The sequence below is a fragment of the Chrysoperla carnea genome, chromosome 1 (assembly GCF_905475395.1).
Source record: "Chrysoperla carnea chromosome 1, inChrCarn1.1, whole genome shotgun sequence".
NCBI lineage: Eukaryota > Metazoa > Arthropoda > Insecta > Neuroptera > Chrysopidae > Chrysoperla > Chrysoperla carnea.
Window position 1 is genome coordinate 71,425,510 of NC_058337.1, and position 112,922 is coordinate 71,538,431.

At 29.3% G+C, this 112,922-nt stretch overlaps 13 protein-coding genes and 1 long non-coding RNA gene across 18 annotated transcripts; 7 read left to right on the forward strand and 7 right to left on the reverse strand.

Annotated features, from left to right (window-relative positions):
• Positions 1-3,698: 3,698 nt before the first annotated feature.
• On the reverse strand, positions 3,699-6,532 carry LOC123302575 (cysteine desulfurase, mitochondrial). The gene is made up of 5 exons (XM_044885555.1): positions 6,302-6,532; positions 6,165-6,241; positions 5,833-6,087; positions 5,543-5,758; positions 3,699-4,568 (listed from the first exon to the last, which is right to left on the reverse strand). Exons 1-5 carry the CDS (start codon positions 6,393-6,395, stop codon positions 3,873-3,875), a joined length of 1,338 nt encoding a protein of 445 aa, XP_044741490.1. The 5' UTR covers positions 6,396-6,532; the 3' UTR covers positions 3,699-3,872.
• A 2,443-nt stretch (positions 6,533-8,975) lies between these two features.
• Positions 8,976-20,632, forward strand: LOC123304002 (clathrin interactor 1). Its single transcript, XM_044886324.1, has 4 exons — positions 8,976-9,139; positions 9,399-9,600; positions 14,293-15,421; positions 20,190-20,632. Exons 1-4 carry the CDS (start codon positions 9,090-9,092, stop codon positions 20,615-20,617), a joined length of 1,809 nt encoding a protein of 602 aa, XP_044742259.1. The 5' UTR covers positions 8,976-9,089; the 3' UTR covers positions 20,618-20,632.
• An 11,961-nt stretch (positions 20,633-32,593) lies between these two features.
• LOC123290732 (nucleolar protein 56) lies at positions 32,594-35,129 on the reverse strand. The gene is made up of 3 exons (XM_044871022.1): positions 34,994-35,129; positions 34,352-34,923; positions 32,594-33,551 (listed from the first exon to the last, which is right to left on the reverse strand). Exons 1-3 carry the CDS (start codon positions 34,994-34,996, stop codon positions 32,618-32,620), a joined length of 1,509 nt encoding a protein of 502 aa, XP_044726957.1. The 5' UTR covers positions 34,997-35,129; the 3' UTR covers positions 32,594-32,617.
• A 1,188-nt stretch (positions 35,130-36,317) lies between these two features.
• Positions 36,318-43,082, forward strand: LOC123290692 (TATA box-binding protein-associated factor RNA polymerase I subunit B). Its single transcript, XM_044870960.1, has 5 exons — positions 36,318-36,793; positions 37,816-37,960; positions 39,263-39,842; positions 41,447-41,744; positions 41,919-43,082. The coding sequence occupies exons 1-5, from the start codon at positions 36,387-36,389 to the stop codon at positions 42,592-42,594; spliced, it is 2,106 nt and encodes a 701-aa protein (XP_044726895.1). The 5' UTR covers positions 36,318-36,386; the 3' UTR covers positions 42,595-43,082.
• A 1,712-nt stretch (positions 43,083-44,794) lies between these two features.
• LOC123290700 (sperm flagellar protein 1-like) lies at positions 44,795-50,476 on the forward strand (the record flags this gene model as incomplete). Its single annotated transcript, XM_044870973.1, has 4 exons — positions 44,795-44,885; positions 47,186-47,479; positions 48,636-48,781; positions 50,387-50,476. Coding segments are annotated over exons 1-4 (621 nt in total), but the record flags the coding sequence as incomplete, so codon positions are not given.
• Positions 50,477-60,800: 10,324 nt separating this feature from the next.
• LOC123297072 lies at positions 60,801-84,755 on the forward strand. 4 transcript variants are annotated; one of them, XM_044878795.1, is made up of 6 exons: positions 60,843-60,878; positions 61,128-61,166; positions 76,579-77,388; positions 78,795-78,984; positions 79,313-79,663; positions 84,653-84,755. In XM_044878795.1, the coding sequence occupies exons 2-6, from the start codon at positions 61,159-61,161 to the stop codon at positions 84,731-84,733; spliced, it is 1,440 nt and encodes a 479-aa protein (XP_044734730.1). In that variant the 5' UTR covers positions 60,843-60,878; positions 61,128-61,158; the 3' UTR covers positions 84,734-84,755. The 4 variants fall into 4 exon arrangements, with proteins under 4 accessions (XP_044734731.1, XP_044734730.1, XP_044734729.1 ...); XM_044878796.1 differs by lacking the exon at positions 61,128-61,166 and having other exon boundaries at positions 60,801-60,878; XM_044878794.1 differs by lacking the exon at positions 60,843-60,878 and having other exon boundaries at positions 61,044-61,166.
• LOC123305668 lies at positions 80,779-87,311 on the reverse strand. The gene is made up of 3 exons (XR_006536850.1): positions 86,173-87,311; positions 85,788-85,943; positions 80,779-80,937 (listed from the first exon to the last, which is right to left on the reverse strand). It is a non-coding gene; the product is annotated as an uncharacterized LOC123305668 (long non-coding RNA).
• An 892-nt stretch (positions 87,312-88,203) lies between these two features.
• Positions 88,204-90,230, forward strand: LOC123290704 (protein get1). Its single transcript, XM_044870986.1, has 3 exons — positions 88,204-88,411; positions 89,724-90,120; positions 90,211-90,230. The coding sequence occupies exons 1-3, from the start codon at positions 88,319-88,321 to the stop codon at positions 90,228-90,230; spliced, it is 510 nt and encodes a 169-aa protein (XP_044726921.1). The 5' UTR covers positions 88,204-88,318.
• Positions 90,231-90,761: 531 nt separating this feature from the next.
• Positions 90,762-92,610, reverse strand: LOC123290714. The gene is made up of 3 exons (XM_044870996.1): positions 92,426-92,610; positions 91,776-91,951; positions 90,762-90,887 (listed from the first exon to the last, which is right to left on the reverse strand). Exons 1-3 carry the CDS (start codon positions 92,589-92,591, stop codon positions 90,762-90,764), a joined length of 468 nt encoding a protein of 155 aa, XP_044726931.1. The 5' UTR covers positions 92,592-92,610.
• A 429-nt stretch (positions 92,611-93,039) lies between these two features.
• On the reverse strand, positions 93,040-94,669 carry LOC123304985 (heat shock 70 kDa protein 14-like). Its single transcript, XM_044886563.1, has 2 exons — positions 94,569-94,669; positions 93,040-94,508 (listed from the first exon to the last, which is right to left on the reverse strand). The coding sequence occupies exon 2, from the start codon at positions 94,500-94,502 to the stop codon at positions 93,072-93,074; it is 1,431 nt and encodes a 476-aa protein (XP_044742498.1). The 5' UTR covers positions 94,503-94,508; positions 94,569-94,669; the 3' UTR covers positions 93,040-93,071.
• Positions 94,670-97,447: 2,778 nt separating this feature from the next.
• LOC123290720 (gastrula zinc finger protein XlCGF8.2DB-like) lies at positions 97,448-98,482 on the forward strand. The gene has a single exon (XM_044871009.1). It carries the CDS (start codon positions 97,448-97,450, stop codon positions 98,480-98,482), a length of 1,035 nt encoding a protein of 344 aa, XP_044726944.1.
• Positions 98,483-102,032: 3,550 nt separating this feature from the next.
• Positions 102,033-102,918, reverse strand: LOC123302260 (cilia- and flagella-associated protein 20). The gene has a single exon (XM_044885123.1). The coding sequence runs from the start codon at positions 102,793-102,795 to the stop codon at positions 102,202-102,204; it is 594 nt and encodes a 197-aa protein (XP_044741058.1). The 5' UTR covers positions 102,796-102,918; the 3' UTR covers positions 102,033-102,201.
• LOC123302245 (ubiquitin-like domain-containing CTD phosphatase 1) lies at positions 102,857-107,430 on the forward strand. Of its 2 annotated transcripts, none has more exons than XM_044885103.1 (4): positions 102,857-103,045; positions 105,192-105,367; positions 105,609-105,962; positions 106,527-107,430. In XM_044885103.1, the coding sequence occupies exons 1-4, from the start codon at positions 102,874-102,876 to the stop codon at positions 106,881-106,883; spliced, it is 1,059 nt and encodes a 352-aa protein (XP_044741038.1). In that variant the 5' UTR covers positions 102,857-102,873; the 3' UTR covers positions 106,884-107,430. The 2 variants fall into 2 exon arrangements, with proteins under 2 accessions (XP_044741038.1, XP_044741046.1); XM_044885111.1 differs by having other exon boundaries at positions 102,910-103,045; positions 105,181-105,367.
• Positions 107,431-110,755: 3,325 nt separating this feature from the next.
• Positions 110,756-112,703, reverse strand: LOC123305320 (zinc finger protein OZF-like). Its single transcript, XM_044887006.1, has one exon. The coding sequence runs from the start codon at positions 112,699-112,701 to the stop codon at positions 110,995-110,997; it is 1,707 nt and encodes a 568-aa protein (XP_044742941.1). The 5' UTR covers positions 112,702-112,703; the 3' UTR covers positions 110,756-110,994.
• Between the last annotated feature and the right edge of the window lie 219 nt (positions 112,704-112,922).

Here is a 112,922-nt window from a genome sequence, read left to right on the forward strand (position 1 = left end):
TGTAAATTAATAGGGAATTAATAAATTATTCACATAATATATTCAAATGATCAATCAGGAAAGGTGTTTGGCACAATTGGCTATAGTTAATTTCTTTAATAGAATATCTCAAAACATTTTCCACCGTGCCGATAAAAATGTCAAAGAATATTTAAGGTAGTACCTACACGAAAGTGATATTCCAAGAATTTCTCAAAACTCAGAATATAAAATATTTAATTCATAATACACTTGCTGTTAAAATTAGAAGATGATTTACCATGCCATACATGAGATATTAGCAATTAAAAGTGACGCAATTTGTACGTGTACATGGGAGAAGTGTATAAAAATACACAAATTTACAAATATTATATTTATTTACCAATGAATGACGTCCACCATCTCTATGAAAAACTAATATAATGTAGAATACTATATTTAGAAAATATATAAATAAAAATAAAAATTATTTACCATATAGTTTCGATAAAAAACTTAAATAAATAACTCGTTTTAGCGATGATTTTTGTGGAAAAGATATGAAGACTAATGTTAAAGGCATATGTCATAGTGTGTGTGTTTATATGTACACTAGAATCAGTAGTGAGGAACTACAGTCTTTTGAAAATAATATATGGTATATGTATAATAGTCATAGCACAGTTAATGCACTGAATGATAGTATTAGTCCAAAACTTTTTGACTGGACGGTCGCGGAGGAACTACCTTAAGTAATCAAACACTAAAGTAATCTCTATTAAATAAAAGAGACCATTTTTGTATAGATCAGTTAATATTCTACAAAAATACATATTGCTTATTTTATGAGGTTTATTAATTAACAAGTTATAAATTTAAGGGAAAAAAATAATTTTTCTTACTTCTTCAAATTTTGTCCTTCAACATTTTTTAAATGGTTAGATTAGTAAAAAGTGTAAGAGCCGCCTTTTAAAGAGCGTTCAATTTCCTACAAAAATATGAGTTAATTAAGATTGCATTCAATTGATGTACATTCAATTAATGGAAAGATATGAACGTTTTCATATTAACCCACCCTAATGCATATGCAGATGGCGGAGATGCACCTCCCTGAACTTTTCTTGAATAATCTGTGAAAGACAATGCAAAACTATTTATAAAAGAGTTAAAGATAGAGCAAAATTTAAAAATTTACTAAAAACTTTTATTCGAAACATTTTAACGAAAAGCCAAAGGAGTACTATTTGAAGACACAGTCTTCATCACTTCGGTTGGATTCAACCAATTGTTAATGCATTTTTGGTCAATTTTTTTTAGTGATTTCCGCTTGAAATACAGGTACATGTGGAAGAATTCGATTATACATACAGAAAAGGTTGTGAATGATTCCAATAATATTTACTATCTATGGGGCGTTCACAACCAGATTTTTTTCAATAACTGTTGTTTAAATTAAAGATTTGAAATGACACAATTTTAGTAACCATACGCAAATTTTATTCGATATATTTCAACATATTATTTATATTTATATAAATTTTTCAAATTTCATTTTTTGGTACCTCCATGAAATTAGATTATTTTATTACTTTTAATGATTTTTTAATAAAATGGAATTACACAATTTTCCTATTTAATTATAAGGTCATTAGAATCGCTTTTATATAATCTAAATATTTAACTTGCCAAAAAAATTGATAGAGAAAACTAAAAAAAAAAAATCAAGTGCAAATAACAATTGACGGAATTACCTGTTTTAATACCTTACATATTCTTGGATATTAATGTTTGATGAACTGTTTAAAATTATTATTGTCTGAAGTGGAATTATAATTACAGTACAATCTCATTAATCCGACAATTCAATAAACCGGGATACACCGGCAATCATATTTCATAAAAAATTAACAAAAAATATTATTTTCGTGCCAGTGGTGATACTTAATATGAACTTTTCTATACAATGAAGTAATCTGACATCCTTTGGTTTTTTATAGCACCGGATTAGTGATTAATTTGTACTGTATTATTGACAAATTTATGTTTATAATTATTATTGAAGTCAGTTTTTAGACTGCTAGAAATTTCTAGACATTATACTTAAGTTGTTTGTCTTCTTACAATATTGTCAAAATTTTTTTGGATTGTATGCACTGTACTATTTAACTGTTTATATTTAAATACAATATAAAGTGTGCAATGAGTTTAAAATTATGTTAACATATAGTTATTTATTTTCAATACTCTAACTAGAGACATTTCTGTTCAAAAATAAATTTTTTTAAGTTTGCTTTGCATTATTATATTACAACAATGAAAAGGTCAATCATTTTGGTTTTTCTTTTCTTAACTCAGAACACATATTTCAATGTTTAGTTCACAGATGATGTAACGTTACTTCATCTTTTGTTTAGTTTTTTGAAAATAACTGACAGTTAGTGCCCCAGCTTCCTCTATACATCACTAACATCCCCCGCCGCGGTTTTGTTCGCGAAACTAACATTTCTGCTTTAAGTTATTGACTACTTTTCTCGGAAGGGGAAAGAGCCCGTTAATATCAGGGTATAGATAAACCAATTTTACTTGATTCAGTACTGGGAATATTTAAAAGCTGATTTTTGTCGAAAATAGTTCATTTTTCTACTTTAAAACATTCAAGCTTCCTGTCTCGATCTTTTTAATTTTAGTAGAAAAATCTCTACGTCGATTCTCTATCAGTCAGGACAAAGCCGCTTATAATAGAAATTTATGTATAAACAATAAAAATTCTATTATTTTTTTGGTTGAAAGTTTTAACGTTGGAATTTAAAAAAAATAGAAAGTACATATTTAGAATCACATTATTTAATTATATAGATTATAGGACATTATTTTAGCCGTCGGTGGATTGATAAAAAAGTTTCAACCATTAGCATAAATATAAATACAACCATTCGTTATTTAATATTTAAACAATTTTCTTTAAGGATGTACGAGCGCCAGGGTAATTTTGGATAAAAGGCTTGATTTTTTATATGAAGTTGGACTAAGTCTAAATCAACTCTGAAAATTTGAGGGGGGTGGGTTACCCGATTATTTAAATAAATAAATGTCTTCAAAGGTATATTTAACATTGGTCTTATAGAAAAATGATAGATGTGTGATGTGTTCATAGATTTCTCCAAACCCAGTGGAAATTAAAAAAAAAAAAAACAAACTATTTAAACTAACGATAAAACCTTAAAAAATTATATTGAAAAAAAAAAATCGTTGTGCCCAACTAATTAAGGATGTGTGAGCACGGTAGTGGGGACATCAATTAAAAAAAATATATAGTTTTCAATTTTAATGGTGAATATAAGGCGAAAAGTAACAATAAAATTTTTCAATATCTGAAGTAATTTTTAAAATATCGAAAATAGAATTTTTTTTTTAATTATTTAGCTTTCGATATTTCGAAAACCAAGGCAGATATCGAAAAATTTTATTCTTATTTTTCATCTACATTCATGAAGTTAAAACAAAATTCATCATCAAAGTTAAAAGTAAAGTACAAATAATTTCAACCACAAGTCTAAACTTGCCTTAGCGCTCGTACTACCTTCAATTTTTTTTTTTTTTTTGTGTTTGTTCTATCTAATCAAATTTTTATTACGTTGAAATGTTTACAATCTTCCCCCCTCCTCTAGAAAATGTGGTTTCTTTTTGGGTTTATTGGAATAAATTTTTGGGTGGGAGAATAAACTTCAATTGCTTACATTATTAGGTGTTCAATTGATATAAAAACGAAATTATTTACAGTTGAAAAGGAATTTCAGAAAATTAAAATGCCATAGCTTAATTTAAACATAATATTTAAAAAAAATATCTTAATATATAAAAATTCGGTATAGGAAAAAAACAAATTTTTCTAAAATATTTTAATAACATTTTTAATGTTGGGACCATTGTATTGTTTTTAAATCAATACCCTCCTGTACCATTTCCCATAAAGGTGATATCTCACGTAAACGTTGTACGTGCTCTATACATTTATCTACTGTATAATCCACCTCATCGATTGTTGTAAAACGTCCAATACCAAATCGTATTGAACTGTGTGCTAAATCTTCATCGCTACCAATTGCACGGAGCACATACGACGGTTCGAGTGATGCAGATGTGCAAGCAGACCCACTACTCAGCGCAACATCTTTTAGTGCCATCAGTAACGATTCACCTTCAACATATGCAAACGACAAATTGATACAACCAGGATATGTTTCCTTTGGATCTCCATTACGTATTACATGCGTTAAATTTGAATAAATTTTATCGAGTAAACGATTAGATAGTAATTCCATCCATTTATGATCGTATGCCATTTCTTCTTGGGCAATTTCACATGCTGTTCCCATTCCAACAGTTAGAGGGGTTGGTACTGTACCAGAACGGATACCACGTTCTTGTCCTCCACCCGATTGAATTGGAGTTATTCGTACTCGAGGTCGACGACGAACATATAGTGCCCCAACACCTTTGGGGCCATACAATTTATGGCCTGATATTGACATTAGATCAATATTCATTTTTTCAACATTAATGGGGATTTTTCCCACTGCTTGTGCGGCATCGGTGTGGAAAAATATCTATAAAAATTCGAACATAATAATTTGTTTAAATCAAGTGTTGAAATAGTATCTCCATAACACTTATTTTAGTTCAAACATTAAACAATTTTTGTAAAGGGTGAATTTTCAAAAATGTGTTTGACACTTTTTATACCATACATATATGTAATATGCAAGGTATACTAAGTTTAGTCCAAGTTTGTAACGCTTAAAAATATTAATGCTATGAACAAAATGATATGTGTTTATAAAATCACCTAATTAATCCATTTTCGGTTGTCTGACCGTCTGTCTGTCTGCCAACACGATAACTCAAAAACGAAAAAAGGTATCAAGCTGGAATTTTTACAGCGTACTCAGGACGTAAAAAGTAAGGTCAAGTTCGTAAATGAGCAACATAAGTCAATTGAGTCTTGACCTATGGGTCTGTAGGACCCATCTTGTAAACCGTTAGAGATAAAACAAAAGTTTAAATGTAAAAAATCTTACTTATAAAAAAATAAACAACTTTTGTTTGAAACATTTTTTCGTAAACATCACTGTTTACTCGCGGGGGAGCAAATTAGGCGTAAATTATATAGTATGTATTATATGTGGATATATCAGTTACGTATGTGTGAAATATATGTATGTGTAATGTGAGTAATCAGCACTGTCTATACATGGTATTTCAATAATTAACTCAGTCAATTGTTTGTTTAGTTGTAAAAAAGTGTATAATTCTTTAAGATCTTAATAGTAAAGAAATTTAAAACATATTATTTTAGCTAAAGATAATCTAGCGATTTTGATATTCTATTAAGATTATTTTATTTAAGACGAATATAGTTGTGTTTTCTTAAATATGAAGTTAGGGAATTACTTTTGGTATGTATATCTCGAGATATACATACTTTCTATATTAAAAATACTTCATTTCATGTTTGAACTGGAACTCAAAATTTATTGAAATTAATTATGAATAAGCATAGAAACTGGAAAATTGTTATTACCTTTTTTGATTTGCAAAGTTTACCAATTTCTTGAATTGGTTGTTTTACACCAATTTCATTATTCACAGCCATAACTGAAACTAAACTAGTATCGGGCGTTGTAGCTTTATCTAAATCTTCCATTGAAATAATACCATTTGGCCCAACAGGTAAATATGTGATTTTAAAACCTTCTCCTTCCAAAGCACGACATGAATCTAAGACGCATTTATGTTCCTAAAATTAAAATCCAAGTTAAAATTGAACTTGTTGGTAATCTAGAAAATAAATTTAATTTAAATAAAATTTACCGTTTGGGTTGTTACAATATGCTTTTTCTTAGATGCATAAAATTTTGCTACTCCTTTCACCGCAATATTGTTACATTCTGTAGCTCCGCTGGTAAAAATAATTTCTCTTGGATCCGCACCAATTAAACTGGCAATTTGTTTGCGTGCTTTTTCCACAGCTTCCTCACTTTCCCAACCGTATGCATGAGTCCGTGAATGTGGATTTCCATAATAATTTGTTAAATATGGCATCATTGCATCCAAAACACGTGGATCCTAATAAGAAAATACGGTATACAGATATATTTATTTTTTTGGGATCATTACATATTTATAGGGTATTTGGCCTTTACCATAGGTGTTGTAGCCTGTGCATCAAAGTATATCGGTCGACCTTCAAATTCTTTCTTGTGTCTTTCATTTTTGGTTTCTAGAAATTATTACATAATATTAATTATTTTCTCAATGGTTTTCTAGGATCATATTTTACCATTATTTAAAAAACGCGATGTATGTACATATCGTTTGTAAATATTACTCCTTCCTTGTAAACTAAAAATAATTTGACGCACGTTCTTCAACATTTTCAGTATCGTTTAAATATTGCTGTTTTAACTTTTAATAAAATTAATATATCGTTATTATGTTAATTATTCTAATTATACCATTAAAATTACACATGACAATCATACCAAAACTTCAAAACTTGACAAAAACATTTGTTTAGTGGTATAATTACTATCATCCACAGACGTTATATAAAAGTAGACTCGCACAGATTTTAATGCTGAGAAAGGTTCTATCTAGGGATAGAAAAAATAACTAATATTGTTAGCTCGCTGGGATCGCTAAGTTGTCTCATTAAAAGCGGGCTGTTGTGCGCTAATTTCAAATGATCTATCAACGTTTAATATACGTGTGTATAATATCATTCAAAGGAAAAAAAAGCATATAATGAAATTATTATTAATTATTATTATTATTTACTTATGAATAAATTATAAATTATCTATTCTACTTTGTAAATTTATCTATACTACTTTATAAATTTGAATGGTACTAACTTCATCTACTTGTACTCATAAACAGCTAACTTCGCAGATACTACTTACCGACGACAGCGCGGCTGGTGGCTGAAAAATGAACTATAAATTCTACAAATTTTCAAGGACAGACGCGCTAATGCTTTAGCGCGTAGCGATCGTTCTCCTTCTCTCTAACCTCCATGATATATTTAATGGAAGTGTTGTTTACAATGTTTTATATTACATACCATACTAGTAGAATAAAATTACGCAATGTGTATGGATGATGGGCAGCGAAACTTTGGGGTTTTTCTTTTCACGTCAAAATAAGTAATTTTTGAAATTTTTGCCTTTCCCGGAGTATTTAAACGAGCAATTATATATATATAATTGCTCGTTTAAATATATAAGATTTTTTTTTCTGTTTCGCGACAGAATAAATTACAGAGGTTTTTTGGGACGATCTAGCTAGGTTCCATTTCTGAAAAACGTCCTTTTATCAGTGTTTTCAGGAAAAACTGGAACAAACTGCAATATATGACTCTTCCTGACATCTATTGGTGTTTATCGTAGGTACCAAATGAAGTACCGGGACATTCAAATTGGTATTTGTGTGGAGACTATTTAAACGGTTTTTATATTAGTGATAAAATTTGTGTATTTTTAAATCAAACAAGTGAAAACAAACAATTGACTGAGTTAATTGTTGAAATACCATGTATAGTCAGTGTTGATTTCTTTATCACATTACATATACCAACATGTGACACATACATAACTGATAATCAAGTATAGTACATATTATAAAATTTCCGCCCTAATTGTCGCCCTCACGGGTAAACAGTGATGTCTACGAAAAAATGTTTCAAACTAAAGTTGTTTAATTTTTGATAAGGAACATTTTTTACATTTAAACTTTTGTTCTATCTCTAACGGTTTACAAGATGGGTCCTACGGTCCCAAGTCCCAATTGACCTATGATGCTCATTTACGAACTTGATCTCACTTTTTACGTGCTGAGTACGCTGTAAAAATTTCAGCTCGATATCTTTTTTCGTTTTTGAGTTATCGTGTCCACAGACGGATCCACAAACAAATAATACAATCTTATAAGTGACGTATATGTTTGAAATAAACAATGTTGTTGCTATGCAAATAATTGATACTATGTGTTATATATATATAACATATCAATTATGTTCTGAACTAATTTGCGCTGTCACGGGTAAACAATAATCTTTACAAAAAAATGTTTCAAACAAAAGTTGTTTATTTTTTTGTAAGGAACATTTTTTACATTTAAACTTTTATTCTATCTCTAACGGTTTACAAGATGGGTACTACGGACCCATGACCCAATTGACCCATATTGCTCATTTACGAACTTGACCTCACTTTTTACGTCCTAAGCACGCTGTAAAAATTTCAGCTTGATATCTCTTTTCGTTTTTGAGTAATCGTGACCACAGACGGACGGGCGGACGGACGGACAACCGGAAATGGATTAATTAGGTGATTTTATGAACACCTATACCAATTTTTTTTTGTAGCATCAATATTTTTAGACGTTACAAACTTGGGACTAAACTTATAATACTATGTATATTTCATATATACATGGTATAAAAATATAGAGCAAAGCTCGGTCATCCAGGTACTTGGTTTTTAAAAGACTAACATGGTGAACTTGATGTCCGTGATTAATTATTAGTGATTTTTATGTTATCACAAGAGTATTCACAACTTGAAGTGAGGAACTTATCGTACCTGTAGCGTAAAAGAATCGTACATAAAGCAGAATTATCGTACTTATCAAAATAACTCCTTTAATGAATAAATAAATCAAAGTAAACGTTTTAAATTTATGTCAAAATTTTTTATTTTCTCAGAAATAAATGTACGATATACGATGATATAGACTATCGTTCATCGAGCGTTGGTATGAAATTATTGCATATGTACGATAATTATCGTACGGTTCCAAACCCTGTATCACAAATTTACACAGTCATTCATATTAAATTGTGTACTTTTGTGTATACAATTGGCAAAATCTAACGGAATGTCAAATATAAACAAGACAAATCTCTACAGTCCATCACTGATGTTATTCATCATCTATGATAAAAGCCAAATCAGCAGCTCACAATCAACCTGTTAAGTGCAAAAGCACTTAAATGTCTCTATACATTTAAAAGAAACCAATTTCCAAAATCATTATTTTAGTTTTAAAAAAATCACAAATCATACAAAATGGATAATTTATTTAGTATGTGGAAAGTTCGAGAATTAGCGGATAAAGTGTAAGTACTAAATATTTTACAAATAATTACCAAATAATTTGACACTACGAAATTGTGTAAACTTGTGTAAATATGGTATCTAAAATTCTCAGAAATGCTTATCGAACTGAAACATTTGTATTAATTTTGTTTGTGCAAATTTTGCAAATTTTTCCATTATATTTTGAATAATTTTCATGGTTAAAATAAAAAAAGGTTTTTTTTGGTCGTAATGCAATAATGACCCAACCCAATTATATTGTCACGGTTCACTTTGCAGAACCAATGTTGTTATGAATTATACGGAAATTGAAGCAAAAGTACGTGAAGCAACAAATGATGAAGCCTGGGGTCCGACTGGGCAACAAATGCAAGAATTGGCACATGCAACATTCACATACGAACAATTTCCAGAAGTGATGTCAATGCTTTGGAAACGAATGTTACAAGATAATAAGCAACATTGGAGGCGAACTTATAAGGTAAATTTTTTTAAATTTTATTCGTAAAAAGTGCCTCTTAAAAAATCAACCCCTTGGATTATTCACCAAATATATAATTATACAAAATTGTTTTTTCTTTATTCAAAATATATTTATAAATTTATCCATTTTACTTTATTATTATTATTATTTTTTTTTTACAAATTATCCTCGGTTTTTTTTTTTTTTTTTTTTTGTGTATGAATGGTGCACAGAATTTTTTCACGATTATCCTCATATTGTTTTATTAACAAGTATGTATTTCGTTCGCATATTTGACATCTAATCATGCCAGCTTTTGAAATAAAACTAATTACTTAGTACTCAATTTCGGCAAAAAATAATGATAACAACTTTTTTATGTTTACTTTATGCGTGATTTAGCTCAATAATTATTAAAATTTTACAAATTTATATTTTAATTTGAAATAATTGTGAACAAAATCATAAGGGAAACATAATAAAGATGGTGTCGATATTCTTTGCATAAATTTATCACATCAAAAGTGTCTTCATATGTGGGACACGTTTGTGTGTTGCTGGTATAATATAGTAGAATCTCGATAAGTTAAACCTCGGTAACATAAAAACCTTAGTTACTTCAAAAAATACTACGTTCCCTTCCCATCAGAGCCCAAAACCTCTATAGCTTAAAATACGCAACCTCTATAACTTAAATAAATAATTTCTGTTAGGCCCTCAGTAACTAAAAGAAATGTTTCCACAACCTCTATAACATAAAATTGTGTGAATGAGTCATTTTGAAAGAGTGTCAAAACAAATGGTTTCGATATTTATTGCTTGCTTTATTGCTTATATCATTTATAGAGCAGTGTAGCAACATAGAAGATAATGTATTCTCCTCTCTATTTGTCATTGAAAATCAAATCGATTTAGAAACAGTGAATTTTTTAAAACAAAAGAAAATCACAGATTTTTATAAGTAGACTAAACCTTTAGTTGTTGTTTTATTTTTATGTAATGTAAGTAATGTGAATAAATATGATTACATATGTATTTAATTTTCAGTATTTTATTGAACCCATCCTTCTGATGCATTCAATAACATAGACCCTTGATAACTAAAAACCTCTATAACTTAAAATATTTTTTGTTTCCCTTGGACTTTAACTTATCGAGATTCTACTGTACTTGCTAATAAAACATAGTTGTTTTCATAAAAAAATTTTAATTTTTACTTAAATTATGGTTAAACAAGTGAAAACAAACAATTGACTGAGTTAATTGTTGAAATACCATGTAAAGACGTCATATAAGTAAAGAAAGATAGGCAGAATTACATGCATACATGTCTCACACACTTAACTGATATTCCCATCTCATGATATTCTCACGGGTAAACAGTTATATTTATGAAAAAATGTTTCAAACAAAAGTTGTTTATATTTTTATAATGATACATTTTAACTTTTGTATTCTTTCTAACGGTTTACAAGATGGATACTTTCATTTGATTGAATGAATTCTTTTTAAACCTGTCCGTAGGCCCAATACCCAATTGACCTACGTTGCTCATTTACGAACTCGACCTCACTTTTTATGTCCTAAGCACGCTATGCTTGATATCTTTTTTCGTTTTTGAGCTATCGTGTTGACAAACAGGCAGGTGGTCAGACAACTCAAAATGGACTAATTAGGTGATTTTATGAACACCTATACCAAAATTTTGTTCGTAGCGTCAATATTTTTAAGCGTTACAAACTTGGGACTAAACTTAGTATACCTTGATATATTTCATATACATGGTATAAATAATACGCTAACTTGTGGGGGCTGTATATTTTAAAGGAAGCGTTTGAAGAAATAACGATCTACTGTAGACGCTTGAAATTGACGGGTATTCAGCATTATAGTTAGTATATTGAGAGAAACTAAAGTGTTAAATTTTACAGTGGCTACAGATGTAGTCATATGGTAGAATAATATGTGTTTTACTTTTTTGTATTTATTCTGTTTAGTTATTCGACAATCCTGCTAAGAAAGAAACTATCTCCGATTTTAATTGGAACCTTTTTACAAGTCACTTGACAAAGAATATTATACAGATGTAATGTTTCCCCATAATTATGGTTGTTAATGATATGCTATTTATAGTAATTGTCTACGATTAAATAATTTAGGTTGGCTATATTTTGATATATTATTTTTGATTTATTTTGGCAACCAAATATTTTTTTTTTAATATCAAATAAAATACCTTCGAATAAAAAATATTGGTGTGTAGCTGAATGTAATTCATTAAATGTTATTTTACATAAATTTTCTAAAAAAAACAAAAAGTAAAAAGGAACGGGAAATAAATAAACTGGGGGGAAATTTGAATGGCTAAACTGGGAATTTCGGCAACAAAGCTCACATCAAGAATGACAGTCTGTTCAATCCATTTTACACGAAAAACACTTATCAAAAATTTCAAAAATCAACAACACAGGAGAATAATCACAGCTGTCAAAAGTACGCTTTTAACGATCATACAAAATAATTAAATATATCAACGCATTCTATAATCGTTCTATAATTTTTTTATTCAATGAAAAAGATCAGCTGAGCGTCCAGATAAAAGGTTTATTTTTTTACTACCGTGGCTGAGATCTTAAAAATGTTCTCGGATAACATTTATTAGTAACAATAACTAACAAATAATGAATCAATAACTAACAATCTTTATACGATATCATCTTTTTTTTAATGTTTGCACTTTTTATTAAATTAAAAATTTAAATACTGATATTTGAATACATAATTTTGGACTTTTATACTCACTTTTTTAACTTCCCGCTAAGAAAATAGGGAAGTTATTGTTTTCACCCCGTTTTGCCAAAATTGAGTTTTCATCAGATCTCGACGTTTTAAGGTGTCAGGAAGCTTCCCTGACTACTTCCGCGAGAGTGTCTGTATGGCTGTATGTATGTATGAGTGTGTGTGTGTGTGTGTGTGTGTGTGTGTGGATGTATGTAAACCTCTCATAACTTTTGAACGGCTTGTCCGATTTGATCGCGGTTGGTGCCTTACGAAAGGGTTTGACCAAACTTAGATTTTGAAGCCTATTTGTATAGATTTCGAGAAATCTCAAAAAACTGCAAAAAAAAATTTTGTGGTGTTTTTTTTTAATAACTTTTAAACGGGTGTATCGATCAATTCCAAAAACTAATCAGCTCTCAACATCAAAAAAACACGTCGATCACCACCAGTCCGGTCAAAATCGGTTGATTCGTTCGTGAGTTATCGTTGACGAAAGAAAACCCAAAAAAGCGTTTTTTCGGAATAACCTCAAAATTTTTTGTTCTATCAATTGAAACTTAAAGATTCTTCATGAAGCTTCAAAAACTGCGTCGAATGTCACCAACCGCGTGAAAATCGGTTTATTCATTCTAAAGTTATCGCAATTTGAAAATTTAAAAAATAGTGTTTTATCAAACGTCTATGAAATTTTTGAGCTAGAAGCTCAAAAGCATCGAACATCTTCATTTTTGAGCTCAGAGAACTACCGATCGATTTCAAAAACTAATCAGCTCTCAACGTGTAAAAACTACATCGATCGCCACCAAGTCGGCCGTAATCGGTTTGTTTGTTCGTATTATATCGTTGTCGAAAAAAATAATCCAGTCAATACTTAGCGGGAAGTTACAGGGATGACCTGCAGGGTCAACCGTTTTCCAAAATTTTTTTTTTTTAAAACATCTAATTTTTCTTGTTAGAAACATCTCATTAATTTTTTAAAGATTTTATCATAATTTTAAAATAATTTACAGATGTATGTACATTTGTTTTTAGTCCCTCATATGAGTTATTTCGATCAATAGATGGCAGTGATACTTTATTAATGTATAACATTATTTAAACATCCAATTTAGGCAGGTTTGGACTTATCAAACAGATAGAAGTATTCAAAATTTGAAGGGACCTCCGTCGGAATATCTACAAAAATAGACTACACAAATAGACATTAGTAAATGTAGTAGGTAAAGAAAAGCGGTGCTTGAGAATTTATGCAATATGTGGTAGGAGAAGGAAACCGTTACTCATGAATAGAGGCTTCGCGGAGACAATTTTTGAAACAGACTACGAGCGTAAATCCAGGAATCCTTCCTGATTATAAGAGAAAACGTGCGAGCGGGTGCGGATGTTGGAGAGTGGGTTTGTTTTATTTTGTAAGTGAGCGGTGGGCGAAATAAGTTTGATTAATCTATAAAATACCGTGAACATTTTAAATTAAAAAATTATACTTCTATTCATAAAATATTTAGAATATAAAAACATTCTTACAATTTAAAGGCGATCGATTTTTATTAAATAGATTCGTTTGCCGAAAAAAATAGTTTCTTTCATAGTTATTTTATAATGAACAACTTTCTGATTTTAAATTCCCATTTCTTTACGAGCGGAGATTTGAATAAGTCTCTTCCGGTCAAAACCGGATGCTGGAAACATGTCCGAAATATATATAGACGATTTACTAAACACTTGTATCTAATTTCTAAAAGATTTCATTGAATATAAATCTTGGCCATCTTTCAGCTTTATCCTGATTCGAAGGACAAATTCGGTAGCAGCATATTAGAGATATGCTCTATTTTTCTTATTTCAATTTTGTTTTATCACAATAATAGTAATAGACAAACTGTACACATTTTCTATAATTAATTCTCAATCGATAAAATTTATTTTCAGGCATTACTTTTACTAAACTATTTGGTTCGAAATGGTTCAGAACGAGTGGTCACATCATCTCGGGAACATATATACGATTTACGTTCGCTCGAAAATTACACATTTGTCGATGAATTTGGCAAGGATCAAGGTATCAATGTTCGACATAAAGTGCGAGACTTAATTGATTTTATCCAAGACGATGATAAATTACGTGAAGAACGTAAAAAAGCTAAAAAGAATAAAGATAAGTACATTGGAATGAGCTCTGATGCAATGGGTATGCGTTTTGGTGGCACTACCGGGGGATTTGATGAAAAACCAACGTGGTTTAGTAGCACACAACGTGGACAGTTCTCAGACCGTGATTGGGATGGTGGGAATAGCAATAATGATAATTACAAACAGAAAGAGCGTAGTTTCCAAGATGAATATGATGGTGAAATTGAAGATTCAGATACCGAAACAAATAAAAATGGTAGTTTCACAACGAATCGCATTAAAGATAAAACTGATACTGGTAGTATATCATCCACAGATAATAAAAAAGTGAATATTAATTTAAATTCAAATGTAACGCGAGCTAGTGGAGCATCGCCATCAAAAACACCAGGAAAACCAATTAAAAAAATTGATTTAGGAGCAGCGGCTACATTTGGGCGTGGGACCAATACACATGAAACAAATATTACTTCAATAAACAATAACAGTAGCAATTTACTAGAAGACGATGATTTATTTAGTAAATGCGCAAGTCCTGTTGTAGATGATTTTGATCCACGTGCTGGTGAAACTACTCCAAACGAATTTGGAGATTTTACAGCAGCATTTGGTACCGCACAACCCGCTTCAGATGTACAATCATCAATAAATGAAGCAAAAGATGAATTTGCTGATTTTTCATCTGCATTCAGTGGTAGTGCAAATAAAGATGAATCTAGTAACATCAATTTATTTGACTCAATGCCTAAATCCAATGTATCAACAACGCCTACAGCGATATCCAGTGGAGTAAATAATTCTGATTTATTATCTGATATGTCTTCAGGATTTGATTCGCTTTCATTACAACAACAGTCGATTGGAATATCGAATCAGAATGTTTTGGCACAACCCACTAATAATTTATTAGATGATGGATTTAGCACCGGTAAGTTTTTTTTATATTACATTATTAATCATATAAAGATTGATTCATATAAGGTGGTTGTTATTTAATGTACGGATACTTATGCCAAACCTTTGAAATTTTCTGTGGAACAATGAAACCTATTTTATGTTTTATCATTTATTATGAAAATAAATGTTAATCTTTAGCTGTTCCACTATGCTTAGCAGTATAAATTCACAATTGGTTCGCGAACGAAATAGCGAGAAGAAAAAATTAAGTTTGTTTATTCATAATATTTTTAATTTGAAAGTTAAGTCTTTTTGTTATCAGTTTGTTTCTAACTTTCAGTTTCTTAATCATTTATTTTCATTTATTGTCCAGTTTTAAAACTTTTTTATTTTATTCTAAAAAGAAGGAAGCATGCACCACTTTTTTTAAATTTTGTTGAAAGTAAAAAGAAAAAAGTTGAAAAAATTGAAACGAATTTATTTTTTTATATTTCGAACATTTGATATGCGAATTTAATTGTAAAAGTTTGATAATGAAAAATTTACAGATCTTCTGCAAAACACCAGAAATGAAACTTAGTGAATCAATCTTTATATATGAAATAAATTAAATATTCCCGTAAAAAATTCATTGAAACGGGAAAATCTTATAAGGATTTCCCCTTTCAGTGCCAACAAAGAAATCAAAGTCAATAAACGAAAAATCGTTAATAATATTGGAAAATTTAATAAAACTTGAACGAATACAATCAACTCAAGACCAGCAGTATATCAATGAACTATTAAAGTCTTTAATAAACGATTTACCATCTAATCGTCCAACAACTGTACAAATTTTACTGGGAATCGATGAATTAAGTACAGAATTAAAAGAATTTGGTGATGAAGAACAACGTGTATATGCGCGATTATTATCAGAACTTTTGTTAAAATTTAACGATTATTGGCCATTTAATGAAAATGGATTATTAGATCAGGCAATTGAACGATTATTTATTATAGATAATTCATTTTTATTTTTTCATCAATCGTTGTTAGTGCTTACGAATTGCTTAAAACAACCTGAAAAATTTAATTTAAATATTGTTACACAATTATTAGAAAAATTTTTAAAGAGTGGTGGAATTTTTAAATCAATCACGTATGTGACATTTAATGAAAATTTATCGTGGTTAGAATTTTTGCAAAATTTAACGTCAATACCTAATCGTTTAGCAAATATTTTCGGAAAAAATTTACCACAATTCTTTTCAGTTGAACATTTTTCACGAGTTCTAATTTATAATTTATTTGCCTCAATCGAATTTATTTCAAATGCAATTTTAAACATGCAAAATATTTATGTTAACTTCATCCCAATCGGAGGATTATTAAATAAAATTATCTCAATTTGTAATTCTGGTATGAAATTTGATACACTTTTACAAGCTATTCATATTTTAGAGATAATGTTGCAAGATAATACAGAAGAATTGTATGAAAAACGTTTATTTGTCATACAAAATCTGTTAAGAAATTTAAATCGATTATCGATTGAGAAAATGTCTATTTTAATTTTAACAAACATACAAAATCTTCAAATAATTTCCGTACTTTTCACATCCGATTTATTAGAATTACGCGATTGGAATTACATTTTCTATAAGAAAATCCCTTTTTTATCTTATCGTAATGAAAATTACGAACAGATGTTATATAATTGGTCTTCGGTATTAGAGATAAATCGAGCAACATTTTTCGAATTATTTACCAAGTTATTAAACGTATGGGCAGATAAATTAGCTATTAATTTAACAAGTAATGAACAACATATTTATTTAACAACTGCGATTATTTATTGTGCAAAACGATTTTCGAGTACTTTTACTCCGGAAAAAGATGAACGGAATATTATTTTAACAAAAGTTATGAACGGTATGACATCTCATTTAGATAGTCCTAATTATGTGATTCGTACATGTGGTATGATTGTTGCTACAAACTTGACTGAATTATTTAAAATTGATGAGAATGTTCCAAAATTGGAATTCGATTATGAGACATTCGAATCGAAGCAATTAGTTCAGAAATTTAATAATTTATATACTTTTACTGCAAATGATAAAACGCGAGAAAATTTTGAAAATATTTTACAAAGTATGATAACATTTTCGGATAATAGTGATTATACAAGAGTAAAAATACCTTCTTCAAATAAAGAATTCAAAAAACAAATCGAAACAGAATTTAAAAATGAAGTTATTGATAAACAAATACAATCGAATATCATTACTGTCAACGATGAGGTAGATTCAGACGATGACCTTGAACCGTATAGCATGGAAAACGATACTAAAATATTGAAAACAATTGCTCCCGTTTATTTACGCGATTTAATTGAAGGATTGTTAGAAGTTAATAACGGTGAATTATTTGAGCTAAGTGTAAAAAATGCTGAGAAAATTATCGTAAATCAATTACCTAATGATGATCCAACCATTGGAGTTGATATTCTTGAAATATTAATTACTTTGGATCAACGGTTTTTTGTCGAAAATTTTGAACAATTAATATTTAATGCATCAGTATCAATTATTGTTATAATTCCAAAAGAGTCGACTGAATATTTGGCAAAACAATTCCATACTGAAATTGGAAAATATACAATCATGCAACGTGTTTACATGCTAGATTGTATCACCGAAGGTGCCAAATTACTATCAAAGCTAACTCCAGCAGTTCAAACAACTGCCTCTGAAGATAAACCTTCGAATCGAAAAAAACAAGTATCAGATTTTGAAAAAATTATACGTGATAGAATTTCGCTAAACACTCGACGGTTTTTTTCAAAACCCAAATTACAAATTAAAAAATTAAATCAATTTTCAAATGTTGTCTCGCATTTTTTCTATCCGCTAATTTATGGTTTCCGGTCTAATCAATTTGTCTTGTTCGCTCAACAACCCCGTTACGATAGCGATTTTATTTTGCTAATACACTTCTTAAAAACTCTATCGATAATTATACTTGAAAGTGTTAATTGTCCCTTAGTTCCAAAAATGGCTAAGGAAATTTTCAATATAATTTGGATAATACGATTTCATCGCGAGCCCAAAGTACGTTACGCGATTTTACAGTTGATCGGTGCTACGGTCGTAACAATTCCTACGTATTTAATTATGAATGATTTTTCTGAATATTTTATGGAATTGAATTTATGGTTAAGTAATTTAGGGGATTCTATTACTGGGGATACAAACACCGAATGCCGTATGTTAGCTGCACAATTGATGAATTTAGTTAGGATGTTATTGACGCAATCGTTTTTCAATGAAAATAAAATCGTTACATAGAAAATAGTTTTCACATTTTATCTTGTCTAAATTGATAATATAAATTGTTAACGATCACTTATTTTTGAGAATTTTCCTGTAAACAACAGTATTGTGCATCTGCCCTTTGTGCACGTTGCTACATAATAAGTGTAGTAAAAAATTAAAAATTTGCTCATCAGTAATACACCGGATAAAAAACTTCTAAGAAATTTCTTCTTAAAAATTTAATTCTTTATATCCCTGTATTATCCAAATGTGTACTAATTCTTAATAGAAGAAATTTACTTGGTTATAGCTTTTTGTTTACGCGGATGACATGTTTTTTAATGATTGATATAATAGTGTAACCACCCACTGCCGGAATATCTATGGATAAGACACAATGAATAAACGTTTCTGTTTAGGTGAGTATACTTACAGACAAATTCTATGCCACATTTTTTAACATTTAAATTTGGTACAAAATTGGTGTAATGAATCTACTTCTGAATTCTGCATTGGTCTACTAGTACGTTAAAATGTAGATAACAATTTAGCAAATTATGTTATATAAGGTTGCCTATCAGCAATTACCGTAGTGGCAAATTGGCTGGCAGTCACGAGTTTTTGAAGTTAGTTTGACTGCCAGCCTAAGAATTTAATACATTAATGTACATGAAATCGAAGCTTTTGTAACATACAATCAAAAAATATAGGGCTGTTTTATATAACTAAGTCCAAATCTCAGTCACCGAAACCAAAAATAAGGATGTTATAAGTTTGACCGCTGTGTGGGTCTGTCTGCCTGTCGGTGGCATCGCAGCTCTAAACGGATGAACCGATTTTGATTTTGATTATTTTGTTTTAAAGATAATTTAATGGAGAGTGTTCCTAGCTATGTTTCAAGTGAGAGTCTAGGGTTCCGTACTCGAAACATTTGTCGCGGTTTTTTTAAATTTTGTAAATTTCATTTTTTAGATAAGTGAAAAAAGTTGTAAATTTCTCAAGAACTAAAGGGTTTGACAGTTTGAAAGCCAAAATTTCAAAACTAAGTTATCCGAAACTTAGGATGGTGGCGTTATATTTCATTTAGAATGTTAGCTACTGTATAAAATACATGAAAGCACATCAAAAATGTAAATACATATTAAATACTAGTTATTAAGTTTTTCAACGATTACTGTGATCGACTTTTTTTTATAGTAGTTTCTTTACACCTATTTCGGGTCAAATTGAAATGTTAAAAATTTTGACTCCGAATTTGTCCATACGTAAATTATATTTACCTAATCAGAAGCTTTTATTGTAATATCTTATCCACAGATATTTCTTAGATTATAAGTTTTGTCAACTTTATCAAATCTAGCATTAGGTAATAATCAATCTAGATTACCAAAACTATTTTTCACTGGAAATTCTTAGGACATGAAATGTTTTAAATGTAAATATTAATAAAATGTATTTAAGAAAAATAAAAAAATTTTGATTTGTAATTATTGATAACAGGCCTTATACATCAAGCACCTAGTTTAGAACCATTGCAGCCAATGTCTTCCACATTAAATCCACAACAAATATCAACAGAAAAATTTAATGCAAATGTACCAACAAATACAAATTTCACGTCCGTTGGCTCAACATGGAAAGATTTGAATATTAATATCGATAATTTATCATTATCAAATAATCGTAACAAAAATGCAAATAGTCAAGCGCCAACAATGAATCAATTGGCAACAAGTAATCCAACATCACCAATAAATCAACCTCGTTCATTACCAACGTTTCAAGCACCAGTAATAGCGCAACAACAATTTATGGGTGTTGGTGTACCACAACAACAAAATATTATTCCTGGATTGTATCCAACAGGGTTTAATCAAATGCAACAAACACAGTTAAATCAACAAATGCATTTTCAAGCATTTAAATGATATTCTGATGTTTTTTAATTTTATTCCTTCAGAAAGAGGGAATATTTTTAATTTATTTTATTATAAAAATTTTTTTTTTCTTGATTAAAATGGATTTTATCTACTTTTTATGTCTAGGTGAGTTTGTTGAATTTTATTTTGTAAATACAATCAGATAAATATATAAATGAATATACAGGAGATAGTAAGAGTTTCCACCAAAATTGAAACAACGAATCAGCACAAACAGACATTTCGAACTTTGCAGGCCACTACGTTAAAAGGTGCTTTTATTTCCCCTTAAAAACTATGTAACAGAAAGTGTAATTTCGTGTAACGTAGAATGTAAAATCTTAAGGTTGTAATACTCCTTTCAATAGCTTCATGGTATGTATAGTTGTAAAAAAAATCGATTCTTGTAAAGACAATAACATTACTGTAGGGTGGTCTCTCTGATATCGGGTTTTTGAATTTGAACTCACACTTTTCGTAATAGAAAATCAAAAAGCTTTACTGAAAAAGAAAGGTGATTCTATGATGCCTTTTATGTATCAAAAATAATATCCTTCCATATAATAAACCGAATAAATTTTATTTAAGCATTATACAGATTTTCAGTTTGGGTGAAAGTAAATCGAGATTGATCGGCGATTTAATTCACTAGTGTTTCAATTTTAGGTGGAAACGTTTATTCATAGAGATTTGTGAATTTAAATCGATTTTTTTAAAAAATTCGTATGGGCAATTTTGTATCTTTTATTTTATAGCCTAATTATAAAGTGCAAAGTATTTATATTTCATATCAAAGCTGGAAGAAAAAAAGTTTTTATTTTGTGTAAATATTTTTCCATATAAAGCCTCGTGTACATTAGTATGTTAGTGCAATAAATATAAAATTTTTAATTATAAAAATTTATACACATGCGAAAAATCGTTCCGTATTACTTTCTATTATTTTTAATTTTTACGAATGTAAACTTGGCTTTGATTGTAAATCAAAATACAATAGAGACAGGGGACTTTTATTAAAAAAAAAATCGATTTATATACTTTGTACTTTTCATTGAGATATTCTTATGCTCAAAAAAAAAAAAAAAAGTTTTTTGTTATTGAGAAGAAAATATTTATAATAAGAAGAAGTCTATGAAGATAATATATAGTATATAGTTCTTCCATCACACGTCAGTACTAATTGAATTGATTCACGAATCAATTTTTACATGCGGAATAGAAATAATTTTCAATATTAAAAAAAATTAAATATTAAGTCAGAAAGATGGTTGTTCAAAATTCTAAGAGAATGGATTATAGGTTCAAAATTGGTTGGTGTACATGCCGTTAATTTCAGTTTATAGGGATTTAACATCTGTTTATAATCTGACAACAATACTTTAGAATACCAAAAATACGTGTAACGGCTCTGCTAAACCTTTTAACACCATCATAATATTATCTTTAAAAGTGAAGAAGCTAAGTTTTAATTTAGAATAAGATGTAATAAGACAAGTTTATCTAGTATTTTGAGCTTGAATCCTTAGCCGTGGCTTCATTTAACCATAAACGATCATCATGAAAGACAATTTCTACACCTGTATCTGTTACGTAATTTTTGAACGATCGTCTCTTAGGCTATGGGTGTAAAATATAGTTTAATTAGATTATAAAACGCTCATTTTTGGGGTGCTGGGTGATTGTTTTAATTTGCACATAATTTTTTTAATGATAAATTTATTTTGATTATTTTGCAAATTCCACATTTTAAAATTTTATTACGACGTGTATTTTTACCCACCTAAGTTTTGCGGCGGTTGCAAATAAGAATAATATTAAAATTTTTAAAAACCATACAAAATTTTACTTTTTTTAAATAATTAATGATAATACTTTATTCGTATTGAATATACCAGAAAAGTCTATTCTATAAATGTTTTATACGAAATGATAGCTATAGTTAAACTTTTCAATTTCGGTTATGGCTTTTACGAAATTTGCAAAATAATCTAAAAATATTTTGAGAAGAGCAGCTAGTCTTTTTTCTATTAAAAAAATATATTTTTGTTTTATAAAAAAATCCGATAAAAATAAAATATTTATAATTTTTTCTTTTATGCCAAAGTTTATTAAACAGAAATTTAATTTCTATATACATATTATTTAACCCTAAACATAAAACGTTTACTACCAAGGCGGGGATTCATACATTACGGATTTATTCAAACGGATAATTTTTTTAAAATAAAATTATTTTCGTTTTCTTTCGTAAGCACAAAAGTTGTTGTATTATTCTCAAAAATATTAATGAGTTATCGCAATTATTTCATTAAAAATATTAATACACAATCATTCTACGTGTACTTCTCGCGCCCGTGTTCTTTTATTTCGAAATATTATTTACTGGTGTAGTATTATTTTCCTATCACCTTATGGCTAAACCTCGAATAAGTTTCATCATAAATCTAGCTACATTTTTCATAAACGACCTTTTTCTGTAATAATTGCGATAATTTCTTGTTATCAAATAAGGAACATTCCATAAACAATAATTATTTAAAAGACATGAAATTTTTTTAAATATATTTTTTAATTATTGAAAAATGGGTAAAATATAATAATTATTTAATCCTCACTAAATATAATTTACATCCAAAATGCATTTCTGAAAAACTACTTCGATATATTATATCAACTTTCGATTTATAGTTATAACAATATCTACTTAGTTCTAAACTCGAGAACACATATCAAATATGAGACCACTTCCCATTTTCTGCTTGGATGTAAATCAAATTTATAATTCAAAAAAATTATTCTGTATGGCGTTCGTAGTTAGAGGTAGTTTTTTAAAACATTATAGCAACAGCTAATCATATTTGAGGTGTCAGAGAAATTAAATAAACAAATTTAGCACAACAACAAATTTAAATCACAAAGAATTTAACTTTCTCCTCATAACAAATTATACACTTTGTAGATCCATTATCTTATGTTCTTATTCTGTGTAAGTATTGCTGCATTATTTATTGGATTGAACACAGAACATGGAATTGTGCTGTTTTGTCTCTATTGGTGCTTCTAGGACAAACCTAGATACAACATTTACAGCAAGTCGGTGGCCAAGAGATTAATATATCTGTGTACTATGCAAAAAATAGTGTATAGAAATGCCCCAATGGGCTAATTTCATTAAGTTAAGTGGTAGATTATGTTGCATTCAGTCACTCACTCGATAGAGGGTTTTGGAATTTATAATAATCTCGATAAAAAATGTCAAGAACGAGTGTGAGCTTTTTTACTTTTAGCTTCTTCGTTTTCTGTCAGATGCTTGCCTGTGACAACACCGATCGTATAATTTATCACATTCACTAAAATATTGTGCGCTACAGATTCAAAACATGATGGTGTTGAACAATCACGGAGGCAGGGAGGGACAGCAACTTCCTTGCCTAAATTGTCCAATTTGTAATTTTCACCTGAAAGATCGAATTTTGCACGTCTGGGGGATTTTGCTTACGCTTTCGCGAATCCCTCATATTTCAATTATTAATTTAACAAATGACATTTTACAATTATAAATTTTATCTGTCCACCATTCTCCTCTTCCCTCCTCCCCTGATCAGCTGATTGGCGACGCTTGTACTGTTGATCAAAAAATCAATTTTGGGGTCAAATAACGCACATTTTAAAAATAGTATTAATATTTTTCCACTTGATCTCAAAACGTTGCATGGAATAATTTTTTTCGAATCTAAATTAAGAATAATTTTAAATTAGATTTTATTAATAATTAATTTTTTGCACTGAGGACAATAAAAGAATACATTTATTTATTAAATTTAAGTTGTTTTTTTTTTTTTTTAAATATATGGCTGTTTAAAAGATTAATACTGTGCTTCAGTATACGTCAGATGTTGTATCATAATATCTTATGTATACTGAATTCTCTAAGCTGTTGACTTATAATTTTAACTCATGTAAATTATTTCTTGTGTTTAGCTATATAAATGGGTAAGAATATGTAAGTTTTTAAATTAATTATGTATTAATTTAATATTTAAAATAAAAAAATGGGTTGCCAAATATGGTGGGGTACAGGAATTGTGATAATTTAGGTAAAACAAGACACAGGCAAAGTATTCCGTATCTAATAATAGAAAACGAGTTGAAACTAATTGGTTAATTTTTTGTATGTTTTTTGTTGTTTTATTCATTTTGAATAAGCCTCTTTGCAGAATTTCTGATTAAGTGGTACATTATTCATGCAAACTTTACCGCTTGTATAAAGCCGCCAAAACTGGAAAACAAAACAAATTTAAAACACATTTTTTGAAGCAAATTATTGTTATTTGCAATTTTTATTTCCTAAACTTCAATTTTCGACACCTATTTATATGGTTTTTTGTTACTAAAACCTGTAAAAATAGTTGTAAAATTTTTTTTCAAATAAAAGTTATTTGTTTTTCGATAAAAAATAAGAATTCATAACAATTATTATTCTGAGAATTTGCTTATTAAAATTTTCTTGTTGGAATCTTTCTTCTTTTTCAACATAGAACAATAATCTGCTTCCAAAAATACATAGTCCCATTTAAAAAACAAAGTTGATCTTTAAAAAAATAAATACAATATTTCCCTCAAAACAAGCCGATACATGTTTTTGCGTTTTTTGATTTTCCATTTAATTTTTGAAATGTAACTGGAAATTTTAAAAACATCACCTGTATATACGAGTAAAATCAACGAATAAATAAGTAGATAGCGTAAAAAAATTGTCATTTTCAGCCAATGGAAACATTTTAATAAAAGTGATCAGTAATTAACATAAAAATTAAAATTTTTGTAATATGCTGTTATTTTCTTTAACTTTTAAAACTCAAAAAATACATAAACATGTGTACCTAGTGCGTATTCGTGTTCATCCTAGATTATAATCAGACAAGTTGAATTTAATAACACATCATTCTTATGTCTCGATTTAAACCAAGTGTTTCTTTAAATATATGTTGCCAAACTATTGTAAATTGTCTTGTCTTGCACGAAACCTGTACACAATGTATAAACGATTTATATGGAATAGTAAAAAACAAAATTTGAAAGTAATTTTATTTATTCTGTGTGTAATATTTTTAATAATAAGAAAAGTGTATATTATTTACGATGCTACAAAACTATGGCTACGTTCCAAAACTTCTCTCTATTCTGAATTTAACTCAGAGTTATAGTTGTACCCAAGAGTAAAATAACGTTCAAAAACTTTACAGATTATACTCTGGACTTTACTTTTACTCTTTAAATATTCGTTCAAAAAAAAAAAAAAAAAAATCATCTATCTACAAAATCTCAATTTTGATAGTGTATGTGGGAATTGTAATACAGTTATTTTAGCTATAATTAACCATAACTAACTGCACTAAAATAAATTAACTATATTGAAATTTCAATAGCTAACGCTATCGAATTCGAAATTTTTGTAGATTGGTTTCTTGCAGATTGTTACGTTTTTTGAACGAAAGCATATCCATCACACTAAAAAGATAATTTTAAACTCTGGATTAACATACTCTTTTGTCTCTACCAGAGTCTAGTAGTTTTGGAGCGCAGTCTCATGATGGTATAGTGTTTAGTATATAAGTATTATATAGATGGTGTAGCAATACTTAGAAGTAATATATGAAATAAAATACTTTTGGAACAAGAGGTCACGATCTAAAAACTCTCTCATAGAATATCTCTGTTTTAATGCATAAATTAGACATTGTTTAAATATGTATATTAGTCGCATCAATGAATGTTTTTACTCGGGACTCCTCAATAACAGCTCCGATTTTGATGATTTTTTTTTTCAAAATGATTCTTTTTGTATATTATTTAAAATAACATTGCAGAGGGGGAAATAATTTGCAGGGGTAATAGGCAATGTCGCGACTTATATATCGACGCCCAGCCTAAATCGCTAATGATAGAAGTTTGAAATTTCGAGTAGATATTTTATACAGTAGGTGTCATATAAAAAAGGATTTTTCGAAATTCATCCCCTAAAAGGATGAAATAGGGGATAAAAAAAATTAAAAATTATTTCACCCATAGAATGCTAGATTATCAGCTAGTAAAATGGGCTATAGTTTTTTTTTTTCAAAAAAATTAAGGTTCCTTACCAAAAGTAAAAATCCATTAAATAATGAAATAGCGATTTAGGCTGGGCGACGATATATAAGTTGCGACATTGCCTAGTCGCCCTCCAGATTATTTCCTCCCTCTGAAATGTTTCTAATTTTAAATAATATACAAAAAAAATCATAAAAATCGGAGCTGTTATTGAGGACTTCTTAAGAATGGCTATTTTATGTATTCCTTTATCCGACTAATATCACTCAATGTGAAACCTGTTTCATATTTTTTGGTGTTAGCCCTAAGCTATCCATCCAAGCTATCCAAAATCTCGTAATCAAGGGAATTTAGGTTCATATTTAAATATTAATTTAGATTTAAAATATAATATTTTTTAAATCTATGCTTGGAGCTATATGATTAAAGCTGGCTTAGAACTACAGATTATAGTTTTTTTTTTAATTAAAAACTATAATCTGTGCTTAGAACACAAATAAAAGTTAGCCAATCCGGTTAAATGTACTGTTGTCGGTTTAATACTGCAGAGCTATTGTGAAAATTGTGCATAGCTTAACTCTTTCTCCTTAAAAGTTCTCGAGAAATTCCTCACTCGTTTTGTTCCGCCACCTATGATTCTGAATATACTATTAACACTTGATGTATCTAAGTGCTATATAGGTATTAAAAAAAATAGTATGCTATATATTTTGCCAAGAAATAGGACGACTCAAATGCAATTGGAACAAGGTTATTTAGATCTTTAAAAAAATTAATGTAGTCTATGATGAATGTAAAATTCAAAAGAGAAAATTGCACAATCTTTCGCTAAAGGAGAATATAAAACTTAACCAAATAAAAGTCGATCTACGCATTTCAGTGAATTATCTGTTATCAATAGGCATAGAAATGCCTGAAGAGTATTGAAATGTCGGGCTATCACTTCGTCGCATTTGTGTAATCGTATGTATTACTTTACAAAAAAGTTTCTTTACTCAACAAAACGTTAGTTCCAATGGTAATTATTTTTCACGATATTGAACTGAAGTTGCCGTACGGCCACTGAAATATGTAGATTGATCTTAACTCGTAATGAAATGATACATATATTTTATAATAACCAATGGTACTAATTAATTTTAAAAGTATAGTTCTTGGACTAGACACTATATCCACATTGTTGATCGATATAATCACATTATTTCAATTTAAAAAATATTTAATCTAAACATAGATATTCAATGAGTTAGAGTCTTGTGTCATGACTTCTTTTAGTACAACGTGCATATATCAAAATAAGTGAAGATAAACTAAAGCCGTAATGGCAATGTCGCTAACTAGGATTAATTGAAACAAATTAGAATCAAAATTGATTTTACAAGTCAAATATATATTTAGAAGTACAATTCGTACTTTTGAAACTGATCGCGGCACAAAATATCTTCTAAGACTTAGTCTTTACTCAAATCTAATTATTTATACCGAATACTCAAGGAGTGAAAAATAATTAGAAAGTTTTAAATTGTATGTGGAACGGATTCAAATCAAAATTGGATTCCAACCTTGATAATGTTAATAATATGCACTTTCATTTTAATTTTTCTTTTGTTGAAACTGGAGAAGAAACAATAAGGATTCGAAACGTTTTTCCTAATAATAGTGTATGTATTAGCTTTAATATTGTTCCAAGCAGGCTCATGTGAATTTGATATAAAAGAGCTTTGAGTAAAAATTATAAAGTTTGTAAAACTTTTAATCCAGGAAATATATAATAAAGATCGAACTTCGAAATAATTCCCGGAAAGCTGGATTTTTGCATGAATCTTCTATTTGTGGTTCTAAACAAAATTCCAATCTTTTTAAAATGCTTATTTCATTTATTTTCTTAAAAACCGTTAATCTCACGAAAAAAAGGTAATTGTATGTTATTTGTAGGAAATTTCCTAATTTACAAATTTTATAATCATTATTTTTGTCGATAACAGTGGCCGTTAACGAGAAATCATATTTTGTGATTTTTGACCCGGATAACTTTTGTAGCGGCATTCGGATTGATGGAGATTTTTGGGAGCCACAAATAAAATGTTCATGCAAAAATCCAGCTTTCCGGGAATTTTTCCGAAGTGAAATGTCTTTATTCTATGTATTTATAAAAATAATAGTAAAAAAAAGGAATAAAAATGCAAAAAGTCGGAACAGTGACAGTTCAAGGATAAAAACATTCCAGTATCCCGTGTTAATAAATATATAAGCATAAATAAATACCTACTCCATTCACATGTATTTATTTAGTTCAATACGTCATATTGATTGTAGTAGAACTAATCTATGTAGCAGAACTAAATTATGAAAAACAAATTGTAACACAAAAATATTTGTATTTATACAGATTTTTTAATATATGCACGTTGTGAAAACATTCTTTAAATATTTAAATAAATAGTGTGTAGTTGGATTCTTATGAAATTACATAATGAATTGTTGATAGAATTTTTAACGAATCAATATGTATACTATATAAAAATATAATATTAATTAATATAAGTAAATATATTATTAATTGTGCCTTATTGAATGGGACAAGTGTTAAAAATAATAACAAAAAGATATAAAGGCAAATTCATTGAAGAGATATTTAAAATGGTTTAATTATAAATACAAAAAAAATAAAAACATATTAATGAGAAGATTGTAACTGATAAAATTGTATATTTCTGTATATATTTTGTCCATACTTAAATAAAAATCGATACTAAACCAATGATTTTGACTGAATATATTTGGTACTTCACGGTTTACACTGTATCCTGTTTTTATTATTTTTCCTAAGAATATGCTTTTTTAAGAAATAGCTGCGAATATAGAAAAGAGAATTACAACTCTTTTGAATACAACAATTTTTTTATTGTAGATAATATCTTTGGACAATTTGTCTCTTTCATTTAAGTGATAACATATTTCGTAAATAAGGACAACAAATCTCCCATTTATGTGGTAACATTTTATTGAACAACCCTGTAAAAAATCTTTCAATTATTTTTATTCCTTAGTTATTTTTCTCTAACTTAAAAAGAAAATGTAGATAATATCTTTGGACAATTTGTCTCTTTCATTTAAGTGACAACATCTTTCGTAAATAAAGACAAAAAATTTCCCATTTATGTGGTAACATTTTATTGAACAACCCTGTAAAAAATCTTTCAATTATTTTTATTCCTTAGTTATTTTTCTCTAACCTAAAAAGAAAATGTAGATAATATCTTTGGACAATTTGTCTCTTTCATTTAAGTGACAACATCTTTCGTAAATAAAGACAAAAAATCTCCCATTTATGTGGTAACATTTTATTGAACAACCCTGTAAAAAATCTTTCAATTATTTTTGGTCCTTAGATGTTTTTCTCTAACTTAAAAAGAAAAAAAAGCAAACAAAAAACAAATTTTTGCAAACAAATGCCTAAAGACTCTATTTTCAATTGACATTATTTATTGGCAAACAATTGTTTATAATAAAATTGACACCTCCTTCTATCTTCTAACTGAAACTTCAACAAACAAAATTAGCTTTGGAACGTTTCATTCGGCCTAACAGTTTTTGCACTAAATGCCTGAAAAAAAGTTGTTAACTTTGGGTAGGCCTCAAGTGTCTGAGTTTCTTATCCGATCGAAATCTGCTTAACGAAAATCGAAAGAGTTAAATATCAACCTTATTATGGCCCATTTCGAAGTGTAACCTTGCGTTTGTTGTTACGTAAAACAAAAAAAATAGCAAATTTCTCGTTAAATATCAAATTTTTGTTGTATTTCACTTGTAAAATTTTGATATAACAATTATACCATCTGTTTTAGAATAAGTTTGATGTTCAACGAGAAATTTGCTATTTTTTTGTTTTTCGTAAAAACAAATTCGAGGTTACAATCGCGAAATGGGGCACAACTCGGGTCTTTTTTTAATCTTTGGTTTTCTTAACACTTAGTAAATTTTAAAACCGAATTTCGTTAAGTTGAAAATTGGTTGAGAAATTTAATTTTATAATTATCTCCACTCTCCATTGAATTGCCTTTTTCCCTAAAGCTTTTTCCAAATTGAGCCGATTTGGAAGATCATCGCCAATTTCTTGTTTTTTGGGTACGGAACAAAGACTTTTCAATTCTCTATCAACCTTTTTTCTGTTCATTAAAGGTTGCTTAAAGCATACTCTATAGGTGAGAAAATCGGCTAACTGAAAAGTCTTCATAAGCGTAAAATAATAACACGCTCTTTGATTACCTACGCTTAGCTGTACTTTTGATGATTGACAATTTATTATCATATCAAGATTTTTTGATTGTTTATTTTGGGTTTAAATTACCACATTTCGATTAAAGAAATGTTAATTTTTCACAGGAAAATCATCAATATTTTTATTTAATTGATAAAAATTTTTTTATATCAGAACCCCTTATTTATTTTAAATTGAGGATTGGACAAGTAAAGCGCAAATGATATGTCTGCACATAAATTTTCAGTGTTCATTTGGTTAGTTTACAACAAATCGTGCCACTTTCGACGGCTGTGTGAAAATATTCAAGAAAAAAACACATTTGAAATATATTTTGGTGGAGTACTTATGTGAAAATTAATTAAATATTAAGAATATACAGTTTATTTAATTATTTCAACTTGAATTTTTATTTTTTTAAATAAGAAATTACATTTTTTACCATCGAACGTGGTTTAATTATTAACAAAATATATATTTATTTAATTTTAAGTCAATTTGTTTTATAAAAAAATCTGCAAATACGGATGTATCATAATAAGGGAGGATGCATAAAAAGATAGGATTTTGAAAATCACTCAAGTTTTAAAATTTTAGAATGTTATAATAGTTTGTGACTTTCTGAGTCTAGTCCTCACAGGCACGAGATATAATTATACATTTTTGCATAGATTTAAGGTACTATTAAAATAATCCACATAAGCTACCTCAAAAACTTTCCATTATTTCCTTTCGAATCAATGAAGGCTTTGGTTCAGAAAATCATGAACTACATGCTTAACTTTTGAGTGAGGTCCAAAATTTTATCTTTTGGGCGCCCTTCTTTTTTAATTTCGAATAAGTAAATCTGTGAGAAGACCCTTTGATAAACTCATTATCAAAAACATACCATTCAACAGATATTGCAGTAGCAGAAAATTGTTCATTTTCTTATTAATTCGAAAATTCATTATGACATATTGTATTTTTCTAAATATAAGTGAGAAACTAAAAATGCAATGAAATGGCTTCATTAATTCTATTTTTTGTATTAAATTTTTTTTGAATGGAGGCTTTTATTTTCTCAAAATATTTACTGGCTAAAAATGAACATAGAAAAACATAGTTTTTCTATGAATGAATTCGATTCAACAAATGCAAAAGCACACTTATTTGTAACATTTAAATACGGTTTTTCTATGAGTGATTATTTGAACAATTGAAACTGAACAAAATTATATAGTTTAAACTTAAATCTACGTTACTTTTATTTGATGACTATCTATTTCAAATATCTTCCAAAAATTTGGAAAATCAGACATTATTATTGAGGAAATTATTAAAAAGTAATAAAAATTCAATTTCATCTGAGATTAAGAATTAGAATTAGTTTATTTTATGTTGGACCTTACAGACAAAGAGAATAAATAATAATATATATATATGTAATATTATTTATTCTCTTTGTTTGTAAGGTCCAACATAAAATAATCCAACTCTACTTTTGAATGTGAAAACGATATTTAACCCTAACTTAAATTCTAAAGTTACAAATTAATAAATTCTCATAGAATCTAAACAAAATCATGAAATCAATACCAAAATTTGTTGATTTTGATTTCACAAGTTAAAAAAATGTTCAGATTATATGAAATAGTTAACAAAAAGAACAAAAATTATTAATCTTCATGTTTCTGTTTTTTATTTTTCTTCTTTTTCTTTTTCGGAGGTTCCTCTGTTACACCATTTTCTTCAGTTACACCATTTTGATCACCATTAAGTGTATCATCACCATTTTGTTCAATTGATTCATCTAAGACTTCAGCTTTACGTTTTTTGTTCTTTTTCTTCTTCTTTTTATCTGGTGATGATGCTATTTCATTCTGAATCGCCGTTGAAGCTTCTTCTAATGCTTCTTTCATAACATCAATATTCTTTTTAGGTATGTCACCAGTTTCATAAAATTTCAAACGATCTTCAACTTGTTGTCGTAATTTTTCACCAAATATATTTGTTGGAATTTCAGCAAAGCAATCTATACGCGAAGCAATTGAACATTTATTTGCTAAATAACGTGAAATACGTCCTTTGTTTTTAGTACCAGCACGTCCGATAAACGTTGAATGGAACAACAAACCATACTTGGGAGTGTTGCCGCGTGTTTTTAAAGCTCGAAACAATGCCTTTTCAGCACCTAAGATCTGTACAGTCGACGCTGGATACTTAGCTAAATTTGTTAATGAACCAGCATGTGATATTAAACGAGCACCAACTTGATCGCCAATTAATGTTGCTAAATTTGGTGCAACCGCTTGCATTTTTGTACGTAAATATTCAGCTAACTGTTTACGATAATCAGCTAATGCAATTACACGTGAGGCAAACATTTCAATGTTGATTAAGTCTACAACACTTATATCCATACCCATACTGGATCGGGAAGCATCCAATATGGCTTGAGCTTTGGCACTATCCATAACAATCTCTTCTAAACCTTCCAATGATTCGTCGGTTAAATCTTTACGATTTTTTATAAATTTAGCTACTTTTGCAAACATATAATTTTCAGGAACAATTTTTACGAGTTCTGGGAAATGATAAGAATACCATTCTCTGCAATATAAAATAAAACAATTTATTATAATTTTTAATAAAATCTATAATATTTTATTTGCTCAAAATATTATGTTGAGTTCATAAAAATTTACTAAACTATCGAATTTTGTATGTAAACAAGTAATCTTTTTCTAATTTTAAAGCTCTACACAATAAAATAAAATTATTAATTATTTTATTATTAATTAAATTTTGTAGTTTGGAGAAAATTATCTAAATTGAATAACACAAACAGGGAAGACAATTTAACTAAAAGCGACAAAATTATTTTTAAATTATAAAATTTGTTTTATGTAAAATTTCGATTAATCCTCAATGCGACAATAAATATGTGTTTCGATGACAATTTGCTAGTAGATGCAATAAGTGCAATTTGCACCTGAAAGATGTTACTTGTCGATAATTTGGTGAAAATATTAAAGAAAGTAAGTTTATTCAACTTCAAAAATAATATTTGCAAAAATATTTGAAATAAACAAAATTAGTACACCTAAAAAGTAAATTTCTAAACCTAAAAGGAAAAAAATTCATGCACCTATGACATTTTCCAGATGTTTATTAGGTTGTAAAAACTTGGTAAAAAAAAATCGACCTCCCAGGGCCGTAGCCAGCCCTCATTTGGGGGTTGAGGGGTTTTAATCAGTTTTTTACAAATTACAAAAAACTATGCATCAAATAAAAGTTCAAGCTGAAATAATTGTGCACATTTTCGTTTTTTTTCGACTAGCTTCAAAATTGCCCGAGATAGGAAAGTCTAGTTCTACAATACTTAAAATTACAATCGAAATTTGCCTTACCTTATCCGCATTGAGAAAGTGTTCACGTCCTTATCAAGTTGATCCAACAATGCAATTGATTGGATAATCATATTATCAACCCGATTGACGTTGAACTTAACTTTTGCACGAGAATAAGAATGTCCCAGACCAAGTTGAGCAACACCAGAACTTTTTAAACTGAATCCTTTCACCAAATGATGAAAATGAAATCGTACACCACGTATCACTTCTGGGACAACACCAACATGGGTACAAGTAATGCCAAGTGCTTCAGTAATGCTAGCACCCAATTTTGGATCCACCACACCCAATGTGATTTTTTCTTTCTTACTTGACTTAGGTACCGTTAAATCCAAAAAAGTTTGTAAATCATCTGGGACAATACCTTCTGAAATAGCATTGATATTTTCTAATGCAGAAATTGCTGTTTTAAATGGTGAAAATCCAACTAATTTCACAAGTGAATTAAATCGACTTAAGTCATTTACAGATTGTTCCAATTGTGGTAACAAGATGCTAACTTCTTCAAATTCGGTGACGCGAAATATAGCATAGCCTGCTGCATGTTCGAATAGAACAAATAGTTTTGACTAAAAATAAAATTGTTTTGATTATTTAATAGATAATTCAAAAAATATCTTAAAAATTAAGTAAACTTACCATTTTGTCAACGTTTTTTGTTTATAAATTGTTATTTTTTAATTTCTTAATGGTCACATGTGCTTTAAAATTATTTACAAATATATAGGTTATAAAAAGAACACTTGCACATTTGCGTTGTTGTATGTTGTATGTAAAATTTGTCCACATGCGCGTTAGAACACGCGCTCTAACTGTTTTGTAAATATGGAACTAAACTTTGGTTGTTTCCTTTTTTTAAATAACCCAGTTTAATACAGAGCCGCAGTCATTGAGGGTTTATATTTATAAAATTAATATTAAATTTATGTCGGGAAATAAAAATATGTATCTACATTAGAAAATCATTTGTATCTAAAAGTGTTTATTATTAACACGTGCACAAATCGTGATAGACAGCGGCTTGTATTTAGGAACGGACGTACTATTCTTCTACCTATGGAAAATGGAATATTGAATTTATGGATGACCTCAAATGTACACAAAATAAAAAAAAATTAAAAACATTGTTATATTACGATAAAATTAATTCAATACCCTTGACCTAAACTCGGCTAGATTCTTCCAAACTTATGTAAATTTACTTTTGATGAAATTTTTGAATAAACAATTGACTGAGTTAATTGTTGAAACACTCTGTAAAAATAATAACGAATATCAGTGAATGCATTATTTTTAATAAAATAGAAAAGTTATTAGTATTTAGTTACAGTATTTTTAGAAAACACATTCTATATATATTTTTTTTTTTTTTTTTGAGTCATGATTTGAAATGAATTTTAAACAATAAAATTTTGAACTGAAAATTAACTCGTTCGTTATCTTAATTTTATCAGATTACTTTGGTTTGAAATGAGAATCATAAGACTCACTAGTTGAAACTACCTAAAAATTTTCAATTCTCTATATTTTTTTATAGTTTTGAAGAAAATATGGACACCAAAGTTTTGCATTAATTTTGCGTCCTCATGGTAAAACAATGAAAATTTTGTTACGAAAAAATATTTCGAACAAAAGTTGTTTATTATTTTATAAGGAATATTAACTTGTATATTTTTTACTTGTACAACTTTTGTTATATTTCTTACGGTTTACAAGATGGGTCCTACGGATATATCTTTTTTCGTTTTTGAGTTTTCGTAGTTGAGTTTTCGTTTTATGAGGTTGTTTGTATAGCATCAATATTTCTAAGCGTTACAAACCTGGAACTAAACTTAATATACCTTGATGTATTTCATATATGCGGGGTATCAAAATACGATAATAGTGCTATCTATATTTCATCAACCCGAACATTTTAAAAAGACGTCTCAATTTTCAAAAATAAATGTTTTCAAACATGGTTTTCAAAGAGTATGGACATGTGTGGTTATGTTATTATTATGGTATATATTGTTTTTCGTAAGAATGGTGCATGTATCTAAGTTGTATTGAAATGAATGTAGTTTGTCGTGTCTGTGGAGGAACAGATTATCATCTGGAAGGTGGATTATATTATTGTGATGAATGTCAGACACAAACTCAAGAATTACGTGAACAAATTTACGATGATGGTGACCGTACTTACTTAAATACAACTAAAATTACTATTCGTAAAAATGATAATGATAAAAAGGGAAAATCTAAAACTTGGACTACTTGGGAGGGCTATAATATCATTTTAAAAGGGCTAGTGGATGAGTTAATCAATTTAGGGGCTCCATCAGAATTAAAGTTAACAGCATTTCAACTATGGGCTGCTTATTTAAGTGCTATTAAAGTGGCATTTTTTGCCCAAAAAGAAGCTGATCTACCAAGATTGTCAGCAGCATTTCGACCACAGTAAGTTCGAAAATTATGTTAAAAACAGCATGTGATTAAACACATAAGCTAAATTACTATTCACATGCACAAAGTTATCATTAATGTAAGCCTACGAGTGTAGCTAGTAATCAATCAGCCGTAGCGTCATTTACTATTTTTTCGAAAAGATATGCGGACACGATCGTGTTTTTAGTGTGATTCTCACGTTAAGACAATTTGGAGTAGATAATTACCGTGAGTAGAATATTTTCTACCCTAAAACAGAATAAGTTTTTTGAGGAAAAATTAATAGTTTTTCTCTCTGATTGCGTTCATTCACTGATCCACGGGTTGGCCATACCTTTAAGGGGACCGAGTTAGCACGGGTCTGCAAGTTTTTTGGCTTTTTGGTTAATCTTGTGATGACGCCCATGCACTGATCCTCAGAAAATCAGAGAAAAGTTAAGGTATACCAAAGTTAAAAAAAACTTAGATAATATTCTGTTCAATTTAATTATATATTCCAAATTATGTTAACGTGAGACTCACGATGAACACACGGTAGTGCATCTACTCGAAATTATGTTAACGTGAGGCCCACGGTAAACACGATTGTGTAAACACAAATTCGTGTAAATTATCTAAGATATAAACGTACTAAATATTTCCGTTCTAGAACTCTTGAAATAGAACCTTGTAGCTTTATTACTCTTGTTTTAGTTTTTTCATCAATTCCTCAAATGTGTTCGCATTTCGGTAAATAGTTATATTTCAATAACAGCTTGAATAATTATCATAGTTCTCAGAAATTGTAGTTTGTGAGTGGAATATATTTTCTCCAAATATACAGACAAGCATGTCTTTAGTGAAACTATTATTATATGTTACGAAAAATGTTTCAATTTTTTTAAAAATATTTTCCATGTTTTTGTCAGATAAATTTTGTTGAAGCTCTGGATAACAAAAATATATTTGACTTGGATTCAAAGTTACAAATTCAAGAAAAAAAGCTTATTTATAGAACTGAAGAAAATGAATAATATGATTTTTTTTAATTTTAGTGATGCCCAAGCTATTTATAATTTTGGTCACCCCAAGCTAAAAAAATCCAAATCCAAATCCAAATCGTCAGTAATTTCTACAGACCCAGATTCAACTTCGTTACACGAAAAAATATCTCTTAGCCGTCGACGAGGAATTACTAAGGTAAATTTTTCAAGTGATTCTCCTTTTATACCCCCTGCCACAAAACTAGCTATTCTGTCTAAACACACTTATTTAAGAGCAAAGTTAAATCAGCGATTATATTAGGAAGAAATTTGTACAATTTTTGAGAGTCTATTACTCAATAATAACTATCATTTTAATTCATAACTAACCGAATGGATTTTCAAGGAAAACTCTGAGTCAGTTCGCTCATTTTCATGTTAAGATTGTGCACTCCAAAAAAAGCTCGCAAATAAAATAAAATTGAATTGTTTTGTTGTGGTAAAAATTCTTAAATTTACTTTGAGATATAGCGAGTGTATCTAAAAATTGTCTACATTGGTGAAGTTTCAGCGAGAAAATCAATGCGATTCATAATTATTCGTTTATGAGATAGATTTGAGACAGAAGAAACTATCCTAAATGTCCCCAAATATCATTCTAAAATACCACGATAGTTCATTAGCTTCACAAGAGAAAGAGAAGTTATTGACAAGGCAAGTCACTAATTCGGCTGGGGTATGTCAAATGCAATGTCCATAGCCCAAGATCAGCTACACTCGAAGAATTGAAAATCAATTATCAATTTCAATGTTACCATTGAAAATCAATGTGTCCAAATACCAATTTTCAAGAATAAGGAAGTTTTGGATTTCATCGCTCATATTATGAGCTTTTACATTCAATTTAAATTATATGTTTTTAACTTTTAAGAATTAGGACAATGATAGAAACATAAAAGACCATAAATTATATTGCCATCTCAAAAACGGTTAATTTAAGGGGAAAAAAAGTATAAGAATATTTGTTCTTAATTTTAAAATACATTTTTAATGTAGTTTGTCTTGCAAATTTAAGTATTTCAACTCATGCAAACACAAAAATTTTTTTTTTTCTAAATTCCTTATGTTTTTCGAAGTTATGTCACTTTTAAGGTGAAAATAAAATTTCAAGCTAACTCATTTTAGGCAAGCCTTAAGTTTGAAATCCTGCGCTCGATTTGTAGTATGACTTATCGCGGATGACAGCTGTCTAACTATTGCGATTTATGAGATACAGGCAGACTGCTGTATCGATAATAAGGTTCCGTTGGTTATTCTTCGGGTACGGAACTCTAAAAATTATCAGTAGATTGAAATTAAAGAATATTGTACTAGTAAATTTAATCCATTCCTCTCACTATAAACTTTGCCACTAACACTACATTTCAACCGAATAATAAGTAAGACTTGTTTGAAGTGAAATCATCAAGAAATCATATTTATGGCATGTAGTCAAAAATTAATTAATTTGTTTTTATAGAGAGCTTTAATTCGAGCTGATTATGAATCGTCAAAACCAAGTGAAGATTTGGATAGTATGACTGAATACTCAGCGACATCTAAATCTGTGTCATCAAAGAGTTCTACAGCTTCCATAAAATTGAACTTTAATAAAAAAGCACGTCAACTAAAATTAAAGAAACTTTCACGCCGACATTTAAAAAAACATACTTACGACGATTTGCCGTGCCATAAATTTACAACTTCTGAAGTATCTAGCAGTTATCTACATAGCCCGTATCATTTATCCATAACAAAGCTATACGGAATTTTGTATTTAGCTTTGTTGATTTGTAAATCAGATATTTATATTTCGGATTTACTTCGTTATATCCAAGAGGGACATTTGAGCTATGACGATTATAAACATTTATTTCCCGAAGAGATGGCTATGGATGAAAAATACCAAAAATTATTTGAAATAAATCGTAAATTATTTACAAATTCATCGTTAAGATCATTAGTCGCAAAAATTGCTCAACTAATTGGCGTAAAATATATTCCATGCCCTGATATTGAAAAATTATGTCTACGATATGTTACGGAATTGCAGTTGCCAGGTAAAGAATTTAGTCGTAATTTGCTTATAGTTTATTTCTTTTGTAAATATGGACATCCACTCAGTTAAAATTTTTTTTGTATTATTTTAAAATATTCAAATTTTGTTTTTTTTGCATCGTGTTTGGTGCCAAGCAAAATTTGTTTTGATTTTTCGTCCATGGGCTTAAAAACAGGTTTTCTAACCTACAAAATTCTGGAGCCAGATTCTTTAATTAAAATTTCGAATTTTTTTTTTTCTATGCGGCCTTTGATCTCTGAAAGAATGGCTATTACATGTAGAAATTTACGTAATTAACTACGATGAATGATGAAAAGCAAAAAATATTCCCAAAAAACTAAGCAGATACAATTTGAATTTTTTTTTCAATTTCCTATGCTATCTTTGATTTCTGAGATAACGGCTATTGTTTATAAAATTAACGTAGTTAATTTTAACTCTATGAATTGCATTAAAAATAACAAAATTTTTCATCTTAATAATTTATCATAAATTGACTTATAAGGGGCAATAAATATGCTCCTTTAATTAAATACAAGGACTATTCGGAAAGGGAAGATGGCCAAGCCGATCTCTTAAAGATCACTCAAAAAAAAATTTAAAAGGCTTTTAAGAATGTATTGAATTAAAAAAATAACTTAAAACGTTTGTAATTTTCACAATATTTATTAAGTTGTGGCAGATTTTCCAATACGGTAAAAAAGACTTTTTTAATCAATACTGAGCGTACAAAATATTTTTAATTCGAAAAAAGAAAGAAAGTAATAAAATAATTATAGAGGATTGATTGAAGTTGCCTAAACCCATTTTCCGTTCTCTATACGATCTTTAGTTCACCAGCTATCGATGATAAAAAGTGACTTTTTCTTCAATAGCTTTTTTCTTAGATATCAAATGTCGTATAGAAACAAAAAAAATCAAATTGGAGGTAATGAATCTCTGTTTAAGTGACTCCAGCGTTGAGTAGACTAGAAAATTTTTTAGAGCTCTGTACCTAAAGACAACCAAAGAAATCCTGTTACTAAGACTCCACTGTTCGGCCGTCTGTCAGTGGGCTGTATCTCATAAACCTAAACAGTTGAAATTTTAACAGAATGTGTATTACTATTGCCAACAGCAACCATGCAAATTTTAAAAAAATTTAAAAAATCAAATTCAGTTTATAGTGGCAGCCATTTTCATATTCAATGAAAATGGCCGCCATGTTATATCTTGTACCATGGAGGTTAGAGAGAAGGAGAACGATTGCTACGCGCTAAAGCATTAGCACGCCTGTCCCTGAAAATTCGTCGGTAAGTAGTATCTGCGAAGTTAGCTGTTTATGAGTATAAGCAGATGAAATTACTTGCATAATGTACAAATTTAACGACAGCTGCTTTTATTTTATTTTGTCCGTATTTCTGGGACACTATTTCCTACAGCGATCGTTCTCCATCTTTCTAACCTCCATGTCTTGTACGATGATAAAGATCCTTTCATGTGCGAGCCCGATTCGCACCTGACTGGTTCTATTTTAAGCACATAATAATGAGTGCCGGAACTATGATTATATCAGGACGTTAAGTTCATTATTTTGAATAAAAAATTTAACTTTTTTATTTTTAGTTGATATTATGCATATAATATTACATTTATTAAAATTGGATCCACCAAATTTACGATTCAATCGAAAACGACAATCAATTCCAAATTATGAAGGCCGTGCGATGGGTTACATTTTATTCTCATTAAAATTATTGTTCGTACTTGATGATTATACTGAACACAATATATCAAAGTTATCAAAGCAGTTAACTAAGGAAATTAATGATGAAATATGCCATACACAATTTTTTAATTGGGATAAATGGGTAGAATATATTGAATGTCGTAAAATATTTATTGCCGATTATCATTATCCTACGCATATGAAATATTTTCCTTATTCTGAAAACACTGATAATATTCATTTATTTGTTGATTACTGGGAAAAACAAAAAAATAAAAATGATTTATATCAAGAAAATATTTACAACACAAAATTATACACGTACAGAAAAATTTTTGAAAATTTAAATTCAAAATTATCAACAGAAAGCAAAAAAATTATTGAATTTTCCCCAAATTCTTCAACACCATTAAATTCAGCAATGAATAAATTAAATGAAACATTGGATCAAATTCCATCAATTCTTTTACAAAAATTTTCGGAGTTTCAGATTGATTTCATTACAAATCCTTCAAAATTTATTGAAGATTATAATTTGAATGCTAAAATTGTTGATAATAAACTTTCCGAATTATATTTACCACTTCCAGTATTTAGTTCTTCAGCATATAAATTCGATGAAAAAACTATTCCTTGTAAAATAGTGCCCAAATCACAAATAATACCCGAAGGAAAAAAATTGAATAAGGAAAAAAGAAAAAATTTTTATAAAAATGACGAAGAAGAGTGTGATAAAGGTTTAATATCATTGTATGAACCGTATACTAAATATTGGATTGAAGCTAGCCTGCTTGCACATGAAAATTTAAAGGGTCATTTTGAGTATGTGGAAAAACATTGTTTACCGAAAAGTTTTCAGTGGTTGTTAAAAGAATGTGCTCAAACTATTAATTCAACTACGAGAGAGTTATACCGAGAATTAGTAATTATTGAAATACATTTAGGAATACTTTTGCACAAAGATATTAAAAATAAATATTGTGAACAAAACAAAAATAATCGATACTTTAATGCATTGTTAAGAAAAGTTCAAAACGAATGGTAAATGACTAAATCGGAATTACTGAAGATCGGAAAACTGAAAAGTGCAAATCAATCTTGTAAATGCAACCGGCTGAAATTTACAGTCATTCAACGATCTAATAATTGGAATTATTCATTACTTGTAGATAAAAAATAAAATAAAATAAAATAGTGGCCGAAAATTTACAGAAAAACAAGTTCATTAACTTCTTGTACATGAAATTTATATTATATAACATGTGATATTAAAGACAAAAATAATAAAAACTTAAACGAAAATCGTATAAGAAATATTAAAAAAAGGTTCACACAAAGCGGTTGTTAGCAAAAATACATGTAAAAATAACGTGAATTTGTTAAAAAAATTATGTTTTTTTAAAAATTATTTATAAAATTTTGTTAATAGATTTCAAAAGCTGTTCTGAAAAGGAAATACAAAACAGTGATTTAAAAGACTGTGTAAAAAATAACTCGTAAAAATATAACGTCCGAGATATAATATATTTTGAATAGTTTGTTGCGCATTTTCATTTAATATTATTTATTTTTATATAATAAGGTAATATTAAAATCCTTCAAAACAAAAAAAGAAAAAAAACTATTTTTTTTGTATCTGGATGAGGCGACTATGATCCATTTTTGTACTAAATTTCAAAGTATACACCGATAACTTCGAAGTAAATTGTCTGTGATGAAATTATCCTTCTGTGATAGCTATTTTCAGGACAAACAAGAAAAAATTAACGTTTTTTATAATTTTCGTGTTTTATCACTTTAAATTGATCGTTTTTTAAAGATTACAATTTCCATAATTTTAATTGAAAAAGTATGGTTTTGAAAAGTTTTTATGATGGAAAAATCTACTGTTTTGTTGAAAATAATAATTTGTCAGAGAGGTAAGTATTTTAATTTTTATTATATACAATAAACTGTATTCAATAATTTTGAAGAATTCACTGAAACAACGCTTCTATACATTGGAAATAGAATTTGATGTTGGAGTATTTAACGTCGTTCGAAACGAAATGAGACCGAATAAAAGTGATAGTGTAGATGTACATATATCAGTAAAAATATGAACGCAAATCTATACTCTCTCGAAGAGTCTCATTTCGTTTTGAAGGACCTACAGCAAGCAACATACAAAGAAATTGAGAATTTCATCTGAGAGGTTCTTTCGAGAATTATTGCTTTATGGACTTAAGTTCCTCCCATTGATGGATACTAGGATAGGACTCCGATGACGTTTCTATAGATTTCGTAAAACTCTAAAACACAAAATTATTTAATTTTTATAATACATTATATTTTTTTGTAAATAATAATAATAATTCAGTCTGTATAGCTGAAATTCATCGATTTTGAATTAAAAAAAAAATCATTAATGCAATCTAATGTTAATAAATTATGCGAGTCCTAATTAAATTTTTGAGAATCCGCAGAAAAAAAAAGCTGTGTTTCTGGGAAAGAAGGCAATAAGGGGCAATTAATAGGCAAAAACGTCTTTATATAACATATTCTTACATATCTTTTTTTCGATGACGACCTGTCTGATTTTTTCTTCCCGAATAGATTTCTAATAGACCAAATCTGTTTTTGTTTATTTGCAATTGGCGAAAGTTGGCGCGAATTTATAACTGTTCAATCAGAGGGCGTTTTTATACCCGAAATGAAAATTATTATTTATATTTTAAGATGTGAGACGAAATGTTTTATGAAGTTTGTTTTTTCCTCACTAGTTACTGTCCTCCAAATTCAAGTTTTTTCAAATTTCATATAAACCGATGACTGTCTATCACTTGAATTACTCGCTCATCTTTCATGGCAATAAAACGTGTGTTATGCCGTGATTAATTTAGTATTCCGTACTTTTATCGCTATCGTAGAAAGGTAGACACATCGTTAACTTTGTATGCAGTGGGCAGCGCTCGACGTTGAGCACATTACGCTCGATGAAATAAAAAAAACCTGCTCCACAGATTATAGTTTTTAATTTACGTAATAAATTATAATCTGTGATCTGCTCCTAACATGCTCTTTAATGATTACTGTCTGCTATCAAGATAAACAATTTCCTTAGAAACCAAATTCGTGAATTGTCAAATGAAATTCACATTTAATATTTACTATCAGTTTTGTTTATACAATTTTTTAACTTCATATTTTTTAAATCTGTATTATTTTTATTTTTTAACTCTAATATATTTAAAATATACCATAAAATGGTTGACTTATGTGAATTGCATGCATGGATCGATACACATTCATTTTCACGACCAAAACGTAATTTAAATCGTGATTTTGCTGATGGAGGTAAATTTCTCATACGAGTTAAATTTGAAAACATTACAAATAGCTGACGAGGTTATCGTATGGATTTTATAAGAATTGTTAATGCCACGATTTTTGAATAAAAAAATATTGAACATATTAGACCAAATCAAAATGGGGTAAATTTGTGGCAAAATTAGTGATCATCTGTACTCAGGATTTATTTGGTATATATTTTAAGGACATGCCATGGAAAGCGTTTGAAGGCTGGATTACAATTTTTTACATTTACGCATACTTATTTTGTACTGAAAGTGAAATTTGCGGCAAGATCGGATGAAGAGATGAGCGTCTACCATGTGAACCCTTAAAGTTTCAGTAAAAGCAACAAATCTTGTTAACATGACTTAAATAAGTCTATAACTTTTATCTTTTTATTCATATTTGGTGTAGATATTTAGGTAAAATTAGCGTATATAGAATATACAATTTTAAATTGAGCTCCTTTATCTTTCGGGCAGAACGTCAAAACTTAACTTAGTTAAAAACTTTACCAAATATGTTTATCGTTGTCAAACAACGTTGTTTTCTTAAGAATTTCCAGGACACACCTTTGAAACAGATTATTTAAATTTTTATCAGGATTGTCTTCAGGGAGTGAAGACTTTATGTACGCTAGTATAAATTTACCCTTTTTTGGTGCGGCTTCTTTGGTTCATATAATAAAGCTACACGATCAGTTGGATTAAAGCGCTTCTCAATACTTAGTATGTACTATAAAAGTTCCTGTAATATTCCAGCCCATTTAGAGTGCTTTTCAATAATGTTTATGCAAATCCTTTAACAACACAAATGAATATTCCTATGGTCGTATCATATTGCTTAATTGACACTAAATTCATACGGTGTTCTCTTAGGTACAAAATTTGTAAAACCAACATTTGATCAAATATATTTATAGTCCATTGAAATGTTACAATTTTAGGGCCGAACTGAACATTTTTTGGGAGGACGCGATTTTATTTGTGGGACATGTAGGGGAGGTCAATACAACCTTAACCCCAAGTTCCTGGGGTTGGCGCCCTTGTCCCCCGCCCGCCATCTTGAAAAAAGGGGTGGAAACATATTTTGCTGTATCTCGTAAAATATTGATTTCTCAAAAAATTTGCAAAGACATAATTTGTATGTGACTTTTTGCGATAAACTTAAAATTTAAAAAGTTATGAGCAAAAAAGTAACAAAATCAAAAATTTCTTTTTTTGCTTAATAACTTTTTTTCTTGCCATTTTATCATAAATTTAGGTGAGGGCAATATTACAGAGAATACGTTTATGAACATTTTCCCGCAAATTTTATTAATTTTTGTTAATTTTTAACGTAGTTACAGCGCTCCAATATCTCCGACTTAATCATATTATCAATCAGTAATTAAAATAGAATAGCTAGCTATCCCATTCTACTATTCTTCGATGGTCCAGGTTGTCGTTCAGATTCTCCAAGTTGTGGCTTAGATTCTCCAGGCTGTGGCTCAGATTGTAATTCAACATCGAATGTGAAGGTTTGAGGAATGACAGGAGTTAAAGTTGGAGTCATCGTTGGTAATTCTTCTTCAAATTCATTTTCTTCCATGATTGGACCTGGTGATACACTCGGAGACTGTGGAAACGGGCTACATCCTGTGTTGGCGGAAGCGATGATAAACTGAATGAAACTTTTGTTACTGTTTTGGAGAATCGTTTGTATCACAACTATATGTAGCACAACTAAAATAATAGCATGAGGAAGAAGAAACAGCTTATTAAATATGTTATTAAAAAACGAGAGTATGGTAAACATGTTGTTTTGGTCGAGTTATCATGCGCATTGATAAACTCGGTCAACTTTGGAGCGCTGTAACTACGTTAAAAATTAACAAAAATTAATAAAATTTGCGGAAAAATGTTCATAAACGTATTCTCTATAATATTGCTCTCACCTAAATTTATGATAAAATGACAAGAAAAAAAGTTATTAAGCAAAAAAAGAAATTTTTGATTTTGTTACTTTTTTGCTCATAACTTTTTTAATTTTAAGTTTATCGCAAAAAGTCACATACACAAAATTTGTAGCCACGACAATTTGCTACAAATTATGTCTTTGCAAATTTTTTGAGAAATCAATATTTTACGAGATACAGCAAAATATGTTTCCACCCCTTTTTTCAAGGTGGCGGGCGGGGGACAAGGGCGCCAACCCCAGAAACATGGGGTTAAGGTTGTATTGACCTCCCCTACATGTCCCACAAATAAAATCGCGTCCTCCCAAAAATGTTCAGTCAATGTAACATTTCAATGGACTATTAGTTTTATTAGCTGAATTATTAAAGTATCATTATCCAAATTTGGTTGAATTACATAATTACTCTCCACAAAATTCGTTACAACGAAAAATTGATAATTGGGAAACATTAAATCGTAAAGTATTAAAAAAATTAAAATTGGGTATTACAAAAGCAATGATGGAACAAATTGCAACAGCACATCCTGGTGCTATTGAAAAAGTGCTAGCACGCCTTAAAACGAAAATTGAACAAGAAAATATGTGTAAACGTGATAAAGATGATGATTCGGAGCATTCAGATATATCCGAAGTAACAGGTAAACATATTTCATAGAGAATATTATAAGGTAGAAATAACAAAGTAGAGGAAACGGTTAGTTACGAAATAAAACTCTTGATTTGCGCCTGTTGGCGAAAGCAGCGGAGTTATGTTATACTTATAAGCGTGATTGACAGGTAATTAATTTTTTATAATCCTTAGATGAACGAATTATGAATTAGTCTGCATAATTAACCAGATAGCATTTAAAATCTTAAATATCGATATTTTCACAAATTATTCTTTAAATTGTAAGGAAATGGTTTCTTAAACATAAATTGATTATATTTGAACAAAAATTATTGAATTAAAAATTTATATATTATATAAAAGGCATGGTCTCATTAGGAATATCATAAAATATGAGAATAAAAGTCACTTCAGAGTTATCGTGGAATACTGAATTATTCGTGAGGGTCGTATATACAATTGTACAACACCCTGAATTACGTGTTTTGTACCGTACGTATTAATAGGGGAGCCCAAGAGGGGATTTGTGCAATAACTCGAGCGCGTCAAATTAATATATGCGCTTGGCCCCGGCCCTTCATGAGCTTCAACACCGCTCATCTCTCAAACGAAGCAACTTTTTACTAAGGTTAGTTTAGCTAAATAGACTTAATTTAAGGTGTATTATACGTAGTTGAGCAATGTCCACATATATAGAAACAAATGGAACATGATTCTCGAATAGTATCTCAATTGCAGAGTTATTATATTACTAATAGACATTTACGCGAATCATTTAAATACTTGTTTTAAGAGTATTGTTTGTGTTTAGGTATAATGTTTTAACTATAGATATAACGTTTGCATAACTTTGACAGCAATTAAAGATGAGGCCATCATTAATAGCATATTATACACTGGGAACAAAAGTAAATAATGTCTCAGATCTCATATTCATTGTCATCCGAGGCGAAGCCGGGGTGACATACATGATATCTGAGATATTATTTACATACTCCCGTAATGTGTATACTAATTTTCTCCTCAACGGAGGCGGAAAGTGCCAACTTTGTTTTGCAAGGCGGACAGAAAGTTGACACTTTCTGCGGAGATGAGAAAAAATATTTTGCAACTTTTACTTCAATACATTCATATAATACTATGTATTTTTTTTATGTGATTTTTTATGAAATCAAATTTTATAGGAGCATCAATTCGTATCCCAATTCGTGTTAAAAATGATAATAATGATGAAATGGTTGTAGAACAAAAAATGTCTGTTGATATTATTGCTAGAAAGTTTGAAGAATTGGAAGAGAAAAATGAGGCTGTTAAAATATTGAATCAGAAGGTTTCCTATGTTCACTCTATTAATAAGAAAAATCTATTACTTTTAAAATTCTACTTTGTTACTCAAAGACTATACAATTTTTAACTTAGCGAGACTAAAAAATAAGAAAATAAATTGTAGTTTAAAAAAAAAAAAAAAAAACGGAGATACATGATCAAGGAGAAATTTTGACATACTTTAAATTGGTATTCCAAACTCTTCTGTTCGAAGTTAAATTCCAATTTTCGACCTTCTCAAACGACCCGATCATGCCGAAAAATAAGAAAAACCTCGAAAATTTTTACCTTCTGTTTTTTTCCTATTTTGACCCAGAAGTACTGATTTTACTCAAAAATTTCGGTATTTATTTTTAAACAAGTGAAAACAAACAATTGACTGAGTTAATTGTTGAAATACCATGCATAATCAGTGTTGATTTCTTTATCACATTACACATACAAACATGTGACACATACATAACTGATAATCAAGTATAGTACATATTATAAAATTTCCGCCTAATTGGCGCCCTCACGGGTAAACAGTGATGTTTACGAAAAAATGTTTCAAACAAAAGTTGTTTGATTTTTTGATAAGGAACATTTTTTACATTTAAACTTTAGTTCTATCTCTAACGGTTTACAAGATGGGTACTATGGCCCCAAGCCCCAATTGACCTATGATGCTCATTTAACCTCACTTTTTACGTCCTGAGTACGCTGTCAAAATTTCAGCTCGATATCTTTTTTCGTTTTTGAGTTATCGTGTCCACAGACGGACGGACGGACAACCGGAAATGGACTAATTAGGTGATTTTATGAACACCTATGACAAAATTTTTTTCCTAGCATCATTATTTTTAAGCGTTACAAACTTGGGACTAAACTTAATATACTATGTATATTTCATATATACATGGTATAAAAAGGTTAAATTTTCAACAATTTGACATAAAATCGGTTATATATTATTATTGATTATAGGACTAATAGTATCGGAGATATAGCTTTTCAAAGTTTGTCTATTATTTCATGTTTCAAAATTTTAAGCAAAAATCAATTTTGTAAATCGTTATAAAAAATATTCCTTATAAAAAAATAAAAAACTTTTGTTTGAAACATTTTTTCGTAAATATCTCTGTTTACCTGAATAGGCGAAACTTTTGGTTCCCATTTTCCCCAAAACTATAAAAGACAGCGAGTTGGAAATTTGCAGGTAGCTGCAAATAGTAGTCTTGTGAAATATTTTAGAAAAACGAAATAAAACTTCTAGAAAATACTTTCGAAAATTTTTAACGCCTTCGCGGGTAAACAGTGATGTTTACGAAAAAATGTTTAAAACAAAAGTTGTTTTTTTTTTTTTATAAGGAACATTTTTTATATTTAAACTTTTGTTCTATCTGTAACTGTTTAAAGCTGTATCTCCGAAACTATTGGTCCTATTTAATCTCAAATTATTTAAATTTTAATTTTCTTTAAAAATATATACCACAATTTTTGAGGAAAAACCAGGGTCATAATCATTAAAAACTGAAATAAGATCAAAATTTTCGATATTTTTCTTATTTTTCGGCATGATCCGTCTATTAATGTTTTTTGGTTGATCGCTTCTTAAATTTATTTATAGGTAGAGCATTTAGATTGTTTAATTCGTTTAAAAGATCAACGTATCGAAGATTTAACAAGGCAGCTGCAAAAGTATCATAGCTTCGGACAAATAATTAAAAATATTTCATCAAAATCTAAACAAAATTTAATCGAGGAATGTGATTGAAAAATTAAACATAAATAACAATAGGCTTAAAAAACATAAAACCTTTAGTTATTAATTTTTGTATGTATGTAAACTTGTCTTTTTAAATAAAAGTTATGGGTTCATGAATTAAATAATAATCATTAAAACCGACTAAAAATCGAACTAACTTTTAATAGACCGCGGGACAAAATGGGTGCTTGTAAAAACTGGTAATTTTGCGAGAACTGCAGGTGCAGCGAGCTTTGGTGTCGAAAGCCGTTTAATTGACCAAGAGATGGAAGTAATGTTGGCTTTAATGGGCGGGCTAAGCGGGAAAGTTTACCAAGTCAGCTAGTCTTAAATAATAATTATCAAGCCATAAATATTCATGGAAATATCTTGCTGAGCCTGTACGTGCCTATTATAAATATTGATAATCATCTTTCTAAACTTGCTTTTACTGGCGCATCGGTCAATTTGACCGAAACCTATTCGATAAGAAAATAGTGGGCTCCTTTAATAGCTTTAGGAAGCAGTTCTGTTATACACGCAGAAACTTTCTAGTCAATTTGTCCTCTTTCTAGTCTATGGGTACTGAAATACTTCTCAGCTCCCACTGATTGTGATACCGACATGAGAAAACAATGGAGAACAGAAAATATATAAATCGAAATTGAAATTCCTCGAAAATAATGAACGTTGTTATTGTTATTTATTTTTTATCGATTTAAGGTTACAAAATAAAGATAATTATTTTTTCTTGTATATATCCATAATAAAAGTAGATTTATTGTAAGTCAATGTTAAATTACATCGTGTATAGCGTAGATGATTGTGAAGTCAATAACCTTTCTATAAATATGATCACGTAATAAATTATTATTAGAGATTGAATTTTTATGCAATAATAGTAGCTCCATCACACAAAGAGAATGAAGGTTAAAGTCGAGATATCAGGCCTCAGATTTCATTAAGCTTTTAATATATTATTTACAGACCTAAAAACATGTAGGTATGCTTTCCACACTTTTGGCTTTCGCCTTTAACATGGTAACGGCTTTAAAGCTCGCTTTTTTCGTAATTTTGCATATTTAAGTTTAATAAACAGGTAACCGTTTTTTTTCCCTGAAAAAGGAAAATGGGGTGGGGCTATGGTTCTATGTCAGAAATTCTCACGGAAGTGGAGATATTAAAAAAATTATTTAAGTTCTCATAGCTATGGCCACCGAGATAGAAAAAAGCGTTCAGACCTGTTATTTAAAAGATTCAGGTTCAAAACACAGTGTGTAATTTTCTTCATAGCGATAAATTGCAATTCTTTAACTACCAAAATTATATATAGGTGGCAGAAAATAAAAATGGTTTCAAAGTTGAATTAATGTTGACTCTCCTAATTCTGAATTGGGGGACTCTGTACCTGTGAGAAATTAATAGTTTAACATTCAGTAAAAATGTTATTTTTGAATATACCTTTGACACTCGTGTAAGTAGAGCAAGATAGTGCTTTTATGTGTATTATAAGACTTTTCTACTTACAGCGAGTGTAAAAAGTATACGCAAAAATAATATCTCTTATATGCGTATGTCGATCGCAAATTTAGTTTATACTTTTTGAATTATAAGCTGGCTGACAAATTTTAGACGTAATAAAATTTTACAACGCTTATATTAAATTTATTTATATTATTTAAAATGGATGTTATTATTATATTTATTTTTTACCCATCCTTGCACCACTAAATATATATGGCATTGCAGGATACTCTGCATAAGTATTCGAAGCGAATTGCATTAATTAATGCAGATATTTAACTTCCGGTTTCGAAGTTTCCACATTTATTTCAGTACGGCAATTATGTAATTCGCTTCTAATACTTATGCAAAGTTCGTATCTAGCAACGCCGTACATATTTGGTGGTGCAGGGGTTAAACAGAAAGGGGTGTGACAATCATATTCTCATCTGTACCGCGTAAAAGTCATGCCATGGTACTTAAATTTACTTTTACATATAGCAGAATCTTTTTCAACATGATTCCTGGTGGGTCATGTCACCCGAAAAATTTCAGTATGGACTTGTGGTCTATAATGCAAAAGAACGTGGTCGTGAGGTAATAAGAACTGGGTCAATATTGGTTCTAGTTTAGGCAATAGTTATTGAATATTGGGCCAAGCTTGGAAACCAAGACTGACCCTTTTGTTTTAATATCGAATGATACCATCCTTTCAAGCTTGGATTTCAGATATTCGTTCTAGCCTGGCTTCCGGTCTTTGCTCAAGCCAAGATACTGCATTTGATATTTGTTACGTACGGTATGGCGTAATGTGAACTGACTTCGAGTTCTAATCAGTTTTTAATATTTATATGTATATACATATTACATATCAGCCCTTGCTTGGGGAAAAGAGCTGGCAAATTAATTTTGGTCTAATTTCGATTCCATCGTGTAACTTGGCATTTTCTATACGGGTGCCAGCGATTGTCCTACGACACTAAATTTTTCTATTTACAATTTGGGCAGGATCCTATTTTTCAAATACAAGTGAAGTTGAGTAAAAGCTTGTCACATTCAAATTTGATTCGAGTATAATAAACTCAAAAAATAGATATGAGTTTTACTTGACATAAAACTCCAATTTCTACTAATTAAATATCATCATTTCTGATGACTGTAAAATGATAATTCTTGGTCAAGGCCTTCTTTTACATTAAAGAAGACACATACATATTATGGTAGTAGTATGGTTGTTTGTTGTATGTGGGTTTTTAAAAAAACGTGGATAATAAAGAATCAATGTTAATATTTTACAGATTAGGGCATCATGCATATTTCGTGGTAACCAAATAAATGAATCCGATATTTATGTCTGTATCAGATTATGTTACGGTTTTATTATTTTTGTACAGTATTCCATTAACACACAGTTTAAAAATATTCTGTTTGGTAGAAAGTTGAAGAATAAGGTTGTAAATAAAACAGGATATAGATATTTTAACTAGGTTGGTGGACTAGAGCCATAAGTTGGATGTAAACATCTTATTAGAGTTTTGCTATTTGGATGTTTGGAAGGTTAGTTCTAATTCCAGGAATAGTAGTTTGTTGCATGCACAAGAATGATATGTCAGTCTTGAGAGTCATCCAAAAGGTACAGAAAAAAATTAAATTTTTCTTGTGGAATCTCGTTCGGTGGACTACATTGAATATTAACGCAAGAAGTACAGCGACTGATTAAAATCGGGCAAGTTTGACTCTTGGCTGTTCATAAAACAAAACGCAATCACGTTGTTATACTGAATCATTGTCTTTTTATTGATTACCGTACACTATTGAAAATTTTACTTTACGATAATAATATTAATTCAAATCCACCTACTACCATGATTAATCAAAAAAAGGTGATTAAAGGAAAAATAGCCAGTCATGTTTTTGAGAATAACAACGTATATGAAAATTGCGCAAAAACAAATTTTCCTCTAGCGGTACATGCAAGTGAAAATATTTAGGTGGGTGAACTTTTTATTGTTTGATTTTTTATTACATGCACTGTCAATAAGATTGAAATTTAAGAAATTTACTGAAGGTGGTCGGTAATTTAAATCATACAGTAATTTAAAAAAATATATTAAAAATTTTTTAACACTCCAAAAAATAGTCATAAAAGTGTGAACCTCATGTGAACATCCCTGTATACAAACTACCTTAATTTGTATATGGGATATCCCGAAACTACCGTATTAGAAGTGATGTAAACGACAAAATTCCAAGAAGAAAATACCTTTCCAGTTTTTGATCCGATATCTATTAACGAGATCTATTAATTTTCAGAGTTAAGAAATAAGTCAGAAAAACTATAAATAATTTCTTGGCAAATTTTATTTTCCTTAAGAGAAGTATTCAATATGATTAAAGTAACACTTACAACTATTAATTTTTCGAAAACGTGAAATGTTTTAAATTTTACTGATTAATTCTGAAAAACTCAGAAAAAGTCTTACTCTTATTTTATTTTGCTAACTATATTTTCATAAAATCTCTGATTAATTCTGAAAAAGTCTCTGATTAATTCTGAAAAGGTATCTGGTGCCCACGGTAAACGGTATCCCGAGTTTACGAGGAATTCGTTAAATAATCAGTCCAAACTCATTACTTGGTACCCGGGTTACTCAGGGTACCCGAGGTATCCTTGGCACTCAAAAACTCCTGAGTAACAAGTTTGGAATCATTTTCATCATTATTAACGGTTAATTTAAAATGCAAATTATTTATGCAAATTGCATATTTTTAATTTCTAATCAATTTTGGCCACAAAATTTTCTGACGCTCAAAACGAATCGAATGCAGAAACCGCATTCAAATTTGATTTATTGTTCAAATTTTTCGAATTCAATCGTTTCTGCGACTAATTCGCGAATATCGGAGATAAACGTTCACATTTGCGAATGTACAAAATACAACATTCGGTACATTACACTAATATCTAGATAAAAAGTGTCCAGTTTACTTTCCACCAACAACATATAAGTAGATTTTATGCGTGTAAAATTTCATAAGTGTAACGGTACAGGTTTATTTTTAAATTGTCAAGTATATAGAAAAATTTAGAACAATTAAATTTTGCAAAGGAAATGATAAATTACTTCCTTCACACGCATTCTTTGGTTTTTATTGAAAACTATATCTTTTTTTTTTTGGAATATATGATTTGATTTTCATTTATTTAAGTACTACTGTTAAGGCTGAATTCAAATATCAATATTTCGTTAGAATTTCTTTTCTGTCTCTTTAAAATGAAAGAAAGCTAAAAATGATCATTTGATGAATTTGTTTGTAAATATTTTATTGAATGATGAGTCCTCAAAAATTACTAAAATTTAAAATGATTGAATATGTATTACTTACTTTACTTGTGTATCGCTGGATCTTATCTCCGTTACAGACGTTATAAGAGGATTGTGGTTTTAGAAGATTCAGCAAGCGCAAGGGAGGGGTTTTGGTTGTCAAATCCCTCCCCCATATTTGACATAATAAAATATTCTCTAATTAGAGTTAGAGGTAAAAAGAGTTTTTTGTTTTTTTTTTTTTTTTTTTACTTGATGACCTAACATGATGGGCAAAAGTTTGACCCCCCCCCCCCCCCTGGATGATATGCGCACGAGCCTGTCAGCCAACATTTTTTTGGATTCAGTTATTATAATTAAACGAAACAAAATAACTAGATATCTATGAATATTATTCTGTTTTACTTATATTGTATCTTTAACGTGTTACATTCAGAAGTCCCGTTATGAAAGTGAATTGAATATTTCAAGAATTAAAAATATGTTTAATTTAATACAACATTATACATTACAGGTATTATAAACAAAATATCATTGGAGTTTCCAAAAGCCCTACCTTTGATTTGTTCTAAATTGTTTATAAATACGTAATATTTAATACAGATTAGTAGTTACGCACCCGCTTCGCTGGAGAATTTCAACAATAAAACCAAGGACTATCGCGTTATGGCCTTAAATTCACTTACCCTCAGCTATTTCCCATTTTGTTCACAACTTCAAAGTTTTCAAAGTTTTGGTGCGGAACTCTAACTGTTTTTATGGAATGAAAGTAATATAAGGTATTTTACCTATTTTCCCGGAATAATGTTCTATAAAACACATCTATACCAAATTTCAAGTATATGTATACAAATAAATTTCATGCAAATCCATTCTGCCGTTTTTGCGTATTTGAGTTATAAACAACCAAACATCTAAACATACAAACTTTCACATTTATATAATTAGTCGGACTATAGTAGTATGTAAATGCAATCTAAATTCCTTTCTCGATTGAGCTTTAATTAAAAAATATCTTTATTTTGAAATTTAACGGAAATTTGGCAAGCGTCAATGTTAGGTATATGATAATCTCAAATTTTTTAAGAGCCTTCAGAATCATGGCCAATCTTACATATTTTATTTACAAAAGTTTATTTTAAAATGTTTTACAATAAACTTTTGAATTAGAACTTGAGAGTGCTACTGAAGATATGGCACAATATAAATTCAATATGGCGACCACCAGGCGCTATATTGTGAAAAAGAAAAATATACAAATCGACGAACTATGCCCGTGAGATATCATTGAATAGTTTAAATAGACAAATCGATTGACTTAATGATCATTGAAAACGGCTCACGCGTTTGACCTCTAGAGTGCGTCAAAGGACCAAATATACACACTTACATAGGCTGAAAACGAAAGTCGATGGACTATGGTAAGTGGGGTATCGTTGAATCGGTATTTAAAAATTCGACCCAAAAAGTGTTAAAAAAATTAATTTGTAAAATCAAAAAACAACTGCGTTAAATATAAACAGGAAGAAAAAAACAAGTCCAGCAGTTTACATAGCGGTTCTAATAGCCGGCACCCTTTATTGGGGATATTTGAGCCGATCTAAATGGGTCCGGCTGTTAAAAACGCTATGTAAACAGCTGGATTTGTTTTTTTCTTTTCACTTTTCAGTTAACGCAGTCGGATTTTGGATTTTTAAATTCGATATTCCGACTCTGATGGTATATAATCATATATTATTGAACAGATGATAAAAATGATAATGGTTTGCATTGACTATTTTCAATTTTTAGAGAGATACACGTCCCCAAACTGAATTTTTTTTGCATATTACGTTTTTGCAGGACATAAATATCATATCATTAAATCAAAATATTTCTTTTGAAGAATCAAGAAAGTCTAAATAGATTAAATAATCTAAATAGAATATTTCTTGAGGGCATTCTATTAAATTAGCAAGTTTTGTCGAAAAAAATATTTTATTTTTTTTTGCGAAACGAATTGTGACTTATGAATACTTTATTAAATTACTTAATTTTATGATAAATTTTATATTATGAGGGAGGGACATACAATAAAACAAAGAGAGTGACAAAGAAACATACAATAAAATTAGGTACCTATATTTTTTAATAAACATTAACAATAATAATAACTTGAAACAAAATTTTGTAGGATTATTTAATATTTTTCTTACGGTTTAATGATTTTGTATACCTGTTCAAAAAAAGTAAGTTTTTATAATAATTATTTAGTTTAATCTTCATAGCTTACTTACTTACGTCTTTTTCTAAAAGTATGTTCACACCTACACAATTCCAAATTAATAATTAAATATTAAATTAAAAATTTTTAATAAAAATTAACTTAAATTGATAGTTTTAAAATTTTAATTTACTAAACCATTTATTTTTAACCAAACTTTTCCGAAAGTTTTATTTAAATTTATGGAATTATCATAATTATAATGAGGTAGAAATATTAATGGCGTTGCTATCTAAATGATGACGTTTCAGCCAGAAATATCCGAAAGTATATTAAAGCTGTACCTATGGTTTTTTTTTTGGGAGCATCTTTTAAGCAAAGAAGGTACAGAAGATCAAACTGATCGCAATTCAAAATATCTTATAAGACTTAAGTACTTCTAACTCTAATCTAATCAAATCTATCTAAATGATTCAACAGTACCTATCCGAAAATCGACAAGGAAAAATAACGTCTTGTGGCTCAAGTGGTCCGAGAGTTCAGTTCAGTATAAATACGAATTATATTTGTCTAAAAAATTGTTCCAGTATCCAGTATATAGACTTTGATGAGTCTAATAAAAAACAAGTGAAAAAAACAATTGACCGTGTTACTTGTTGAAATACCCTGTAAAGAAAATGTTGAATGTCAGTGCTTGCATTATTTTTAATAAATTAGAAAAATTTAAAAGATCAAGACAATTATGGCGGCCTTTCTGCCACCATTTATTTGGTTTTCGAAAATTCTCGAAAGTATTTTCTAAAAATTTTTTTCATTTTTCATGAATGTTTTACAAGATTACTAGTTGAAGTTACCTGCAAATTTTCAACTCCCTATCTTTTACAGTTTTGGAAAAATGGATTTATACTAAACCACCAAAGATTTATACTAAATTGTACCTTCACAGGTAAAAAGTGATGTTTACAAAGAAATGTTACAAACAAAAGTTGTTCATATTTTTATAGAAACATGTTTTACATCGATACTTTTGTGTTATCTCTAATGATTTAGAAGTTGGGTCCTACGCACTCAAGATCTAATTGACCGATGTTGCTCTTTTATGATCTTAAACACTGCACTTTTTACTTCCCAAGCATGTAATAAATTTCAGTTTGATAACTCTTTTCGTTTTTGAGTTATCGAAAACTTTGTTTGTTGCATAAATATTTCTAAGCGTTACAAACTTGGGACTAAAATTAGTAAACAAAATTTTGTGCCTTTTCTGCTTAGAAAAACTTTGATTACTAATATGTGCAAAACTATTCAAAATAGAAAAAAAAAGTTGTATTATTTACTAATTTAAAATTTGGAAAATTCTGTAAAATTAAAAATTTCGTATTTTGCACAGGAACCGAGGAAACCGCGGTTGAAAAGTTGCATGTGTTTTTGTATGTTTAAGACTATCATCTTAAACTTCTTTTTAAAAATTTAGTGATTTGAAATCATTTAAGAAAACGCTAGAAAGATGTAAACGAAAATCGCACGATGGTAAAATATACCTAAACCAAAGTTCAAAGTTTGTGTTTCTTGAGATAGAAATATTTTAGTCTTACCAACTTGGTATTGTACATATCGGCAATCGGAAAAAATATACTCGGAAAAATAGATCGAAAATTTTATAGAAACCGAATTTTGTTGTAATTACGAGTTGGTTGAGTTGAGTTTGTGGATTCACAGAAATTTTTTTCGATCTATTTTTTCTTAATTTCGCACATATAAGAAGTAAATATTTACCAATATGTAAATGACCATTTCTCTTAATTATGAGTTTCAGTTATTATTATCAGTTTTATAAATGGTGATCTATTTTATTATCTATTCATATAAAATTTTTGAGTACTAAAACTTCCTTTCTACCATATTAATTTAATTAACTATAATATTGTAGTTTATTTTTTTAACAATTAAAAAATATGTCTGTGGAATGAAGTAATTTGCAATTACTCTTCAGGGTTATATTAAAAGGAATAAAACATTATTTAATAATTAGGAATTTTATCAAACACAAAAATTTAATTTTTAAAGACGTTGGTTCATGCAGGGCCCGATCTAGCTATTTTGCCGCTCCGGGCAAAAATAATATTTGCCACCCTTTACATAACATATACGGGGTGTTTTAAATGGACATATGTTTGAAACTCGATAAATAAATTTAATCGAGGAAAATTCTTCAAACGAAAAATATTAGTTTCAAAGGGGCACATTTTATTCCGGCATCGAATTCGATTGGTTGAATTAAAACCTCACTCTGATTCATAAATGACAAACATCAGACGACCGCTTTAAATTAGAAAGTTGTTCTTTATAAATACGGAAACATTTTGTGGTTGAAACATTTTTTTGTAGACCGAATAGTTTAAACAGTTATTGATAGCAAAAATCTAGCTTTTTGTGCGATTTATTCATTCAATTGATCTTTATAGAAAAACGCAATACTTTTATTGGATTTATTTGAAATTTTTTTCGAAGAGTGCCTAGATTTCGCAGAAACAATTATACAAAATAAAAACTTGGATACGAAAAAAGAACGTAAAATTTTTCAATCTTTGTTTGCCCCCCCCCCCTTTCCTGGATCGGGCCGTGGGTTCATGAGACTTATGATGATTGAGACTTGAAATTTTTACCAGTTAATAATAATTTAAACTTTTAACTCTAATTTCACCAAATTTTTAAATTTATTTAAAAACATACTGTTTTCCTACGAACGCACGAAGCAAACAGGTTGGTAAACAATTGTCCTTAACATTGTTTTTCAGCCTTGAAAACAGTCATTTTTGTGTTATTTTCAAATTAATAACCTGCATATGGTTTTTAACGATCTGTTTACGAAAAAATAACACTAAATCTTTTTGTTTAATTTTATGCATCAATCTAAAAACAAATTTCTCCCAAAAATTTCAGTTTTTTATTTGTTTATAATTTTGCACACAAGTCTAGTGCAGCTATATGGACATCCATCGAAATATGCCTTGGTATCCCCTAATTTGTTACACAATGCTAAAAATGGTATTGAATGTGGTTTCATGAAACTCAAATTGTAAGTGAACAGACAGGCATTGTATTTTATTATCACAGAAAACATAACCAACGAATTGATATATTTTATGAGCCATAATAAATGTTTACCGTTTGAATACACCTTTACAAAAATATAATGTGAACCATTCGTATTGAAACAAGTAATCGGTAGAATGTTGGTAGGCATTACACGTTGGGTATATCTATACTTACAACAGAAATGGGGCTTTAGTTTCTTGACGATGGTCTTATTATACACTAAACTTAAATAATAATAATACTTTTGGTAATACTTTTTTTTTATAATAACACATTCATGAAGAAGATTTATTATTTTTTAAATCTTTATGTTATGCATAATTTTTTATTAAATCATTTTTAAAAAATAAAACAACAGTAATTTTATTTAAATCGAATTGGGATACATAAATACACTTTTTTTTTATAAATTTATGTACACAATAAAATAATAACGAATTTTTTAATTGATAGTGTAAGTGATTACTTAATTGTTGTTTGGAATTCATTGTTACAGTGTGTTTAAAAATTGATGGTGGCTTTTCATAATGCTAAGGTATTTTTAAGTTTGTTTTGTTTGTTTACCTTTTAATTTTCATAAATTTTACCCATCACGACAATATAGATACCTACAATTTTAACTTATTTTACTTTTGGACCAGAGAGCCGAATTGTGAACTAAATTTTGAAAAATAAACTCAACTCAGATGCCTATAAAAAAATTTGATCATATGCGTGTCTTTGGAAATAAATTAAATAGATCGTACTATGTTGGTGGTAAATTATGCTGCCCCATTTTTCTTGCTTTTGCCTTGGAGGGGGCTGAAAATTATTTCAGGATTGAATGAGATGAAGGTTATGAGTGGATAACATATCGAAATTCAATCATTCAAAATTAATATGCTTATCCCCTCACTTTAGTCATCATTGAAATAAGCGACAAAATAAGGCACCCTGGTCTCTCACCATCTTACGGTCTAAAAATAACAATTAATAAGGTAGAAACAGGCATATCTATAGTAGCTATGATATGAGTCTCCCACACCGGTCAGAAAAAAAGACCCTGAGCTTTTAATGAAATTAAATGAAAAATTAAGGTAGATTATTTGAATTGTCGATATTTTTAACATTTAAGGAGGGTGACTCGCCAGTAATAGAAAAAAATAAATTAGTAGATAATGATCCGAATTTTTAGTATGTTATAGTTCACGAAATATATTATTGTATAAAACAAAAATTTGGGTATCTTACCGTTCAATTAAGAGAGTTTTTATTAATTAAAAATACACTAAATAACATAACCATCCTCATAACAGAATGTTATTTAGTGTATTTTTAATTAATAAAAACTCTCTTAATTAAACGGTAAGATACCCAAATTTTTGTACTATAACATACTAAAAATTCGGATCCTTATCTACTAATTAATTTTTTCTATTATTGCCGAGGGACCTTCTTTAACTGTCGCAACACTTTGGCAAAAAGAGCTTCCGGAAAAATCTAAAATCTTGGTATGGCGGATATTGGGGAGGGGGATAACGTAATTACTGCCTCCGTCCAAAGCAGAAAATAATCAGAAAGAAATTGTTAATTTTTTACCTTTAATTTGTGTATAACAATTTAACGGTCAAAGATAAAAATCGCTTTAATTAACTAAACGACGTATTTTGTTAAAATCTTAATTTTTTAGCTTTTAACATTTTTTCGTCCGACACACCGTTTTTTTTAACAAGCTAAAAAACATCAAAACAATGAAAATTGCCGCTCAAAATCATAATTTTTAACAATGAAGCCCATGGTTTACAAATTTTTGTTGTCACCATCGTATTCAGCTCATTTTTATATAAAAATAGTCAATAAACTAGTCTCTTTAAATTTCTGACTGAAATGGCTAATTCTCCCAAATAATGTAGGTATATATAGGTATTTTAGAGTGATTAACTTCCAATAAGAGCAATTATCAATAAATTAGCAAATAATTATGAACATTAGATAATTGAATACGGTTTTGTTTCCTCCAGTAACCGACATTGATAAATGTAGTTCATATTTTTGATCTGACTAAATTATCTTGTTCAACTTAGTTAAATAATTGTCGTTGCTGAGAAAGCTTTTATGTCTTATTTTCTCATTTATATTCATGTGGAAGTACTCTATTTTTGTAATACCTACTGCAAAAGTTTAATTTTTCGAGAGTAGTGGTATAATGGTAAAAAACTTCCAATCTATATACCTACAATCACAAAATAATTCTATCTTTACTCATGCGGAACTGTGTAAGTAGTTTATTTCTAAATACCTACTACGGAATTTTAATTTTCGAGAGTGGTATAACGGTATGAATTTCTCTCATCTGAGTTGACATCTGAGTTTAATAATGTTTTTCTGATACTATTGTGTCTCCACGGCACCAGAATGGAAAAGCAAATAATATATGATTTATTTATTTTTTCAATTTCTTTTGGGAGTAGTACATTTTAGATTTTTTACACGGTGTTCTTAAATGAATAGGTCTTATATACTCACATTTGAACTGAAATCGACCCTTTAATCAACGAATCAACTTTATTATTGTCTGAGTTAATTGTTGATATACCGTGTATAGATAAAATTTTTAGTTGACTTGACATCTTTCTTTTTTGAAGATCCTGGATGTTTAATAAGATTAACTACCCGAAATTTTGTATTTGCAGCCATGGAAATGTATACACCGACTTATTACTATCTGACCCAAGAATTTTAAGAGAGCTTAGACCGAATGGAATAACTTCTTTTTAGGGTGACTTTATGGCTTCATAGAAGTTTTAACACAGGGGTCGAAGAAAAAGAAAGAAAACATGTGGATTTACTTTCAAAAGTATATGCTAATAAATGGACAATTTTGGCCAGATACATTATTTGATCAAATTTTACTAGTCTCTTTCCTATCAAAATGGAAAAATTTGCGCTCAAATGAAAGACTATTGCGCTCAACTTTTTGAACCATAATCTTCAATTTTGTACGATGATTCCCGTGACATCTGGATCGACAAAATTCAACTTTAGCGAAATCGTATTTCCGGACAGTGCACCAAAAATTCACTCGAAGCACTCGATATTTGCATTGAAATTGCGTTTCCAAATATATACCAAATTATTACTTATTGTTGTTGTTTACTTATTATTATGCATACGATATTTACATCATGGTCTATTCGATTATTTTTTGTGTCTAGAACTCGAATAGCGTAATTGGTAGGGCGCTTGACATGAATCCAAGAAGTCCGGGTTCGAGTCCTTATTCGAGTGTATTTTTTTCAATTCTCTTTAAATAATATACCAAATTCTTCGTAAATTAGCCTCATTTTGCCTGTGATAATCTGCGACGAATGAAGAACGGTCCTTTTCAATTTTTCGTCAGCTCAAAATATACCTTAGATCGATAATACCTGAAGAGTCGGTACGCACAGAGTTTTAGAAAAGTTTTTTCATGTACCTCGAAGAATTAACTTATTGAAAAAATAGTGCCTTTATTTCTATTCTTTTTTATTTTTTGCTTTATTGAGTTTCATTATAGGTAATAAAATTATTTGCATTTTATTTTATAATTGTTTTGGAAATCGATTTTTAGACTACAAATCACTTGTACATTTTATCAATTTATTTTTAACGAATACCTAACTAAAAAATTGATTGATATAATTTTTCTTTTTGTATAATTGTTTACTAGGCAAGACAAAAAAAGTTTTATTTTTTAATTATTTTGAAATAAATTTAGTACATTTTATTTTTTAATTATTTTGAAAATTATTTTTTTAATTAGGTATAAATTTTTACTTTAAATCTTTATTTATTTATTTCTAAATTTTATAAAATAAATCTAATTTTAGTTTAAAAAAATAAATTTTTGTACACTTATATTAGTTGTCCGCAATTTAGTAATTATTGCCTATAAAAAATAATCATTTTTCATATTCAAAAATTAATTATAATGTGTAGTTTAAGTCAGAAGAGGTGTGTGTGTGTGTGTGAGTGTATATATATTCTTACAGAAATTCTTTATCAGTTGATTAGAAATTGCAATCAATTGTTTTAAAATTGATTACTGTAAGCTACTTTTCATTTGTATAACAATTTACTATCTTAGCACCTACATAAAAATTTATTTCCTATTATTTTGTATGCTTCATAAATTTTTAGTCGTATATCTTCTAAAAAAGTTGGACTTGTACCATACTTGTACTGCCGATCAAGTAGGGGTGGGGATGTGCTATGAATACATTTAGACATCTCCAGAGCCCCCAGTTCGAACGAGATGAAGTTCAGTATGCAGGCTTCTTTACTACCTAGATAGAACGATGTTATATAATTTCATTAATGTGAAGGGGATTTCCGAGGGAAAAATTCCATTTCTTTCGACCTTTTTATAGCTGATTGAGAACGAAGCTTTGATTTGGAAATTTTTTAATTTAACTTTATTTCGCGTCGGTTGATAACAATCCTATCATTCTAGCATGAATACAACAGCACAATTAACAATCAAGCACTAAAAATGCAACTAGGCCAAACATTTTTACGGGATGTTGTTGAGTAGGTTTTGCACAACATATAAAAATTTTATTCATATTAAAAATTTGTTTTTTCATACACTTTTTGAAGAGTGAAAATCGTAAAAATCGCGTTTTTTCGAAGATTACGAATTTTTTATTTGGAAACTGGAGGGTCTATAGAAAAATGCCGAATAACATTTTTTGTTAATTTTGATCACAATTATATGATAAAATTTTTTCCGAAGCGATTCGGTCAATATTATTTATTTGTTTAAATAAATTTAGTTTAATCAATATCCTACCGGGTTATCCACTGGCAACCTGTAGTTTTATGTTCAGGAGCATTTTAGCGGATCTATTTATAAGATAACAAATATGTGATTATTTTTAATTATCTATTCAGTAATCTATACAGATATGTTGAGGTATTTATTTACTCTTTTATTTAGTTAGTTTTTTTGGTACAACGGTACATACAATTTTATTTTATTTTAAAAAACATGTTTTGATACTACTGTAATTTATTTATATAGGCACCACAGGTTTATCAAGAAAAAAAATAGAAGTAAACATATAGCCAGACAACAGTCTTTATTGACAATCGTAACAAATAAATTAGATTATTTTATTAAATCTCCTTTTTGTTATTTGAAAAATTTAATTTACCGTTTTAAGTAAGTTAAGACGCTCCAAGTGGCGCCAAATAATTTATAACATTTTAAATTTCAAGTAATTATAATGAGACCAAATAAATAATTTGCATATGTAGTAATAAGGGCCACAATGTATTGCCGGAATAAATGTTATTACTTGATATTTACGGTATTATGTATAGACTGGGAGATGGTGACGTATTTCCAAAAATACTAAAAAATATTGAGGCGTCTATAGAGACTATTATATCAATTTCTTTTTTAAACTTACACATCAGAAATTTGGAAATCTAATTGAATTTATCTATTCTGCTGCTTGAAATAATAATAATAATTATTATATTAGTAATAATTTTATTTAAAAAAGGCTTTTACAACAAAAATATACAAAGCTTCTGAGAGTGCAATTAGAAAAGTAGATGATATGGAGCTATTTCAGCTAAATATTCTTTTAATTTCATTTTAAACTGATCTAGTTTAACCTCTGATTGGATTTCATTCAGTAATCTGGGTACAATTTGAAACCCGTATACACCGGAGTTCTTTCAAAGAAACTAGTTTTGTGAGCAAAAAGGGTAGTTAAGCTGGCACTGGCATTCAACATTTTCTATACATATTTCAACAATTAACCGAATTAACTGAATTATTTGTATTAACTTTTTTTTCTTTCATATATACTAACAATTTATGTATATAAATACCCCAATAAGTTAGAATCTTGTGTTTTATAAATAGATTTTTGCAAGTACTTGTACTGCTTGTCTGAAAGTAATTCTTTATAATCCGATTTTGGGCTTTAAAGATTCTATTCGATTCATTGCTAAGTCCCCACATTAGAATACCGTATTTAATGTTTGACAATACATTTATTAAAACTCTAATTTGAACGCAAATGCCGCTTAGCTTTTTGCATAAGAGCGTTATTAGTGGAGAAAATTTTAAATTTTGATCTATGATTATACGGATCTAAAAATCTTGTTTGATCAACATGTATTAGATCTGTAAGATCCAGAGAAGTAAACGTATGATCAGGTTTTAATTTATAGTTTACGACACAGGGTTTTTCAAGGTTAACTATAAGCTGATTTTTATTACAAGAATTTTTAACATTTGGATTATCCGTTCTGTTACCAACTTTGCATCGTCGATGTTTTTGCCGCTCACTAGAAAAGTGACATCATCTGCGTACATAATAAATTTGCCAAATGTGTTCTTTTAAATCATTTAATGTAGGTAACAGTTGAACAGAATAGGACTCAATATAGTTCCCTGTGGTACCCCAATGTTTGTAAATTGGGTCTTAGATCGCCACCATTCAAAGTACTTCGTGCATTCATTTGCATAAATTTTTTCAACAAAAATTCCTGCTGGTTGGAATAAAATATTTGATTTTTATCAAAAAAATTACTTACTTACTAATAATTTTCTCTAAAATTTTTAAAACACCGATATCTAACAAGTAAATTGAAAAGAAATCATATTGAGTTTTCATTAATGACTTGTCTACAGCGACCTTCGCAAAGTTAAGACAGATCGATAAACGTAAAAATCGTCCAAATTGTTGTGTTTGCCCTCGCGTTTGATCTCTGGTGTGTGTAGACTGATAAACACATTACCAAACCTTTGCGTCCGCGTCGCGCAGTAGGCTGAAAAGGGAAACACTCAATTGTATAAGCAAAGACACGAGTTAGAGATACAGATAATAAAATTATAAATTGGAATTTTTTGTAATGAAGTTGATTGTAAATAAAAAATATTATGCATATTTGCGTAACAAGCATAAAAAAATACTAATTAAAAAATGAATTAAAAAATGTTAAATTTCTGTCATTAAATCTAAAAAAATGTAAACTGAAATTAATGAAGGCACTTCATTTGTATACCCTGTAAATATGAAATATGTATATATCATGGTATACTAATTTTAGTCCCAAGTTTGTAGCGGTTAGAATTATTGATGATACGGACAAAATTTTGGTATGGGTGCCATAAAATCACCTAATTATTCCATTCCCGTTTGTTCGTCTGTCTGTCTATCAACACGATAACTCGGAAACGAAAAAGCTAAAATTTTTAAAGCGTACTCAGGACGTAAAAAATTTTAAATGTAAATAATGTTTCTTATAAAAAAATTAACAACTTTTATTTGAAAAATTTTTTCGTAAGCATCATTATTTATCCGCGAGGACGCAAACAAGGACAAGACTTTGGTGTCCATTTTTTCCAAAACATTAAAAGATAGAGAGTTGAAAATTTACAGGAAAGTTCAATTACTGGTCTTGTGAAAGATTCTCGTAAAACGAAGAAATTTCTAGCAAATACTTTCAGTTTTTAAAAACCAAAACAAACGGCGGCCGAAAAGTCGCCATAATTTATTGGTTTTTTAAACTCTCATAATTTATTAAAAATAATGCAAGCACTGACATTCAACACTTTCTGTGCGGGATATTTGCACAATTTACTCTTTCAATTGTTTGTTTTCACGTGTTTAATATCTATTTTAATATTAAATTTATCAGCTTATCAGTACATAATTAGTTAAAAGAACGCACTTAATTACTAAACGATCAAAATGATTGTCGTATTCGTATGTTATAAATTCTTGATTACAATCGAGCTTTTAACTTCACTGGAAAATTCAAAAATTTGCAATTTTTCAATGAGTCATACATTTGTAGCAATTGCATACCACGTAGTTTTTCGCAACTTAGTTTTTATAATAAAACAAGTGAAAACAAACAATTGGCTGAGTTAATTGTTGAAATACCATGTATATACAGTGTTGATTATTCGATCACATTACACATATACCTATACATGTCACACATACAAACTGATAATCCCATATTAATACTATAAAATTTGCATCTAATGTGTGCCCTCGTGAATAAAAAGTGATTTTCGATTAGATAATTTATAAATGCAATTTATGGTAACCAAAAATTTATCATTTGATTTAATTAAGCTCATTTATAAGTCTAACTCGGTATAATTGGATACTCCACTTGGGTGTATTTGAAAATATTCGATTATTCGTCCCCACTTTCTCGCTCCACCTTTCCACCCCGCATGAATGAATGTTAAAAATAGATAAAAACAATCCTTGAAGCTGAAACTTATCAATATTTGAGCTTAATCGATGCACAACTTTTTAAGTTTTTGAAGTACCTCACTGTCAGAAAAAGTGCCACAGTTAAAACATTCTAAGCGTACGCATCATATGTTATGTTATATAATAGTAACACTTAGAATGTTTTAAAACGAGCATTTTTTGTGACATTGAGTATACATTATGCATGTGTTATACATAAAAATCTTCCTCTTGCATCACTCTATCTATTAAATAAGAAACGCATCAAAATCAGTTGCGTAGTTTTAAAGATCTAAGCGTACATAAGGATTAGAGACAGACAGGCAAATTGAAGCGACTTTGTTTTATACTATGTTGCATTGATTTCATTTCTCGAGATACTCTAGAAATCCTGGTCAAAAAAGAAACCCTAAATATGAATGGCTAATCTTATAATTTCTATAATATTTCAAAAATATATACTTATGAAATTTTTGATTCATAATAATTCGTGGCAGAACAAATTATATGCTTATTTACAAACAATAAATATAGGAGAAGTGGTAATGAATTTTTAAAATTTAAAAAAACTATGACACATCTCAAGCATAATATTATGATGATTACGCGTTTGTTGTTAGACGAAGAACATGGTTTTATATTAATATTACATGATCATATGAAGAGATCATTTAACTCTCACCGCTCGAGCTCGCTACAAACCATTTTAAACACATATATTTTAGTACATTCACATTTGCTTTTGAATAATAAATTGAATTGAAATCATTTTATAGGTAATTAGTATTAAGAATTTTGCGGTTCCAAATAAAATATAATACAATTATTTAATACTTTTGTTTGAAAATTATGAGCAATGGGTTTTTTTTTATAAAAGTGTGTCAATTTTACGTGAATGTAATATTAATAGAAGCACTGAAAAAAAAATTAACATAATGACAACTTCATCCCGAAGTTGGCCGTTTCATATTAAGGTAAAAATACTTACTTTTAAAATAAATACTTTCAAACCATTTCCTAGTGATTGGAAGTACAGCTAAATATTTGTATTTACAATAGAATAGGATTGAAATTAAAATATGAATTCGTTGATACAAAATCACTGAAGTTAAATAAACAAAATCATTACTTCCATGAAAGAGATTGATTTTAGTTTAAAATCATACATTTTATTGATGGGAAATAAAATTATACTTAGTTAGAATATATAAATAATCGTGTAAATAAAGCGAATCGATGAATTAAAAGAATATTTCTTTGCGTTTGCTATAAATATAGGATTTGGTTACTACGAGCACATACCTGTTATGTTTAACCAATATGCGGTTGTCTCAACTTCATGAAGATTGTTATTACCAGTTTACAGAGATTTTTAAATAAATTTATTGATCATTTTTATAATATTTAACATATTTTTATAAGTATAACACCCGTTATAACGTCATAAATTTAATTTTAGAAAAAAAAGTTTAAAGTAAAAAGTTTTAGGAAAGTAGATTTAATAGTTAAGTTATAAGCATTTTATTGTTTAAACAAATATAAGAAGACATATCGGTCAAATAGTCAATAAGTAAATCGTCATGATCGTATAAGTCATAAACGGTTAGTGATACAAAAAAAATTAGTTTAATTATCTACAATAAAGGTTATTACCATTTTTGGTCTAAAGTGCACGGTTATGGAGATATAGCCTAAAACGGTTTTTACTTCCCTCGCCTATTTTTGTAAGGTTTTTTTGCATTTACATTTAGTACGTGATACTGAACCTATTTAAATAATAAAATACCTACTGTAATTTAATGCAGAAAAAAATTCTCTGTAGTCCCTTACCTCAGTAAGGGCCCTATGACTGTCAAATTTGTATCACATTTGGCCTTATGATCGATCGTATAAAGTTTATATGATAAACGATCATCATTAAAATCATAATTTTTTAGACCGAATTATTCATTTAGCGTATCAAAAAAATTATAATTCGAAATATCATACATATTTATTTTTAAATAGCTTTTTGTGTGTTCGGTAAAATATTACGAAGTATTTATTACATCTAATAGTAAAGTATTTATTGTACGCTAATTGATGAGAAAAGATTGTCGACATGCGCTGTACACATATGGATCAGTATATCAATATATCAATAATATTACTTATTATGTAGGTAATAAATATTTTTTCCGGGTCCGTACACAATAAAATTAAAGAAATACAATTTAGTTCAGATTTCTCTTAATTAATTGCTGTTTATTTGTAAAAAAAAATTTGATATCTAATACGACAATTTATATTAGAAAAATTAACAAAAGTATCTGACGTTATGGGGTATTGATTGATTGATTGTTGAGTTCTTAATTTTTCAGATATTTTATCCAAAAGTAGAAGAAAAATAATATGATATTTATGAAGTAGTAGCTAGCTTTGCATTCGTTACTTACAGATCAGAATTTAGTGACGTGAACGAAAATATAAATTTATTATGATATTTTATTTCAAAGCATATCCAATATAACAATATTGTAAAAATGTTGTGTACTATATAGTACACAAATGAACAGCAATAGTACACATGCTTACTATACACACAAAATTATCTTAAATCTAGTGTTCTTTTCTAGATTTAAAACACTTGTTAATAATACAACAAAGCACAACCTCTCCTATGCTCTCCATGTTAATTATACGAAATTTAATTAAATTTATCTCGAGTAGAGACGATCAATCGACTTCAAATTTTTATGGTAATTGTATTATTATATTCTTAATAAGTATAATTAAACTTAAAATTTTCTGTCGATATGCCCATAGCGGAACAACAGCCTTAATGTTAAAAACATTGTACGCAAACTTATTTTTAACCCGCGGCGCAAAAAAAGGTGTTGTAAGTTTGACCGCTCTATGTGTGTATCTGTCTGTCTCATCGTAGTTCCTAAACGGATGAATCAATTTTTGTTTTCTTTGAAAGGTAATTAATGAAGAGTGTTCTTGTCTAAGTTTCGAGAAAATCGGTCCAGTTTCGAGAGAGCTACAAGGTAAAAACCGCATTAACTTCAGTGAAATATATTTTGTATCTCTAGATTCGGTTTTACATGCCAAGAATATGTACAAACATACACAAAGTTTGTTATTACCTACTTATTAATGTAAATCTTACTTTGCCCCAAGCAATCCCTAATTAGAAACAAGCAAATTAGACCTTTGTTTACTTATATTCTAGTCGCGGAAACGAAGCACTGAAACTAGAAAATTTGAAAAATTAAGACGGATTTGAATGCGGTTTTCAGCATCCGTTTCGTAAGAGCGTCAGGAAATTTTATATAATCAGTTGAAACTCGTTACACGAGGGTTTTTTAGTGTCGCTGAACACAAATATCACGACAGAATTGGTCACCGAGGTACCTGGTGCCCCATTCTGTTGCGATATTCGTGTTCAGCGATACCAAAAACTCCCTAGTAACAAGTTTGGAATCATTTTCATCTTTATTAACCGAATTGTGAATTTAGTATATTTACGGTTAATTTATTGATTTCTTATAAATCAATTTAGGTCACAAAATTTCCTGACGCTCTAACGAATCGAATGCAGAAAACCGCATTCAAATTTTTCGATCTTTGACTGTTTCTAGTGTTTTGTTTTCGCGACTATTTATTCTGAGACAAGCAGTTTCTAAACGTAAAGTTGTAGGTTTATATGTTTTATATTAAATACAGTAATAACCAATTGCCAATTTTCTTGAACTTTAATAGGATGACTGAATTTATGTACAAAGACATGTTTATATTTTTTATTGTTTATAAGAACTTTAAGAATTTTGTAATATGGAACCATTACGTTACGGTTTAATATTGACCTAAGTATAATTTTTATTTCAATTATTTGTGTTAAATCTACTTAACTGTTTTTATTATTGTACTTTGGCTTTGTGTATGCTATAACTTGTACTTCTTTCTGTACAGTTAATATTATATCAATGAACATCATTATTATATCTATCAATTTTATTTTTAAAATCAATATTATCTATCAATTATAAATATTGAACTGCGATTATGCTAATTATTATAACAGTTAGTGATACGAAAACTAATACATAGCTGTTTTTATACACAATAATTCAGACTAATTATATACCAATTTAGGACGCATTTTGGATCGATTTTGATTATGCTACAGTTTGTTACAAGTACAACTAATATATTTTAAATTGTGGATTGTCATGCCAATGTGTAGAAAAAATTCAAGATCTACAATATTGCCCGAGTTTAAATTCCTGCAAACTTCATTTTTTTTAATTTTTTTTTTAAAAGTACGTTTCCTATACTTGTCCAATGATTCACATAACTTTAGAATCCTGCTCATATTTTATCTTATGAAGCATACTATTAGTTCTGGAATAAAGTCTACATAAGTAGATTTTGCAAGTCTTCTCGCATACTTTATAAAAGATCCCAGATAAAAAATAAAAGACTACAAGAAACCCATGTTAAAATTTTTCGAGTTTAATGACCCACCGGCAATCACGTTGAAAAAAATTCTCCCGTATGTAAAAGTAAGTTTAAGCACCAACCCGTCAGTTTTTCGCGGTACGGGTGAGAATATGAATGTCACACCTCTGCACCAGCAAGTATGAAGCGAATTACATAAATATCGTACAGAAATAAATCCCGTAACTTTGATACCGGAAGTTAATAAAATTTTTGAGCTCACTTCAATTTCCTAAGCCCTACGTGAATTATTTCTGTACGGCATTTATATAATTCGCTTCAAATACTTATGCAGAGCTAGTAACCAGCCACGCCGTACATATTTCCTGGTGCAGGGGTGTAGTATTCAAGAGTGTGGCATTCATATTATCACCTGTGCTCATCTGTACCGCGCAAAACTGACGCCATGGTGCTTAAACGTACTTTTACATATACGAGCATCTTTTTCAACAGGATTAGAACAAATTCGTTAAAAATGTTTTGCAAAATAATAAATAACAGTTTTATTTTTCTCTTTAATAGGTTTTCAATTTTTTTTGTTAACTTTTGACCATCATGTAGAGAACCAACGATTTTTTTGAGACAAAGTTATGGTTTTGACAAATATAAATTGTGAGATGGATAAAATTTTTTTGTTATTTTGAAAAAGTTTGATATACATACGCGCAACCTTGGTTTCTCGACAAGCAAGGATTTTATGGAAGAATCACTTTTTGTCGCAAAATTTAAAAAAATAGCCTTTTTTCCTTCGGGTAACTGAGTGGGCATACTGTATACAATTAAATATCATGTTTACTACACAGGTATAAGTGCTTTATAATAGAAAATTTCTTCTCGGACCGGCGGACATATACAAGGTGGATCAAATTAATATATTATGGCTAAGTTTTGTAATAATCCAAACAAAAAATAACTTTATCAACAGTTACAAAGTTTGATGAGGGATATCATGTTCTCTCATCAGATTGGACTTAATTATCAAGGTTGCTTTAATAGTTTAATAGTCAAGTTAGTTCCCAAAAAGTAAGAGATATAAATAGAATAAAACTTTAAATTAGAAAGTTGATCCTCATAAAATAACTAGCATTTTTATTAAAAATAGTTTTTTTTTTAAATCGTTAACTTTCGGAGGAAATGCAACTTAAAATTAAGTCATAATTGCATTTAATCGAAAGAATTGTAGGTCAAAAAATTGTAGGTAATAGACACAGGCGAATGTCCTCTATTGCTCTTGACAACTTTTGGATAAAACATTTTTCTGTAGCTAGTTTTTTTTTTCGATTAAATGCAATAATGATATATTATTAAGTCGCAAATTCTCGGAAAGTTAGCGGTTTTGGACAAAATGTTTTAAATAAAAAATATTAGTTTTTTTATCAGGATCAACTTTCTAATTTCAAGTGACTATTAAAGCAATTCAGAAAACAATAGGTCCAATCAGATGTCAGAAATGATGTCCTCGATCAAACTCCGCAATTTTTGTTTAAGTTATTTTTTGATTGGTTAACTACAAAACGAGCTGTTTTAAGGCGCCATGTAGCATGCAACATGGAATCTGGACAAATTTAATTGAACTTTGTGCAACGTTGTCGCACGCCTACAATAAGCAACACTTTACAACAAATATCGAGCCACATATCGCCCAGTGCTGCTTCAGTGGAATTGCGCCTTTAGTCATTGTAGTTTAGTAGTTCAGCTTAAATGTGTCTAAAGATCGTTGTCTAATAATTATGTAGATTAGCGTCCAGGCTAAATCAAGTGATGCAAAATTTAGAATAGTTTTAAATTATTACTTAGTTTTTTAAAAACACCCCTTGAATAAAATATGTTAGTACCTATACAAAAAAAAAATAATAATACTTATATAATAAATATAACAATTTATTATGATTGTGACTGTGCCCTACTATAAATGATTTTGCCCCGTTATTTTATGTATAATAACGGGTTTTCATTTGCACAAAAATTAAAGGTAGTGTTGATACAATACGTATATTATGCTCCTATATAGAGGTATATATTATTTTGACATTATTTATGTGTAGGATAGGATACCACATACCAAAGAAATGAATCAATTACCAAAAACTTTTTTATCAACTTTCTTTCCAAAACTTTTTTTTCTTTGAAATAAATTACTATTTAAATCTATTTTTGCAAGTTTGTATTATAGTTTATTGTTTAATTTTTTTTTTTAATATATTGACTTGAATACTCTAAACAATGAGCTAGCAAATTCCTTAGAACGGTTTTTTCGATCGAAAGTCGCTCTAAGGAATCTGTTTGAAAGAAAAAAAAAAAACACTTATATGGACGTTTCCAAAAAAAAATAGTGTATGCAATTATTTGATAGTTCAGATCCTAAATTTGGAAAACAACTTTTTGAGGTACACACTTCGTAAACATGGGGGATGTATTCGTAATATTATCAAAAACAAAAATCTAAAAAAGTTGCACAAAAATTTGCCCCGGTTAATTGTTGAAATACCATGTATAGACAGAGTTGATTACGCAATCGTTTTTTTTACGTCATGTAAGTAAAGAACGATAGTCACTCTTAGTCACAGTCATGTATATTTAACACGATTGTGGTGTCACATACAAATAACTGATATTCCGATAGAATATATACTATATAATGTTTTAAACTAATTTGCGCTCTCACAGGTAAACAGTGATGTTTACGAAAAAATGTTTAAAACAAAAGTTCTTTATTTTTATCTATAAGGTACATTTTTTATATTTAAACTTTTGTTCTGTATCTAATGGTTTAAAGAAGACTCAAATGGACTATGTTGCTCATTTTGGAACTCAACCTTACTTTTTACGCCCTAAACACGCTATAAAAATTTCTTGGGAACGTCCTTAAATTCCCTCAAATTTCGTGATTTTGTGTTTCACAATATCAAAGATGTACCTAAAGACGGGAAAAATTTAGAAAATTCTACATATAATGTTACAAATATAATCATCAGGCCTGGACTTCTTCCCGAAGTAATTGAACCAAGCCCTCAAAAAATAACATGAAATACTATTGTTAAAAATTTCTTCAGCTATTTCTGAAACTGTCAAGATCTCAACGAAAGAGTTTTTGCTCTCTCTCAAAATATTTAGGTAGTCTGAGTAGTCTGAGTAAAAACCGCCAATTTTAAATCGGCTAAGCAATGCCGCCATAACGTAATATCTAACAAATAATTTTTTAATTTTTTACAGAAAGATGACGTCACGAATACCAGTATATGTAATATTAGTAGCATGTAATTTAATACCTTTCGCATCACAAAATATAATAAATAATAATATCGACGAAGAACCAACAATCGATAATATTGCACAAGATTTCCTTAAAAATAGTGAAAACAATGATCTTTTACAAAATATACTACAATCAGAGAGTGGCAAACAATTAGGTGGCATGGTTATGGAGAACCTTTTAAAGAGTGGTGGTGGTTCAGATTTACTATCTGGTTTGGGTAGCATGTTAACAGACGACAAAGGTGCATTAGATTCAAAAATGTTGGGTAGCATGTTAAAAATGTTTACCGAGAATGCATCAGATGACTTAAATGCTGGTCGACCAACACGTAAAACATCATCGAACGAGCCATCTTTAAATGGTTTAATCAAAGATTTTACGGGAGACTTTTTATCAAATGGAAATGCTATGTCCTTATTATCCTACTTACCAATGTTGATGCAAACAGTTACGTCATACACAGAGGAAGATATTCATAATCATGAAAGTGAACATGCGTCCCATTCGTGGCTAGTACCACCAGTGTTGGAAAAGGTCCACATTTTTTGGGATCACTTTACACAATCTGAATTAGGTAAATCATTGTATTCACAATTTGGAATTGGAAAAATTTTAAAGAATTTTGCCGATAAAGACGGTAACTTCAATTTTGATCGATTTGTTGAATTAATGGACAATCAATCATTCCGACGGTATTGGATTAAGAAAGCAACAAGTTCTTTGGCTGATATTATTAGCTATTTTGCTGATCCAATGATTCAAAAAAAGTAAGTGTTTCGTTTAATCCAAGGAAAAACTGTTTAAAGACTAAAAAATATTTTATAACAGACTTAAATGTGATTTGTATTGAGTAGAGTAATTGTAAGCAAAGCAGAAAGTATATCCTCAGATGATTTTCCCCAGTTGCAAACGCTTTGAGGCTTTTTGAATGTGTTTAGCCCGAAACGGTTGAACTCGTATATATTGGACCTTGGGTCGCTTAGTAGAATTCAAGTACCCATTTAGATAATTTTTCAGTCTCTTTGTTCCCATCGATTGTTGACCGTCTGGGCTCCCAGCCAATAATGACTTTGGTATGTCTACCCAGATTATTAAGTGATTCTAAGCACTCCAAAATAGTTTTGGGGTTTATTTCAGGTTAATTTAGCGCTTTGACCGCAGCTTGTTATGACATACTCTTCAGCTTGGAATATCAAGCCGTATTTATATGCTGCCAGCCTATAATCATATAATACAAAAAATATACATCCAAAAAACCATCCAAAAATTTTTTTCGATTTAATCAAAGGTTTGCTATGAGACTTTTTGAGAACTATTTCCCATCTGTAGCCGAAAATCTTAAACTTTCGCCTTAGCTGCAATAATTATAGCTCATTCAAATTTGTGAAGTGCCTCCATTGTCATAGTTGATGTCGAATACATACAACTTGTAATACTACTAGCTTCACTCTGGTATTTGGTCCACCACGCTGGTTTTTTGTTTTTGTCCGCTTGACCACATTAGGCGCGGAAATGATCGAGGCTTTATTCCAATTCAGGTAGCAAATGTTTAAGATTGGAGTTTTATGGTTAATTTCATCATTTTGTTGTGATACGCCTCTGAATGGTATGCCCCTTTGAAGAATGTTTCCATTCAAGAATCATTCCTTAACTTTTTGCCTCTCCATCAAAGCCCTGCAGAGTCTTTGTTTTCCAGTAGAGGATTTTATAGTGACTTATACTTTCTTTATTTTAGAGAGAATTGCAGGTGAACTAGTAGTGCCCTCACCTCTAGTTGAGTCTCGAACATTAGCTTAATTAGTCAGAATTTTATCGTACCCCAAAATTCGTACGGCAGACAACCTTAGTAGTACAGAATGCCGAAGTCTTCTTGGAATTTTGGTTTATTGAAAAAAATGGTTAGGAGAGTTTTCCTTCCACGCCCCCTTTTGATCCGAAGTACCGAGCTTCAATCAATCAGTAAGGTGGTACAAGTCGATTAATTGCTCCTATCCGCTGCCGGCAGGTATAAAGGTTAAATAAAGATGTATAATAATCGGCCTCACCAATATTTTTTTTAAATTTTTCCTAAATGCGCTGAGTTAATTGTGGATCTAAAAATATGTTCAGTTGAAAATTATCCCCAGTTTCATATTTAATTTACCTTGTTTAACGTTTTGATTGATTTTTTTAGGTATTTTACGAATGTTATGTTCTTAACCAATGGATTCTTAAAAGCACGTGGTTATCCAAAACAAGTATTGTTTGACACAAATCGCCCAACAGAATCAATATCAGCATTTTTAAGTTACTTCACAAAGAAATATTTCTCATATAAAATGGATTTCACGGAATATGTGCGGCCAATTGTCAATTATGTTGAGGTATTGAGAATGAAGACTTAATATATTTTATTTAAAATGAATTACGATTTAAAACAAATGATAAATAGTGGCGAAGAGGAAGTCTATGTATTATATAAGAAACTGAGCTCTTCCCTCATATTATTTCTGTAATACCAAGCTAATTAAACTTACAATTTAGCAAGTTAGCAAGTTAGCAAAGTATCGATGTCAATACGATGAAAAACTTAATATCTCGATTACGTAAATAGCAAGTCATTCAAAAGTTACAAAATTACTAATAGACGCACCAACGATTGTATATAAAAAGAAAGATATAATTGCTGATTTTGTTTTTTTTGTTTTGCAGGCTTTAATACAAATGGCACAAGATCAAAGTAATGCATTAAAACGTGGTATTAGCACACATTCAGTGGCTGATAAAATAACCGACATATTAAATATGGAATTTATTGAACCAATATTACGTGTATTTAGAGCGTATCGGTTTGGTAAACGTGTTCCTAGATGTGATAAATATGTGATGTGTGTAATCAATCAAGAGGACCAAAACAAAGATAAAAATAATACATTGATGAATATACGATTAGGTTTAAGTAAAATATCTAGTTTTCTCGCCAGTTGGTTCTTAAGTTCACATACAAATTCATCATATTGGTCATTATATCAAGCAATTACGCATAGTGATAATGCTTGTTCGGTAAGTTATTTATTTATTATTATACAATCTACTGGGCTTAAAAGTAACAACCACCGCTTTATAACCTTCAGCTTCTCGTGATCTCACTTATCCTCCTTCCATAACACTCGAAGGGATTGTTTTACACAGCTAACATACATGCACAGTTTTCATACACATATACGCATTTTTTTTAAGTGTAAAATAATTCAATGAGTATATCAGAAAAAATGGCTATGAATTTATTTAAATTAATTTTTTTATTTAATTTTTATAGAAATCTTTAATTTAGGGTTCAAAATTATGATCATAGATGGGGCAGTAAAATGTCAAATTCAATTTAATTTTTTTTTTAAATATATCTTTATAAATTATAGTGCATTTATTATTCTGATGTATGAGCTATACTGTTGTACAGTTTCATTCAAATCCATTCGGTAGTTTTTGCATGAAAGCGTATAACTAACGAATATTTATAGGGAAACATATAAAATATATAGGTTTAAACAACCCGTTAAATTATGTATAGAGGCAATCATAGTCAGTATATAATCGGGATTTTAAGAAAAGAGTTCAGGACTTAAAGAATAAACAGCCGAATTATTGTAACTCTCAAATGACATACATGACATGTCCTGTATGTTTAAAATAAGTATCTATGGGTTAGCAGTTTTAATTAGTTTGATATATTATTCATTCATCTTCACAAAATTTCACATTTGTAATATATCAGTATCAGGATTAGAACGGGATTTGGATCTGGATAGGGGTAGGGGTTACATATCAGGATATAAATTAATTTAATAATACTTAAGCACTAATAAATTCAAGTACAATTACAAAACGCTTTAATAAAATTAAAAAAATTAACAACAAACCCAATTTTATTTAAAACAATTTCTACAAATAAGTTTACGATAAATTTTTCCAAATTATTTTTACAATTTTTTATTAGATTGTATTATCATAAGTCATTAAATCCATATTAAAATTTGTTATACCTCTATGACGGCTATTTTCCTTGTAATCATCCTCATCATCTTCAGATTGTTCGGTTTCGTCAAGTTCTTTAATTGGTAAACAATTAATCCTATTAATTATACTACGACGCTTTTTAATTTCCATTTTCGGCCTTGATTTTGTTCGACATAATTCTAACGAAGCCTCTTCATTGGTTACTTCATTATCGTTTTGATTAAACATTGATGGTCCAACTAGTGCCAAAAAACGTTCATTTAATTGTGCGTATGTTGTGTCCACAACATCATGTACGGGAGATCTAACATTGGTTGGAACTGTAACAAAAACAAAACAGTAAATTATTTAGTTAAGCCATCTTTATAAATTTATAAAGGACATACGTTGATACATTTTATAATCAGGATTGCCAGATCTCACGTTTAATAGATACGAAATAATATTTTGTAAAGGACTCTGCCCGCATTAATCTTATGGGAATTGGGTCTCGTTCAAATTTGTTCATATTGCGTCATCCTGATCAAAATTCTCAATGGGCACGATGATCCAAATGAAAAAATTTCTAAGCTATGCGCGTTGGAATGTTAGTCATTTTGATAAATGTTTTGAAAAAATTATAAAAAAATAATATATTTAATAAATGTTTTGAAAAATTTTTTTAAAGTGTGCGGGTGTTTTTTTAACTATATGTATGCCTGCAAGTGTAAAATTACGCACACTCACAAATTAACTCAAAAAATTGCTCGCGTTATGAGCAAATTTAACCGAAACCAAATTCCCTTAATATTTAGTGCGGGATCCTTTGTAGAAACTTCTATTCAGGTTTTTGCAAAAAAATTTTCTCTGTAACTATAAAAGACAGGCAGTTGAAAATTGTTATGTAGCTTTGGGTTGTTGGTCTATCTCTATAGTACTTATTTGCATTTGGATTTCTCAAAAAAACTCCCCTTTTCTCCTTTCTTTCCTAATAAACCAATAACTTAAAATTCACTACCAAACATGAATCTTGTATCTTCTTAATTCCGGAGAAAAGCTCCGAAACTGCGAAACATAGAAGGTTGCCCATCGGTATGCAACTTTGCTTTGTTGGTCTATAGTGCCTAATCGCATACTAACATTACTATAACCTTTCTGATAATATTAAGAGGGTGAAATCGGGATAATTTTCCCAAATTTAAATTCCGTAGTTATCCATTAATCTTAGTCATAAAAGGGGTCAACCTCGGTGTCGAAATCTATCGGAATAAGCTAAATATTTGTACAAACCTTTATTTTGACAGTACAAATGTAGTCTCTCAAAAGTCTCATGTGCGAATGTTTTTGAAATAGGGCAGAAGAACGAAGCGATATTATCGGAGTTTTTATGAAAGATCGGATGGTATTCTACGAGCATGACTTGATTGATACTGAAGCAAAATATCACACCGTTTGCTACAGCAATTTTTAAAGCCAGACCCATCTCTAATAAGAAAGGTTCACCAAGCCCGCTGCACTGGGCTTCAAAGTAAAAACCACTGCTTTATAACCTCCACCTCTCTTGATCTCACTTATCCATTAAAAGTTTTCAATTTTTTTAAGTGTAAATTCATTGAGTATATCAGAAAAGATGACCATGAATTGATTTACATTTACTATTTTTAAAGAAATCTTTAATTTATGGTTCAAAATGATGATCTTAGATGGAGCAGTAAAATGTCAGATTAAATTTAATTTTTGTTGTTGTTGTTGTTGAATATATCTTTATAAATTATAGCTCATGTGTTATTCTGATGTATGAGCTATTTTGTTGTACAGCTTCATTCAAATCCATTCGATGGTTTTTGCGTGAATGCGTAACAAACAAACATCCTTACTTTTACTTTAATAATATATAGGGATAGAGATGGGGATAGAAGATCTTGAAGTGTATTAGATTGGGATTCACGATTGATCTTGGGCGAGAATTTTACCCTCTATAACTTTTTTAAAGATGTAAATACGATTGAAGGTAAAGAAACCGAGATATTCTCAAAAAACTGATTTTTGCGACGTCTGACTTTAAATATTTAAGGACGTTGACACATGACCATATGTGACTTTTGTGACACTATCAAAATACATATTTATACAAGAATTCAGCTTATTTGGCATATTGAAATCGGACCCATAAACGGACAGACAGAATTTTGATGGTATCATTTGCAGAGTTTGTTTAATATTTTATTTCGATAAGGACACTAATTGATTCAAGATAAACGTAATAAACAATAATTTAAACTTCTAATCTAAATTACTATCACATTTTTATTTTATGAGATTGAAACTTAATTCGCTGTTGCTGTACCAATTTTTTTTGTCGTTTATGTGTTTTGTTCACGTAGTTTTATTGTGCTGATAAATTGAATACCTATAAGTTTTAGTAAATCGCAGTGTAAGACACTATTTTACGTTAAACTTACGTGTTAAATCTTCAATACCGTTAAATTCTAAATGATTATCAGTACGCGAATCGTAGCATTCATCAGCTTTACCTGATTTATCACATGGTGATAAACATTTCAAATTATTTATCAATATATTGTCATTACAATGTTGTCGAATACGAAACATCATCACAGCTAAATCCACATCACTTTTGGATGGCTTCTGTTCATGATCCGATACATATGCAGTGTCAGGTACTTCTTCTTTTTGATTAGCCACTATAATTTCATCATTTGTTACGTCAGTACTAAATAATCGTAAACTTGTAATCACATATTTCATAACCGAGCATAATCGTACATTAAATCGTTCTAATTTACCAATTAATATTTTAAATTTATGCATTGAAAAGAATGCTTTCTCAACTTCAAATAATTGGTGGCGTACGGATTTTTCAACGTCGTAGTAAATGAATTTCGATTCGATTATTGATAAAAATGTGAATTCACGAAAATAGTAACACCGAACTATTGACAAACATAAAATATACCACATGCATGATTGAAATGATAATTTACCAATTGTGATTTTGTACGAGATTGTTGATGGAAAAAACATGCTTCGTTGCGTGAACAAATATAGCATGGATAACATAAGCGTTAATACAATTACTGGAAATATTAATTGACTCAATATAGTTTTTAATTGACGCATTTTATGAAATGTTTCAATAACCCCCCGTTAAATATATGAATTTCAGTTAAAAAATTTTTTTTGTAAATACTATTTTTCTTTTCAATTATATGAAATTATCAACTTTTCCATGGTAATTATTCGCTAATGTCTTATTACGCGTGCGGTCGTAGCGCACAAAATATATTCTTTAAATAGTTTGACAATATATTGTATTGTTGTTAAAATTCATTTGTTACCATAGTGCAGCTATTATGGGCAAATATCAAGGATAACTTTTCGCTCAAGATGAAAATAACTCTAAAAAGTCAGATGGCGCACTTCTACAAAAAATTTTTTTCTACTATTAGCCTTTCTATAATTATATAGTCATAAATAACTCCGATATCATTATCTTTTATCTAATATACATGAAGAGGAAAAATTAAAATCTTAAAAACGAGGAGTGGTAAATGATCCACTTTTCCTCTTCTCCAGGGTATCCTGAGTGCTGCTTGTTGAAACTAACAATATAAAAAACTCATGAGTACCAGTACAGTCATTAGATGCTTCTTAAAGAAATGGAATTTTTGTCTGTTCATGTTTTTAACACATAAAACGGGCGGAAGGAGATCGTGGAGTCGACACTACCAAAAGTCACTTCTTTGACACTAACTCAACTCACATACAAAGTTTTTTCATGCCTCTTGCTCAATTTGTGAGAGCATTAGTGCTTCGCAAAACCTTACAAAATCCAAAAATCCACGATATTTCGAAATAAATATGGGGAAAAGAGGGTGGGAAGTTTACACTCCAAAAGACTCAATTTGCATCAATATACATACGACTGTGAAAAAAATTAAATTACTATTTTTTAAAATGATAACATAAGAAACATATATCAAATTATTAAGCTTATTTCCAATATTTTTTATGAAAATAAATTGTTTTTTTCAGGCTGTATATCCACAAGACTGTAGTGAATTTCATTTTGAAGAATTAAAGGTGACCACCGAATATTACCACAATGAGCTTTAAGACAATTTATTTAAATAATTAATTTTTATATAAAAACAAAAAAGTTTTCATCTTGCAAAAGAAATATGGTATGGACTAGATTTTTTAAAACATTCCATTTTAGTAAAAATTATTAATTTATTTTTTATTTTTACTAAAATTCATATTTCTTTTGCGACATTTTATTTATGTAACTAAATTTTAGGTGGTGTATATTATTTTAATTTTTCTTTGTGAAGTGTGACACACATTTGAGTATATTTATTTTGTAAAATATGATCCGCTTATTAACTTTCAAAAATATAAATATGTTGTTTTGATTGATTTTAAGACACATTAATACTTAGTCCGTCCATTTCATATTATTTGTTTTGTTATGTAAGTTTTAATTTAGGAAAAAGAATTTAAGAACTGAATCGTATTTTTGAAAATAGAATCAATGTTATTATTAAATGTATTAAGTTTCAAAATAAAATATTACAAGAAAATCAAGGGTATTTTTGTCTGTTATGTGTTCATGTATACAATAATTACTCTTCTTGCATACAATTTTTAAGTGAAGATGCGTCATTTTAAATAAAAATGACGCATAATTTCGCCGATGGGAAATTGACGTATCGATGTGATTTTGGTCTTAAAATACTCGTGAATAGCTCTAGTTCAGAATCTATATTTTTGGAAAGTGTTCTTGTCAAAATTTAATATGGTGGGAAAATAAACAATAGTTGATCATGATTTCGATGTAGAAATTCGAAAATTCAAAATGGAGGACACAATATGGCCGATTGTTAAAGGAAAATAGTTGTTTTTAACGTGGACATTGGGATATTCTAAATGATCCAATAGTGTCGATTGGTAAAAGAAAATTTTATTAAAAAATTTGTTTAAAAAATAAAGAACGGCAGTAGACTAAAATCTTTTATTGCGTACATATATAAATTCCTTGTTATAAGTTCCTTGAAACCTTAATTCATTTTCTTATTAAAAAAAAATTAAAATATGGTTCATTTGATATTTGATAATTTTAATTACTGCACGGATACACTACAAAATACTGGAAAAGGTTTATACTCACGAAAAATAAGACAAGTCCAATCCTTTTTGTCTTCGACAGATTAAAGAAATCTGCAAAATCAGCAGATTTGTAATGCCATCAATACCGCCACTTTCTGTAGCTCCTGAAGGTTCGCCTACATCGAATAAGTTTGCCTTTCGTTTTTCGAAAATCGCTCTGAAAAAAAATATAGATAGACTTCTTATCGTTCGTAACTTGAGTTTTTATATAAAAATTACAAAATTTTATTCAATTTCAAATCATCACAATAATTATAACAAATTCCAAAGCACATTATTTTTGTTATATATATTGTTTTGGTTTTTTAACTTATCGTAAACTTTTCGGATACAGTTTTGTTGATGAATATATTTACGGATTAGAAATAAAATTTATTTTTACTCACTTCATAAACAGAGAAAACAGTATTCTGCAATAAGTATCATAAATTCAAACTTTGTGGTCTATAATGTCGTCTTATGCGTACATATGTCAATGAACGAATCTTTCGATTGACCCATTTCTTTATACGTCATCCCGTAGAAGAAGAATGTTCGATTACAAAAGTTAAGATGATGCAGATGCTACACCAGAAAATCAATTTCGAAGAGATTTTTTCCTTGCTTTGGTTAATACTACTTCAACTTCTGTTAATGAACGATTTCAGTAGCTAAAAAGTCACGACCAAGTTTGGGGATTTTTATACGAATTCTCTCCTTTACTAAAAACGCAGAACTCTGAAGATTCAGCTGAAAAAGATTCTTATTTGTTATCAGTATGTCAAGATTTAAGTGCTACTCTCACGACCGAAAATGACTCGGACATCGGGAGGGAACTGTATGAAGAATAAAAACTATTCCGAACCATAAAACCTGATACAATCAAACGTTCATTAGAAGTTTTGAAATTCATTGTAGAAAATAAGATAATTGACGTCTTCTCTAATATTTGAGCTGCTCTCCGAATCATGCTGACTTTACCCGAGTTTGAGAACGAAGTTTTTCAAAACTAAAACTGATCAAGACGTACTTGAGATTCACGATGTCCAACACAAAACTGAATTCTTTGGCGTTGCTGTCGATCGAAAACGAAATTGGAACTCAACTTGATTTCTCCAAAACCATCCAGTAATTTGAAGAGGTCAAAGCACGCAAAGTTAATTTCACTTGATGTAGCCTATATAATTTCACATTGTACCTCAATAAAAATGTATTTTTCCGATAAATTTCAGCGAACAGTTTTAACTATTGAGAAATAGTGTGTAAATTGTCAATAATAAATTGTTCTAAACTGAATGTAGAATGATCAATAAGTTTTGGAGACCATCAAAAATAACCAGAGATAATTGAAATAAAAATCTATGAAGGGTCGAATTTTTTCATACTCGCACCGGCCGCTATCTCACCTAAAGCCGGTCCTGTCTCTGACCCTCTGATACAATTACATCATAGATAAAATATAATATTGAGAGGGAATATTCATGAAATTTAAAGTTTAGTTCAAACATTTTTCTTCCGTGACTTTAATAGAGTGAGGGCATTTAAAAATTTCTAAAACGGAAATTCAAATCTTTATACGGACGTGACATCATAGTACGGGCTTGTCAAATTTGTTGACATAATGTATGATATTAATTACTTACATTTTATATGGTATTTCATTAAATTATACTATTCTACGGCATTTTATTAGAAAACTTAATAGTAACGAGTGTAAATTCTGTGTTGTAAATTCATTTTTTTAAAGTGTTAATTATACATTGAACTGTCACCAATTGACAGATCACGTACTTTACGTCATCAGCAGAGAGCCCCAAAAAACTGCGTTTAAATATCTCAAAATTATAAATATTTTTTACTCTTAAATACAGCATTTTTAAGCAGTATTTATATTTTTTACTTTGTTATAACGGTATAAACAATGAATTAAAAATATATAAAAAAAATACATGAATATTCCCTATTACATATGAATTATAGTCCCTCTATTTTATGCTATTTTGTGGACACTTTTTGATTCGAAGAGCCTTCTCTCTACATTTCATACATAATAAGTTAAAAGCAAAGAGCATAGGATAGAGGAGAAGCAGCCCATATGAGCTAATGTAAAATCGTAGTATACGAGTTTCAGCGCCTCTACCGAGTCAGGCTTTCAAACTTAATAGTTAATAGTCACCCCCGCAAAGTAGTTAAACTTAATAGCCATACCCGCAAAGGCCTACAAACTTAATAGTTGATCGCCTCAGACTCCAGATGTCACTTATAATTATACTTCTGCTTCTTGTCTATCCTATAGTCTTTGGTTAAAAGTTTGTTCTAAATATAACCTAACGAACCATTATTGTTTTAAATATGCGCGCAGTCGTAATTCTATCTGTCATAATACATGAAAATTAAAAATTTAATAAAAATTGAAATATCATTTCAAATATGACAAACGTCTTTAGTTTATAAAATTAAAAAACGAAATTTTTTTTGTAAAATTCATTTAAGCCTTGATAATTTTAGTAACAGCAAAACTTTTTGAGGTTAAAATCATTAAAATATTTTTGTATGATATCATTTATTCCAGAAAAAATGCATTTATTTGTATTAATATCAGCTTTAAGTATACTTAGTGTTATATCGTCCAAAATTATTAACTATGTAAGTAATCTCATTGTCAGATCAAAGCAAAAGGGGTAATTGAAAGAACGCATTCAGATCAAATTATTCCTTGTTTACTCACACAGTTATTAATTTATCGATTAATTAAACCCTAACAGAATTGGAAGTACTTAAAAATGTTTAAGAAGAGCATTGTGGCATCATAAATAAAAAAAGAAAAGAATGAATGATGAGTTAATAGTGCGAGTTTTGATCAGCCCAAGAGTTAACAAAAGACAATTTTGACCCATTGCCAAATTTTAAGTCAGTTTAGTCTAGTGATATGGACAACTTGATTTTCCACAATCCATTCCTTTATTAATAGACAGTATGGAGTGATATAGATAAAATCGTGTGAAACTGAATAAACTCGCTTTTTTGTATACTAAAATTTGTTTTTTGGAAATTTCCCTAATTCTATAAATTATAAATTTAGCTATAAAATCGAAAACATGAATAAATGGCAACCTTCTGAATGATGCCCAAAGTTTATTTAGGGATTCCAATTTTTTTCGCTCATAAAATGTTTAATGTCGAAGGCTGTCTGATTGATCGAATTATCTGTAGTTATCTGCCACACTGTGTATCGAAAACAAACATTTTTTTTTATTGAATATTTAACAAAACCAAAAAACATACAAGATCTATTACGAACCCTGAATTATTACTTGGTCTGAAATAATTACAAAAGCAAATACTTGATTTGTTTTTTTCCACGATGGTAAAATTTCCCCCTTTTTTATTTATTTAAGCATTTTCGACATACGTTCGCCAGTTCTTAATGAATCATCAAATATGTAGATTGATCGCCTCTCTGTTACAGATTCTAAATCAAATCATTTTTTGTACTGGAGTTATCGTAATACTTCTGAAATTTAGGTCCATAACACTTCTAGACAAAATGTATTAGGTGGATGCAATTCGACGCATAACTTACGGAGAAAATTGTAAAAACTAAAACTGTAGAAAGAAAATCTCCGACCTTCGGAAATGAAAAGAACTTTCACATATATGGAAGACATATAGGAAGAGTGCCAATTTTTGTAGTTGAACGTCGAATACATTCAAACTAACGAGAAATATCGAAAAAATTTAATTGTCTTCAACACAGGCGAAAATATCAACAAAACGTTTCTATATACGTCTGAAAGTAGTAGTAATGCAGAGTTAATTATTGTGAAAACTTAAAGTTGATTAGTTTACTAAATATCCAATTAACGGAGATATTTAATAGAAGAGTTGATTTTTGAATGCGTTGTTTCAAACTACCATACCTGACTATTGAAATCGAAATTAATACCACTGAAATTAGATTTTAGGCTTATTTAATAGACCAACAAAAGCTGAAAAAGAATTGCTACATGAAGTAATTGAAATACGACAAACATTGGCGGGGATTCCAATGGTTGATAATTTTGTGGCACACGCGAAATTACAACGTAAATTAAATGTAGTTGAAAATAATTTACGAGAAGAAACAAATAAACGTTTATCGGCTGGTCTCAAATATAAAACACTTATTCCATATGCATTAAATGTAATACTTTCTATTTATATTATTTATATAAGTTTTGTGTATCGACATGAACCTGTTATTGATCTTCAGGAATTCAATCTATTCCCAGTTTCAATGATAGTATCATATCCATTACATGAAATAGGTTCAATATCTGTACCTGCATGGTTTTTTATTTGTAAAATAGTTTTAAGGCAAGTTGTAAATTAAATGTTTTGAATTTATCACATCGTTTTTCATTTATCCAGAGTGAAAAAACTACCTTAAAATTCTTTTAAATTAGTTTTTGATTTCCAAGCATAAAGAGTTTACAAACTACAACTAATGTTAATCTTATGATATAAATAATGATATTATACTGCATGATAATAAACCATTCAAAATTTGAACGGGTTTGAATCAGAATTAGAAGAATTAAATTTTTTTTCGATCTGTTCTAAATTTTGGATTGGTTTTAATCGATTGGCCGTCTAGTTAAAAAATCCTTTTTTTTTTCGGTTGTTACTAAATTCTAATTCATATTGAAAATGTTGAATATGATCGAATAAATCAAATTCAATTCAGTTTTATTTCTGATTCAAATTTACGGTTATTTCAATAGGATGGAAATAATTCACAATTCCATTTAAAAAATATTATGTTATTATGCATTCACTGGAATGACTAAATTTGATGATAAAAACTATATTGATAACCACGTAACGAATTGTGAAAAGATTGACTCGCGGTCTGTGTAAATTTACTAAAACGAAATTGTAGTAAAAAATATTACTTTATTAACAACAGAACTTGTTACAACAAAAAACACCTTAGTAATCGGTTCAAGAAACACTTTCATAATCGGTCTGCTAAAACGTTACATTTACATGAAGTGCTATTTTTAATAGTTTGTAAAAACATATTTATTTGTTTCGAACATTTTAGTGGTAATCGTGGATTTTCTGATAAGCAATTCATTACCTTTAAAACACAAATATATTTATATTTAACTATATTATTTAAATTTGTGGCCATACCTGATATATTCGAATAAGTGTTCGTGGCTTTAGGAATTTATTTTTAGCATTAAAAAATTACAAAAAGTTCTCATGTTCAGTCACCACAAATCCATAAATTTTTTGACAAAATTAATGGATTGGGCACAAATTTAAAATGGTGCGCGAAATTTGTTCTAGTTTTAGCTTTGAATGGGACTGTTTACGGACCCATGCTAATAATTTCTAAAGGTTGGACACACATTCGAATAAACCGTGTATATGCACAGAAATCCTTGTTTTATTAAACCCAGACTGTAGGAGCAAAAAACTAACAAAAATATCGATTTTTTATGCATTTTCGAAGGAAGTTAATTAAGCCTTCTGATAGTCAAAAGATATGCCTATTCGCGATTAAAAATTTAAAATCTTGGAAGTTTTACAAGTTTTTTAGTTTGAAGCATTTTCAGAAAATAATTCCTCAGTAAGAAAGTATTCGGGTGCAACAATAAATTTTCCATGGTTAGGCAAGTTATTATGAGTTTCCTAGGATAGTATACACTTAGACACTTCAGATCCGTCTAAGGAAAGTTCTGCATTAAGAGAAAGACAATTAAGAGGTATAAATATGAAAGAAATGAGCGATAAAGAGCGCGTTTTGACAATTTGTAGATACAGGGTATTTTATATAGTAGGGATGTATTTAAATCAAGTAATAATCACTATAATTGGTTCCCTCTAACAGGTCATAATCTTGAAGAAGCCCAATGCAATCTTACTTTATTATAACGCAATTCGAGGTCAAACTATCTACTTCTCCGGTCCTATTTTTGTCCCCTCCTACAACCTGAATTATACGAACGTAACAACTTACTTCATGTCTGGCATCACCAACATATGTTGAATCTCTAATAATCGGATTAGTTTCAAGTTGATCAATAGTTGCCTGTAAATAATTTGGTGTAAGACCATTCAAATCGGAATGCGCGTCATCTAATGCTTCAATAATATCAAACATTTGTTGATCATTGTTAAGATCAGCGTTTTGCACTAAAATTAAAAGTATAATTTTTATTATAATTAACTACCAAAAAAGAAGACTCGCAAGAGAACTTTCTGCTTTAAATACGCAAACATGTGTTACTTATGTTTTCATGAACCTTATGCTGATTCCGTTAGTTTTCGATCCTTTTAATAAAAATTTTCGATTATCATGCCCAAAGTTATGACATATTGTAACGGGACGGAAACCATAATTTAACGAAATTTACGAACGTTTTAATGTAAAAAATTTAAAATGATGTTGTGCTCTTCTAATCTAGACTAGAATAGTCCAACATGATTTTAAAATTTGGTCTGGTTCTAGAACATAGAATAATATTATGTTCTAGAACCCTACCACTTTTCGTGAAATAATCGGCTGCAAAAATTTTTTTTTGTACTTTGCTTTTTTAGTATTTGTATACAAAAAAAATTCGTCTTGTGAGTCCTCATACTTTGTTCAAACCAAAATTAATAAATTACTGATATCCATTTTTCGAATAATTTTATCCGAAACCCATATTGACGATCTTTTACTTATTTTTGGTTTTAATAAGTCTTCACGTCTTATTGAATTTTGTTGTTTTTTATAATATGATGCAGTTGGAAATAACCGCCCATTAGCAATTTCATCCAGGACTTCATTCATTGTATTAAAAAAAAATTTTTTCGAAAATTTTTGAAAAAACTTTAAATTTTCAATTTTTATAAAATATAATGGCCAAAATTTTTGAATTCTTATCAATTTTGATTTGATATATTGTTTGTTAAGGATTTGAAATCCATAGTTACAGTAAAATTAGGATTTTTGAGTTGTTCGTGTTTTTATAATAGTTTTAATTTGAAGTGGTTGAAAGAAAACAAGTTGACCTTTGAAGGTTAAGATCCAATCTTAGAAGCCTACGAGCTGTTTTAGATACAATTTTACTTAACATTTTTCCATATATAACTTACCTGAAAAGAAAGATCTCATTAAAGAGTGGTTGTGGGTTTCTGGGATAAACTGTAGGTATACATATCTCATCGGTTGCCGTTTTGCTGTTAAATGCTGCAATCAAATCTCGGAGTCAAAAAATTATAAGACAAAATTCAAAAAGTAACTTTAAAACATTTTATTTGATAAAAAGATTTAACAAGTTTCAATTAAGTTCATTGTAATTTTATCTTGTGTAATAACAACTTGAAAATCAGCTGCAGATTGTTCGCAACCGGCATTCGTAAAAGAAATTTTATCTAAAATATGTTCATCATTTTCGATGCTCCCTTCAAATATTGAATATTCAAATGCTTTTGAATCGGATTCCGTAAATGTAATTTTCGTTGGTAACGGTGTACGACTTGGTATATGTACTTTAACAACTTTCGAATTCGAATCACAAACGTACACATCATTTGCCAATAGTGGTACATCTAAACTTAAATCATCATGATCGTATGGTGATTCAAGCAACGATGCCTGTCGAGCACAACCTTCTGCAATAATTTCATCTGGTTTATCGTCAAATACTTCAATGTCTGCTGACAACGAGCCTCGAATTACTGACTGAAGTTTCGGTATTCGTGTTGAGCCTCCGCAAAAAATTATTTTTGTAACTGATGTTAAATTCGCTTTCGCTAGACATTCTTTAATCGGTTCAATATATTTTTGCATATGTGGTGAAATTAAATTCTCAAATCGTGGCCGAGTTATATTTTGTTCCCAGTCGATCCCATCACATAACGATTCAATAAATAATGAAGTAGAAGTTTTTGTCGACAAAATATGTTTAGCTAATTCAGAATGTCGTGTTAACTTATACATGGATTTCTTACTTTCATGTGGATCCAATTTCCAACGATTAAAGAATTCTTTTGCAATATATTCAGCTAATAATTTTGTAAAATAATTACCGCCTAGATTAGGATAATGCACTGTTGCTAAAATTTCATATAATCCGTTATGTATTTGTAAAATCGTTGCGTCACACGACACACCACCTACACGATAAACTAATACTTTTGAATTATCACTCTCGTCCAATCGATAAGCTAATGCAGCTGCAGAAGGTTCACTTATTAATTGTAACACACTAAATCCAGCATTTTCTAAGCAATCCCAGACACGTTGACGCACGGATTGTGAAAAATATAAGGGAACTGATACGACAACCTTAATATTATTCGACTGTACAATATTAAATGCAATCGAATACATTTTTTTGAATAAATGTGTAGCAATATCGTCGGGCGTTGCGGATTTATTACTACTATTGAACGTGTATGTAACATTGCCATTATTCACGGTAACTGCACAAGGCATTCCAACTGCAGTTTGTTCTAATTCTTCATCAGTTAATTGATCATTAAATAATCGTTTATTATTAATTACAGTACCAGTTGCATTATGTGTTAAACTTGCTTTTGCAGCCATGCCGGTAATAAATTCATTTTGATTGTAGGCAACCACAGCAGGAGTTAATCGATCACCAGAATCGTTAGATATTACCTCAGTTTTTCCATCTTTATAGAAAGCTAAGGCAATTGTTGTATTACCAAAATATATACCAAATTGTGTCGTCATTTTGATCTATAAAATGAATTATGGAAATTATTTTTTATTTCACTATTTTATTTAATTTGTACTAACAGATTTTGAAACTTTTTTAGGTTGACGTAAATATTTAACTGCCAAGATATGACATGTGCTTTTCTTAGGGATTTTTATGATGTTAAATTATAGGGTATGTTCCGTAATTTTCATCAGTATACTGGCCAGTGCTAATGACGCCATAAACCGACGCCATACTGGTGAATCATTCCGAAAATACTGACCAGTGCGTGTATATTACTATTACAATATCTTTGATATATATATATTCTTATTATATTCGTCAATTACGAGTAAGTCTTTTTCAGACGCCATATTCTTCTTAATGAACAATAAATAAATAAATTTTTTTACACAAACATTCGGTGAACAAATGTACACTATCATGCTCATTTTACCAGTTCAATATGGCGTAGTATACCAGTACAATATGGCGTCGATTTCTGACGTCATGAGCACTAGCCATTATACTGGTGAATATTACGGAACATACATTTTATGAATTAAGTCGAATGTAAGTCGAAAATAAATTTAAGATGGCACTTACACACAGACATAAATTAATATGGATAGCTGCTTAAATAACAAAAAATTACGGGGCGGGGTATAAAATAAGACAAATTAAAAAATTTTAAAAATTAAATTAACAAACCGCGGGTAGAGTCTAGTGCAACCCCTGAGGTCCACACGAATAACTTTGAAGCATAATAAATAGTTACAAAAAAACTCGACCGACACGAAAAAACTTGATCGAATGTTATGAAATTATTTTCGGATCTTATATTGCCGTTAATACGCTTACATCGACACTTAAAAGAAGTCGATATCATTTTTCGTTCGCGCGATATCGATTAGGAAAGAATTTTAAAAAAACTCGCCCGAATGTTATGAAATTACTTTCGTATCATATTGCCGTTAATACGTTTCGATCGATATCTCATTTAGGTCGATATCATTTTCTGTTAGCGCGATATCGATTAGAAAAGAAATTAAGAAAAAAACTCCCTCGACTCGAAACGATTCGACCGAATGTTATGAAATTCCTTTCGGATCGTATTTCTGTTAATACGCTTCGATCGAAACCTCACCGAAGTCGATATCATTTTTTTTTCGCGCGATATCGACGGCGAAATTAATGTCTACGAGCGTACGTACGTACACATACACATTCCTTCTCAAAATTGGTGTTAAACCCTCATTCTAACCATGAAAGGTAAGGATATGTTGAAAATTTCGATTTCGAAAATCGGACCCATTACATTAACTTCCTAAATTGGGAAGTTAATAATTGTGATTGAGTTTGGCTACTTTTATTAAAATTTCCTTTCTCGAACATCTGATGAAAAATCGCTACTTAAATCTGCATTTGTTACGTCGCAATAATACCAATTCACCATTTTCGAATGTCGATTTATACATTGAATCGATTCATTTATGAAATTATATAATGCCCGAGCACTGTCACTGTCATATATTGGTAACTAAATATAGTAAAAGCGTTGGATAATGTGTTAATACGCAGTGAATATTAATTCGAAATTTGTCAGAAGTCCAAGAGAATTGTCATCCCAGACCTTAAAAAAACTAAAGAAACTGTAGTCATGAAGCGTACATTTTTCAGCCATTAATTTTTAAAATAAACAAGTGAAAACAAACAAACAATTGACTAAGTTAATTGTTGAAATACTTTGTACAGACAAAATAATATAATAGTTAATTGTTGAAATACCTTGTTGATTACACATTCGTTTGTTTTTTTACGTAACGTAAGTAAAGAAAGATAAACAAACAAACACATACATAATATAAGTAACGTATGAATTTAAAATAAAAACAATAGGTACTTGTATATACATGTATATAATGTTTCTAAGCTAATTTGCGCACTCACCGGTAAACACTGATGTTAACGAAAAATGTTTCAAACAAAAGTTGTTTATATCCTTACTTTAAAAGGAACATTTTTTACATTTCAACTTTTGTTATAATCTCTAACGGTTTACAAGATGGGTCCTCATCGCCAATACTCTTCATAGATATAACTAGTCAATATGATTGTCATACCACCATAATAATAGTTTTGACCTTTTCAATTGTTTATAACTTTTGCAAATAGTACAAGATCCGAATTAAGGTCGACCTTCACCTATCTGCTTACCGAATGAAAGTTATTTTTTATGAAATGTAAAATATTTACAAATATCCCTGTTGTGGGTTGCCTTAAAAAATATGGTCCAGACAACTTTTAATAAAAATATCAAAACTGGGAAAGCTTGTAAACATTATTTTTTGACTGATTTTGTGGAAAATCATATAGCACCGTATTTGCAATAAAATTATCTTTATTTATATATGCGAGTCAATGAATTAACAGATGAACGTAATTACTATTCACAACCTGTATAAATGCGATTATAGTGAACGAAAAAAGGCAGACAACATAGCTGCTGCATATTCTTTATGGCTTTTACTTTCGAGTAGATCAAAATTCGTAAGATTTGCAAGTCAGTGAAAAATTTCTAAAAATTTTACTCTTGATATTTTCACTAAAAGTAGTCTGGACCACATTTTTTTAGGCAACCCATTGCAGGGATATTTGTTAACATTTTATATTTCATAAAAAATAACTTTCATCCGGTAAACAGATGGGTGAAGGTCGATCCTAATTGGGATCTTAGACTAAAAGCGCCTACTGCCCATTAGATAAAATTGCTGCTGCCTGCGTATGGTGGTCTATGTCAATTGATCATTCTATGTAATACAGGTCTGTTATTTATTGTCTGTACATGCTGGATTGCTGGTACATACTGCACATGAAACAAGCAGAAGTCAAAATGACAATTGTTGATATTTTTTGAAAATAAATATTTTTCTTGTATTTGTGAATGTGAAATTAACATTGAAAATAATGTGACATAATGGAAAATACAAACGATTCATCAATACAATTACCTTTAAACTCTTTAGAAATTGTCATTAAAGAAGAAAGTAATGAAAAAGTAACATTTTCCGGTAAAATCCAACAACAAAATCGACCATTTAAATGTGAATTTTGTGAACGTACATTTCAAAGAGAATTTCACCTAAACGAACATATTCGAATTCACACTGGAAATTTATATTCTTGTGAAAATTGTCGAAAATTCTTTAAAAGTCGATCTGGTTTAAAACGCCATAGTATTCTTCATACAAATGAAAAACCATTACAATGTGACATGTGCGAGGACAAGTTCCTTCTACGACATGAATTAAAACTACATAAAAATTTTCACCCTAAAATCAAGCCCTTTAAATGTGAAATTTGCGATAAAACCTTTGTAACTAAGTCCATATTGAATACTCATACAAAAATTCATACAGATGAAAAATCATTTGCTTGCCGCGTATGTAATAAATCATTTTTACGTAAACATAACTTAATAGAACATGAGCGTGTACATACGGGAGAAAAACCTTATGCATGTACAATTTGTAACAAAAACTTTAACACGAAAACTTGCTTGAATGAGCATGTAAGACGACATTATGGTGAAAAACCATATTATTGTAATCTTTGTGGAAAGCATTTTATAACGAATTCAATATTAAAGGTTCATATGGTAACACATAGTGGTATAAAAGCATACACATGCACTGTGTGTAGTAAATCATTTAGTGTAAAAAGTTATTTAAAGGCACATGAAAAAATACATACCGGTGTTAAATGTTATCAATGTTATTTTTGTGATAAACGATTTTTACGTAAATATAATTTAATCGAACATGAGCGTACACATACGGGAGAAAAACCATTTAATTGTTGGATATGTGATAAATCGTTTAATACTAAAACATCGTTAAATGAACATCAAAAGCGTCATTCAAATGATCATAAATCGTTTCACTGTGATCAGTGTGATAAGGCATTTTTACAGAAATCTTTATTAAGGAAACATGTGAAAGAAGTACATTAATAAATGAATTATGTTTCTTTTGTTTAATTTCCAAATTAGAAGTGCATGGAAACGAAATTAAAGAAGTTGATTCACTTCACTACCTGCATCGGATCAACAATTTCCATCAACAGAAGTGCGAAAAGATATTGAGCTGTGAATACAAGAGCCAAGAGAAGCGTTTTCCGTCTGGAACTCCAACCAACTGTTAAAAACAAAACTTCGTATCTTTACAACACCAATTACACGTCGATTCATTTATATTGTGATACCTGGTTAGTGGAAAAACAGCTTACCCACAAAAAAACAAGTATTTATTAACAAATATGAGGAGGATTATTAAAATATACTTGCTAGCAGTAACAATAAACAGAAGGCACCTCTGGCGCCTCAAAAATAAATCAAAAACCGATTGATATTCAAAAACACAGGAGAAAATGCCATTGTTTGGGACATGCTCTTCGAAAAGCCGATACAGATTTAGCAAATATTGCGCTTTTACTTTTAATAAGAATTTGTTATATTTTATTATTTATGACTTGTAATAGGGCACTTGATTATATTATACCAGCAACCCAGCCCCACTTCGCATGGTAAAGTTTCCACCCCTAATTATGCACCCGAGTTTATCAAGTAAACATATACATGTATGTATAGAACTTATTATTTACACAATTTACGAAATTTTAATTAAGTTAATATAGCAGTATCGAAACGGGGAACAGTTTTGTCAAATCAGCAATTAAAATTTATATTACAATAAAATTTTCCACGTTTTTTTAGAATTTTTTCAAAAACTATGTATTTTAGGGAAAAAATACTCCAGTCTTAAAAAAAGAAACAGTAAGTATGTATTCCTCGTATAATATATCATACAAAAATAAGTATCTTTTTTAAGGAAAATTTAAAAAACCATAGAAAATAGGATTTTTTATCGATTTGCGTTTGTTACTAGGACAGTTGTCAAAACACTATTCAACCCCAGAAAATCTAATATATTGTATCTTTATCAAACAGCGCTTTTCGACTAGGGTAGAAATATGTGTTGTGCCTTTACTTGATTGTAATATGTCCAAAACAAAAAATAATCATTTTGTAAATGAAAAGCTCAATTGTACATTGATGTAGATTTTTCAGAAAATATGAAAGATAAGAAAAATACTTAAGGTAGTACCAGCATGAAATCACTTTTCGACAGATTTGGCCGAATTTTTTTTCTCGGGTTTATAATAGCTTTATTTATGAATTCCTAAAATTTCATAATTTTTGACCGTTTAGATCGCGAGATATTTAAAGACAAAGTTCGCGATTTTGAGGGTCATGTCCCATTTAAAGCATGTAAAATGTCCGGTATCTCCAACTATTTTTTATGATATTATTATATATTGAAGAAAAAGTAGAAAAAAATGTTTATACAATACAATTCTAAAAAAAAAAATTAGAAATTAATTTTCACTTTCGAGATATTAATTTTGACGTAAATTGATCGAAATTGGGACGTTGGCATAATTATTTCCCATTTTAAACGGTCAAAATTTCTGAAACTTTGGGAATTAATAGTAAGCATTATTAAATTCTTAAATTTAATTTTTCGTTAAATTCTGTCGAAAAAAAAATTGTACCATTGCTTTAACATAGAAACTGCAAATACCATGCTGGAACATCCTTAAGAGTGATTTATTTTTTTCTCTAAAATGCATAGTTTTCGAGTAAATTTCAAAATTGTTTAAAATCTTTGATTTTTCCAAAATCGCACCTTTTTTTTCTATTTTATAGGTAAAAGTTAAAAATTGGCATAGGCTGTACCCAAAATTTCAGTAAATCATATGAAATTTCATTTTACTTCGTGAGACTAGTTTTTGTATGCAAAATTCGCACTAATTGACTAGTCAATTAATTCATATAAATCAATTTTAATATTATTTTCTAAAAATAGCTTTTAGGTTTAACTTACAAATTATTATTCTTATAAATTATAAACACATATTATGGGAAAAATTATATAATAGATTGAAAAAGAAAATATTGCTGATTTGACTAGAGTGCTATGATTTCGAAAACTTCCATACTACCTCAACTAAGGGAACTACATGTTCTATTGAATAAATGGTTAACCGTGACCGTCGATACGGCTATACTTCCTTCAGATCTACTATACATAAAAACTAGAGATTCGATTTTACCAGTAAAATATATATTTTACTTAATTTATCTGCTGGTAAATTACCGGACAATTAACCAAATAAATTTTTAATGCCATCTAGCATATCTACAACGTATTACCGGATTAATTAAGCATAACGCATAACGCGGGATATTTAAATATTAAGTGAAATTTTCTATTTCTTATTTTAATTTTATTATTCCAAAGTGAATTGAATAAATAATTTCAATAATCACTTGTAAGTTATTAAAAAGGTTCACTTAAAAAAAAATACTCTCAGTTATAAAATTTTTTGGTTAATTATAATTCAGAAATTTATTTTACCGGTTAATTAACCAAATAACTTACCGATAAATAAACAGATAATTGTCCTCTCGAATCACTAATAAAAATCATTGGAAAAAAATTATCTGAATGATGCTGAAAAGTGTTTCAAAATCTGTTGTTTTAGAAATTAACGGATAAACAGACAGACGGATTCGGAGGGCGACTTTCTTTTATTGTAGTATGTAAAGATTAGATAGACGTTTTATTTATTTATTTATTTTTTGTAAAAAATTAAAAGTTTTACTCCAATAAAAATGATTACACAAATTTTTTTTTTTCTTTTGAGCTTATTTATTTCTAGTTTTTGTCTATAATCCATGAATAAAGAGAAGTAACTTTGGATAAGGTCAATTGGTATAATTAGGAGTTAACTGTGTTACATTTGTTTCAAACCAGTTTTTTACCAATTTGCAAACAAAAAAACTACTGTTGGGCCTTCACATATATTTTAAGTCTCCTGACCCACGTTCGGTTAGTATTTTAACTGAACATTTCTGCTCAAACTAAACCTTAAATCATACGCAGTGGGAATTTTTTATCATACCAATAAAATTTAGGATTCTTTAAACATAAATGACCAATTCAAATAACTAGCAACAGAACTTCATGAAATTGATTGATGAAAGAAAAGATGAGATTTATGAATCAATGTGTTTTTACACCACTTACAATTTCGAGTATGGGGACACATTTTAACGTTTTTTATCCTAACAAATAAAAAAAAAAAATGAAACAAATTTTAAAAATAACCGCAGGGTAAGTGAACGCTGTTTATTAGATGATAATCGCAATGTATGCCGTAATATAGCCTCCATTATAGCCCACCTCTTTTATAAATCCCGCCACTAAAATTTAATTAAAAATAGAATAGTTAATTGTTTTGATTAAAAAAAAAATAATCATATTATGTAGTTTTGGATTTCGAAAGTCATCCGAAAAAAGAATAGCTCGGTTTGGCCGAAGGATAACGGTGTGGATTACCATACCACTGGTTTAAGAGAATATGTCTTCCATATTGTCAACAGTACCTATTTCGGGGAAAATTTTCTTTAAGAATGCTCAAATTTGTGTTGACAAAAAATTAGTAATAACAGAAAAAAAAATTAGATTTTGTAAAGTATATTCAATAATTTCACTTACAAACAGTAAAAAAAACGTGGAGAGGTGCAACGTGCACAATACATTAAAATTGTTGAATTTTGTTGTGTTTATAAAAATCTTTGGAATAAAATAAAAATAATTTAGAGTCTTATCCTTCAGTTAATTTAGTACTCTTCGATGTAATTGGTAAAAATAACTTAAATTCAGCTGGCAATTCATCTTCTGAATATAATCGATCCGAAAAATACACTCTTCGCACTCGACAACTGGCATGTATTTGTACTCGAAGTGTTTCCACATAGTTTGTACCGTAAGCACGTCGTGTAAAATCTGCTAGATTAAATTGAATTTGATTCCAACCATCATCCAATCGCATTGGCATTGTACATATAAATGGCTTCACCCGTGTTGTAGATTGATAATTACTTGCACGAAATCGTCTGCGGACATTTTTATCATCCAATATTTGTACTTCGAACGTGAAATATCGTTTTAAATTTTTGATGATCATCACTAAAAATGGCAATTTTATTCCTAATGTTTTTTTGGGATCGTTTGGGCATGATATATATGTAGTTGTTACATTTGATCCAAGTATTTCTAGCACCAACGATTGGATATCTTCATCTGATATTCGTTTTATATGACCATTTCGAACTTTCTTATCCCATATTTGTAACGGTTTACTACCAATACTGTACAGAATGGATAAAAAACCACTTTGAAATGTATTTTTAAACATTTTTTTACCGTCACTATTCTAATGTTGACTAAATTTGTTCCATAACCTCACTTAAGTGACAAACATTTGTAAGTCAAGATGGAGGATGTAAATTTAAACAAGATTAATTTAGTGATCAAATGGAGTGGAAAAGAGTTTAAACTAAATGATTTTGATACAAATAATACTGTATTATTGTTAAAACAGGCCATCCAAAATGTAACGGGAGTCCTTCCAGAAAGACAGAAATTATTAAACGTCAAATTTAGAGGTTAACATTTTTTATAACTTTTTTTGGTATAATTATTTTTTTATTAATCAAAATAAACAAACTACTTTTTAATTTTAAAATAATGTTATATAAATAATTATTTATTAGCTGACTTGATTGTCGATCTCGAAATTCGATCAAGAATAATATTTCACGTTCCGAATTGGTAAAACCGATTTCAAGTAAATTTGTTATGCTTTGGTGGATATTTGAAATCAGTAATATTTGATTGTTTATCTCTTTTTTGGGCTTATCATAATATGAAATTCCCGTATGATTTAATTATGGTTAGTCTAACGACTTTGCGTTACGAAAATTCTTGTAAATGGGGCATACTTTCTTTACCGGAAGATTTTTGATTGTGTGGCCAAGCTTAAAAACGATGAATGCAAAGTGTGTAGGGATATCTGTTTTTTGTTATTATAACAGAAAAATTACGGAATAACAAATGGGAAAATCATTAGGTCCAACATTCGATAAAATGGCATGTCAGATGTTCGACACTGAAAATTGCGGAAAATTATGTAGATGTCGGACAACACACCGTTTTATGAAGTTTCTGAAAATAATAATACAAAAGAGGGATACGGATCCCTAGCACTTAGACTTAGACTAAAATGTCGGACAATATTATTTTTGCATTTCTTATTCAATTGCCTTTCTATTTGAATATCCTTCATTGTTATTATCACTCAACGTTCAAACTATTTTCGTATTTTCGGAATATTATAAGGATAGTATTTTATGGATAAGACATGGGCAGTTTTGTGTAAGTGAAACTCCTGCCGCAATGCTAAAATATGATACCACCTTCGTTTATGATTTTTTGTGATATTATTAGTTATAGGTACATGGATGAAACTTTATATGCCAAATCAAAAATTTTAAAAATTCGCAGCGCAGGAGCTGCGTTAGCTAAGCGAATTATTTCAGAGATTGAAAAAAATAATACATTTCTCTTAAAATCGAATATTGCCTTTTTCATTTTTCAAGAATTTTTATTTCTTAAAGCGCCTAGAGAAAAAATTACAAAAGTTTTTTCTTTAAAACAGATAAAAAATACAAAAATATTTTTTATTTTGAAAAATTCAAAATTTTGTACCTTGCGAAACTCAGTACAAAAGCAATAGCTCCATTTCCTTTGGAAATTTCCTAATATACCGGATATCTTAGACAACCTGTACACACCCCATTCTATAATACAAAATAATTCGTTTAAAATGAAACTAGAAAATTGTTGGATATATTTTTTTGAAAATAAATAAATTCGATAAAAAATGGAATGTAAAAAAAAAACATTCATTAACAACTTTTTAATATGATGTGTTTCTCTATATCTTTACGAGAACGAGTTTGAATAAGATAAGCCACTTTCAGTAAGAACTGGAAGCTATAAACATGTTCGGTCGCTCAGGTATAGTCGATTTTAAAATATGTCACATTGAACGATCGATTTTTCTTTTTAAAGATGATGTGGCCTGAGCATTCGGTTTATAATTTTACTAGCTAACCCCGTTAACTTCGTTTCAACTATAATTAATTTATTTGATTATAACTTTTGATCAGCGATTATTAATCTAAAATAACAAATTCTCTATTAAACCATGATTAAAAAAATGAAATCGTACGATTGGTTCTTAAGATAGACTGTACATTAGATGGAAGGTATTCACCCTTAATAACTCTTGATCTGATGTGATTATTGTTTTGAGTGAAAACACGTCGATTTAGATATCAACGGAAAAGTTCAAAATTAGTACCTATAAAATTCTAAAAAACAATCCTAACATACTGCTTGTGAGAATAATAATTAGAATTATCTTTTGTAATATTATAAACCACATGAAATTAAGAAAACGTTAGTAAAATTGACATTTTAGCAAACATTGATTCATATTTGTCCACAAAATTATTTACATGGGGCTTCCATATACAAGGTATCATTCCCTTTTTCACCACTTTAAAGTGAAGGTAGGAGGGTGAAAAATATTTTACGATGTATTCTCGAACCTACCGAATGTACAAAAATTTCATTAAAATCGGGCAAGCCGTTTCGGAGGAGTTAAAACACAAACACCTTGACATGAAATTTTTATATATTAGATGTATAATAATTATATGAAATTTTGAAACAGTATTATTATAGGAAAGCCAGCTGATGATACTGTGGTCATTTCCACGTTAAATTTAAAAGATGGTTTTAAAATTATGATGATGGGATCATTGGAGGAGTCCATTGCACAAATAAATACACCTCAAGAGCCGAATGATGTTGTAAATGACTTAGATTTACCTGATGAAGAGTTAACTGTTGACAATTCGGTAATTATAAAACAAAATCAATTTATATCTTTCAATATCTATATTTACATTGTTATAAAGATTACGTACCTCGCAACATCGAGAGTGACACCTGTCACCATTTGGTCGTTAAGCAAAAAGAATCAATGAATTCTTAAATCGTTCTAGTTTCACCAATTATGTCCAATTTAAGACAAAATCTTAAATTCTTAAAGTATGAAGAAACCGTTTGATTGTTTCATATCATAATTTTCTGTTACAGATATATATTTCGAAGATAGAAAAAAGAATTGCAACATATAAAATAGATATACTGAACCCACCACGTGACAATAAATATTTAATTGTTTTGGATATCGATTATACAATATTTGATCATCGTTCCACAGCTGAACAACCAGTAGAATTAATGCGGCCTTATTTGCATGAATTTTTAACAACATTATATCCATATTATGATATTATGTTTTGGTCTGCAACTAGTATGAAATGGATATTGGAAAAACTAAAATTATTAGGTGTTACAAATCATCCTGATTATAAAATTGTATGTCATTTGGATTCAGCTGCTATGATTTCAGTTAGTTCGTCTTCACCCAAACATGAATTAGTTGATGTTAGTAATTTTTTTATTTGATAATCTTACTCAGCCGATCAAATTAAAATAGATACCCCGTATATTTGCGGAAATCTACGACACACAGACTGATGCTAGTAAGAGTTTATAATTAAGCTAAAGTTCCTATGAAATTTCATTCTTGTCCTCTGAGGGTCTAGTCTGCATAAATATTTTCCCCATTTTCTTTGTTATTTGTTAAGTTATGCCAATAAAATCTTTTATTCAGTATCTCCTAAACAACACACTTAGATGGAATCAGATCAACTGACAGTATCTTGTTTTTGGAATCCTAAAAAAATCCTAAACATAAAATCAATGACAATTTGCGGCCATTTGGATAGCCAGAGTTGAATATCAGTGCTAAAAACAAACACATTTATAGCAGCCTTTAAACCGTCTTTTTTTTTCGTTTTTTGAAATTTGTTCACAAGACTTACTGGTTGAATACCTACAAATTAACTCTCTATCTGTTATAGTTTTAGCGAAAATGGGCATTTTTGAACTGTTCAGGAGATTATAATATAAAAGAAAAAAGAAAAAAATTATATTTCTTTGTTTTAGGTAAAACCTTTACAAGTAATTTGGGGGAAATTTCCACAATATAGTCCAACGAATACTGTGATGTTAGATGATATACGTCATAATTTTTTAATGAACAAACAAAGTGGTTTACGAATTCGAGCTTTTCGGCAAGCACATTTTAATCGTTACAAAGATAAAGAACTATTCTTTTTAGCAAAATATTTAAAATATATTGCAAAAAAGCATATTGATTTAACGACATTAAATCATCGCAAATGGGAAAGTTTTATTTCTCATGCTAAAGATTTAGATCAAATATTATACGGAGAAGAGGACCTCACAGCGAACACAACGTCTCAAAATGAAAACAGTAATAATACCACCGCTGAAGATTAAAATATATTCTTTTTATAAATGAAATGCCTCAAAATCATAAACGTATAGAATAAATTGCACATTGTTTTGTATGTCTCTTATTTTTTTATATAATCATTAGTCCTGTTCAAAATCAACATGCTCGTCGACACTTGTACGGGCGTCTACAACATTGTCTATCTCTTACTAATTATAAAAAAAATACATGCTTTCTTTTTAGATACCCGCACAAAAGTTGTCGCTCATTGTTATTTTGAACGAATCCAATGTGTTAATATGATGTTTTATCGATATGATTGTTTTTATTTCTTCTATGGCTTTTTTCATTAAATTTTTTCGGTAACGTTGTTGCGACTTTACATTTGGATAATCGGAATCATTGTTGATACTGATGTTCAAGTGCTTTCAGAAAGAGGTCAAAATACGGAATTCTTCAAATGTGCGATTATTCTATATGGCTATGCTTACTACTTAATAAATTGAGTTTTTTATTATATACAATGATACAAAAAGCTTTAAAATTTGCTGTGTACGATTTAAATATTTTCGAGCAATAAATTATTTCTACTTGCTGCTATTTAATTTTTTTAATTTTAGTTACATTAAATTTTTTTGTAAATATTATTTTTAGTTATTTATGGTTATTTTATCCGCAATGTCAACGCAACTGCATTTAACTCGCATAAATAGATAGAAAAATTGAATTTTTTGGATTTTATCCCTTAATGTGGAAATGAAACAGCGTCATATGCTAAAGACATCTTACTTGCATGATTGAATCAATTATACAAAGGAAAATATGTTATAGATTAATTGGAAAGTAGTAAGTTTTTGCTTACCCTTGTATCATACTTTGACTTACCCCTGTATATATGAGTCTCCGAGGTTTCCAGCCAATTAAAAAAATGATCAAAAAGGCCTAAACTGTAACATAAAAATTCATTTTCTGCTGGGGTTTAAGTCATGTTGTATAATTCTCGATTATTTAAGCATTACTTGCTCCCGGTAATACCGGTTATTAAGCTGTTTTTAAATAATGTTGAAGGTTTTTTTGTTTTTCGCCTGGTATATATTTGATAAGAGCGTATACATTATATAAAGGACAAAGGATACAAATCTCTTTGTACAAATGAGGACGGTGGTGACCTTAGAACAAAAGTCTCGCAAATAATATAATAATTACATGGGGCTCACGCGAGGACGAGAAAATGGGTGGGAATCCCGCAAATTAACTCTCAGCACACCATTGGGTATTGTTGATTCAGAAAAAATGAATAGTTTTGAATGAGGATTTTATCAATAATAATAATATTTTTGTTTATATACAATTTTATTTTCGATTTATTGTTTGTTTTATTATTCGTAGCAGTAGTATTCGATATTATGATTTTAATAAAAATCTTTAATATACTGCCCCGAATACCATATGAACAAAATAAATAAATTTTAAAATTTCGTTTTCAATTACAAAAATTACAATTAAACAGATAATTTACAAATATATTAATAAATGTTTTTGCATTAAAAAAAATAGGACAAATTATCTTTACATTTTAAACTGTCTTATTATGTTTGTTAATCATGGATACATTGCACTTTTAAGGTACCTACTGTAAAGTTTACAGTGTAAACCTTTTAAATAAGATCCAGAAGCACAAAAAATTACATTGAGATTTAATATTCTCAGTAAATGTGTACAGTATTGTGGCAACTTTAAGACTCGATTCTTTCGTTATATAAATGTGGTGTCCACGGATGGAAATCACTGAATGCAAATTTTTTTAATAACATCAAGTCATTCTTTATAATAAATAATAGTAGTATATAATTTCCTTTTCAATAATTTTTAGTGTTTGTTAATTTCTGGACACACTGTAGTACGATTTGATATGGTAATTTTATTTTCTTGATAAATAAGGACATAGAATAAAAAAAATTAAATAAGGGCATACCCTGGTGGAAAAAATATTTGAAAAAAGAATAAGTCTTAATAAGTCTTAGGAAACTCTGAAAAAGTCTTAGAAACTTTAAAAAAGTATTAAGAACTCTGAATAACTCTGAATTAGACTATTCCGAAAACGTTGAGAAATTCAAAGTTCCTAAGACTTTTTCTGAATTTCTTATTCTTTCTTCAAGTATTTTTTCCACCAGGGTAAGAAAGAAATTGATAATTCCTGAACACGTTATATATAGTTCAATCATATATTTTGTGTACGGTAATCTTATTTTATGGACAAGTAGGGGTATTTTTTTATAAATAATAATTTTATTTAATCCCTAATTTTTAATCTTATTTATTTGTTTGCCTTCCTTTCCCGTCAAAATGGAGAAACAAATCTACTCCATTTTTCTAATAGCTGAAGAAAAATATCTTATTCCCTGGGTTCAACTGTTTATAATCAAAATGAAAATTCTATGTAACCAATTTTAAACTTGTTTCAAACTATCATTACGATTGAATTAAGTGGTTTTCAATCACTTAATCACTCTTAATTTTAGCCAAATATGCTCAACTTTAGAGAAAATACTTATTATATTTTATCCTTTCGATGATGAGAAGAAACATAGATAACTTTGTATCCTCTAAAGTATGTCATTTCTTCAGGTAAACTTTTCTGCAATATTTGGTTTATGTTATATTGTCCGGCGCAACCTCATGATTTCCTCAGTAGGAATTATTTGACAGTAAGAAAAATATTGTCATAAAGTGATATATGCATAGTTTATGAAAATCTATTTACCGTAATATGAACAAAATAATGGATTATTAAAAAAAAAAAAGACCGAATAAAATATGTTTTTGGTTGTTATCACGTGATTGAAAACGATTTTGATTGGCTTCGATGCAACGAAATAAAAACTTAGTAAATATTAGAGGGAGAGTTAAGCTAATACAAATTAATGTTTGGTTTGATTAATCGCACGATTGGATCTTATACTATCCTAGATACCAAATCAATTAGGCTGAAAATGCCGCGATTGTCTTAGCTCTGCCTCGGACTCATAGATTAATATAGCCTAACGAATTGGATTCTAGTAAATAAAATAAATCATTATGCCTATGATATTTTCGTATACAGGTACTTTTTGGGAAAATCATTCAGGTGACAATCGGTGCCTTTAGACTGTTCAAATGTATTAATAAAACTTTCTAATGAAAAATAGCCCACTCTTTTAATGGTATACTCATTTCATAGACCACTGTAATTTTTTTAAGTTTTAAGTCTGCTTATGACTCGTTTCAATATTGTTGCCGACCAAAGACAGAGAAAGGACTGAGCAATACCCGCACATAATTGACCGCTCTGTAGAAAAAGAAAAAGCGACTGTGCGGTCAATACCTGTCTCTTTTCTATAGTTCTATAGAAATTCTAGAAAGAGATAACTATTGGCCGTATATTCGCTTTAGTTTCTTGCCTTTATTTACTGTACAGCTGAATAGATAACACTCAGTTCACATCATTATTCATTATGTCTTTGTTGTCAACCAAAATAAATTTTGTATATTTTTTAATGTTACAGTAAAGACAATTATTTTAGGTTAGATTGAAGGCTAAAGGATTCCTTCGAGACGTAAGGCCCATTTCGCCCCTCTCAACTTCAAATTTTATGAGACAATGTACCCTGATGGAAAAAAACATTTGAATAAAGAATAAGTCTTAGAAACTCTGAAAAAGTCTTACGAACTCTGAATTTCTCAATATTTTTGGACTGTCTAATTCAGAGTTACCCAGAATTATTAAGTGTGAATTAGACAGTCCAAAAAAGTTGAGAGTTCCTAAGACTTTCTTCAGAATTTCTAAGACTTATTCTTTCATCAAATATTTTTTCCACCAGGGTATTAAAAAAAACTTGATGGATTTGATTCGTTAAATTTTTTCATTCAACGCATGTTTCAGCAATATTTCTTGAGAACTCTCCACAATAAATAAAAGAAACTACTATTCACACGTTGCAATTGATACTTCAGGTAGATCGCCCTATAGATTTGAATAGAAGAACTAAATAAAATTTCTTAAAGAGGAGGGACTTTCGCGTAACTTTTTGTGCATCTGCTTTTATTAATTGGACTACTGTATTTTTAAACCTAATTACAAAAAACATCGTACTCAATGCTATTAGTCTTGATATCTCATGAATGTATTTTTGAATGTCGTTTTAATGTAGAATGTTGTGCAAATGCTTTCTCACAAATATTACATTTGTATGGTTTTTCTCCCGTATGTATACGTTCGTGATCCTTTATATATTTACGATACATAAAAGTTTTCTCACAAATACTACACTTATACGGTTTTTCGCCTGTATGTACACGTGCATGCATTTTTAATGTACTACGTTGTGAAAATTCCTTTTCACATAAATCACATTTAAATGTCTCTTCGCGCGTATGTGTTTTTTCATGCCCAATTAAATATTTTTTCATTGCAAATGTCCGGCCACAAATTTTACATATAAACGGCCGCTCGGTTTTATGAGTACGTTTATGAGTTTTTAAATATTCCGGAGATACAAATGTTTTATCGCATGAATTACATTTATATGGCCTTTCGCCAGTATGAATACGTGTATGAATTTTTAAACGATATGTACTAGAACAAATTTTCCCGCAAATGTTACACTGTACAGTGGGTTTCTTTTCACCTGTATGTAATTTTTTATGTTCACGTTCGTTACCGCGCTGTGAAAATGTTTTTCCGCATATATTACACTGATATGGTCGTTCTCCAGTATGAATTTTTTTATGTTCACGTAAAGTCGATCGGAATGTAAATGCTTTTGAACATTCTGTACACTTGAAAGGCTTTTCTCCAGTATGAATCCTTAAATGATTTTTCGCATGGAATTTATTTGTGAACTGTTGTTTACAAATATGACATTGGTATGGTTTGACCCCCGTATGAATACGTTCATGTTCCCTCACATTTGATTTTTGTGCAAATGTTTTATCACATATACTACATTTAAATGGTTTCTCCCCCGTATGGATACGCTCATGTAAGCTTAAATTTTGTTTGTATACAAATGTTTTATCACATTGATTACACTTAAATGGACGATCACCGGAATGTACTTTAAGATGTGTCGTTAAATCTAAATTTGATGTGTATGCCTTTGGACAGTGTGGACATTTGTAAGGTCTTTCAGCGGCATGAATTCGTTCATGACTTAATAAAAGTTTACGTAATGGAAATGTTTTATGACATACGATACACTTAAAAGGTCGATCTTTTTTATTTATACGCCGTTTTCGGCGTGTTTTTTCAGGTTTATCACATTCATCTTTAATTGAATTTAAAACTTCAAAATCCAAATTTCCATCTGAATCATTATCGTTGTCATCATGATCGATATCATCTTTATTATCTTCATCATCATCATTTTCTTCTTTAATTCGACATTCTAATTTATCTGTAATCTCTTCTTTAATCTCACAATTTATCATTCCATCTTTAATCTCACAACTATCGTTTTCAATTAATAATTCCATTGTTTCACAGATATTCATGGCTTTACTTAAATCTAAATCTTCGATTCGTAATAATTCTTCCCGAATACGGTCATAACATTTTGCTAAACCACATATTAACTGATCTTTAACTAAGCTCGTACGTAAATCACCAAATTCACAGGTCATGCTTAAATTCACTAGGTCATTGATGTAATGTTGAATTGTTTCATCGGTGTTTTGGCGTCGTGTGAGAAACTTATGCCTTTCTACAGTAACATTTCGCTTAGGAGTCATCGTTAAAAGATTTGAATACGCATTGGGTGTATAAGTTGTCATATTCACAAAATTTTCAGAAGTATTATCACTTTTATTAACTTCGGAAGGCATTTTAAATAATTTTACGGAAATGTCATCACAATAATTGCAATTAAAATAAATTTTAAGTAATTTTATAATGAAATGCTTCGTAAAACATTTTGATAACAAAATTTTTCGATATAAACATTAAAATGCATATGAAGATGAAATGAAAACACTAAAAACGGTGTAGATTTGTTTTCCAAGAATAAATGTCTTTGAACTTTATAAAACGCGAGTTGACAAATAAT

Bases quoted from the DNA above. Each gene is read 5' to 3' on its own strand.
- LOC123304985 (XM_044886563.1), bottom strand. From the start codon at position 94,502: ATGACGACACAATTTGGTATATATTTTGGTAATACAACAATTGCCTTA.
- LOC123302260 (XM_044885123.1), bottom strand. From the start codon at position 102,795: ATGTTTAAAAATACATTTCAAAGTGGTTTTTTATCCATTCTGTACAGT.
- LOC123290704 (XM_044870986.1), top strand. From the start codon at position 88,319: ATGATATCATTTATTCCAGAAAAAATGCATTTATTTGTATTAATATCA. The intron at 88,412-89,723 runs GTAAGTAATCTC...CACTGAAATTAG, and splicing joins CGTCCAAAATTATTAACTAT to ATTTTAGGCTTATTTAATAG. The intron at 90,121-90,210 runs GGCAAGTTGTAA...CTTTTAAATTAG, and splicing joins TATTTGTAAAATAGTTTTAA to TTTTTGATTTCCAAGCATAA.
- LOC123290692 (XM_044870960.1), top strand. From the start codon at position 36,387: ATGTATCTAAGTTGTATTGAAATGAATGTAGTTTGTCGTGTCTGTGGA. The intron at 37,961-39,262 runs GTAAATTTTTCA...TTGTTTTTATAG, and splicing joins GTCGACGAGGAATTACTAAG to AGAGCTTTAATTCGAGCTGA. The intron at 41,745-41,918 runs GCATATGAAATA...ATCAACAGAAAG, and splicing joins GCCGATTATCATTATCCTAC to CAAAAAAATTATTGAATTTT.
- LOC123297072 (XM_044878795.1), top strand. The intron at 77,389-78,794 runs GTAAGTGTTTCG...TGATTTTTTTAG, and splicing joins GATCCAATGATTCAAAAAAA to GTATTTTACGAATGTTATGT. The intron at 79,664-84,652 runs GTAAGTTATTTA...TGTTTTTTTCAG, and splicing joins ATAGTGATAATGCTTGTTCG to GCTGTATATCCACAAGACTG.
- LOC123302575 (XM_044885555.1), bottom strand. From the start codon at position 6,395: ATGTTGAAGAACGTGCGTCAAATTATTTTTAGTTTACAAGGAAGGAGT. The intron at 6,088-6,164 runs GTAAAGGCCAAA...TTTTCTTATTAG, and splicing joins CACAGGCTACAACACCTATG to GATCCACGTGTTTTGGATGC. The intron at 5,759-5,832 runs GTAAATTTTATT...TTTTAATTTTAG, and splicing joins ATATTGTAACAACCCAAACG to GAACATAAATGCGTCTTAGA.
- LOC123304002 (XM_044886324.1), top strand. From the start codon at position 9,090: ATGGATAATTTATTTAGTATGTGGAAAGTTCGAGAATTAGCGGATAAA. The intron at 9,140-9,398 runs GTAAGTACTAAA...TTCACTTTGCAG, and splicing joins CGAGAATTAGCGGATAAAGT to AACCAATGTTGTTATGAATT. The intron at 9,601-14,292 runs GTAAATTTTTTT...ATTTATTTTCAG, and splicing joins ATTGGAGGCGAACTTATAAG to GCATTACTTTTACTAAACTA.
- LOC123290732 (XM_044871022.1), bottom strand. The intron at 33,552-34,351 runs GTAAGGCAAATT...TTTATATTGCAG, and splicing joins ACTTTCTCAATGCGGATAAG to AGAATGGTATTCTTATCATT.
- LOC123290720 (XM_044871009.1), top strand. From the start codon at position 97,448: ATGGAAAATACAAACGATTCATCAATACAATTACCTTTAAACTCTTTA.
- LOC123290714 (XM_044870996.1), bottom strand. From the start codon at position 92,591: ATGAATGAAGTCCTGGATGAAATTGCTAATGGGCGGTTATTTCCAACT. The intron at 91,952-92,425 runs GTAATTTATTAA...TTTTAATTTTAG, and splicing joins TATTCGAAAAATGGATATCA to TGCAAAACGCTGATCTTAAC. The intron at 90,888-91,775 runs GTAAGTTGTTAC...TGTGTTTTAAAG, and splicing joins TTGGTGATGCCAGACATGAA to GTAATGAATTGCTTATCAGA.
- LOC123305320 (XM_044887006.1), bottom strand. From the start codon at position 112,701: ATGCCTTCCGAAGTTAATAAAAGTGATAATACTTCTGAAAATTTTGTG.
- LOC123302245 (XM_044885103.1), top strand. From the start codon at position 102,874: ATGGAGGATGTAAATTTAAACAAGATTAATTTAGTGATCAAATGGAGT. The intron at 103,046-105,191 runs GTTAACATTTTT...GTATTATTATAG, and splicing joins ATTAAACGTCAAATTTAGAG to GAAAGCCAGCTGATGATACT. The intron at 105,368-105,608 runs GTAATTATAAAA...TTTCTGTTACAG, and splicing joins AGTTAACTGTTGACAATTCG to ATATATATTTCGAAGATAGA.